At 33.9% G+C, this 116,033-nt stretch overlaps 6 protein-coding genes across 12 annotated transcripts; all 6 read left to right on the forward strand.

The window, feature by feature from the left end:
* Window positions 1-14,540: 14,540 nt before the first annotated feature.
* Window positions 14,541-17,286, forward strand: LOC141044991 (putative serine/threonine-protein kinase PBL22). 3 transcript variants are annotated; one of them, XM_073531662.2, is made up of 7 exons: window positions 14,541-14,759; window positions 15,009-15,206; window positions 15,364-15,475; window positions 15,703-15,774; window positions 15,968-16,136; window positions 16,332-16,482; window positions 16,665-17,286. In XM_073531662.2, exons 4-7 carry the CDS (start codon window positions 15,753-15,755, stop codon window positions 16,710-16,712), a joined length of 390 nt encoding a protein of 129 aa, XP_073387763.1. In that variant the 5' UTR covers window positions 14,541-14,759; window positions 15,009-15,206; window positions 15,364-15,475; window positions 15,703-15,752; the 3' UTR covers window positions 16,713-17,286. The 3 variants fall into 3 exon arrangements, with proteins under 3 accessions (XP_073387763.1, XP_073387764.1, XP_073387765.1); XM_073531663.2 differs by having other exon boundaries at window positions 15,391-15,475; XM_073531664.2 differs by having other exon boundaries at window positions 15,404-15,475.
* Window positions 17,287-19,246: 1,960 nt separating this feature from the next.
* LOC112278030 (uncharacterized) lies at window positions 19,247-25,146 on the forward strand. 2 transcript variants are annotated; one of them, XM_024511021.3, is made up of 16 exons: window positions 19,247-19,539; window positions 19,792-19,984; window positions 20,182-20,253; window positions 20,482-20,553; window positions 20,746-20,817; window positions 20,931-21,080; window positions 21,355-21,423; window positions 21,741-21,899; window positions 22,117-22,302; window positions 22,526-22,608; window positions 22,700-22,843; window positions 22,985-23,103; window positions 23,289-23,502; window positions 23,727-23,964; window positions 24,081-24,231; window positions 24,414-25,146. In XM_024511021.3, the coding sequence occupies exons 1-16, from the start codon at window positions 19,404-19,406 to the stop codon at window positions 24,705-24,707; spliced, it is 2,352 nt and encodes a 783-aa protein (XP_024366789.2). In that variant the 5' UTR covers window positions 19,247-19,403; the 3' UTR covers window positions 24,708-25,146. The 2 variants fall into 2 exon arrangements, with proteins under 2 accessions (XP_024366789.2, XP_090104285.1); XM_090248159.1 differs by having other exon boundaries at window positions 19,897-19,984.
* Window positions 25,147-42,630: 17,484 nt separating this feature from the next.
* Window positions 42,631-48,283, forward strand: LOC112278032 (cysteine-rich receptor-like protein kinase 44). Of its 4 annotated transcripts, none has more exons than XR_016501214.1 (15): window positions 42,631-42,849; window positions 43,099-43,303; window positions 43,501-43,572; window positions 43,725-43,872; window positions 44,066-44,137; window positions 44,251-44,399; window positions 44,674-44,742; window positions 45,060-45,218; window positions 45,436-45,621; window positions 46,021-46,067; window positions 46,306-46,424; window positions 46,610-46,823; window positions 47,048-47,278; window positions 47,402-47,552; window positions 47,735-48,283. XR_016501214.1 is itself a non-coding variant. In XM_090248077.1 (15 exons), the coding sequence occupies exons 6-15, from the start codon at window positions 44,305-44,307 to the stop codon at window positions 47,780-47,782; spliced, it is 1,326 nt and encodes a 441-aa protein (XP_090104203.1). In that variant the 5' UTR covers window positions 42,631-42,849; window positions 43,099-43,303; window positions 43,501-43,572; window positions 43,725-43,872; window positions 44,066-44,137; window positions 44,251-44,304; the 3' UTR covers window positions 47,783-48,283. The 4 variants fall into 4 exon arrangements, 2 of the variants coding, with proteins under 2 accessions (XP_090104203.1, XP_090104204.1); XR_016501215.1 differs by having other exon boundaries at window positions 47,048-47,229; XM_090248077.1 differs by having other exon boundaries at window positions 47,048-47,285.
* Window positions 48,284-66,225: 17,942 nt separating this feature from the next.
* Window positions 66,226-69,182, forward strand: LOC112278147 (eukaryotic peptide chain release factor subunit 1-3). Its single transcript, XM_024511286.3, has 6 exons — window positions 66,226-66,482; window positions 66,906-67,107; window positions 67,249-67,594; window positions 67,809-68,208; window positions 68,629-68,752; window positions 68,895-69,182. The coding sequence occupies exons 1-6, from the start codon at window positions 66,358-66,360 to the stop codon at window positions 69,015-69,017; spliced, it is 1,320 nt and encodes a 439-aa protein (XP_024367054.1). The 5' UTR covers window positions 66,226-66,357; the 3' UTR covers window positions 69,018-69,182.
* A 3,490-nt stretch (window positions 69,183-72,672) lies between these two features.
* LOC112278101 (uncharacterized) lies at window positions 72,673-75,766 on the forward strand. Its single transcript, XM_024511198.3, has 6 exons — window positions 72,673-73,180; window positions 73,314-73,400; window positions 73,529-73,841; window positions 74,001-74,068; window positions 74,534-74,723; window positions 74,884-75,766. Exons 1-6 carry the CDS (start codon window positions 72,863-72,865, stop codon window positions 75,351-75,353), a joined length of 1,446 nt encoding a protein of 481 aa, XP_024366966.1. The 5' UTR covers window positions 72,673-72,862; the 3' UTR covers window positions 75,354-75,766.
* Window positions 75,767-80,752: 4,986 nt separating this feature from the next.
* On the forward strand, window positions 80,753-84,549 carry LOC112277717 (gamma-glutamyl hydrolase 1). The gene is made up of 9 exons (XM_024510362.3): window positions 80,753-82,169; window positions 82,387-82,479; window positions 82,630-82,719; window positions 82,864-82,958; window positions 83,261-83,411; window positions 83,563-83,625; window positions 83,748-83,836; window positions 83,986-84,081; window positions 84,249-84,549. The coding sequence occupies exons 1-9, from the start codon at window positions 81,852-81,854 to the stop codon at window positions 84,283-84,285; spliced, it is 1,032 nt and encodes a 343-aa protein (XP_024366130.1). The 5' UTR covers window positions 80,753-81,851; the 3' UTR covers window positions 84,286-84,549.
* Window positions 84,550-116,033: the final 31,484 nt, after the last annotated feature.

The raw sequence follows: 116,033 nt of genomic DNA on the forward strand, positions 1-116,033 counted from the left end.
CACTATCATGATTTTCATCTTTTCTTGAATGACAAGATCCAATATTGGATAATCTAGAGGCTTTTTTGGCGGAATTTTGATCCATGTATAGAGAACATGATGCAATTCGTGTTGCAACCAATAAGATCCATATTTTATGACAAGACAATCGATCAATAACGTTATATGCTTCACAATTTTGACAACTTGCAATTGATATCAAGTAGGATGATGTTGCACTTATTAGTCAATTTCTCTGTCGATTACAATATGAGGTAAAAAAATTAATACTCAACTTACCTGATTCTCAAACATTGAGTCAAGTAATTGATTTTGCTATGAAGTGCGACAATCACCTTTTTAAATTTCAATTTGAGAATTTTACAAGTGCACCTCAACGTAACTATAATTTAATAGCAATACCAATATCTCTTCAACACATACATTCGGAAGTAGAGGATATGCAAATTGATGCAATACATTTCAAACTTCTTATTGAACAAGAAAAGACTCATTGTTGTCAAGAAGGATTATGTTTATATTGTGGAGAATCAAAACACACTATTCAACATTGTCCAAAGAAACGACGCAACCACAAAATGAGGAGTATGGTTGTGAAAGAAGACAATATGTCAGAAAACGAGTTTGTCTAGCTACAATAGAGACCGTGTGGCTGGAACTTGGCACAACATCTAGTAAAGGTTCTATTCTCTCCTCAGAATCCTCTCTTTCTTTTACATTAAATATCATTTTAGGACCTAAACATTATAAAGTCTGTGCCTTGTTAGATTCAGAAGCCTCAGTGTATTATTTAGATAAAGAATTTATTAAAAGACATAGCATATCTTTAGTAAAGAAAATTAAACCTGTTCATGTAGAAGTCATAGATGGTCGTCCATTGTCTTCTTGAGATATTACTCATGAAATCTTTCCTATAGAAATAATAATTAATGGTCATAATAGCTTTGTAGTATTTAATATCATTAGATCTCCCTCTAATCCAATCATTTTAGGTTTATCGTGGTTAAAAAAATACAACCTTTAAAAAGATTGGATTTCTCAAACTCTTACTTTCTCTAAAAGTATAACTACCAATGTAGTTAATCAAGTAGAGAGTCATAAGTCCAGTTCAATTAAATCTGTATATATAGGTACAAAAGCTTTCTTGCATGTTGCTATGAAAGAATCACCATATATTATTTATGCCACGCTCGTTTTTAATGATGCAAAAACTTCACGTGGCATTCCAAGTCAATATCAAGAATTTCAAGATGTATTTGAAAAAAAAAATGTGCATACACTCCCAAAACATCATTCCTATGATTGTTCAATTGACCTTCAAGAAGGAGCACAATTGCCATTTGGACCAATCTACAATTTATCACAAAATGAGTTGACTGAACTCAAGGAGTATATTGAAGAAAATCTAGCCAAGAATTTCATACGCCATTTTAAATCTTTGATAGGAGCTCCAATTCTTTTTATGAAGAAAAAAGATAGATCATTGTGGATGTGTGTTCATTATCAAGGACTCAACAAGATTACCATCAAGAACAGGTATTCAATTCTTTTAATATCTAGACGTCTTGATCAGTTGAATCAAGCTAAGATCTATACAAAAATAGATCTCTGAGGAACATACAATCTAATATGCATGAAAGAAGGAGATGAATAGAAGACTGTGTTTCAAACTAGGTATGGACATTTTGAATACAATGTCATGTCTTTTGGACTTACAAATGCAACAGTAGCTTTTCAACATCTAATGAATGATGTTTTTCAAGAGTTTTTGGACGATTTTGTGGTTTGTTATCTAGACGACATCTTGATCTATTCTAAGAATCCAGAGGAACATGAACTTCATATTCGTCATGTGTTACAAAAATTAAGAGATGTGAGACTCTATGCTAAGATAGAAAAGTGTGTATTCTACACTACTCAAGTCAATTTTTTAGGTTACATCATTTCAAATGATGGATTTATGATGGATCTTAAGAAAGTTCAAACTATTATAGATTTGAAGATCTCAGAAATAGTAAGAGATGTCCAATGCTTTTTGGGATTTTCCAACTACTATCAGATCTTCATCAAAGACTTTTCTCGAGTTGTAGCTCTACTTACACGTTTGACTTGTAAAGACAAACTTCAATGGAATCAAGAAGCAGAAGTTGCTTTTGAATCTTTGAAGATAGCATTTATTTCTACACCAATCTTGTATCGTGTTGATTTTTCCAAAGTGTTCTTTATAGAAACGGATGCATCAAACTTTGCTCTGGGTGCGATTTTGTCACAAATGGAAACACATGACAAACTTCATGCATTAGCCTTTCATTCATGAAAATTCTCAGTAGTAGAAATCAATTATGAGATCCATGACAAAGAACTTCTTGTAATTGTGGATTCTTTTCAAGAATGGCGTCATTATCTAGAAGGCGCTTCCAGTTTGGTCACCGTGTATACGGATCACAAGAACCTTGAGTATTTCATGTCAACATGCGTATTAAATCATCGTCAAGTCTAATGGAATATGTCTTTATCAAGATTCGATTTCATCATCACTTATCTACTACAAAAACAACAAGGTTTGTCCAATGCCTTGTCTAGATGTTCTTATCTTGTACCAAAAGAAAGAGATGCAGCTTTTGAGCAACAAAGAATGGTTTTCTTGAAGCCAGAGGAATTTCATCTTCGAGCAATAAAATCAACATTGATTGTTGATTTAACTTTTTTTAAGCAAGTCCAATTAAATATGTCTTTAGACCCTCTTATTCATGATATCAAGAATAATTCTTCTAAATCTCATGATCCCTCAAAATTCGAGTTCAAGAACAACCTACTCTAATTCGAATGACGCTTATATGTTCTAGTAGGAGAAGCTTGTTTACATGTTCTTCAAGCTTGTCACGACTTCCTAGTAGTAGGACTTTTTGGATACAATAAGACTTTGGAGCTAATATCTAGGAATTTTTGGTAGCTTCAAATGTGGAAGGCAGTCAAAGATTTTGTACAATCATGTGATGTTTGCTCAAGATCAAAAATTCTTCATCATCAACTTTTTGGACTTCTTCAGCCGTTATCCATTCCAAAACAACTATGTTCTTCTGTTTCTATGGACTTCATCACGGATCTTCCAATCTAAGGTTCTTATGACTCTATATTTATGATAGTAGATCATTTCACCAAGATGGCACATTTTGTACCATGTATAAAATCTATCACAGGTGAAGAAACAGCTAAGCTCTTTCTTGACAATATCTATCCCTATCATGGATTATCCAAGGATATTATATCAAATAAGGGAACTCAATTTGTATCAAGATTTTGGCGGACTCTTTTCAAGATTCTTAAAGTGGATATAAAACTATCTTTGATATTTCATCCTCAAAATGATAGACAAACAGAGCGTGTTAATCAAGTTTTGGAGCAATATTTAAGATGTATCATTAATTACCAACAAGATGATTGGACAACTCTTTTGCCATTGGTAGACTTTGCTTACAATAATACGATATATTCTTCTATAAAACAAACACCTTTCTTTGCTAATTATGGTTATCATCCACGACTTAATACTTTTAACTTTTTAAAAGTTGATAATCCTGTTGTGAAAGATTTGGCGATTCATTTGTCAAAGCTATATGCAATGATGAAGGCGCAGTTAAAAGAAGCTCAAGAACAACAAAAGATCAATGTGGATGTGTATCGTAAGGATCAACTACCATTCTACTTGGGTGATAAGGTATGGCTACTTCATCGCAATATCAAGACTACTCGTCCTTGTGACAAGTTGGACTATCAAAGGCTTGGACCATTTTCTATTTCTGCACAAATCAATCTAATTGCATATCGTTTACATCTACCGGAGTCAATAAAAATCCATCTAGTATTCCACGTATCTCTTCTTGAACCATATAAGACAGTGGACATACCAAGAAGACGACAAGCTCTACCTCCTCCTATAGAAGTGGACAATAATGAAAAGTTTGAAGTAGAAGAAGTCTTAGATTTAAAGCAGCGCCAAAATAAATTAAAATATCTTGTCCATTGGCACGGATGTAATATTAGTGAATGCATTTGGGAGCCAGTTAAGAATCTTGCAAATGGAACAAAGGTGATGGAGGCTTTTCATCGACGAAATCCATCAAAATCAAGATGAAAACCTTTTTTATAAAAGAAACAAAATCTGGGCAAGCAAACATTCTACTTTCAATCCTTGTTTGTAGCTTCTTTGTAGTTGTGACGCTCAGGTGATGGAGAACCAAGAACGAGTGGATTTGACTCAAGAGCCTTCATTTGCTGACCTATCAGAAAAGACATTATGATTGTTACAATCTTCAAGACGATGCAATCAAGATAAAGATCTTCAAGAAGGACATATTCTTCCTCGAATAGATGGCGAGATACAACGTGTTTGGTATCACGACTTGGGAAGGGACTCCCGATGTTTGGTGATTTTACTAGAAGTAGGAACAATTCCTAATGGTGTTCTAAATATTCTATTTGAAAGAAGTTATGAAGGCCTCAACAATGATCAAATTATTGGATGGTCTTCCTGCCTTGGTATGAGACACTACTAATGGTTGAGAGGCCCTATCAATCATCTTCAAAGAGAATAAAGATCAGAGTATGTTGCGAATATAATTCATCACATCATAGATTTTCTCAACATATGATGACTACTCCTCCTGGAACTTGTTCCTAGAAGGTAGGTTAATGTCACGGACATACTCAAGTAAGCCAATAACTACATATATAAATAAGTAGAAGTAAGTAAAAGTAGATAAAAGAAAGATAATTCTATAGTATTTGGTATGAAAGCTTCTTAGAAGCTTTATAGATGCTGCTTTGACTTTATAGGTGTCTTTAATTGATTTTTTGGATTAGAAACGTGGTCAACAAGTTGGCGATATGCCACACATGTTGTTAGCTTGAAGACTAAGCTAACAATGTGGCCCACACGTAGAAAAATTTGCCTTGTAAGTCAAGGCATGTGTCCTACAAAGTCAACACATATTGGAGGTCCTATAGAACGTCACCACGTAGCGCCTAGTTAGATAGTATATATAGAGACAAGAGTGAAGCCTTCTTCACTCTTGTCAACTTCTTTCTTGTTTCTAGTCTAAGTTGAAGAGTCTTCATATTTTTTAGTCTTTGGCAATAGCCATTCCAATTTTTCTTTCAATATACATACTTGTTTATTTATATTTTGTTATCTTTCTTTGAGTGAAGGCTCACTTGTCTGAATTATTTTTTTATCGAGTTCTTTTCTTTGATAGTTTGCTAACTATCATTTATAAATAAGTGGTCATATTTTGAGTACGGTATTGTAACATGGGCAGTATTTTAATGAGTCAAAAAAATACTGACAAGCCTAGTTTTCAATAGACTTGAGGAAGGTGGTGGTTTTAATACTCAAGTAATATAAAATTTTTGATAAACCTAAGAAAGGTGGTGGTTTTAATACTCAAGTAATATAAAATCAATAAAGACTTTCATTCTATAATTACAGTATTGACATTTATTTTTAAATACCTAATCATAGTTTTCTATTTTGCATGAGATTGACCGTAAATACTGATTGTTATCACTTTATGATCAACAGCCCTCCCATTAGTGTTCAATTTTTATAATCGCAAATCTTTGTCCTAATGTCCCAACATAATAACTTTTCAAGCATCCGAATTAATAGTGGCAAAACAACTATCTCTTCTAAAGATTAGGAAAACTATGACTATGATTGGAATTCATCCAAAACGAATAGGCATACAATGACACAAGGGACACAATCCAACCACAATATATGATGCAATAGTACGTCAAAAATATTGACACTATAAAAAAAAATATATATATATATATATATATATATATATATGAAAAACCAATTTTCAAATAAAGAGTATACCAAAACCTTGGTTTAAAGTCTAATGAATAAGTCCAAGAGGCCAAAACAAGCATTAAACTAGAAAATTTGCAAACTTACTCAACAACACCCAATTACTTCGGATAAGCTTCTCAGCTCCTCCAGCCAACTATGCAACTCAAAACGAAATTGCTTCGCCTTCACAAGCGGCACCCATCATGACTCGCACCGTTTTCAAAACCTCACAAGTCCGCCTAGTTCCTTCTCCCCTCCTTCAACCATCCAAATTTATAAACCTATCACTCATATGATCCAAATTTGTAATCCACTGGAACTGTAGATGTCCAATGACACTAGTCTAATCTCTTCTTGACTCCTCAAGGTCTGAAAATTGCTACACATCATGACAAACTCGAAATAGAAAGAGAAAAAAAATGAAAAGTAAGGCATTGCTGAGGTGGGTAGTACCAAAATGAGCATAGAATCCACACACACATATGGAGTGAAAGAGAGAGGGAGAGAGAGAGAGAGAGAAAGAAAGAGAGAGAGAGAGAGAGAGAGAGAGAGAGAGAGAGAGAGAGAGAGAGAGAGAGAGATGAGGGAATAGAGAGAAAGAAAGAGCCAGAGGGATCAAGTGAAGATAGAGAGATAAGGTAGGGAGGAAGAAAGGGATAAAAAATGAAGAAGTAGAAGAGAAAAAAAAACTCATGTGCGAGGTGGTATAAGGGTCTAAATGATCAGATGCTTGCACTTGTGAGTCAAAAGATTTGGAGCCCCAACAATCCCCAAGCCCAGCGGAAAGCCATGGCGAGGTAGTAAAGGAGCGGTTGGACGGGCCACCTCCCTCACACTAAGGGGCCATACGATGCAAGGACAATGTGCGGTGTGTGAGAAAGTCTTTGGAGTCCTTGTCAAGTCTCGGGTGATTTGGAGGAGTCACGAGAACTCTGACAGCCACCGGAGTTGAGTTTGTTAGCGTCTTAAGTCTGGAATTATAGGGACTGGACTATGGTGACAGTATCCGGAAATAGGGACCAGTTCACGGGGCTAGCACTAACGAGATTTTTTGTTGGCTGTGTCTCAAGGTGAAACCAAATGATAACTAGAAGAAATCCATTACATGTAGTATCAGAGCCTATTTTAGATCGGAATTGAAAAGTAGTTTGGAGGAAAATTTGTGGAACCAATTGTTGGACTAAAACAGAGGAGCATTAGTAAAAGATAGAGAAAAAAACTACCAAAACTGCCTTTCAACGATTAGATAAGGATGAGATCCTTGAGATTGAAGTATAAGTGGGTCAAGAAGTAACCAAACCAAAAAGGAGGTTGATGAAAAAGAAACCTTTGCTTGAAGAAGAACTTTCTCCTATCCAAGTGATGGAAAGTGAAGAGGAAGCTCAAGGAGAGCAAGAGAAGTTTCAACAAACCTTGCAAGAAATTCAGGAACCTCAAAGTGATGAAGAAGAAAGTGATAAAGAAGAAAGGAATCCTAGATCACAGAGGCCTACTTCTTCCAAAACCTCCAAAGATTCAATAGAAGAATCAAGAGTAGAGAGACAAAGTGTTGTCTGCCTTGATGAAGTTGAGAAAATAGTTGTGAGATTGATGGAAGTGAAGAACAAGGAGTTTGAAAAGAAGATGGAAATAAACCAACTTCTAATAGACTCTTTAATGAAAGAGAATGTGAGAAGGGAGGCCTTGCTTGAAGGTCAAAAGGGTAAGTTAAGTTCTCATAGAGCCAAAACAAATCAACCAAAAAAGTGTAAAGGCACAAAGTACAAAAGAACAATAAGAAGGTTTCTTAAGAAAATCAAACATTGGCACTTAGCCAATGATATTGAAAGTGATGTAGATAAGATAAGGACCTTATCTGCATTACTTGAAGGAAATGATTTGGATTGATTTGATGGGAAAATCAAAACAAATCCTAACTATGCCAAAGAAACGACTTGGATTGAGGTTTGTGAGGAACTGATAGGAAGGTTTGATAGTAAGTAGCAAAACTTCATTGAAGGATTGCAACTTCTCAAGCTAAGGCAAGAAGGAGGAAAGGCCTCACTTCTTAAATATGTTGGTGAGTTCCAAAACCAACTAACATATTCTCAAGTAGACTATCATAAGTGTTTATTGCTTTTCTTTTATAATGGATTGAATGTTGCAACAAGAAAGAAATATTGGGAAAGGAAAACCATACCTATCAATATTACTAATGCCTTTGTCCTAGCTTCTCAACTTGAATTGGAAGAACAAGATGCGGGTCATTATGAACAAAACACTATGTTCAAAACATAGGAATGAAAGGCTAATTTTTAAAGGGGAACTAGGCTCTTCTATGGAAGTAAGAAATCATCTTTTCTCAAGAAAAAATTTGAAGAAGGTCCTTCTTAAGTTGAGAAACTTAAGATCAAAGAGAGACAAGGAAGTGGCACTAAAAAGACAAAAGTAAGTTCGTCTAATGTAACTTATTTCTAGTATCAACAAAAAGTACATTATGCAAATGACTGTAAGAATGAAGAAGTGCCTAAAAAAGTAAGTGAACTTCCTAACACTTCTTTATCAAATAAGACTCTTGAAGTACATTGTCTTCAAGTTATGAGTCTTAGTAAAAAGATTTTGATTAAAAAAAGAGGTTTTCAAGGAAAACTCACTTCAATTACTTTACACAAGAAACTCATCTATCTCAATACTAAAGCTGGGAATTGTAAAACCTCCATGTTGATTGACATAGGAGCAATCAACTTGTTTATGAATCCAACTTATGTCCAAAGGCCCAAATTGATTCAAGAAGAAACCAAGAGGGTAAAAATTTCTTTTACAGAAGGCGAGGAAGTGACCAACTGAGTTGTAAAGGATGTGAAGTTTAATTGTCCAAACCATAGGTTTCAAGAAGACTTCTTAATCTGTGACTTTAGTGGAATAGATGTAGTTATAGGAAATACTTTGTTGAACTTCTATGGAATTAAACTTAGATGGAATTCCAAAATAAGAATAGTCATGGTTAGAGAAAATAAAAAAGTAGTAGACTTACCATTTACAAACTTTCTCATGTTCTATCAATCTAGGATTTCTATAGTATCTTAGAGAGAATTAGAAGGGGAACAGTTCTCTTCCACTTAAAAAGTTTTGATGTTGATTCAATTGATGATATAAAAAGTATTTCTTTTTTTAATAATAATGAGTTGATAGAAATAAATTCTCATTGTACAAACTTAGTTACTGATCTTATGTATGAATATAGAGATGTTTTGATAATGGAACTTCCAAAACAACTTCCACTAAGTAGGATGGTGGATCATAAGATAGATTTGGTACCACGGTCACAATCTCCAAGTAAAGCACCTTATCAGTTAAATCAAAGGGAGTTGAGTGAATTCAAAGCATAGCTTAATGAGATGCTTGAAAATGGATATATAAAACCAAGCAAATCTCCATTTGGAGCTCCAATCCTCTTTGTAAGTAAAAAAGATGGAAAAATGAGGATGTGCATTGATTATAGAGTCTTAAATAAGATGACTATAAAAAACAACTATCCACTTCTGAGAGTCGATGACTTATTGGATAGATTAAGTGATAGTAAACATTTTAGTAAGATTGATCGTAAAAGTGGGTATTATCAAATAAGGATCGCTCAAAAAGACATTGAAAAAACTACTTGTAGAACCAGATATGGTCCCTATGAGTTTGTAGTAATGCTTTTTGGGTTGTATAATGCACCTGCTACCTTTACTACTTTAATGAATTCAATATTTCATAAGAAAAGTGATGAGTTTGTAGTGGTGTACATTGATGATATTCTGGTTTTTTCTAAAAGTGAAGAAGACCATAGACTACACCTCAAGATAGTTTTGTAGAAACTAAGAGACAATCAATTGTATGCTAACTTAAAAAAAAAAACATGTTTTTTTTAGGAGAATTGGAGTTTCTTAGGTATATCATCAATGGAGAGGGAATAAAATCAGATCCAAAGAAGATTGAAGCAATAAGAAATTAGGAAGTACCAAAAACTTAAAAAGGAGTGAGGTCCTTTTTAGAACTAGCAAATTATTATAAGAAGTTTATAAGGAACTTCTCCAAAATTTCTAGCCCTCTTACTAGTCTCTTGAAAAAAGATAACAACATTATTCAATGGAATGATAATTGTAATGCATCTTTTCAAGAAATCAAAGATGCCTTAGTATCAAGTCATGTCTTGTTCTATCTTAAGTTTGATATGGAGTTTGAAATCCATACCAATGTAAGTGATTTTGCGATAGGAGGAGTCTTAATGCAAGAAAAGAGATTGGTGGCTTTTGAAAGTAAGAAGTTGAGTGGAAGCCAACTAAGATGGCCAACACATGAGAAAGAATTGTTTGTAGTGGTATATTGTTTGAAAGCTTGGAGACACTACTTGAAAAGTAGAAGAACCAAAGTATACACTGACAACATTTTTTTAAAGTATTTTACTTCCAAAGTCCAAGCCTCACCTAAAGAATTGTGGTGGTATGATGTGATAGTGTCAATGGATATTGAACTAATTCATAAACCGAACAAAGACAACTTAGTGTCTGATGTATTAAGTAGGAGAGAGGAATTTATGGGAAAAAAACTCCATGACTCAATGACATTAAAGACTATAGTGAATAATGATGATTCCGTCTTTATAAAGGATATTAAGAAAGATTATGAGCAAGTTAAGGATGCATTTGAAATTAAAAAAGCCTTTGCTCAAACTAAAACTACAAAGAAAAAAAAGAGACTTATGGGAGTCTTTTTTATAAGAAATGGATTAATTTGGTTTAAGCAAAGTAGACTCTATGTACTAGAAGATAAATGGAGAAGAAAACTAATGTATGAAATACATGATTCTTCATGTGGTAGACATAGAGGTAGGAAAGTCACATGTAAAGAAGTAACAAAATCCTACTATTGGCCCTCTGTAAAAGAAGTGGACCAATATGTGAAGAGCTGTTTAGTTTGTCAAAAGAATAAACACTCTATTCAAGCAAAGAATGGACTCTTAGAACCATTACCTATTCTATCTCTACTTTATAGAGATATTTCAATGGACTTCATAACTAGCTTACCAAAATGTGGTGAAGTTAACTCCATAATGGTAGTTATTGATAGATTCAGCAAAATTGCTAGGTTTGTATCAATGACTATGTTTTCGAAGGATTCAAAGGAGGCAATGGAAACTACCCCAGAATTAATAGCAAATATATTCTTTGATAATTGGATCTCTTTGTATAAAGTGCCAACCTCAATTGTGAGTGATAGAGATGTAAAATTCACATCTCAATTTTGATAGCATATTATAAAGAAGCTAGGTTCTAAGATAATATTAACTACTACTTAGCATCTACAAAGGGGTGGCCAAATTGAGAGACTCAATGGAATTCTCTCAATGTATCTAAGGCACTATGTGGCAAGTGATGATAAGAATTGGGTCAAATGGATGCCTACAGCTGAGTTTAGTTATAATACAACTCAGAATGTGTCGTTAGGAAATACACCATTCCAAGTAGCTCATGGTTTTAATACACTTCGACCTATAGATTTGGTAGGAGTGAGACAGAGTGATGAAATAGTTTCGGATTTTTATTCAATTAAAGGAGCTAAGTAGGTGGCAAAAAGAAAAGCCATATTACAAACCGCTAAAGCTAGACAGAAATTGGCCAAAAGAAGATATAAGAAACAAGCATATAGGTATAGAAGGGATGTGCAATTTGAAAAATTAAATAAAGTTTGGTTGAATACAAGCAACCTCACTTGCCTAACACACATTACTCCCAAATGGACCCAGAAATAGGCAGGTCCTTATGAGATTGAAAGAGTGCTATTCAAGAATGTCTATATATTAGACATACCTAAAAGATTGAAGTGGCATTCAGTTTTCCATGTAAGTGTTCTCAAAAAATTTGTGGAGGATGGAAAAGGCTTCCACAAAGAGAAGGCAAGAATTCCACTTGAAGAAGAAATATGGGATCAAACCATGGGACAAGTAGAAATGATACTTGATAAGAAATGGATGGATGTTAGAGGAGTTCAATACTTGTATACTTTCAAAGGATATCCTTGTATACTTGTATACTTTCAAAGATACTTGTATACTTTCAAAGGATATCCTTATATACTTGTATACTTTCAAAGATCCAAGACTACAAGGAAGCAGATCAAAAACCACTAAAGGATAGGTTGGTTAGTTGATTGATAATTTGAGAGAGATTAATAGAAAAGGTGATCAAGAAGATGAGGGCATCTTCACTCCAAAGTGGAGGAGGATCACAACTTATGTGACTTGTAAAAAAAAAAAAAAAAAAAAAAAAACTTGAAAAAGAAAATGGTAGAAGTTTTCAAGAAATAAAAGATTTTGAAAGGATTCCAACCCGAGGAGACTTCATAGAGGGAAATCTTAAGAAGCTTGTTTGAGGTGGATACAAGACTTTGAGCAACTAGGCCTAAACGGTTGGCCTTTTCTAAATGGGTTTCATATTGAGTGATAGCATGTCACTTCCATATGGTAGGGAAGGGTATTAGGGTGAGGCGGATCCTAATTAAGGGGTTCCACAGCCGCGGCTAAGTCTAAGTGGGGAATAACATCCCTATTATTCACATTGGGAGATGTGAACTTTCAAAATTCATAGAATTGAGAAAACTTACATCCGTTTTCTATTTTTTTATGACTTATGTGACTTCCAAAGTAGAGGAGGATCACAACTTATGTGACTTGTAAAAGAAAAAAAAAAAGAAAAAGAAAAAAAAAATCTTAGAAAAGAAGATGGTGGAAGTTTTCAAGAAATAAAAGATTTTGAAAGGATTCCTGCCCGAGGGGACTTTGTAGAGGGAAATCTTAAGAAGCTTGTTTGAAGCGGATACAAGACTTTGAGCAACTAGGCCTAAACGGTTGGCCTTTTCTAAATGGGTTTCACATTGAGTGATAGCAAATCACTTCCATATGATAGGGAAGAGTATTAGGATAAGGCGGATCCTAATTAAGGAGTTCCACGGCCGCGGCTAAGTCTAAGTGGGGAATAACATCCCTATTATTCACATTGAGAGATGTGAACTTTCAAAATTCATAGAATTGATAAAACTTAAGAAAGTTGAAGGCAAAAGGAAATTGCACAAGAAACGCGAGAAGAGGGTAGCGTCTCATCTCAATAAGGAATTAGTAAATCCTCATCTACCCCTACAACCTTCTGAATGACTAGAAGTGTAAATGGAGGCTAAGTAGTTAAGGAGCCATCAAGCTACTTAGGAAAAAAAAATAGAAAACGGATGTAAGTGCAAGACATCCATTATAAATATTCTTTAAGAATGGAAAAACAAAAAAAACAAATGTACCTCATATGTCAATGAGGACATTGACTGTCCAAAGTGGAGGAGGATGTAAGGATCTAAAGGATCAGACCCTTGCACTTGTGAGTCAAAAGGTTTGGAGCCTCGGCGATCCCCAAGTCCATGAGAAAGCCATGGCGAGGTAGCAAAGGAGCGGTTGGGTGGGCCACCTCCCTCACACCAAGGGACCACACGATGCAAGGGTAGCGTGCAGTGTGCGGGAAAGTCTTCGGAGTCTCTGTCGAGTCCCGGGTGATCCGGAGGAGTCATGAGAACTCCAATGGTCAATGGAGTTAAGTTTGTTAGTGTCGTAAGTCTGGAATTATATATGGACGAGACTGTGGTGACAATATCCGGAAACAGGGACCAGTTCATGGGGCTAGCACTAACGGGATTTTCTGTTGGCTGTGTTTCAGGGTGAAACCAAGTGACAACTAGAAGAGATCTGTTACAGGTGGTGGTGGAGGAAGATGAGCACAGTATGAGTTCATCTCTCTTACTCTCTCTCGCCAAGCAGGGCATGTGAGGCCACAACCGAACGAACGAACCTATAATCGAACCAATGAATAGACAAAAAAATTAACAAAATCTGTTGATCCTGAGACTCGCCCCCGCCACCACGCTCCCTGCCCAGTGCATCCTCGAGCGGGGCCAAAAAGAAAAATATTATTTATATAAAATACTTCTACATGCAGGAGAATTTGATTCAAAAAGCAACAATATTTGAACCAACTCAATGTATGATTAAGATTTACATTTATTGGTACTTTGACTTACATTTAAATATAAATTGATATTTAGAAATAATTATTATTATTACAAACTCTAAACTAAAATCACTTTGTACTATCCTGAACTACTATTTATTGTTTGGGAATTCTAAATATATGTTTCATACAAATTTTTCAAACAGGATTTGAAAATTTCATTTTGAATAGGCGTGTTTCTCATTCCTCATCTTAATAAATCGTTTCTATTTCCAATTTAAAGAAACTAAATTATGTGTTTTTATAGAAAATAAGATTAAGCCTAAACACCACTAAATAAGTTCATGATCCTACTGCGAGACAGGATGACCCCGCCGCAGCCGACACGAGGTTTTATCGGGGATCGGGCTGCCCAATTGCGGTCCAAGCAGGACCTTCCAGGTCCCATGGCGGAATGGTAAGCAGATGGATGAACGCCATCCACCGACAACTAACATCTGTAATAAAAAAAAAATTATGTCTCGTTTATCAAGCATTGACAATGTTGAAGAGCTGGTGGTCCTCACCGACAGTGTGAATGTGCGAGACCACATTCAGCTCACCTCAGAAATCGGTAGAGGCAATCGATATAAAGTGCGCAAAGCATTGGACAAGAGCTGTCTGTCTCGTTTCATCACGTTGTTGTGCTTTCTCTGTCGACACCGTAATCAGAGCAGATTCACACTGTGAGCAGAGTGCATCTAAGCGGGAGACACCATGGGTCTCAAACTGGGCGTCGGGAAGTATTCTCTTGTCCACCAATATTGCTTCGTTGCACCTCTCATCGTCTTGTTGGGCACATAGCCCATCTGCAACGGACAGAATAAAGAAATAATTTTTAAATCCGGAACAAGGTAAGCAGTACCACTCCATCATGTGAATGTGTGGTTACATAATTGGCCAGGCAAAAATTTAGGGACAATTGAGTACCGAGGCAGCACTTGATTGACTTGGCTGTACAGTTGGACGTCGGTTGCGAAAATGCTAGTACTTGTAAGAGTCTGACGAAACTCCATTTTTTCGAAGAGACCGGTGTGAATAAAGAGGACTCTGTTCCTACACGGACTAGTAACAAATGAACTATTGTCTGGGTTAACTTGCAGTGGACGCAATGTATGACCAACTCAAGGCATGAAATCAAACCCCCACCTTGAGACTACCTTGGCTGGGTGTGACAAGAAATCCCCGTATCCGTGCTTCGACCCAGACCATCGCAATTGTCGTGGGATGCAGTGTCTCAACTTCATCAACTGTACATCAAATGCCACGCATCAGGATTGCGATGCCCACATTATAGGCGTGTGAGTGTTAACTACTTTAATTTATTCTGTTTCCAAATTGTTGCTCATGCTGGAATCGAATTTTGCTCCTGGACAACTGGGGGGTGGACGTGCTGCCAGCCTTGTAGACCGCTTCATATGTACAACTGCTTCTGATTCATCGTGTCGCATCCATTAGTTTTCTGATTTTTCAAGGGTTTCATAGCCACAACAAACAGGACTCTCCAAAGTGCATCACTTGTAGGCTCTATACCACCAACAATTGGAAACATTTCCACGCTGTATACAATGTGAGTCTCCGAAATGTCCTTGATTTTTGCTATTACCTGCTGATAAGAATTCATGATTCAGTGTTAACTTGGTTTATGAAAATTGAAATTATCCGACAGATCAGCACTTAAAAGCAAGGTATCAATTGACATCGGACTGTGAAATGTTCAGTGTTGGTTCAGGAAATTCACATTTTCAGCATCCTCTTTACGGAAGACGACACTAATAGGTGGATCCTGTGATGCAGGGAGTTGACAGAAAATCCAAATCTCACTGGAACTCTTCCACGGACATTGAATGAAACTAGTCTTAGCATTTTGTAAGACTCGAATTCAGATGTGCAGTTCTCGTCACTCGCGACCAAATTATGCATCCAAAGTTTGCCACTGCATTTGAGTTAGATGCCATTATGCAATTTATATGTGAGATGTTGTTTTGATTCAGATATGATACAGTAATTGCATGTTGCTGATGCAAACACTGAAAGTTGTTTGACTGCTCTTAATTCCCAGGGATGTTCACGACAATGCGTTGGAGGGTGAATTCCCTGATTACGGGGTCCTTCCCGATTTCTCAAATTAGTCAGATGGAGTACCTCCAAACATTAAGACTCGGTAGAAATCGTTTTGAGGGGCCGGTCCCAGCACAAGCGTTTGAAAACATGACGGAGCTTTTCGAACTGTAAGAATCCGAATTTCTAACATCTGAAATTAGAGATTCGAGTTTTTTAGTCCAGTAATTCATGCAACTTAATCGACTAGTTGTGAAGTATTTTAGTTCAAGTTGTGAAGTTCCGGCTCAGTAGTTACTGGAAGTTGTGAAGATCCATGTTTGTGCCCTACTTCTGAAGTAGAAGTGGGTTGAATATGTCCACAGGGGATACTTGGCACCAGATTATGCGTCGTGTGGTCGATTGAGTTACAAGGTGGACGTTTACAGCTTTGGAGTGCTGTGTTTAGAGATCGTGAGTGGAAGAAGAAACATTGACGATTCTTATCCTCCTGGCGAATTGTATCTGTCCAAATGGGTGAGGATTTCGCTCTTTTTTTCACATGTTTGGTATCACTAGCGTCAATTGAGGGTGATCGCTTTGGTCCAAGATGGAGTTTATTTTCGTAGGTGAAATGAATCCTAGTCATTCACAGGATGTTTGAGCAGATTGGGCATGTAGGGATCAGCATATGGCTTATTGTCTCGGTGGGTTCGTAGGTATGGGATCTGCATCGGCAGGGTATGAGGCAGAGGTTGTGGCGCTGAAGCCAGGAAATGAGGAGAAACTCTTGGAGACCATCAGGTTGTTTGCCGGTCGCAGGAGTGACCTTAGGACTGTAAAGGAGGAAGGCGAGTCCTCTTTCATGGAATCGTCAAGTGGAGGTGGAAGTCGTTTTGAGAAAGAAAATTCCACTGATGCTGTGCTTGAGCTCAGTGAAATAAGAGTCAGATGATTCATTTTTTCTTCCAACCCTAGAAAAGTGGAATGCAGCTTGTTGACATCCTTGACAGACTGGGGTAGATAATAGATCAAAATAGTTTCGACAGTGAAGGGACAGATCTAGTACCTATAGATAGTGAGCCAACGTAGAAGAGGTTTAACTTCAGATCTTGTTTTCTTCTCTGGTGAGGTTTTCTGTGCAACTTTCGATCTTGTTGACTACTTAGCTTGGTCGTGTTCTCAGTGCAACTTACCAGAAGGAGGTCATCAATATAAAATGCGATAAGAATTAGTGTTCTCCCATCGGATAATCTTTTAAAAGGTTTGTTTCTTCATTTTGAGAAAATAAATTCAAGTTTTTCTAGAATAGTCATTAATAAAGAGAAGAAAGTATTTTGTCCATGATAAAGGTGCAATTGCTAGAGGACCACATAAGTTGGCATGTATTAACTCAAGTATTTTTTTGATCGAGTAGCTCCATCTTTGGATATTACATTTGTTGTTTGTTTTCCTTTAAAACAGTGTTAACAATATAATTTTTAGATTGCCAAGGCTGGTATATTTTTTGTATTCTACAACATCATATTTAGATCTACATGTCCTTGTTATAGATGATCATTTTCTTCTTTCATCTTATCAGACATCTTTAACTATAGAATAGTTTTTGGCTAGATTTTTCCTGCTTAGTTCACTGGTAAATCTTTCAAATTCTCTGACGTTGGCAACCTGTCAATTGTAAATAACTGGTCATATTCTGAGAAGGTATTGTTTTGTAAGCACTGTTTTGATGAATCGAAAAAATACTGTCGGGCTCAGTTCCCGATAAACCTGGGGAAGGGGGTGGTTTTAATGCTCAAGTATTATAAGATCCAATAATTCATGCAGCCACGGAAGTCAAAAAAGCCTTGGTTTTATAACTGCAGTATCGACGTTATTTTTGAAATACCTAATAATAGTTTCTTATTTTTTTATGAGATTGGTCGTGAATGATGGTTGTGACCTCTTTATGACCGACGGCCCTTCGATTCGTGTTTAATATTTAAAACCGCGAATCTTTATCCCAATGACCCAACATGAGAACTTTTGAAGGATCTGAATTAGTAATAATGAATCAACTATCTCTTCTAAAAATTAGGAAAACTATGACAATGATTGTAATCCATCCAAAAGCAATAGACATACAATGACGTATGACGCAATCTAACCATGACGTATGACGCAGCAGTACGTCAAAAATGTTGACACTACGAAAAGGAAATCACATGAAAAACCGATTGTCGAATGGAGAGTATACCAAACTTGAGAGACAGGGGAGGGATGAGGGTGGAATTGAAGATGAAGAAGCGGAAGGGGAAACGAATGGAAATGCGAGGCGGTGGTGGAGGAGCTCAGTGAGAGCCTCTCTCACTCCCTCCCTCTCGCCAAGCAGGACAGGCGAGGCCACCTCCGAGCGAACTAACACACCAACGAACGAACGAGCAGCCCAAGGAACGGTGGTGAGCCTGAGACTCGCCCCCGCCAACACGCTCCCTGCCCGGCGCTCTCAAGGGCAGGGCCAGGAAGAAGGGAGCCATGTGGACATGTGTCCGTGCGCGCGTGTGGGGACGTTGAGGTTGACTTTGACCCTACATCCCCACAATTTAGGACGTGTTTTATAGAATGCATTCACATATTATATATACAAATGAACTGAAAAAAATAGTTCTTTGAATCTTACCTCATAAGAATTTCAATCAGGTGAAGGTATTTAATAATTACATTATTTTTTATGTAAAAGAATATTATTTAGGAAAATTTGGTTCAAAGTATAACAATGTTTTGCAACAATTAAATGCAAGATCAAGATTTACATTTGTAAATACATATTTTTATTGCTAAATCTAAACTAAAATCACTTTGTATTATCCTAAACGAACTTTTACTCTTTCGGAATTCTAAATATGTGTTTGATACAAAGTTTTCATATTGGTTATCAAATTTTAATTTTGAAAATGTGTCTCTCTCATTTCTCATCTTAGTAACCCATTTCTATTCCCAATTTAAAGAAACTAAATTATGTATTTTTAAAGAAAATAAGATTAAGCCTAATCACTACCAAATAAATTCAAGATCCTTCTGCGAGACAAAAAGACCCCGGCGCCGCTGAATCGAGGAATTCTCAGGGGATCGGGCTGCCCAATTGCGGTCTGAGCAGGACCTTCTTGGTCGCATGGCGGACTGGTAGGCAGAAGGATGAATGCCATCCATCGACAATTCACATCCGTAACAATAAAAATTTGCCTCGTTTCTCCAGCATTGACGATGTTGAAGGGCTGGTGGTCCTCACCGACAGTGTGAATGTGCGAGACCGCATTCAGCTCACCTCAGAAATCGGTAGAGGCAATCGATATAAAGTGCGCAAAGCATTGGACAAGAGCTGTCTGTCTCGTTTCATCACGTTGTTGTGCTTTCTCTGTCGACACCGTAAGCAGAGCAGATTCACACTGTGAGCAGAGTGTATCTAAGCGGGAGACACCATGGGTCTCAAACTGGGCGTCGGGAAGTATTCTCTTGTCCACCAATCTTGCTTCGTCGCAGCTCTGATTGTCTTGTTGGGCACACTGCCCACCTGCGACGGACAGAATACCACTATAATTTTCGACAGTAACCAAGGTAAACCGTCCCACTCCCTCATGTGTATGCGTGGTTACATGATTGGCCAGGGCAAAGGATTTAAAAACAGCTGGGTACCGACGCAGCTCTTGATTGACTTGGCTGCACAATTGGATATCGGTTGGTAAAAAAGATAGTGCTTGTAAGTGTCTGACGAAACTCCATTCTTTCGAAGAGACCGGTGTGAATAAGGAGGACTCTGTTCCTACACGGACTAGTTAGAAATGAACTATTGTCTGGGTTAACTTGCAGTGGACGCACTGAAAGACCTTTTGCGAGCATGGAATCAAACCCCCAACCTTGAGACTAACTTGGCTGGGTGGGACATGAATTCAACATTTCCGTGCTTCGACAAAGGCGATTGGCGTGGGGTGCAGTGTCTCAACTTCGTCAACTGTACATCATATGGGGAGTATCAGACATGCTATAGCTACATTATAGGCGTGTGAGTGTCTACTACTTTGATTTATTCTGTTTCCGAATCGTTGCTCATGCTGGAATCGAATTTTGCTCCTGGACAACTGGGGGGTGGACGTGCTGCCAGCCTTGTTGACCGCTTCATATGTACAAGTGCTTCTGATTCATTGTGTCGTATCCATTAGTTTTCTGATTTTTCAAGGGTTTCATGGCCACAACAAACAGGACTCTCCAAAGTGCATCACTTGTAGGCTCTATACCACCAACCATTGGAAACATTACCTCGCTGTATAGACTGTGAGTCTCCGAAATGTCCGTGATTTTTGCTATGACCTGCTGATAAGAATTCATGATCCAGTGTGAACTTGGTTTATGAAAATTCGAATTAACCGATAGAACAGCCCTTAAAAAGCAAGGGATCAATTGACTTCGCACTGTGAAATGTTCAGTAGTGGTTCAGGAAATTCACTTTTTCAGCGTCCTCTTTACGGACGACGACACTAATAGGTGGGTCCTGTGATGCAGGGAGCTGACAGGAAATCCAAATCTCACTGGACCTCTTCCACGGACATTGAATGAAACTAGTCTTAGCATTTTGTAAGACTCGAATTCTGATGTGCAGTACTCGTCACTCGCGACCAAATTATGCATCTAAAGTTTGACATTGCATTTGAGTTAGCTACCATTATGCAATTTATATATGAGATGTGGTTTTGATTCAGATATGATCCAGTAATTACATATTGCTGATGCAAACCCTGAAAGTTGTTTACTGCTCTTAATTCCCAGGGATGTTCACGACAATGCGTTGGAGGGTGAATTCCCTCATTACGGGGTCCATTTGCTCTTCCTCGTGACATTGTAAGCTTTTTAATTGAGGAGTGTGCCAAACCATGGTTTGTTGTTTTAATTTCGCAAATGTTTCCAGCAGAAAGACTGTGGTCATCTCACAAATCGAATTGGCACTTCAACAGGGACTTAAGTGGCAACAAGTTTAATGGGTCCTTCCCGATTTCTCAAATTAGTCAGATGGAGTACCTCCAAACATTAAGACTCGGCAGAAATCGTTTCAAGGGGCCGGTCCCAGAACGAGCGTTTGAAAACATGACCAATCTTTTCGACCTGTGAGAATCCGAATTTCTAACATCTGAAATTAGAGATTCGAGTTTTTCAGTCCAGTAATTCATGCAACTTAATCTACTCGTCTCTTCAAGCAACCTAAACGTACTAGTCTCGAATGGTTTTAGAGTTTGGCATCGCACCATCCGAGTGCAGCAAAAGCTATATACTAGGGGTAGGTGATCGGTGAATGGTTTGTTGTGGTGGCTACTACTTCTCAAACTCGTTTGAATCCGAGTCGCTCTAATCTCACTATTCTTATGTCTCTGGGATTGACAGGGACTTGTCAAGCAACAAGTTTAACGGGACACTGCCAAACCTGACAATGATACATTCCTTACGCACTGTGTGAGTTTCGGATGCCCAGGATGTGTGTGCAGTACCTTACAAGCTTAAGCATAACTCTGCAATTATGTTGCCAGCTTGTCAATGTTGTGACGGGAAAGTTGTAACCACGCACGTCAGTTCCATAGTTGCATTCCTTACATTGGCTAACACTTGCAGCAGGGATTGCCATGGAACAAAAACACAGGATGTAGCACAGTGTATCTTGCGGGAGATTGATAATATCATCATCAATCAGGCCCAGGTGAAACCCGATGTATCTTATGTTTTCAGCAATAGAGGATGAAGTGCTCTGATTCCTGTATTTATGTCTTCCACAGGAATTTGAGCAGGAGTGGATTTACAGGATCGTTTCTGATTTCGTCGTACTTCAACAGAACTGAGAACAACAGCCTCTCAGTGTTGGATATATCTCACAATCCACTCACACTCGATCAAAATTTCTGGAGCTCCTACGAACTTGGCTCGCTCCAGGAGCTGTAAGCTCATTTTATCAAGTTTGAAATTACCAAAATCTGGAGTGTGGATGATTTAACCGGACGCCAAGTAATATACGTCCTTTATCATGCTTAAAATACATTTCATTATCGAGTATATTTTTATCAGGTCCTATTAAAGATTTAGAATTTCCGCAATGCAGTTATCAAAATGTTGCAATGCTACGGAAGTCGCCTCACAAGATACATTGCATTACAGGTATCTCGACAACATTCGCACCGATCAAACACTGAACATCAGTCGACTGTATGACCTGGGCTTGCTCATGTCTAAAAACTGGACAGCAAAATCAAGCATGCTGACAGTACTTTCATTGATGAACAACAGCATCAGCAATGTTGTCTTTGACACTAGGTCTATCGTTAATATCTCCACAGTTATCAGGTGAGCATGCCCAGGCGATTGATGGCAATCTCTTCTGATAAGGAAGAAATCGATCACTAATAGATCAGCATGTCGATCAATGGTAGCTGGAATGCAACGATGAACCGTTTGCTCTGAGTAGCTGTGTACTTATCATGATAACAAGTCTGTGGAGGGAATTGTATGACTGGAATTCAATTCACAGGTAGCATTGGTTACCAAATCGTCACATTGGGTTGTGCAGACTGCAAGGGAATCCATTCTGCAAGTGTCCACATTCTGATGACGGAAGGAAAATGTTCTGTGCACAAACTTGCATCAACTCAGGTATTGGTCCTCGTCCTTGAGGTCGAATGAACATGTCATTCTCATGTTTTTTTGTCAACCATGCTTATGAGAGTTCGTCATCTTGTTTCAGTTCCAATGCAAGAAAGCAAACGCAAGATTACGATAATCGCTGTGGTGGTCAGTGTAACCTCATCACTGATCCTAATGATCAGTCTGGCTATTCTATTTCATAGGCACAAAAAGCTCAAGCAATATCAGCTTCTGGTCCAACAAAGTAAGGACTTGATCTCAACTTCTGGGAGTTCACAATAACAAATTTGGCAGGATAGCTGTAGCTCATGCCTGATTCATTCTCAAAATCAACTGCAGCTGTAACAATTGTTTACAAAAGTACTGAGGTTTGTATTCGCTCCAGAGTTTGAAGAGTTTGAGGTGAAGCCAACTATATTCACCCACAGCCAGCTCCGAACTGCCACACGCGACTTCCATCCCGACTTGAAGTTGGGCGAGGGAGCCTTTGGGAGAGTGTACAAGGTAAAATGTGAACAACGTCGAAGAAATATTGCAGATCAAGACGTCTACTTTTCTGCCGAAAACCATGCAGATCTACTGTCTGTGTGCCACATGGATGGTAGTAAGCAGAAGATAGTGGGATTTGTTTCCAATTTATTACATCGGAGATTTCGACTAAATGACACCGTCTTTGTGACTTCTCGCAGGGAATTTTGCCGAATGGAAATGTCATGGCTGTGAAACTACTATTCCCCCAAAAGACTTCCAAGGGTTTAGACGAATTTCTGAATGAGGTAGTTTTGTTGACAGGAATGAAGCACAGGAACCTTGTGAATCTGAGAGGGTGTTGCATTCGTGAACAACAAAGATTGTTGGTGTACGAGTATGTTGACAACTATGACGTTGACCAGGTTCTTCTAGGTGAGATGAACCCTCAACGTGAGAACTCTAATCTTACACAGCGTCTGTGACAGTTTTGCAATTCTTCATTGAAAACACTCCAATCACTTATTCTTGATTCTTTTTGGATTACTCTCACACTTGCTCTTGTTTATGAACAACCTGAAACCAGTTGAAATTTGGTGGTATTTAAGCGATAATTAGCACCCTTTACACCTTGTGTTGCCACGATTTCGTTGGCGCAGGGGGTGCAAACAAGGCCGACTTGAGCTGGCCTGTGCGATGGAAGATCGTCTTGGGAGTGGCCCGCGGTCTACATTACCTCCATGCACTTGCACATCCGAGGATCATCCATCGAGACATCAAAGCCAGCAACATCTTACTAACCAAGAACTACGACACCAAGATAGCAGACTTCGGCTTGGCGTTGCTTTTTCCTGATGAACAGAGTTGTATAGTGACCAAGCATGTTGCTGGTACCAAGTAAGCTCAGTAGTTAGTTCAAGTTGTGAAGTTCCGGCTCAGTAGTTACTGGAAGATGTGAAGTTCCATGTTTGTGCCCTACTTCTGAAGTAGAAGTGGGTTGAATGTGTCCACAGGGGATACTTGGCACCAGAATATGCGTCGTGTGGTCGGTTGAGTGACAAGGTGGACGTTTACAGCTTTGGAGTGCTGTGTTTAGAGATCGTGAGTGGAAGAAGAAACATTGATGATTCTTATCCTCCTGGCGAAATGTATCTGTCCAAATGGGTGAGGATTTCGCTCTTTTTTTCACATGTTTGGTATCACTACCTTCAATTGAGGGTGATCGCTTTGGTCCAAGATGGACTTTATTTTCGTAGGTGAAATGAATCCTAGTCATTCACATGATGTTTGAGCAGATTGGGCATGTAGGGATCAGCATATGGCTTATTGTCTCGGTGGGTTCGTAGGTATGGGATCTGCATCGGCAGGGTAAGTTGGTGGACTCGGTGGATCGTACAATGAATCTGCGAGATGAAGAAAAGGTGGAGGTGCTTCGTGTGATCAACATCGGCCTACTTTGCATCCAAAACGAGGCAGAGGAGCGGCCAGGCATGGAGCGAGTGGTGGCGATGTTGCAAGGAGAGAGTGAGGCAGAGGTTGTGGCGCTGAAGCCAGGGAATGAAGGGAACCTCTTGGAGAGCACCAGGTTGTTTGCCGGTTGCAGTAGTGACCTTGGGACTGTAAAGGAGGAAGGCGAGTAGTCTTTCATGGGATCGTCAAGTGGAGGTGGAAGTCGTTTAGAGAAAGAAAATTCCACTGATGCTGTACTTGAGCTCAGTGAAATAAGAGTCAGATGATTCATTTATTTTTGCCACCCTAGAAAAGTGGAGTGCAGGTTGTTGACATCTTTGACAGAGTTGGGTAGATAATTGATGAAAATAGTTTCTTCAGTGAAGAGACAGATATAGTATTTGTAGATGGTGAGCCAACGTTGAAGAGGTTTAACTTCAGATCTTGTTGACTCCTTATTTTGCTTTTATGCCTGCACGACAATCGCTGTCAGTAATTCTACTAATCGACAGTGAAACTGTACCTGTGATAGACTTAGGAGATTGTGGAAGGGACACCACTACAGGTGTTAGCACAAAGTGTGTTTGTATTTGTAATTCGGGAGTAAAGTACAAGAGAAAATTCCGACGATCGATAGGTATCGGATCGGGGGCTTTGTTGTATCTTAAATGTTGATGTCTAGGTTCTTTAGTATCAACCGAGGTCTGTATTCAACACCCTCCCTCGCTCCCGTGGTTGAGATTCCCGGTTTTACTTCAGAGCTACTGCCTTCTCTATGCTCTGCGTGGATTTCCTTTTCTGAGATGCGAACTATTGGCGAAGAGTCCGTGGAGTGGTCCGATGGCTCGGAAAGTGGAGTGCCCTCGAGGTTCGCCGGTAAGTTTATTTGCATTCCTGAATTCAGTTTTCTTTGTCTCTATTCATTTTGTGTTCTACTGAAAATATGTTGTTCTGAGCTTGTAGATTCGAGCCTTCTAGGTTGTCATTGAAGTCATTACAAGTATATAATATTTTATGTTAAAAATAACTTATGTATTGTGTACAAAAGGCCTGTGCACATTTCGAAACAATCATGTAATTCTTTTTAAAATTTGGTCATGTTTTTTGTGCAACTATCAATCATAAGAAGGTCATCAATATATAATGAAATTAGAATTAGTTTATAATTAGATAATCTTAACTGTAAGTTATAATCACCTATTCCTTATTAAAAACCTGCTTTTTTAAAATAAGAGTGTATTTTTCATACCATGCTTGAGTCGCTTATTTTAGTTTCCAAACCATATTTTTTTTTCAAAGAATTTCAAACCCTTGTGGCTAACTAATATATACTTTTACTTTTAAATCTTCATAAAGAAATTCAATTTTAACATCCATATAGTATAGTGTCCAATAATTTTATACTGCAATTGAAATCATGGCTCTAATGGTGGACCATCTTATTATTAGTGCAAAAGTTTCTTCATAGTCAATGCCTTTTTTTTGTTCAAAGCTTCTTACAATCAATTGAGCTTTGTATTTTTGAAGTGAGCCATTAGTATTCAATTTCACCTTATATATCCATTTAGTTGATATAGTAGATTTATTTGAAGATAGATTTATAATGGTCTAAGTTTCATTTTTGTATATTCACTTCATTTCTTCTATCATGGCTTATTTCCATCCTTAGTAAATAATTGCTTCATGATAAGTGGTTGGTTCTAAGTTTGATATTGTCATCAATCTTGCAAAGTGGTCTTTCATCCAGCATGGCACTCTGATTTGTCTACCTCTTCTTATAATAGTTAATAATGGCTAAATAGAATTGATTTCTTGATTTAGAGAATGTACTTGTTTAATTGATGATATATCATTATGAGTTTTAATGATGGACTATTTATCAATTTTTATTCATAGAGTATAGCTAAAAATAGATATATTAATTTTATTATTCTTTTTGTAAAGAAGTCGGCGATTCTTTACATAGATGACTGTAAATTTCACCATTGGTTATTTCTTGATTAATGTCCTATGTGTACATGAGATGAGCATCCAAATATTTTCAAATGGCATAATTTTGGTTTATTGCCAAAAGAACATTTCTTCTATTGACATATTGAGATTGTTTGCCCTTGTTGGTAGCTTCTTTAATAGATATATTGTGGTTTTTGCTCCTTCTGGCTACAGATAAATGGATAGTCTCTTCAATAATAATATGTATCTTGCTTTGTCAAGTATTAATCTATTTCTTCTTTTCACTACTTCATTTTGTTGTGGTGTATAAGATAATATGAATTATCAAATGATGCTATTTCTCATACAATATTAGGAAAAGTCTTGTGATATAAATTCTCTTCTATTGTTGATTTTGAAACCTTTGATAAGTTTTCCGTTTGTCTTTTTATCATTGCATTGAATTCTATGATTTCTAAAGGTTTGTTTCTTCTCTTTGAAAAAATTAATTCAAGTTTTTCTAAAATAGTCATTAATGAAGAGGAGAAAGTACTTTGTACATAATAAGGATGCAATTGGTAGAAGATCACATAAGTTGGTATATATTAACTCAAGTATTTCTTTGATATAATAGCTCTATCTTTGGATATTGCATTTCTTGTTTGTTTTTCTTTCAAAAAGTATTTACAATATAATTTCTAGGTTGCGAAGGCTGGTATATTTTTTGTATTCAACATCATCGTCATATGTAGACCTATATGTCCTAGTTAGCAATGCCATATGTAGTCATTTTCTTCTTTCATCTTATAAGACATCTTTAACTGTAGTTTAGATTCTAACTAGATTTTACCTAGCTAGATTAAATCTTCCAAATTCTCTAAAGTTTGTATCACAGACATACTCATGTAAGCCAATAATTACATATATAAATAGGTAGAAGTAAGTAAAAGTAGATAAAAGAAAGATAATTCTATAGTATTTGGTATAGAAGCTTTCTAAAAGCTTCATAGACATTGCTTTGACTTTATAGGTGTCTTTAATTGACTTTTTGGATTAGAAACGTGGTCAACAAGTTGGCCATGTGCTGCACATATTGTTAGCTTGAAGACCAAGCTAACAATGTGGCCCACATGTAGAAAAATTTGCCTTATAAATCAAGGCATGTATCCTACAAAGTCAACACATATTGAAGGTCCTATAGAACGTTGCTACATAGCCCCTAGTTAGATAGTATATATAGAGACAAGAATGAAGCCTTCTTCACTCTTGTCAACTTCTTTCTTGTTTCTAGTCTAAGTTCAAGAGTCTTCATATTTTTTAGTCTTTGGCAATAGCCATTCCAGTTCCTCTTTCAATATATATACTTTTTTATTTAGATTTTGTTATTTTTCTTTTAAAAAGGCTCACTTATCTGAATTACTTTTTCATCGAATTCTTGTCCTTGACAGATTGACAAGAGTACACTTATAATATCAAAGCTTTGTCTTATCTTAATTAAGAATAGATTATCTCTTTTTTTTATAAGACACAAGCATATTAGAAGTTGCGGATTACCCTCTTCTAAACTGATATTGTCTTTAGTATTTTCTTTGTTTTCAAGTCCTCTCTTCTATTTGTCTTGAGTGATATTAGACATCTTCTCTTTTCTAAGTATTATCATGAGACATCTTCCTGAAATGAAGAGTACAATGGCACAAATGTAAGAACAATTGAGGGAGTTAATGCTTGCAATGCATCAACTCAATTTACCACCATAAGAAGTACTAAGATTGGTAGGAGATGAAGATATAGAAATGATTGGAGCTGCTTCAATATCTACACCAAATCATATCCTTTCTCCTATAGTGGAATGCCCTTCTAGTATTAGAGAGCCAAGAATTGCCCTATCCGAGAAGTTTGATGATACCAGATCTAAGTTTTGAAGATTTATCAATCAAGTGCAACTTGTAATTGAACTTCAATCCCAAAGCTATCCAGCTCTAGGATCGCAAGTTAGATTCATTGATATGCTTCTTTCAAATTCACCACTATCATGATTTTCATCTTTTCTTGAATGACAAGATCCAATATTGGATAATCTAGAGGCTTTTTTGGCAGAATTTTGATCCATGTATAGAAAATATGATGCAATTTGTGTTGCAACCAATAAGATCTATATTTTACGATAAGGCAATCGATCAATAATGTTATATGCTTCACAATTTTGACAACTTGCAATTGATATCAAGTGGGATGATGTTGCACTTATTAGCCAATTTCTCTACGGATTATAATATGAGGTAAAAAAATTAATACTCAACTTACCTGATCCTCAAACATTGAGTTAAGGAATTGACTTTGCTATGAAGTGCGACAATCACCTTTTTAAATTCCAATTTGAGAATTGTACAAGTGAACCTCAACGTAATTATAATTCAATAGCAACACCAACATCTCTTCAACACATACATTCGGAAGTAGAGGATATGCAAATTGATGCAATACATTTCAAACTTCTTATTGAACAAGAAAAGACTCGTTGTTGTCAAGAAGGATTATATTTATATTGTGGAGAATCAAAACACATTGTTCAACATTGTCCAAAGAAACGACGCAACCACAAAATGAGGAGTATGGTTGTGAAAGAAGACAATATGTCATAAAACGAATTTGTCCAATTACAATAGAGACCGTGTGGCTAGAACCTTGCACAACATCTAGTAAAGGTCCTATTCTCTCCTCAGAACCCTCTCCTTTTTTTACATTAAATATTATTTTAGGACCTAAACATTACAAAGTCTGTGCCTTGTTAGATTCAAGAGCCTCAGCATGTTTCTTAGATAAAGAATTTATTAAAAGATATAGCATATCTTTAGTAAAGAAAATTAAACCTGTTCATGTAGAAGTCATATATGGTCGTCGATTGTCTTCTTGAGATATTACTCACGAAATCCTTCCTATAGAAGTAATAATCAATGGTCATAATAGCTTTGTAGTATTTAATATCATTAGATCTCCCTCTAATCTAGTCATTTTAGATTTATCGTGGTTAGAAAAATACAACCTTCAAATAGATTGGATTTCTCAAATTCTTACTTTCTCTAAAAGTATAACTACCAATGTAGTTGATCAAGTAGAGAGTCATAAGTCCAGTTCAATTAAATCCATGTTTATAGGTGCAAAAGCTTTCTTGCATGTTGCTATGAAAGCATCACCATATATTATTTACGCCACACCCGTTTTTAATGATGCAAAGACTTCACGTGGTATTTCAAGTCAATATCAAGAATTTTAAGATATATTTGAAAAAAAAAATGTGGATACACTCCCGAAACATCATCCCTATGATTGTTCAATTGACCTTCAAGAAGGAGCACAATTGCCATTCGGACCAATCTACAATTTATCACAAAATGAGTTGACTGAACTCAAGGAGTATATTGAAGAAAATCTAGCCAAGAATTTCATACGCCATTTTAAATCTTTGATAGGAGCTCCAATTCTTTTTATGAAGAAAAAAGATAGATCATTGTGGATGTGTGTTCATTATTAAGGACTCAACAAGATTACCATCAAGAACAGGTATCCACTACCTTTAATATTTCGACTTCTTGATCAGTTGAATCAAGGTAAGATCTATACAAAAATAGATCTCCGAGGAGCATACAATCTAATATGCATGAAAGAAGGAGATGAATAGAAGACTGTGTTTCAAACTAGGTATGGACATTTTGAATACAATGTCACGTCTTTTGGACTTACAAATGCACCAGTAGCTTTTCAACATCTAATGAATGATGTTTTTCAAGAGTTTTTGGATGATTTTGTGGTTTGTTATCTAGACGACATCTTGTCTATTCTAAGAATGCAGAAGAATATAAACTTCATGTTTGTCATGCATTACAAAAATTAAGAGATGCGGGACTCTATACCAAGATAGAAAAGTGTGTATTCTACACTACTCAAGTCAATTTCTTAAGTTATATCATTTCAAATGATGGACTTATGATAGATTCTAAAAAAATTCAAACTATTATAGATTTGAAGATCTCAAAAATGGTAAGAGATGTCCAATGTTTTTTGGGATTTGCCAACTACTATCAGATCTTCATCAAAGACTTTTCTAGAGTTGCAGCTTCACTTACACGTTTGACTTGTAATGACAAACTTCAATAGAATCAAGAAGCGGAAGTTGCTTTTGAATCTTTGAAGATAGCATTTGTTTCTGCACCAATCTTGTATCGTGTTGATTTTTCCAAAGTGTTCTTTATAGAAATAGACGCATCAGACTTTGCTCTGGGTGTAATTTTATCACAAATGGAAACACATGACAAACTTCATCCAGTAGCCTTTCATTCATGAAAATTCTCAGTAGTAGAAATCAATTATGAGATCCATGACAAAGAACTTCTTGTAATTATAGATTCTTTTCAAGAATGGCATCATTATTTAGAAGGCACTTCAAGTCTGGTCACCGTGTATACGGATCACAAGAACCTTGAGTATTTCATCTCAACACATGTATTAAATCATCGTCAAGTCCAATGGAACATGTCTTTATCAAGATTCGATTTCATCATCACTTATCTGCTACGAAAATAACAAGGTTTGTCCGATGCCTTGTCTAGATGTTCTTATCTTGTACCAAAAGAAGGAGATGCAGCTTTTGAGCAACAAAGAATGGTTCTCTTGAAGCTAGAGGAATTTCATCTTCGAGCAATAAAATCAACAATGATTGTTGATTTAAATTTTTTCAAGCAAGTCCAATTAAGTATGTCTTCAGACCCTCTTGTTCATGATATCAAGAATAATTCTTCTAAATCCCATGATCCTTCAAAATTCGAGTTCAAGAACAATCTACTCTATTTCGAATGACGCTTATATGTTCTAGTAGGAGAAGTTTGTTTACATGTTCTTCAAGCTTGTCACGACTTCGTAACAGCAGGACTTTTTGGATACAATAAGACTTTGGAGCTAATATCTAGGGATTTTTGGTGGCTTCAAATGTGGAAAGCAGTCAAAGATTTTGTACAATCATGTGATGTTTGCTCAAGATCAAAAACTCCTCATCATCAACCTTTTGGACTTCTTCAGCCATTATCCATTCCAAAACAACTATGTTCTTCTGTTTTTATGGACTTCATCACGGATCTTCCAATCTAAGGTTCTTATGACTCTATATTCGTGATAGTAGATCATTTCACCAAGGTGGCATATTTTGTATCATGTACAAAATCTATCACAAGTGAAGAAATAGCTAAGCTCTTTCTTGACAAAATCTATCGCTATCATGGATTATCCAAGGATATTATATCAAATAGGGGAACTCAATTTGTATCAAGATTTTGGCAGACTCTTTTCAAGATTCTTAAAGTGGATACAAAACTGTCTTCGATATTTCATCCTCAAACTGATAGACAAACGGAGCATGTTGATCAAGTTTTGGAGCAATATTTAAGATGTATCATTAACTACTAACAAGATGATTGGACAACTCTTTTGTCATTGGTAGAGTTTGCTTACAATAATACGGTACATTCTTCTACAAAACAAACACCTTTCTTTGCTAATTATGGTAATCATCCATGACTTAATACTTTTGACTTTTCAAAAGTTGATAATCCTCTTGTGAAAGATTTAGTGATTCATTTGTCAAAGCTACATACAACGATGAAGGCGCAGTTAAAAGAAGCTCAAGAACAACAAAAGATCAATGTAGATGTCTATCATAAGGAACAACTACCATTCTACTTGGGTGATAAGGTATGGCTATTTCATCGCAATATGAAGACCACTCGTCCTTGTGACAAGTTGGACTATCGAATGCTTGGACCATTTTCTATTTCTGCACAAATCAATCCAATTGCATATCGTTTACATCTACCGGAGTCAATGAAAATCCATCTAGTATTCCATGTGTCTCTTCTTGAACCATACAAGACAGTGGACATACCAAGAAGACGACAAGCTCCACCTCCTCCTATAGAAGTGGACAATAATGAAGAGTTTGAAGTAGAAGAAGTCTTAGATTTAAGGCAGTGCCAAAATAAATTAAAATATCTTTTCCATTGGCGTGGATATGATATTAGTGAATGCACATGGGAGCCAATTAAGAATCTTGCAAATAGAGCAAAGGCGATGGAGGCTTTTCATCGATGAAATCCATCAAAATCAAGATGAAAACCTTCTTTATAAAAGAAACAACATCTAGGCAAGATAACATTCTACTTTCAATCTTTGTTTGTAGCTTCTTTATAGTTGTGACGCTCAAGTGATGGAGAACCAAGAACGAGTGGATTTGACTCAAGAGCCTTCATTTGCTGACTTGTCGGATAAGACATTACGATTGTTACAATCTTCAAGATGATACAATCAAGATGAAGATCTTCAAAAATGACATATTCTTCTTCAAATAGATGGCGAGATACAATGTGTTTGGTATCACGACTTGGGAAGGCACTCCCGATGTTTGATAATTTTACTAGAAGTAGGAACAACTCCTGATAGTGTTCCAAATATTCTATTCGAAGGAAGTTATGAAGGCCTCAACAATGATCAAATAATTGGGTGGTCTTCCTGCCCTGGTATGAGACACTACTGATGGTTGAGAGGCCCTATCAATCATCTTGAAAGAGAACAAAGATCAGAGTATGTCGCGAATATAATTCGTCACATCATAGATTTCTTCAACATATGATGACCGCTCCTCGTGGAACTTGTTCCTAGAAGGGGGGGTAATGTCACAGACATACTCATGTAAGCCAATAATTACATATATAAATAGGTATAAATAAGTAAAAATAGATAAAAGAAAGATAATTCTATAGTATTTGATATAAGAGCTTCTTAGAAGGTTCATAGACATTGCTTTGACTTTATAGGTGTCTTTAATTGACTTTTTGGATTAGAAACGTGGTCAACAAGTTGGCCATATGCCATACATGTTGTTAGCTTGAAGACTAACCTAACAATGTGGCTCACATGTAGAAAAATTTGTCTTGTAAGTCAAAGCATGTGTCCTACAAAGTCAACACATATTGGAGGTCCTATAAAATGTCACCACATAGTGCCTAGTTAGATAGTATATATAGAGACAAGAGTGAAGCCTTCTTCATTCTTGTCAACTCTTTTCTTGTTTCTAGTCTAGGTTCAAGAGTCTTCATGTTTTTTAGTCTTTAGCAATAGCCATTCCAGTTTCTCTTTCAATATACATATTTGTTTATTTATATTTTGTTATCTTTCTTTGAGTGAAGGCTTACTTGTCTAAATTATTTTTTTATCAAGTTCTTTTCCTTCATAGTTTGCTAACTGTCATTTATAAATAAGTGATCATATTTTGAATACGGTATTGTAATATGGACAATATTTTAATGAGTCAAAAAAATACTAACAGGCCTAGTTTTCGATAGACTTGAAGAAGGTGGTGGTTTTAATACTCAAGTAATATGAAATTTTTGATAGACCTAAGGAAGGTGGTGGTTTTAATACTCAAATAATATGAAATTTTTGATAGACCTAAGGAAGGTGGTGGTTTTAATACTCAAGTAATATAAAATCAGTAAAGGCTTTTGTTCTATAATTGCAGTATTGATATTTATTTTTAAATATCTAATCATAGTTTTCTATTTTTCATGAGATTGACCGTAAATACTGATTGTTATCACTTTATGACCAACAGCCCTTCCATTAGTGTTCAATTTTTATAATCACAAATCTTTGTCCCAATGTCCCAACATAATAACTTTTCAAGCATCCGAATTAATAGTGGCAAAACAACTATCTCTTCTAAAGATTAAGAAAACTATGACTATGACTGTAATTCATCCAAAAGGAATAAGCATACAATGACATAAGGGACACAATCCAACCACAACATATAATGCAACAGTACGTCAAAAATATTGATACTACAAAAGAAAAAAAAAATATGAAAAACCAATTTTTAAATAGAGAGTATACCAAAACCTAGCTTTAAAGTCTGGTGAACAAGTCCAACAGGCCAAAACGTGCATTAAACTAGAAAATTTGCAAACTCACTCAACAATATCCAATTACTTCGGATAAGCTTCTTAGCTCCTCCAGCCAACTATGCAACCCACAACGAAATTGCTTCGCCTTCACAAGCGACATCCATCATGACTCACACCTTTTTCAAAACCTCACAAGTCCGCCTAATTCCCTCTCCCCTTCTTCAACCATCCAAATTTATAAACCTACCACTCACACAATCCAAATTTATAATCCAGTGGAACTGTAGATATCCAATGACACTAGTCTAATCCCTTCTTGACTCCTCAAGGTCTGAAAATCGCTACACATCACGATAAACTCGAAATAGAGAGAAAAAAAAAATGAAAAGTAAGGCATTGCTGAGGTGGGTAGTGCCAAAATGAGCATAGAATCCACACACACATATGGAGCAAAAGAGAGAGAGAGAGAGAGAGAAAAAAAAAAAAAAAAGAGAAGGAGGGAGAGAGAGAGAAAGAGAGAGAGAGAGAGAGAGAGAGAGATGAGGGAATAGAGAGAAAGAAAGAGCTAGAGGGATCAAGTGAGGATAGAGAGATAAGGTAGGGAGGGAGAAAGGGATAAAAAATGAAGAAGTAGAAGAGAAAAAAAACTCATATGCGAGAAGGTATAAGGGTCTAAATGATCAGACGCTTGCACTTGTGAGTCAAAAGATTTGGAGCCTTGACAATCCCCAAGCCCATGGGAAAGCCATGGCGAGGTAGCAAAAGAGCAGTTGGGCGGGCCACCTCCCTCACACTAAGGGGCCATACGATGTAAGGACAGTTTGCGGTGTGCGAGAAAGTCTTTGGAGTCCCTATCGAGTCTCGGGTGATTTGGAGGAGTCATGAGAACTCTGATAGCCACTGGAGTTAAGTTTGTTAGCGTCATAAGTCTGAAATTATAGGGACTAGACTGTGGTGATAGTATCCGGAAATAGGGACTAGTTCACGGGGCTAGCAGTAACGGGATTTTCTGTTGGTTGTGTCTCAAGGTGAAACCAAATGACAACTAGAAGAGATCCATTACATGTAGTATCAGAGCCTATTTTAGATTGGAATTGAAAAGTAGTTTGGAGGAAAATTTGTGGAACCAATTGTTCGACTAAAACAGAGGAGCATTAGCAAAAGATAGGAAAGAAAACTACCAAAACTGCCTTTCAATGATTAGATAAGGATGAGATCCTTGAGACTGAAGTGTAAGTGGGTCAAGAAGTAACCAAACCAAAAAAGAGGTTGATGAAAAAGAAACCTTTGCTTGAAGAAGAACTTTCTCCTATCCAAGTGATGGAAAGTGAAGAGGAAGCTTATGGAGAGCAAGAGAAGTTTCAACAAACCTTGCAAGAAATTCAGGAACCTGAAAGTGATGAAGAAGAAAGTGATAAAGAATGAAGGAATCCTAGATCACAGAGGCCTACTTCTTCCAAAACCTCCAAAGATTCAATAGAAGAATCAAGAGTAGAGGGACAAAGTATTGTCTCCCTTGATGAAGTTGAGAAAATGGTTATAAGGTTGATGGAAGACAAGAACAAGGAGTTTGAGAAGAAGATGGAAGTAAACCAACTTCTAATAGACTCTTTAATGAAAGAGAATGTGAGAAGGGAGGCCTTGCTTGAAAGTCAAAAGGGTAAGTTAAGTTCTCATAGAGCCAAAACAAATCAACCAAAAAAGTGTAAAGGCATAGAGTACAAAAGAACAATAAGAAGGTTTCTTAAGAAAATCAAACATTGGCACTTGGCCAATGATATTGAAAGTGATGTAGATAAGATAAGGACCTTATCTGCATTACTTGAAGGAAGTGATTTGGATTGGTTTGATGGGAAAATCAAAACCAATCCTAACTATGCCAAAGAAACGACTTGAATTGAGGTTTGTGAGGAACTGATAGGAAGGTTTGATAGTAAGTGGCAAAACTTCATTGAAGGATTGCAACTTCTCAAGCTAAGGCAAGAAGGAGGAAAGGCCTCACTTCTTAAATATGTTGGTGAGTTCCAAAAACAACTAACATATACTCAATTAGACTATGATAAGTGTTTATTACTTTTCTTTTATAATGGATTGAATATTGCAACAAGAAAGAAATATTGGGAAAAAAAAACCATACCTATCAATATTACTAATGCTTTTGCCCTGGCTTCTCAACTTAAATTGGAAGAACAAGAGGTGGGACATTATGAACAAAGCACTATGACCAAAACATAGGAATGAAAGGCTAATTTTTAAAGGAAAACTAGGCCCTTCCATGGAAGTAAGAAATCACCTTTTTTTAAGAGAAAATTTGAAGAACGTCCTTCTCAAGTTGGGAAACTTAAGATCAAAGAGAGTCAAGGAAGTAGCACTAAAAAGGTAAAAGCAAGTTCGTCTAATGTAACTTATTTCTAGTGTCAACAAAAAGTATATTATGCAAATGACTGTAAGAATGAAGAAGTGCCTAAAAAAGTAAGTGAACTTTCTAACACTTCTTTATCAAATAAGACCCTTGAAGTAGATTGCCTTCAAGTTATGAGTCTTAGTAAAAAGATTCTGATTAAAAAAGGAGGTTTTCAAGAAAAACTCACTTCAATTAGTTTACACAAGAAACTCATCTATCTCAATATTAAAGTTGGGAATTGTAAAACCTCCATGTTGATTGATATAGGAGCAACCAACTCGTTTATGAATCCAACTTATGTCCAAAGGCTCAAATTGATTCAAGAAGAAACCAAGAGGGTGAAAATTTCTTTTGCACATGGCGAGGAAGTGACCAACTTAGTTGTAAAGGATGTGAAGTTTAAGTGTGGAAACCATAGGTTTCAAGAAGACTTCACAATCTGTAATTTTAGTGGAATAGATGTAGTTATGAGAAATACTTTTTTGAACTTCTATGGAATTGAACTTTGATGGAAGCCCAAAATAAAAATAGTCATGGTTGGAGAAAATGAAAAAGTAGTAGACTTACCGTTTACAAACCTCTCCATGTTATATCAATCTAGGATTTTCATAGTATCTTAGAGTGAATTAGAAGGGGAATAGTTTTCTTCCACTTAAGAAGTTTTGATGTTGATTCAATTGATGATGTAAAAAGTGTTTCTTTTTCTAATAATAATGAGTTGATCGAAACAACTTCTCATTGTACAAACTTAGTTACTGATCTTATGTGTGAATATAGAGATGTTTTGACAATGGAACTTCCAAAACAACTCCCACCAAGTAGGATGGTGGATCATAAGATAGATTTGGTACCACGGTCACAATCTCCAAGTAAAGCGCCTTATTGGTTAAATCAAAGGGAGTTGAGTGAATTCAAAGCATAGCTTAATGAGATGCTTGAAAATGGGTATATAAAACCAAGCAAATCTCCATTTGGAGCTCCAATCCTCTTTGTAAGTAAAAAAAAGATGGAAAAATGAGGATGTGCATTGATTATAGAGCCTTAAATAAGATCACTATAAAAAACAACTATCCACTTCTGAGAGTCGATGACTTATTGGATAGATTAAGTGATAGTAAATATTTTAGTAAGATTGATCATAAAAGTGGATATTATCAAATAAGGATCGCTCAAAAAGACATTGAAAAAACTACTTTTAGAACCAGATATGGTCCCTATGAGTTTGTAGTAATGCCTTTTGGGTTGTATAATGCACCTGCTACCTTTACTACTTTAATGAATTCAATCTTTCATAAGAAAAGTGATGAGTTTGTAGTGGTGTACATTGATGATATTCAGGTTTTCTCTAAAAGTGAAGAAGACCATAGATTGCACCTCAAGATAGTTTTACAGAAACTAAGAGACAATTAATTGTATGCTAACTTAAAAAAAACATGTTTTTTTTAGGAGAATTGGAGTTTCTTGGGCATATCATCAATGGAGATGGAATAAAATCAGATCCAAAGAAGATTGAAGCAATAAGAAATTAGGAAGTACCAAAAACTTAAAAGGGAGTGCGGTCCTTTTTAGGACTAGCAAATTATTATAAGAAGTTTATAAAGAACTTCTCTAAAATTTCTAGCCTTCTTAGTAGTCTCTTGAAAAAGGATAACAACATTATTCAATGGAATGATGATTGTAATGCATCTTTTCAAGAAATCAAGGATGCCTTAGTATCAAGTCATGTCTTGTTCTATCCTAAGTTTGATATGGAGTTTGAAATCTATACGGATGCAAGTGATTCTGCGATAGGAGGAGCCTTAATGGAAGAAAAGAGATTGGTGGCTTTTGAAAGTAAGAAGTTGAGTGGAAGCCAATTAAGATAGCCAATACATGAGAAAGAATTGTTTGTAGTAGTATATTGTTTGAAAGCTTGGAGACACTACTTGGGAAGTAGAAGAACCAAAGTATACACTGACAACATTTCTTTAAAGTATTTTACTTCCAAAGTCCAAGCCTCACCTAAAAAATTGAGGTGGTATGATATGATAGTGTCAATGGATATTGAACTAATTCATAAACCAAGCAAAGACAACTTAGTATCTGATGTACTAAGTCGGAGAGAGGAGTTCATGGGAAAAAAACTCCATGACTCAATGACATTAAAGACCATAGTGAATAATGATGACTCCTTCTTCATAAAGGGTATTAAGAAAGATTATAAATAAGATAAGGATTCACTTGAAATTAAAAAAGCCTTTGATCAAATCAGAACTACAAGGAAAAAAAAAAAGACTTATGGGAGTCTTTTCTATAAGAAATGGATTAATTTGGTTTAAGCAAAGTAGACTCTATGTACCAGAAGATAAATGGAGAAGGAAACTAATGTATGAAATACATGATTCTTCATGTGGTGGACATAGAGATAGGAAGGTCACATGTAAAGAAGTAACAAAATCCTACTATTGACCCTCTGTAAAAGAAGATGTGGACCAATATGTGAAGAGCTATTTAATCTGTCAAAAGAATAAACACTCTATTCAAGCAAAGAGTGGACTCTTAGAACCATTACCTATTCTATCTCTACTTTATAGAGATATTTCAATGGACTTCATAACTAGCTTACCAAAATGTGGTGAAGCTAACTCCATAATTGTAGTTGTTGATAGATTCAGCAAAATTGCTAGGTTTGTATCAATCACTATGTTTTCGAAGGATTCAAAAGAGGCAATAGAAACTGCCTCAGAATTAACAACAAATATATTCTTTGATAATTGGATCTCTTTGTATAAAGTGCCAACCTCAATTGTGAGTGATAGAGATGTAAAATTCACATCTTAGTTTTAATAGCATATTATGAAAAAGCTAGGTTCTAAGATAATATTAACTACTGCTTAATATCTTTAAGGGGGTGGCCAAATTGAGAGACTCAATGGAATTCTCTCAATGTATCTAAGGCACTATGTGACAAGTGATCATAAGGATTGGATCAATTGCATACCCATAGCTGAGTTTAGTTATAATACAACTCAGAATGTGTCCTTAGGAAATACACTATTTCAAGTAGCTCATGGTTTTAATGCACTTTGACCTATAGATTTGGTAGGAGTGAGACAGAGTGATGAAATAGTTTCGGATTTTTATTCAATTAAAGGAGCTAAGTGGGTGGCAAAAAGAGAAGCCATATTACAAACCGCTAAAGTTAGATAGAAATTGGCCAAAAGAAGATATAAGAAACAAGCACATAGGTATAAAAGGGATGTGCAATTTAAAAAAAGATATAAAGTTTGGTTGAATACAAGCAACCTCACTTGCCTAACACACATTACTCCCAAATGGATCCAGAAATGGACAGGTCTTTATGAGATTGAAAGAGTGTTGTATAAGCATGTCTATATATTAGACATACTTAAAAGATTGAAGTGACATCCAGTTTTCCATGTAAGTGTTTTCAAAAAATTTGTGGAGGATGGAAAAGGCTTCCACAAAGAAAAGGCAAGAATCCCACTTGAAGAAGAAATATGGGATCAAACCATGGGACAAGTAGAAATGATACTTGATAAGAAATGGATGGATGTTAGAGGAGTTCAATACTTGTGTACTTTCAAAGAATATCCTTTGCATGAATTCCAATAGATAAATGAAAGGAACTTGCGACATGTGCAGGGATTAGTCATAGCTTTCAATAAGAAAGTTGGTGATTATAAAAGATCTAAGACTACGAGGAAGCAGATCAAAAACCACTAAAGGATAGGTTGGTTAGTTGATTGATAATTTGAGAGAGATTAATAGAAAAGGTGATCAAGAAGATGAAGGCATCTTCACTCCAAAGTAGAGGAGGATCACAACTTATGTGACTTGTAAAAGAAAAAGAAAAAGAAAAAGAAAAAAAAAATCTTAGAAAAGAAGATGGTGGAAGTTTTCAAGAAATAAAAGATTTTGAAAGGATTCCTGCCCGAGGGGACTTTGTAGAGGGAAATCTTAAGAAGCTTGTTTGAAGCGGATACAAGACTTTGAGCAACTAGGCCTAAACGGTTGGCCTTTTCTAAATGGGTTTCACATTGAGTGATAGCAAATCACTTCCATATGATAGGGAAGAGTATTAGGATAAGGCGGATCCTAATTAAGGAGTTCCACGGCCGCGGCTAAGTCTAAGTGGGGAATAACATCCCTATTATTCACATTGAGAGATGTGAACTTTCAAAATTCATAGAATTGATAAAACTTAAGAAAGTTGAAGGCAAAAGGAAATTGCACAAGAAACGCGAGAAGAGGGTAGCGTCTCATCTCAATAAGGAATTAGTAAATCCTCATCTACCCCTACAACCTTCTGAATGACTAGAAGTGTAAATGGAGGCTAAGTAGTTAAGGAGCCATCAAGCTACTTAGGAAAAAAAAATAGAAAACGGATGTAAGTGCAAGACATCCATTATAAATATTCTTTAAGAATGGAAAAACAAAAAAAACAAATGTACCTCATATGTCAATGAGGACATTGACTGTCCAAAGTGGAGGAGGATGTAAGGATCTAAAGGATCAGACCCTTGCACTTGTGAGTCAAAAGGTTTGGAGCCTCGGCGATCCCCAAGTCCATGAGAAAGCCATGGCGAGGTAGCAAAGGAGCGGTTGGGTGGGCCACCTCCCTCACACCAAGGGACCACACGATGCAAGGGTAGCGTGCAGTGTGCGGGAAAGTCTTCGGAGTCTCTGTCGAGTCCCGGGTGATCCGGAGGAGTCATGAGAACTCCAATGGTCAATGGAGTTAAGTTTGTTAGTGTCGTAAGTCTGGAATTATATATGGACGAGACTGTGGTGACAATATCCGGAAACAGGGACCAGTTCATGGGGCTAGCACTAACGGGATTTTCTGTTGGCTGTGTTTCAGGGTGAAACCAAGTGACAACTAGAAGAGATCTGTTACAGGTGGTGGTGGAGGAAGATGAGCACAGTATGAGTTCATCTCTCTTACTCTCTCTCGCCAAGCAGGGCATGTGAGGCCACAACCGAACGAACGAACCTATAATCGAACCAATGAATAGACAAAAAAATTAACAAAATCTGTTGATCCTGAGACTCGCCCCCGCCACCACGCTCCCTGCCCAGTGCATCCTCGAGCGGGGCCAAAAAGAAAAATATTATTTATATAAAATACTTCTACATGCAGGAGAATTTGATTCAAAAAGCAACAATATTTGAACCAACTCAATGTATGATTAAGATTTACATTTATTGGTACTTTGACTTACATTTAAATATAAATTGATATTTAGAAATAATTATTATTATTACAAACTCTAAACTAAAATCACTTTGTACTATCCTGAACTACTATTTATTGTTTGGGAATTCTAAATATATGTTTCATACAAATTTTTCAAACAGGATTTGAAAATTTCATTTTGAATAGGCGTGTTTCTCATTCCTCATCTTAATAAATCGTTTCTATTTCCAATTTAAAGAAACTAAATTATGTGTTTTTATAGAAAATAAGATTAAGCCTAAACACCACTAAATAAGTTCATGATCCTACTGCGAGACAGGATGACCCCGCCGCAGCCGACACGAGGTTTTATCGGGGATCGGGCTGCCCAATTGCGGTCCAAGCAGGACCTTCCAGGTCCCATGGCGGAATGGTAAGCAGATGGATGAACGCCATCCACCGACAACTAACATCTGTAATAAAAAAAAAATTATGTCTCGTTTATCAAGCATTGACAATGTTGAAGAGCTGGTGGTCCTCACCGACAGTGTGAATGTGCGAGACCACATTCAGCTCACCTCAGAAATCGGTAGAGGCAATCGATATAAAGTGCGCAAAGCATTGGACAAGAGCTGTCTGTCTCGTTTCATCACGTTGTTGTGCTTTCTCTGTCGACACCGTAAGCAGAGCAGATTCACACTGTGAGCAGAGTGTATCTAAGCGGGAGACACCATGGGTCTCAAACTGGGCGTCGGGAAGTATTCTCTTGTCCACCAATCTTGCTTCGTTGCACCTCTCATCGTCTTGTTGGGCACATTGCCTATCTGCAACGGACAGAATAAAGAAATAATTTTTAAATCCGGAACAAGGTAAGCAGTACCACTCCATCATGTGAATGTGTGGTTTCAAAATTGGCCAGGCAAAAATTTAGGGACAATTGAGAACCGAGGCAGCTCTTGATTGACTTGGCTGTACAGTTGGACGTCGGTTGCGAAAATGCTAGTACTTGTAAGAGTCTGACGAAACTCCATTCTTTCGAGGAGACCGGTGTGAATAAAGAGGACTCTGTTCCTACACGGACTAGTAACAAATGAACTATTGTCTGGGTTAACTTGCAGTGGACGCACTAGAAGACCTTTTGCGAGCATGGAATCAAACCCCCCGCCTTGAGACTAACTTGGCTGGGTGGTACATAAATTCGACGTTTCCGTGCAACGTACAAGACAATCGCAATTGGCGTGGGGTGCAGTGTCTTGACTTCATCGACTGTTTTTCAAATGCCACGCATCAAAATTGCTATGTTTTTCGCTACTTTACAGGCGTGTGAGTGTTTACTACTTTGATTTATTCTGTTTCCAAATTGTTGCTCATGCTAGAATCGAATTTTGCTCCTGGACAACTGGGAGGTGGACGTGCTGCCAACCTTGTTGACCGCTTCATATATACAACTGCTTCTGATTCATCGTGTCGTATCCATTAGTTTTCTGATTTTTTAAGGGTTTCATGGCCACATCAAACAGGACTCTCCAAAGTGCATCAATTGTAGGCTCTATACCATCAACAATTGGAAACATTACCACGCTGTATACACTGTGAGTCTCTGAAATGTCCTTGATTTTTGCTATTACCTGCTGATAAGACTTCATGATCCAGTGTGAACTTGGTTTCTGAAAATTGGAAATAACCGAGAGAACAGTCCTTATGAAGCTAGGGCTCAATTGACATCGGACTGTGAAATGTTCAGTGTTGGTTCAGGAAGTTCACTTTTTCAGCATCCTCTTTACGGACGACGACACTAATAGGTGGGTCCTGAGCTGAAGGGAGCTGACAGGAAATCCAAATCTCACTGGACCTCTTCCAGACACATTCAATCAAACTAGTCTTAGTAATTTGTAAGACTCGATGTCTGTTGTGCAGTTCTCGTCACTTGCGACCAAATTATGCATCTAAAGTTTGCCATTGCATTTGAGTTAGATACCATTATGCAATTTATACATGAGATGTTCTTTTGATTCAGATATGATACTGTAATTACATGTTGCTGATGCAAACCCTAAAAGTTGTTTTACTGCTCTTAATTCCCAGGGATGTTCACGACAATGCGTTGGAGGGTGAATTCCCTCAATACGGGGTCCAATCGGATATGCTTTTGACACTGTAAGCTTTGTAATAGAATAGTGTGCCAAACCATGGTTTGTTGTTTTAATTTCGCAAATGTTTCCAGCAGAAAGACTGTGGTCATCTCACAAATCGAATTGGCACTTCAACAGGGACTTAAGTGGCAACAAGTTCAATGGGTCCTTCCCGTTTCATAAACTCGTCACATGGTGTACCTCGAAACTACAAGACTCGGCAGAAATCGTTTTGAGGGGCCGGTCCCAGAACGAGCGTTTGAAACCATGACCAATCTTTTCGACCTGTGAGAATCCGAATTTCTAACATCTGAAATTAGAGATTCGAGTTTTTCAGTCCAGTAATTCATGTAACTTAATCTACTAGTGACCTCCGGCAATCTAAAAGTACTAGTCTCGAATGATTTTAGAGTTTGGCATCGCACCATCCGAGTGCAGCAAAAGCTATATACTAGGGGTAGGTGATCGGTGAATGGTTTGTTGTGGTGGCTACTACTTCTCAAACTCGTTTGAGTCCGAGTCGCTCTAATCTCACTATTCTTATGTCTCTGGGATTGACAGGGACTTGTCAAGCAACAAGTTTAACGGGACACTGCCAAACCTGACAATGATACATTCCTTACGCACTGTGTGAGTTTCGGATGCCCAGGATGTGTGTGCAGTACCTTACAAGCTTAAGCATAACTCTGCAATTATGTTGCCAGCTTGTCAATGTTGTGACGGGAAAGTTGTAACCACGCACGTCAGTTCCATAGTTGCATTCCTTACATTGGCTAACACTTGCAGCAGGGATTGCCATGGAAATGAAACACACGATGTAGCACAATGTATCTTACAGGAGATTGATAATATCATCATCAATCAGGCTCAGGTGAAACCCGATGTATCTTATACTTTGAGCAACAGAGGACGAAGTGCTCTGATTCCTGTATTTATGTCTTCCACAGGAATTTGAGCAGGAGTGGATTTACAGGATCGTTTCTGATTTCGTCATACTTCAGCAGAACTAAGAACAACATCCTTTCAGTGTTGGATATATCGCACAATCCAGTGACAATCGATCAAAATTTCTGGAACTCCGACGAACTTGGCTCGCTCCAGGAGCTGTAAGCTCATTTTATCAAGTTTGAAATTACCAAAACTTGGAGTGTGAATGATTTAACCCGACGTCATGTAATATACCTCCTTCATCATGCTTAAAATACATTTCATTAACCAGTATATTATTATCAGGTTGAATGAATGATTTAGAATTTCCGCAATGCAGTTATCAAAATGTTGTAATTCAATGGAAGTCGCCTCACAAGATACATTGCATTACAGGTATCTCGACAACATTCGCACCGATCCAACACTGAACATCAGTCGACTGTATGACCTGGGCTTGCTCATGTCTAACAACTGGACAGCAAAATCAAGTACGCTGACAGTACTTTCATTGATGAACAACCGCATTAGCAATATTGTCTATGACGCCAAGTCTATCGTTGATATGGCCACAGTTATTAGGTGAGCCTGCCCTTACGATTGATGGCAATCTCTCCTGATAAGGAAGGAAACGGTCACTAATAGATCAGCATGTCGATCAATGGTAGCTGGAATGCAACGATGAACCGTTTGCTTTGAGTAGCTGTGTACTTATCATGATAACAAGTCTGTGGAGGGAATTGTATGACTGGAATTCAATTCATAGGTAGCATTGGTTTCCATATCGTCACATTGGGTTGTGCAGACTACAAGGGAATCCCTTCAGCAAGTCTCCACATTCTGATGACGGAAGGAAAATGTTCTGTGCACAAACTTGCATCAACTCAGGTATTGGTCCTCTTCGTTGAGGTCGAATGAACATGTCAATCTCGTGTTTTTTATAATCAACCGTGCTTATGAGAGTTCGTCATCTTGTTGCAGTTCCAAAGCAAGAAAGCAACCTCAAGGTTACGATAATCGCTGTGGTGGTAAGTGTAACCTCATCACTGATCCTAATGATCAGTCTGGCTATTCTATTTCATAGGCACAAAAAGCTCAAGCAGTATCAGGTTCTGGTCCAACAAAGTAAGAACTTGATCTGCACTTCTAGGAGTACACAATATCAAATTTGGCATGATATTTGTAGCTCATGCCTGATTCATTCTCAAAATCAACTGCAGCTGTAACCGTTGTTTACAAAAGTACTGAGGTTTGTATTCGCTCCAGAGTTTGAAGAGTTTGAGGTGAAGCCAACTATATTCACCCACAGCCAGCTCCGAACTGCCACACGCGACTTCCATCCCGACTTGAAGTTGGGCGAGGGAGCCTTTGGGAGAGTGTACAAGGTAAAATGTGAACAACGTCGAAGAAATATTGCAGATCAAGACGTCTACTTTTCTGCCGAAAACCATGCAGATCTACTGTCTGTGTGCCACATGGATGGTAGTAAGCAGAAGATAGTGGGATTTGTTTCCAATTTATTACATCGGAGATTTCGACTAAATGACACCGTCTTTGTGACTTCTCGCAGGGAATTTTGCCGAATGGAAATGTCATGGCTGTGAAACTACTATTCCCCCAAAAGACTTCCAAGGGTTTAGACGAATTTCTGAATGAGGTAGTTTTGTTGACAGGAATGAAGCACAGGAACCTTGTGAATCTGAGAGGGTGTTGCATTCGTGAACAACAAAGATTGTTGGTGTACGAGTATGTTGACAACTATGACGTTGACCAGGTTCTTCTAGGTGAGATGAACCCTCAACGTGAGAACTCTAATCTTACACAGCGTCTGTGACAGTTTTGCAATTCTTCATTGAAAACACTCCAATCACTTATTCTTGATTCTTTTTGGATTACTCTCACACTTGCTCTTGTTTATGAACAACCTGAAACCAGTTGAAATTTGGTGGTATTTAAGCGATAATTAGCACCCTTTACACCTTGTGTTGCCACGATTTCGTTGGCGCAGGGGGTGCAAACAAGGCCGACTTGAGCTGGCCTGTGCGATGGAAGATCGTCTTGGGAGTGGCCCGCGGTCTACATTACCTCCATGCACTTGCACATCCGAGGATCATCCATCGAGACATCAAAGCCAGCAACATCTTACTAACCAAGAACTACGACACCAAGATAGCAGACTTCGGCTTGGCGGTACTTTTTCCTGATGAACAGAGTTGTATAGTGACCAAGCATGTTGCTGGTACCAAGTAAGCTCAGTAGTTAGTTCAAGTTGTGAAGTTCCGGCTCAGTAGTTACTGGAAGTTGTGGAGATCCATGTTTGTGCCCTACTTCTGAAGTAGAAGTGGGTTGAATGTGTCCACAGGGGATACTTGGCACCAGAATATGCGTCGTGTGGTCGGTTGAGTGACAAGGTGGACGTTTACAGCTTTGGAGTGCTGTGTTTAGAGATCGTGAGTGGAAGAAGAAACATTGATGATTCTTATCCTCCTGGCGAAATGTATCTGTCCAAATGGGTGAGGATTTCGCTCTTTTTTTCACATGTTTGGTATCACTACCTTCAATTGAGGGTGATCGCTTTGGTCCAAGATGGACTTTATTTTCGTAGGTGAAATGAATCCTAGTTATTCACATGATGTTTGAGCAGATTGGGCATGTAGGGATCAGAATATGGCTTATTGTCTCGGTGGGTTCGTAGGTATGGGATCTGCATCGGCAGGGTATGAGGCAGAGGTTGTGGCGCTGAAGCCAGGGAATGAGGAGAAACTCTTGGAGACCATGAGGTTGTTTGCCGGTCGCAGGAGTGATCTTGGGACTGTAAAGGAGGAAGGCGAGTCGTCTTTCATGGAATCGTCAAGTGGAGGTGGAAGTCGTTTTGAGAAAGAAAATTCCACTGATGCTGTGCTTGAGCTCAGTGAAATAAGAGTCAGATGATTTATTTTTTCTTCCAACCCTAGAAAAGTGGAATGCAGCTTGTTGACATCCTTGACAGACTTGGGTAGATTATAGATCAAGATAGTTCGTCAGTGAAGGGACAGATATAGTATTTGTAGAAAGTGAGCCAACGTAGAAGAGGTTTAACTTTAGATCTTGTTTTGTTCTCTTGTGAGGTTTTCTGTGCAATTTTCGATCTTGTTTACTGCTTAGCTTGGTCGTTTTCTCTGTGCAACTACGAGAAGGAGGTTTTCAATATATAATGATCACCTATTCCTTGTTGAAATAAAGAAGAGTCTATTTTTTTATACTAGCTGGAGGGGCATGTTGTAGTCCATATATTGTTTTTTTCAGTTGGCAAATCATATTTTCTTTGGGAGGAATTTCAACGCCTTGTGGTTGAGTAACATAAACTTCTTCTTTCAAATCTTCATGACTAAATGCAATTGTAATGTATTTATATGATATAGTTTCCAATTGTTTTGTGTTGCATTTGAAATCATGGCTCTAATGGTAGCCTATTTTACTACTGGTTTAAAATTTTATGCATTGTCAATGCCTTCCTTTTTTTGAAGGCCTTTTGTAACCAATGTAACTTTGTGTTTTTGAAGTGAGCCATTAGTATTCAATTTTGCCTTATATATTGATTAAGTTGAGATAGCAGATTTACTTGGAAGTAGATTTATAATAGTCTAAGTTTCATTTTTGTATATTGAGTTTATTTCTTCTATCATGGCTTATTTCTATCCTTGATGCAGAGCTACTTTATGATAAGTGGTTGGTTCTAGATTTGATATTGTCATCAATCCTGCAAAGTGGTCTTTCATCCATCATGGTACTCTAGTTTGTCTGCCTACTCTTATAATAGTTGAGAATGGCCAAATAGGATTGATTTCTTGATTTGGAGAGTGTACTTGTTTAATTGAAGATATATCAGTGTGAGTTTTCCTAATACATAGCTAAAAATAGATATATCAATTTTATTATTATTTTTGTGAAAGAGTGAGCAATTCACTATATGGATGACTATAAATTTCATCCTTGGTTGTTTCTTGATTGATATCCTATATGCACGTAAGATGAGCATCCAAATGTTTTCAAATGGCATAATTTTGGTTTACTCCCAAAAAAACATTTCTTCTCATGACATATTGAGATTGTTTCCTCTTATTGATAGCTTGTTTAATAGATATATTGTGGTTTTTGCTGCTTTTGGCTATAGATAAATAGATAGTCTTCATGATAATAATATGTATCTTGTTTTGTCTAATATTGATCTATTTCTTCTTTTCACTACTTCATTTTGTTGGGATATACAAGGCAATATGAATTGTCAAATGATCCTATTTCTAGTACAATAATTTGAGAAGCCTTGTGATATAAATTCTCCTCTATTGTTGGTTTTCAAACCTTTGATAAGTTTTCCATTATTGCTTACAATTCTATGAATTTTTTAAAGGTTTGTTTCTTCTCTTTGAAAAAATAAATTCAAGTTTTTCCAAGAATAGTCATTAATGAAGAAAAGAAAGTATGTTGTTAATAATAAGGATGCAATTGGTAGAGGACCACATAAGTGGGCATGTACTAACTCAAGTATTTCCTTGATTTTGTAGCTCCATCTTTGGATATTGCATTTCTTGTTTGTTTTCCTGCCAAACAGTGTTAACAATGTAATTTCTTGGTTGTAAAGGCTGGTATATTTTCTGTATTCAATATCATCATCATAGGTATACCTACATGTCCTAGTCAGCAATGCCATTGGTAATCATTTTCTTCTTTCATCTTATCAGGCATCTTTAATTGTAGTTTAGATTCTGGCTAGATTTTACCTGCTGAGTTCACTGGTATATCTCCCAAATTCTCTGGCATTTGCTCTTTATCATTTCTAAATAACTGGTCATATTCTGAATATGGATTTGTCATGTGAGCAGTGTTTTGATGAATCGAAAGAATACTGTCTAGCTTAGTTTCCAATAAACCCGAGGAAGGCGGCGATTTTAGTGTTCCAGTATTATGAGATCCAAAAATTGATGCGATCGAGGGAATGAATAAGGGCTTTGGTTTTACAATTGCAGTGTCGGTGTTGTTTTCAGAACACCTAATAGTAGTTCTTTACTTTTGATGAGATTGGCCGTGAATGCTGTTGTTACCTCTTTATGTCCGATGGCCCTTCTATTAGTGTTTAGTTTATATAATCGCAAATCTTTGTCCCAATGATCCAACTTGATAACTTTTCAAGGATCCGAATTAGTAATGGCGTCACAACTTTTTCTTCCAAGAATTAGGATTTGATCATTGCTCCTCACATACTATCCAACTCAAATCAGATTTTGCTGTAGCCTGGGCACTTAAAGCACATTTTTTAAGTTTAATTCGTTGTTGAAATCCAGAAAATGTATATTGCCTCGTCCCTTTCACAGTGTGAATTTTGCCATCAGCAGTAACTACCTACTATTGCTGCGATGCTTTATTAAGATCTGAAAATAAATTCTGGTTGCCCAAGAAATGCCGCGATGCTCTACTATCAATAATCCACTCCCTCTCTTGCAATGATACAGCAGACAAGTCTTTCAGGGCGTTCTAAATCTCATCTCGGGTAGGATAAGTCTCGCTTAATTTTTCTTGCACATGATTCATCCTTTGCCGATATCGGTTTGCAGACTAGGGCTTGGCAGCTCGACAATGTCTGGCGATGTGTCCCGACTTGTCACACCAGAGATACACCACACCCCCGTGTCTCTCACTTGAATCTATGGACCGTTGTTGAGATACATTTCCCCGCTGATTGATGTTACTCATTGAGCTCAAGGCTCTATGGTCGTTAAAGGCCTCTGTTATTCTCACATCATGTTCTTGATTTTAAAAAACAATGCTTCTTTCATCGACCCCGTCGACCTCTCTCAGATCGTTCAATAGGTCGTAAACATGTTGCATAAAAGTGGACACCAACATGTCCTTTGACATTTTAATGTTCTCCCACCTGTCTAAAACTTTTAACACATCCGCAATAGTTTTCGTGGAATATATTTTGGCAAGAACTTTTCAAGCTACTGTTGGATCTATAACATGCAAGATGTAAGGTTTTACCATGTCCATTACCAAGCGGCGGAGAAGCCCCATTGCTTCGCCTGCGGAGAAGCTCCTGCTGATGGTGTTAGCGATATTGTTTTTGAACTTGGGTTCCTAGCTCCAACGGTCGCTCCTTCGCCCGTTTTGACATCCGATTCTGTCGCTGTCGTCACTGCTGTTGTTTTGCTACTAGCCGATGATCCTTGGTGAGTTCCTTGTTGGTGTGATCACATCCCACAAGTCCTTTTATTTTAGCACGCTCTGCATCGTGCTCCTTCAAGCCTGGTAATTCTCCAATCTGGCTAACATTTTGGACTGTGTGATGATGCCGTCCATCGTGCCCATTAGCTTTGCTTCTTCGCAATCTGATCTCTATTGTTCACGCAGTACTCGCTCTAACACCATGTTGACTCCTTATCTTGCTTCTATAACTGAACAACAATCAGTAAGAATAATCCTACTAATTGACAGTAACACAGTAACTGTAATAGATTTAGGAGATCACCGAAGGAAAACCATTATATGTGTTTCTATTAGTAATTCAAGAATTAAGTACAAGAAAAAATACCCATGATCATCCGATCGGGAGTTATGTTGATGTCTAGGTTCTATAGTATCAACCGAGGGGTGTATCCAATAGATTTTATTATGCCAAGGTTGATGTTATCGCCTTCATCTCATTCTCTTACTGTATCAACAAGTCTTTGTGTATCCATCGGAAGCTCCAGGGTAGCGGCTGTGGATTGTACTCTGATGCTCACAAGTAATAATGGTGGCAACTTCATTGTATATTATTGATATTAGTGGTCTCCTTCAAATTGGATGGGCTTCCCAATCTCTCCCTTTTGTATGGTGGGACTTGACCTTTCCCTTAAGACCAATCTTTCTTTTCTATCCTCTCTCCTTCCAAGGCAAATTGATATACTGGTTGGTTTGATGTCTGGGTTTGGAATGCAAGTATGGATTTGGTCAATGTTTCATCAAACCACCCTATTATTATTGTGTCACTTCATTGTGTCACTTTGCCTATTTTAGTTGAGTATTATGATATTCTATTTTAATATTTGGCTTCAACATATATATAGAGAGAAAGAGAGAAAAAAAAAAAAAGAAAAAAAAAAAGAGAGAACAAAAGAAAGAGAGTTATTAAAGCCACAGCTTCCTTGTCATCGCATGATTGATTTTGTCTATCTCCATCTTATTTCTTATTCATAATTATATATCTCCATTTTCCTCCTTTATTTTCTATTTCTCAATCTCTATTTTCCTCTCTTGTTCTCCATCTTCCATTCCAAATTAAACTTTGTGGAAGTTGAATTCAAAGTAGAGCAAACATAGCAACTTATGAGAGCAATTTAGTTACTATGTTTGCTCATAAGTTATAGTTTACTAAAAATCTAGATTCTTTTATAGAAGAATTGAATTGAAAGATATAGTTGCAAAATATGAATAAAAAATAAGGAGGTAGTAAAAACTTTTAGTATTAATGTTGTATTTTTATAAAAAAAATGCTTCTACTTACTTTATATGGCCATAAATAAGTAAAAAAAAAGTAGATTAAAAAAACAAATAATATGGAAATCTTTAAGATAAAATTAAAAATACTTTTTTATAAAAATTACCTTAAGAAACCAAGGATTGATGCCTAGAGAGGATTGGTTGTGAATTAGGGTCAAAATCAGACCTCAAGACACAAAACCATGCTTTAAAAAAAAACTCTAAGGTTTTTAGATTAATAGAATAGCAAGATTTGAGAACAAAACTTAGAAGGGTTATTTTAGCAATAATTTTAAGTGATTTGGATGCATATTGAGTTTTGAGGGATTTTTAAAGTAAGAGATGTATTTGAAGAACTTATGAATATTATAGCAAATTTACAAGTGAAATTTTTTGAATTTATTATTGTACCTTTTTTAATTGTTTTTTACAAATTTAAATTTGATGAGTTTTATTTTTTTCAAACTTTTTATATTTATTGTTCACTTAAAGATTAAAACATAAAAAGAATTATATTAAAATCAATTATTCAATTATTTTTTTGCTATTAGAGTTTTAAAACAACTATTAAAATTTGATTAAGATTTATTTAAAAAAATTTTAGAATTTCTTTAGGATTTCATTAATATTTGTTTAGGATTTCATTTTAATTTATCAGGATTTAGTTAGGATTTCATTAGGATTTTTTGGAAGTTTTATTAGGATTTTTTAAAGCTATATTATGATTTAATTATGATTTATTTAGGATTTATGTAGGATTTATATTTTTAATATTTTTTTAAATTTATTTTATTATTTATTTAGGATTTAATTAGGATTTATATTTTATATTTTTTTTAGTTATTTTTTATATTTTATATTTTTAATAATTAAAATATTTTTTGTTATTTATTTGAAATAATATATATATATACATATATACATATATATTTAAGATTAATTAATGATTTTTTATGTTTCTTTTATCATTTCTTTATGACTTTTGTTGGATTTGATTAAAGTTTGATTATGATTGTTAAGGTTTAATTAGAATTTATTTAAGATTCTATTAGAGTTGTTAAAACTTTCTTGTTGCTATTTCAAATTTACCTTCTAGAGCCAAGTACCTAATCCATTCTCAAGCAAGACTACATATAATATGACAGCAAAGTCGAATTTGTAAGCATTACGAAGTTGATGATTTCTCTTGCATACAAGGTGCAATGTAATGCTTACAAGAATCAAGATCTTTTAGCAAATACTAAAGCTATGTTAGACTAGTAGAGAAAGATGACCATCACCAAGAATAACATCATATGCAAATAGGAGAGCAATAAGTCAAAGAAGAAGTTTGTGATTAGCATGGAGCCATGAGACATATTATTTTTTAGTATATTTGCATTTAAAAAAGCCACACCTAAAACCATCAATTGTTGGGTGGCCATGTTGGGATTTATGTGGATAGTGGTAGTACAAAGATTGATAAGGCAAATAGTATTTGAGTAAGTCACAAATGCCGAGCAACTTTAGAATAAGGTCTCAAGTTGGGAATAAAAACTAAGAAGAGAAGAGTGGATGAAAGGCAGAAGGAGAAGGAGAGAAGGGAGGGATTAGAATATAGAACAAGGAATAGAAATAGAGACAAAATACAATAGATGGGAAGAAGGATAAAGAACAAGAGATGGAAGATATAGAACAATGGAAGAGAATAGGAATGGAGGACATAAAATGAGAGAAGATAATGGAGACAAGGGAGAGAAAGGTTTGAAACAAGAAACATAGAATGAGAGATAGAAACATAGATGTGAGATTAAAAATAAAGAATAGAGAGAAGAATAAACAAAATCAATCATAAAATGGCTAAAGAGGATGTGGCTTTCAAAATATTGAGATGTTGTTTTAACAACTCTTTATATATATAATTATTCTTGTCAAATGAAGTTATCTAAAATTACAATATAAAATAGAGATGTCTAAAATCACAATATAAAGCATGACAAAACCTACAATACAATATATTTACGTATTAATAAGAAAGAGACAAATAAGAAAAAAAGAATTAAATATAATATAGAAATAAATTAGAATAACTATTGGCAAATACAAAGATATTAAGAAGCCTTGAACTAAGATTAGAAGCACAAGATATATGTTAACAAGATTAGAGATAATAATTGTCTTATGTCTATATATTAATAATGAAGATAGTCTTATAAAAACTTCCTAGGATTTGCAAGGCTTATAATTCAAGCATCTAATTATATATTTTTTTAATACATCTTCCTAAAAATAAGAATTTTGTGAAAAACAATTCAATAACTACATAAAAAATCTATAAAAATCTAAATATCTAATTAACATCTAAGAACCTTCTTTGAAGCTTTTTAAAGAAGTTTTTATCTTTCCAACTTGTTTCTATTTATTTCTATTAATATTTTTTATTATTTATTATTTAATTAATATAAATGTTTGTTACATTGTACATCACTAATATAGTCAAATTCCTATTAGCTACTAATTATACTACTTTTTAGATAAATACAATTATTTTTTTAAATTTAATTTTAAAATAGTATTCAAAAATATCTAATTAGCCTAAGAATCTTTTAAAGCCTTCAAATCTTGCTTTAATTCTTCATTATCTCTTCTAAAACTTGATAAAATTATTTTAAAGAAAATCCTAAAGCATATTTTGAAAAAAAATTAAATAATTGTAATTAAATTATAAAAAAATATTATAATTGAATGACTTATATTATACATAAATTACTGTAAAATCATGATTATCTTCTTTTTGCTTCTTTTAGTAGCTACATATTATGTAGAATATTTAATATTATGCATAATTTATATATATATCAAATAAAAATATCATTTATGAAATTGGTCTTAAGAACTAAATAAGAATTATTGTGAAGAAGAAAAAAAATAAAAACATTGAAGCTACTATGATAATTGTCTCTAAAACTTATTAAGACTTTATTTTCACAAATTTTTGTCTTCAATGACTCTTGGTATCTAAAATAAAATTTGAACTATAATTAATACTTAGAAAATTATAAAAATATTTTAATTTAATATATTTTATTAATAAATATTAAAAAAAAATTATTGAATATAATAATTAAATTATATTCTTATAATCTATATTAGATTATATTTTTTTATAGTTTTAGTATTTTTTTCTTTTCTAACCTTATAAAAAAATTATTTTATAAATTATTTCTCTATAATTAGTCAAATAATAGTTTTATATTGATAAATTGGTATTAATATTTTTTAATAATTATTTAATAAGTTTATTATTAAAATTCTTAAATTTTACTTTTCATAGACTCTTATTATTATAAATTTAGAGCTAAATTTGTCTACATGAAAGCATCATAAATTTAATCTTTTAAAAAAATATAAAATATTACATTTAGAGTTGGAATAAAGTTATTTTAAATAATTATTGAATTAAATTATAATTTATTGCTATAAATTATATAAATTACCTAACTTAAGAAAATCAAATTTATTGCTAATGTCAAAGATATGAACTAAAAGATGATGCATAAACCAATGAAATCCATGTCAAAGAAAAAGTGACAAAAAAAAATAAGGAAGTATGTATATTAAAAAGGGACTAGAATGGCTTATTGCCAAAAGACAAGAAAACTTGAGACTCTTGAATCTAGACAAGAAGCAAGAAAAGAGTTGTCAAGAGTGAAGAAGGCTTCATTCTTACCTCTATATATATTATCTAAGTAGAAGCTATATAGCAATGTTCTATAGGATCTCTAATATGTGTTGACTTTGTAAGATATATGTCTTAGCTTGTAAAGCAAGTTTTTTATGTATGCACCACATAATTAGCTTGTTCTTTAAGCTATCAATATATGTGGCACATGACTAACTTGTTGACTAAGTTTTTTAACCTAAAAATCAACTATGGACACCTATGAAGTCAAAGTAGCCTTTGCAAAGCTTCTAAGAAGTTTTTTTAGAAGATATTATAGAATTAATCTCTTTTTATCTACTTTTATCTACTTCTAACTAATTATATAGGTAATTATTGATTTAAATGGATATGTCCATGATATTACCCCTCCATCTAGAGGCGAGTTCCACAAAGAGCTCTCATCACATATTGAGGAAGTCTAAGATGTGGCGAATTATATTTGCTACATACTCTGATAGTTGTTTTGTTTAAAGGTATTTAATAGGTCCTTTCAACCACCAATAATGTCCCATTCTAGGGCGGAAAGACCACCCTATTATTTGATCACTATTGAGGCCTTTGTAGCTTCTTTCAAACAAAAAATTTGTAATACCATCAAGACTCTTTCCTACCTCCAATAAAATCACCAAGCATTGAGAATTTCTTCTAAGATCGTGGTACCAAATACATTGAATATCTCCATCTATTCAAAGAAGAAGATGTCGTTCTTGAAGTTCTTCATTTCAATTAAGTTGCCTTGAAGATTATTATAGTTACAATGTCTTGTTTGATAAGTCAACAAATGATGGCTCCTAAGTTGAATCTATTGGCTGTTGATTCTTCATTTCTTTAGTATCACAAATACATAAGAAGTACAAACAAGTGTAGAAAGTAGAATTTTATCTTATCTAGATCTTATTTTTTTTATAGGAAAGGTTTTCATCTTAGTTTTGATGGATGTTGTCAATGAAAAGTTTTTATCTTCCTTGCTGCATTTGCAAGATTTTTTATTGGCTCTTACGTACATTTGCTAATATTATATCTACACCAATGAATAAGATATTCTAATTCTAAAGCCTAAAGCCTAAATCCTAAAATACGATTGCATTGATCTTTTGTTGTTCTTGAGCTTCTTTTAATTGTGCATTTATTGTTGCATGTAGCCCTGACAAACAATTTGTCAAATCTCTCATGGCATGATTATCAACTTTTAAAAAGTCAAAAGTATCAAGTCATAGATGATAACTATAATTGGTAAAAAAAGGTATTTATTTTATAAAAGAATATATTATATTATTATAAGCAAATTCTATCAATGATAAAAGAATTGTTCAATCATTTTATTGGTAGTTGATGATACATCTTAAATATTGCTTCAAAACTTGATTAACATACTTTGTTTATCCATCAATTTGAGGATGGAATGCCTAAGATAGTTTTATATCTACTTTTAGAATTTAGAAAAGAATCCGTCAGAATTTTGATACAAACTAAGTTCCCCTATTTGATATAATATCTTTGGATAATCCATGATAATAATAGATATTATCAAGAAAGAGTTTAGTTGTTTCTTCACTTGTGATAGATTTTATATATGGTACAAAATGTGCCATCTTGGTAAAATAATCTACTATCACGAATATAGAGTCATAAGCATTTGAGATTGAAAGATCCATGATAAAATATGTAGAAACAAAAGACCATGGTTGTTCTGGAATGGATAATGGTTGAAGAAGTGCATAAAATGGATGATGGGAAGTTTTTGATCTTGAAAAAATGTTGCATGATTCAACAAAGTCTTTCACATCCTTTGACATGTGTAGCCAACAAAAATCTCTAGATATAAGCTCTAAAGACTTGTTGTATCCAAAATGTCTTGTTGCTGAAAAGTTATGACGTACTTGAAGAATACATAATCATACTTTTCTTTTTGGAACATATAATCGACCTTTGAAATAGAGTAGGTTGTTTTTGAACTCATACTTAGAAGTATCTTGTAACTTAGAAGAAAGATTCTTGATATTGTGAACAAGAGAATTAAAAGATATACTTGATTGGATTTATTTCATAAGGGTTGAATCAATAGTCAATGTTGATTTCATTACTTGAAGATGAAAATGCTCTAGCTTCAAGAAAATCATTCTTTATTGATCAAAAGATGCATTTTTTTTCTTTTGGTGTAAGATACAAATGTCTAGAAAAGGTGTCTAATAAACCTTACTGTTTTTTGGGTCGATATGTGATCTTGAAATCAAATCTTGATAAAAACATACTCCAATGGGCTTGGCGATGATTCAAAACATGAATTGATATGAAATACTCGAGGTTCTTCTAATCCGTATCTATAATGACTAGATTAAAAATGTCTTCTAAGTAATGATGTCATTTTTGAAAAGAATCTATGATTGCAAGGAGTTCTTTGTCATGGGTCTTATAGTTAATCTTACTTGCTAAAAATTTCTTAGATTGAAAAGCTACTAGATGAAGTTTATCATTTGTTCCCATTTATGATAACACAACATCCAATGCATAGTCTGATGTATCTATTTCTATAAAAAATGGCTTAGAGATGTCAACATGATACAAGATTGGTGTAAAAACAAAGGCTATCTTTAAAGCTTCAAATATTGCTTTTGCTTCTTGATTTCATTGAAGTTTGTCTTTACAAGACAAAGATGTAAGTAGAGCTGCAACTTGAAAGAAATCCTTGATAAAGATCTAATAGTAGTTGACAAATCCCAAAAAATATTACACATCTTGTACCATTTTTGAGATCTTCCAATCCATAAAAGTTTGAACTTTCTTAAGATCCATCATAAGTCCATCATTTGAAATGATATAACCTAACAAGTCGACTTGAGTAGTATGGAATATACACTTTTTTATCTTAACATATAGTCCTACATCTCTTAATTTTTGTAACACATGACGAACATGAAGTTCATGTTCTTTTGTATTCTTAGAATAGATCAAGATTTCATCTAAATAATAGACAACAATTTTTTTAAAAAACTCTTAGAAAACATCATTCATAAGATGTTGAAAAGCTACCAGTGCATTTGTGAGTCTAAAAGGCATGACATTATATTCAAAATGTCTATACCTGCTTCAAAATGCAGTCTTTTATTCATTTCTTTTTTTGATGCGTACCAAATTATATGATCCTTATAGATCCATTTTTGTATTGATTTTAGCTTGATTCAACTAATCAAGAAGTCCAAATATTAAAGGTAGTGGGTATCTATTCTTGATGGTGATCTTGTTGAGTCCTCAATAATGAACACATATCTGCAATGATCTATCTTTCTTCTTTACAAATAAGATTAGAGCTCATACTGGCAATTTAGAATGGCATATGAAATTCTTGGCCAAATTTTCTTCAATATATTCCTTGAGTTTAGCCAATTCATTTTGTGATAAACTATAGATTGGTCCAAATGACGGTTGTTATCTTTCTTGAATGTTAATTGAACAATCATATGGATGATGTTTTGGAAGAGTATCCACATTCTTCTTCTCAAATATATCTTAAAATTCTTGATATTGGCTATAAATACTACTTGAAGTCTTTGCATCATTAGAAATAGGTGTGGCATAAATAACATAAAGTGATCCTTCTTTTGCAACAAGTGAAAAAGTTCTTGTATCTATAAACACAAGTTTAATTATACTAGATTTATAACTTTTTATTGCATTAATTTCATTCTTAATTATACTTTTAGAAAAATCAAGAGTATGAAAAATCCAATCTATGCAAGGATTATATTTTTTTTAACTAGAATAAACCTAAAATAATTCAATTAAAAAGAAATCTAATTATATTAAAGATTAGACAATTACTATGACCATTTATTGCTACATATATAGGAAGTGTTTCATAAGTAACATCTCCAAAAGACAATAGATGACTATCTATGACTTCTACATAAACAAATTTAGTTTTTTGTATTAAGGATATTTTATGACTTTTAACGAATTCTTTATCTCAGAAACAAGCTGAGGAACTTGAATCTATCAAGATGGAGACTTTATAATTATTAGGTCCTAAATGCACATCTATTATAAAATAAAGAGAGGATTTCTAACGAGAAGATAAGACCTTCATTAAAAATTATATAAGATTTTAGCCACACGATCCTTAATATAGCTGGACAAATTCGTTTTCTGACGCATTATCTTTTTTGATAGTTTTGCTCTTCGTTTTATGATTTTGTTACTTCTTTCGATAACGTTGAGTAGTATGTTTAGCTTCTCCACAATATAAATACAATCCTTCTTGATGGCAATGAGTCTTTTCTTGCTCAATAAGAAGTTTAAAACGTACTACATTAATTTGCATATCCTCTACTTTTGAATATATGTATTGATGAAATGTTGGTATGGCTATCAAATTGTAGTAATGTTGAGGCCCACTTGTGCGACTCTCGAATCAAAATTCAAAAAATCGATTGTTGTACTTCATAACAAAGTCAATTGATTGACTTAATGTTTGAGGATCAAATAAGTTGAACATCAATTTCTTTACTTCATATTATAATCCATAGAAAAATTGACTAATAAGTGCAATATCATCTCATTTGATATCAGTTGCAAGTTGTGGAAACTGTTAAGCATATAATGTTATAAATCAATTGCCTTGTTGCAAAATACGGATCTTGTTGGTTGCAATATAAGTTGCATCATGTTCTCCATACATGAATCAAAATTATATCAAAAATGCCTCCAGATTATCTAATATTGGATCTCGTTGTTCAAAAAAAGATAAAAACCATGATAGTGCTAAACTTGAAAGAAGTATACTAATGAATCTAACTTGTGATCTTAGAGTTGGATAGCTTTGAGGTTGCAATTCAATCACAAGTTTTACTTGATTGATAAATCATCAAAATTTAAATCTTGTACTATTAAACTTCTCGGACAAAATATTTACTTGGTTCTGTAATACTTGAAGGATGTTCCACTGTGGATAGAAGGATATGATTTAGTACAGATGTTGAAGCAATTCTAATCATTTCTATATTGTCACTTCCTGCCATTTTTATTGATTCCTATGGTGGTAAGCTAAATTGATGCATTGTAAGTATTAACTCCTTCAATTGCTCTTGCATTTATTCCATTGCACTCTTCATTTCAACAAGTTTTTCTATAATAACACTCAAAAAAAAAAATCTAATACCACTCAAGACAAGAAAAAGAAAGGACTTGAAGACAAAAAAAAATATTAAAAATAATATTAGTTTAGAACAAGGTAATCCACAACTTCTAATATGCTTATGTCTTATCATGAAAAAAGGATAATCTACTCTTAATCAAAACAAGACAAAGCTCTCATATTGTAAGTATATTCTTGTCAATTTATTAAGAACATGAACTAAAAGATGATGCATAAACCAATGAAATCCATGTCAAAGAAAAAGTGAAAATATATATATATATATATATATATATATATATATATATATATATATATATATATATATATATATATATTAAAAAGAGACTAGAATGGCTTATTGCCAAAAGACAAGAAAACTTGAGACTCTTGAATCTAAACAAGAAGCAAGAAAAGAATTGTCAAGAGTGAAGAAGGCTTCGCTCTTACCTCTATATATATTATCTAAGTAGAAGCTATATGAAAATGTTCTATAAGACTTCTAATATGTGTTGACTTTGTAAGATACATGTCTTAGCTTGTAAGGCAAGTTTTTTATGTATGCACCACATAATTAGCTTGTTCTTTAAGCTATCAATATATGTGGCACATGGCTAACTCGTTGACTAAGTATTTTAACCTAAAAATCAACTATGGATACCTATGAAGTCAAAGCAGTGTCTATAAAGCTTCTAGGAACTTTTTTTAGAAGATATTATGGAATTAACTTCCTTTTACTTACTTTTATTTATTTCTATCTAATTATATAGGTAATTATTGATTTATATGGATATGTCCATGAAAACTAAAATATTTAATTAATACAAATGTTAATATTGCTAAAATTTCTTAAAATTAATTTTTTTAATAGCTAAGAATTATTTTATTTGAAATTAAAATAAAGTTTTTAAAATAATTTAAGTATGGTTTATTGGCTTTATAATCTAAATCATGCAACTTGCTACAAAATTTGGTAGCCTTTAAGTTCTATATATATATATATATATATATATATATATACACTAGCACAAACCTATGCCATTGAATATTACAACTTGTGGTACTACCATCTATTAATTTTTTCAATTATTTACATTTGCTTGTTTTCATGTTTTCATTTAATGGTAAGATTGTCAAAAGAACACTTTAATTTAATTTCTTGCATAATATTTTAAATTTTTCTATTTACACTAAATAATCTGATTTAAGTTGTTTTTATAAAAACCTTTAGTCTTACTTCTATATATACTAGCTACAAAAAAGGACTTATAGAAGTTAATAGCATCAATCATTATATTAATTAAAATTATAGAAATTAATAGTAAAGAAAAAATTATAATTTTTCAAATAATTATATTAAAAAATAAATTTAATATTTAATTTAGAATATGATTTATTGAAAATTTTAATCAAAATACTTAATGGAACTTAGGAATTGCATGCATTAAGATGTAGATTCCTTCTTATACAACTTTATAAAAATAAAAACCTTTTGGACAAATTTCAATAACTACTTGGTATATCTATAAAAGTCTAAACATCAAATTTGTAACTAAAAACAATTTTTAAAGTTTCTTATAGAAGACATTATCTCTCCACATGTTTCTCCAGAATTTTATTTATTTATATTTAATTCTATATATTTAAGTAATTTAAACATCTATTATAATATAATATAATATAATTAATTAATTAATTAATTAAAAAATATATATCAAATGGCTTCTATGTAATGTTCACTTATTTGAGGATTTTTATTTAATACTTCCAAATTTTCCAAATATCTACTTAAAGACTAAGACTTATTTAACATTAAATTAATAATAATATGCATTAAAAAAGATTTCAAATTCATTAGATATTTTGGTTTAATTCCATATACCAAAAATAAATATAGGTATTATTGATATCTTATATATTATTTTGAAAATCCATAATTCTATATTTAAAATTTTAATTTTAATTTTTTAAATTTTAACACTATTTTGGAAGATATTGATAAATACGTAATTTACTTATTTGGTATATTAAAAAATTAAAATAAATAATAGATAATATTTATTATTTAATAGTTTTATTTTTTTAACTTCTTTTTAGATTTCGTTTTCTTTTTCATCTATTATTATTTATTTGTTTATATCTATTGATTAACCAACTAATATGGATGATGATTGTGACAATACTTTGGATGGATTTGGTTAGATTTTTGTATATTTCTAACATCTTTCAAAGCTTTTTGTTAGTGCCATAATCTTTATATTGAATTCCAAAGTTATATTATATTCTTCTTCATGTAGATATAAAAGTTAAAAAGTTTAGCATAAAAATTGTACAAATAAGATCATTTATGCATCGAAAGAAACTTAGTCATGTGTTTGGGTGATTTTTTAAATTTTTATAAGAAACAAATAATTATTTTTAATATTTTCTAATAATATTTTAGATGTTACTTTAGAGAGAGTCTAACTGATTAGAATCTAGAAAGTAAATAATTATGATGTTAGTGAAATATAAATAAAATTCATCCATCAATCCAAATTATAATATGATATTAATTAATAATTTTTCTTATTTATTTTTAAGACTTTTTATAAATAGTTAAAGAAGATGAAAAAATAAAATAAATTAAAAAATTAAAAATTAAAAAGATATACAATTTTTATATAAGATTTTTATTTAATAAATAATAAGATTCATAAAATTAATTATTATTTTATTCTTATAAAAATTCTAAAATAATATAAATTAAATTCACTATAAATAATTTATAATAAATGGTTTTTAAAAATTAATAAGTTATTTTATATAATTTATTCTATAGATAATTTATTTATTTAGTTAAGAATTTTAGCTCTAGAAAGGATCATAAATAATATAAAAGATGCCATAGAAGAGCCTTAAAGCTTACATCTTAGATTTCTATTTACTTCTAAATTACTACAACCTATATAGGACTAATGCATCAAAACTTCTACTACATACTAGTCACATTTGTTTCTTATTTTATTTTATTTTATTTTATTTGATAAATTTTACTTTATCATAGTATTAAATACATATATAGCCTTTGATTTTATAAGAGCTTTAAATCTTTATCTAATTTTTCATTAAAATTTTCTAATTTACTAGATAATAGTAATTTTTTATAAACACAAATTTATTTCTAATAAACTAAGGATCTGATTAAAATCACAAATTACTAAAATAAAATCTCATACTTGTCTTACCTACTAAGTACTATTATATAATTTTCGAATATAAAAAATAAAAATGAATTAGATAATTTTATAAATTGACTTAAAAAAAACTAAGCAATAATAAAGAAAAAATAATGCAAAAAATTAAAACATCTGAAATATTAGACTCATTAAGATAATTATATTGAAAATTTTATAAAATTCTATTTCATTATTTTTTATCTATAATTTTTTTTGGAATATAAAAAATATGTTTATTTTTATAAATATTTTAAAAAATAAATTAAAATATATTAAATTTTATCTTTACATCTACAAAACACTTTAACAACATTTTAATAAATATACCAACTAACACACATTTATTGTGTTTACTTTTCCTTTATTCTAGATATTGTAGCCTTCAACTTAATGCAATCTTCCAATTGGTTTATTGCACAACCTTGCGTTTATTCCTATAGGCAGAGAAATTAATCTCTGACATCCTTATAGATGCTTAAGCTCAAGCCTTTACTAGGTTAGAAATTTTACTTGTGACACAATACTGCTAGAAATTATTTCTATAGTTTACTATGTCAACCAAATATCTATTTTTTGGCATCTTTCAATGTGCCAATCATATAGTAGATTTGGGAGTTATTCATTTTAATTTTCTGTTCATAATTTAAACCTTAAACCTTGTATACATAATATATATTTTAAATATGAAATAAAATATTGTAAAGAATTTTTATGTAAAAAAACCCTTAAGACTTTATAATAAATTATTAATAATATTAAGTTTTATTTTTATGTTTATTTAATATTAAAATTCATAACTCTTGTTATTGTTCACATTTCTCTACTTTCTATTTTATTTTTAAAATATGTATATAAATATACATTTGATGTTTTTTTTCAATTTTTTAATATTTAATATTTAATATTTGTATTTTTTATTATTTTTAATTTTATTTTCAGTTTCTTATACTTAAATTAAATTTAGAAAATTTGGTTCAAAGTAATACAGTAATTATAAGTATAGCCAAGATTGATAATTTTATCTATTTTATCGACATATAAATTATTCTAAATAATTATATATTTAAAATAAAAATCCTCATTTATAAAAATTTAAGTGTATTTTTATTTTTTTATAATCATGTCCGTAGAAAACTTATACTTAACAATATAGTAGAAATATTATGAAAAATGTATTCTGTATTTCACTTTGAAACTTAATCATACTCATGAAAAGAAATACCTTTATTACCAAATGGGAAAACACCAAAAAAAAAATTACTTTAATCTTGCAAAATAATGAGGAATAAATAAATAGATTACAATGATAAAAAATTGATCATGAATCAATTCCTTGTTCGTTAATCAGTAATCGAGAATTTTTTAAAAAAAATATTACAATAGATTTACAAAATAAAATGTATTATAGCTTTGGAAAAATTCCAGTTCGATCTTCTGAAATAAAATCTTCAATTCAGAAGCTCACTGCAGTCGATCCGTTAAAGACCTTCATTCATCCTCATAGAAAATGTATCATACATCCAACTACCGACCAAGTGGTAAAGAGAACCTACCAGGCAAGAGAACCGACCAGCCGCCTTCGTCCTGCTCCATCGACAAGGCCTTCCATCGCCTGTCATCGAACTACAGAGATCTCTGCTTTAGAAACCATTCTCGTGGCTGCGTGAATCGAGAAGCAGCGCTGATTGTTTGCTCCTCCTCATCCTGCTGCGTCGCGTCCTTCCCTCTCGAATTCGACAGTGCTCGCCTGGTGACGAGCGGCAGTTGAAATGTCGGAAAGCGGCGTAGAAACTGACAAGAACATCGAGATATGGAAAATTAAGAAGCTCATCAAGGCGTTGGAGTCCGCCCGCGGCAACGGCACGTCCATGATCTCACTCATCATGCCGCCCAGGTTTTTTTTTTCCTTATCCCTTTTTTCGCTTTTGTTTTTTTATCATTAGAAGCGAAATTTCGAAGGGAAGGAATTGTTTCCGGAGTTTTGTGATTATAGTGGTAGTGAATGGTGATTTTTGAATTGCCATGGTGAAATTAGGGTTTCTGAATTGGCTTTGTTAGTGGTTCTGAGATTGAGTGGTTTACGCCGGGGTTGTGCGACGGTGCGTCATTTTTTTTTTATTTTATTATCTCTAATTAAAGTTCTGTTGTTGGTTTAGAATGCTGTGTTGGTGAAAGATCTGTGGTCACGTGTGCTGTGTGGGGTAGGGTAGAGTTTTTGGTGATGATAATAAAAGAGTGGAAAACATGTGGGATCTGTTTCTGGTTATGGGTGGCTTCTCGGAATTCTGTGCACTGATGAGAGATGCGGCGGTTTCAGGGATCAGGTGTCTCGAGTGACGAAGATGCTTGGAGACGAGTTTGGAACAGCGTCCAACATTAAGAATAGGGTGAACAGGCAGTCCGTGTTGGGAGCCATCACTTCTGCGCAGCAGAGGTTGAAGCTTTACAACAAAGTCCCGCCCAACGGGCTTGTGTTGTACACGGGAACAATTGTCACGGATGATGGCAAGGAGAAGAAAGTACTGTCTCTTGCTCTGTATTTTTCCTTATTTTTTATGATGGAGCCATGTGTATGTCGGCTATGTACTATTTTCGCGTAGGTCTGTTGTGATAATTGTTGGAATTGCAAAAGATGTCTGACTTTGCAATGTTTTATGTAGGTAACGATCGATTTCGAGCCCTTCAAGCCTATCAATGCTTCTCTTTATCTTTGTGATAATAAGTTTCACACAGAAGCCTTGAACGAGCTGTTGGAATCAGATGACAAGTTTGGGTTTATTGTGATGGATGGTAATGGTACCTTGTTTGGAACTCTGAGCGGGAACACGCGAGAGGTGCTGCATAAGTTCACGGTGGATTTGCCAAAGAAACACGGTCGTGGAGGGCAATCTGCCCTTCGTTTTGCCAGGCTGCGAATGGAGAAGCGTCACAACTATGTCAGAAAAACGGCCGAGCTGGCGACTCAGTTTTACATCAATCCAGCGACGAGTCAGCCTAATGTATCAGGTTTGACGATTTGGAAGTCTTATTGTTTTTGGAAGTTCTTAAAGCGCTGGATTGCTCCCCTTTTTTTCGTGAAATCGTAACAAATGATACTGCTGTGAAGTAGTGATTCGAATGAGTTCGACAGATTCTTGTCGGAAGATGGTGGAGCTAACACTTGCTCTACAAGTAAATAGTTAATGAAGCATCTCGACTTGGTTGGCTGTGGTCTATGCAGGTTTGATCCTTGCAGGTTCAGCGGATTTCAAGACGGAATTGAGTCAGTCCGACATGTTCGATCCTAGGTTGCAAGCGAAGGTGCTGAATGTGGTGGATGTTTCCTACGGAGGAGACAACGGTTTCAACCAGGCAATCGAGCTTTCAGCTGAGATTCTTGCGAACGTCAAGTTTATCCAGGAAAAGAGGTTGATAGGGAAGTACTTCGATGAGATCAGCCAAGACACAGGGAAATACGTGTTTGGAATCGACGACACGTTGAAGGCTTTGGAGATGGGTGCCGTGGAGACTTTGATCGTGTGGGAGAATTTGGAAACGAATCGATACTCTCTAAAGAATGCAGTGACAGGAGAGGTGGTGATCAAGCATCTGAACAAAGAACAAGAAGCGGATCAATCGAAGTAAGATCTAGTTCTCGGGTTTCTTTCGTTCTGTACTTTCGATCAAGAATTTGTGAAGAGGGTGCTGCTTATTGAAAAGCCACATCTAGTTCGCATCACAGAGGATTCCGAAATTTGGGTTCATATGGAACGCGAGAATCTGTGTTCCACTGGACGCTACTTACTAGCAAGTGTTGAATGTAATTACCCACTGTTGTACTTGGGCGAGGGTTTGCAGAGTAAGCAGGTTGCTGAGGATCCGATCGTCGTTGTACTTTTATTCTCACGGTGGTTGTGTGATACAGAGATTAAAATGTGAATGATTCATTGGAGTGTTGGAGAGATTCTCATTCTTGGGTCACGATGCAATTAGTTTCTTAGTAATAAGAAAAACGAATTCTAGGAAACAGCAATTTGACTATTTACTGCGGATCTTTGCAGCTTCAGGGACGCTGAAACGCAGGCAGAATTGGAGGTTCAGGAAAAGCTGTCGCTTTTGGAGTGGTTTGCAAACGAGTATAGGCGGTTCGGCTGCACGTTAGAATTCGTGACGAACAAGTCGCAGGTGCGTTAAATGCGAGTTATCACCTAGAGTGCTGAAATGCTTTAGTTGTAGAGCTTCTTCTTACTTTCGTTTTTTTATCATCGTAATGAATCTTCGAGGCGAATCATGAACCTTTGGAATCATTTTTGTGTGTCGTCCACAGGAAGGGTCACAGTTCTGTCGAGGTTTCGGTGGTATTGGAGGCATTTTGCGCTATCAGCTGGATATGCGGACGTTTGACGAACTGTCTGATGGAGATTACGGCGGCAGTGACGAGGATTATTAGATGAAGACTCTGTTTTATTTATGTATCGATTATGTTTGTTCCGAAGAGGGCATCCTTAGTTTAGATATACTGGTCAGTCTATCACCAATTGTTGTATGAGATCATTTGGATCAACTGAACGCGTTGTAGGGTAAGAAGCCTCGTAAGCGTGATTATTTTGGAGCAGATTGTGCATGGGTTTTTGTATTGACGCTCAATTCTGAGGGAAGTGTTCGAGAGAAAACTTTACAAATGTTTTCTGGTTATTTGCTCTGAGATATCATAGGCGAGTTTGTAGAAACTAACAGTTGGCCAGGCTGGCAGCACACCCAACTCCCATATTGTAGTTTTGCTTCGCCTCTAAGAACTGGCAAGTGAAAGTCGAGCATTCTGTGTAGTGTTTTGTGAAGGTGAAGTTATCTTTTAGAACAGAAGTTATTGAGACCTACCTCAAAAATTTCTTGATGACTAGGGCTCTTATGCTTTGTTCGAGAATGTCTGAAAAATAGTTCTTAAAGTTAAACAATTTCATGTTAAAGTTGATATGTGGGGTTTGGTTGTAATTGCCGCAATTAATTTTATTAGGGTTTACCTGGTCGTCAATATCATATTATTATAAAACTTCTACTCGGCTACGAATCCTTCGCTCAATACGCAATGTTCATCAGAAAAGACCCTATTAGTCCCAGCAGCCCATTCGAGCCCAGGTCTCCACGGCCACAACGTGAAATTCTCACCACTAAACTACAGCCACAGATTGGATAAGGACGTCGGTGACGGTTAGGTACATAAAGTTTAAATATAATTCCCCGATTTAATCAGTTGCTCTTTGGGTAACAAAGCCACGTCCATAGTAAACCCACCAAATTTCTTGTCCGTTTTGAGCCAAAAATGGATGAGACCATCTTGCCAAGTTTTTAATGGTTCTTAATTAGCTTTTCCTCCTTTCAAATGCTGAGGCTCTGGTTTTTAAAATAATCAGAATTTGGTATTTTAATAATTTTTGAGTAAATTTTAAGGAATCACTTTTGAAATTGCGAATTTTTCGTTTTGAAGTCAGTTACATATCGCCGATATTTAGGTTTAAAAAAAATTGTGTTTTATTTTCCAGTTATTGTTATATTACTCCAGATATTATTAATATCGATTATGTTCAATTATAATTTCATAATGAGAGATTGATCGTTTCTACTTAACACGTCAAATTTAAGTTGCAAACGAAGTTTGTAAATGATGAAAATAAATCAAGATCTTTTAGTTCATGCATTATTATTGTTGTTATTTTTATGTGGCAAAAAATCACAGTAATGCACTTGTTGCAACGAGTTTAAAAAATAAAAAACACTTAATAGCGCTATGTTCAAAAATCTAATTTTTAAAGTCTAAAAGTCATTATTTTATAGTTTAAAAATTGACAATGAGTATTTTAATAATCTTGTTTCTTCGTTTATTCTATTTTCTTCCCTAATTTTCTAAAGTATGTATATATATATATATATATATATATATATCAATCTTTTTTCCTTGCTTTATACTTTTTTTAGTTTATAAAACATTATTCCAATGCAGTGATAATTTAATGCAATTTTTTTTTGGCAATTTATTTTTTGATAGGTAAAATAATAGTCAAATATTTGTGTCTGATGTATGTTTTAGGAGAATAGCAATCAAAATGAAATTCAATAATGACTTACTGAGTATCTAAATTTTTATTAAAATATTTAGCAATTGAATGTAAATACTAAAATCTTTATAAAAACAATTCAGTAGTTATTGAAAATATACTATTTATTACATAAAAGATGGAAAATTGATGTTTTTTTTATTTTTTTATTTTTTTTTCTTTTTTCAACACACACACATATATTAGTATTTTCATCTTATTTTTGTAAAGTATTTAAACATAACAGAAACAAGTAGTATTTATCACAACAATTTGTAGATCAATTAAAGATTGAAATTTTTTACAAGTTGTATTCCAACATATAGAATAGTAATGCATCAACTTTAAATATGCTAATGAATTCTTGAATCAAAATCCACTGAATTATATACAATATATAAACCTATATGTGTGTATATATATGTATAAATATATAAATATAAAATAAGTGTATATAGTGTGGTACAATTGCCTTAATAAAATAATCCATGAATACTTCTAGAAAAGAAAATGGTCGACTCGATGCGAATGGAATCACGTGGAGATCTCAACAATACCAGCATCGTAACTCCAATGGCATTTGCGTGCATGATGGGCTCGGTTCACAGGCGTCAGACCTGGTCCGTCAATAGACGGTCGTCGGGGACCCATGCAATTAGTGAAAGAAAGACGACAAGGAAGCCTGTCTTTTGGTATCAAAGACCTACCACAAGTCGTGAATATTGGGCTGCATGCCATGACAAAGTGCCGTGGCGCGTAGGTGCAGAGAGGAAGCTGTGGATTCATTTCATGTTCGGAACGAGGATTGCCAGATCTTGTAAACATTGTCATTCTCGTCGACATCCTCATCGTCGTTATCTCAGCAACGCCTCGTGACATGCTTGTTTGGATCAGTTCCAAGTTGGGCATGTTATATCTTGTCTTGCTTGTTAGCAAGTATGACATTACTAGTGTTCGGGAGTTATAAAAGCAGTTGATATGAGCTTAGCAATCTCTTTCCCATGTAGGCATATGAAAGTTTCTGTAATTCTCATGTTTTGTGTTCATTCTTTACATGTTATTATTATTTCTAGTATTATTTTTATTATTTTTGTTATGGTATTGGAACCTTTGTCATTTCTTCAAAATAGTAGTACATGTAGAAAATTCCACCTATTATGATTTTTTCACAATTTTTTTTAATTATTATAATGTTTGTATTTTTGTCAGAGAGACTTATAGTCTTATTGTTATTTATTTTAAAAAATAATAATTACGATAATTTGGTTATGATTTCTAAAAAAAATGTTCTAGATTTGCATTTAGTTTGCAAGCAATTGTATAATAACTACTAGAGTGAAATACTTATATTTGAAATAATAGTGACAGCAACCTTATTGGTGTTTCTCCCAAATAAAAAAAACTCTTATGATTCTTATGTGTTATGCTTTTTATTTTTTATATAATATATTTGGTAATCTATGATTATGGTTTTTAATGATACTTTTTTGAATAGACCAATATTGATCACTAAAGAAATATTTTAATTTTTTTCATATAATTTATTGGTATCAAATTAGTAACATAAAAATTTAAAAGTTAAATTAATTACTATAACTTTAAAATGAAAAATTAAAAGCTGAAAAACCCATCAACATTTTCCACATTTGATAGTCTATTATGTCCTATCACTTACAACAACACTTGAAATATTAACTTCATATTTTAGATATGTATGTATGTGTATATATATAAATAATACACCATACAAAGCAGCATTAAATCAAAGCTACCGTCGTCCTGGTCCCCCAAAAAAGCAATGCAAGATTAACTCGGGTTAAACCCTTTTAGAAAGGGTTGACCGTATGGACAATGTTGATTGGAAGGTGAGTTCAACCAAAACTTACGTCAAGAGAGGGACGACTGTCTGGTGTTGAAGGGTTCGTGGGTCAAAGGCCGAAGTGCAAGGGACCGCGTCATCAACGTCCCCTCTATAAAAGAATCGACCAGAGATTGAATTCTATCTCCAGTTGCAGAGCTCCAGCCGCAAGCTTAAGCGTGGTCATCTCACCAGCCAGGAGACACCATCGTTTCATCAAGATCTCTTTCGATTGATCCTGACGTAGTTTGGGAAGTTAACCACACTGTAGCGGCCGATTCAGTTCATTTACGCGTGGGTCTGACGATATTTCGATTGCAGTAGGAGGGTAGTAGAACTCTCAATATGATTAGGATGCTGCTGCCCCTGGCCTTTCTCCTGGTCCTGACGCATCAGGCAGGAGTGCTCGTAGGGGCTCAGCTGGCCATCAGCGTCACAACTTTCGGTCCGCCCCATGCCGATGGGACTCCCAACACCTTCATCGGCACCGGCAGCCAAATTGCCAGCTCTTTGCTGGGTTCTACGACGAAGGCATTAATGTGGGGCGTGGTCTCATCCAGTGACGTCAATGCCGTCTGCGATCAAATCGTAAGCACGGGCGCTCTGACCTTCAGCGCGACACTGACTGCTACCACCGGCGAAACCGAAACTCTTCAGCAAACGGTAAGATGGGTGGAATCACACGCCCTGGGCTCATGACCATGAATTCCTTAATTGCGGCCTGGAGGGTTATGAATCTGGCACGGTCGGACTCGAAACTCTCGAGACTGATCTTCACTCTCGCGGTTTGCTGCAGATCACGCACGTCGGCGGGTGTCGAGCGGCGGCTGACGGGTCAGGAACCCAAGCGGTCATGGTTGACAACAATGGCCGCCAGAGCGCAGTAAGCACCCGCCCTTCTACTGACTCCTTAAAACCCAGAAAACTCCAATCTCAACTGAAGCTCCTTCGTACGGTGACCCCAAAATATGTGTCCTATGATTTTTTAATAAGTTGAAATTCCTGCGCAAGGTGGTGTGCCCCAACAACGCAGGGTCAACGGGCTGCGGGATATACCTTACAGGCCCAGATGTGACAGCATTGTATAACCAAGGAGCTCGGCGTCGGCTGCTGGCGCGGAATCTCCTAGCCCGGAAACTTCTGCAAGGAGACAACTGCCAAACGGGCGCCGCCAAGGGGGCATTGACAGGAGCGATAACGTCGATGGAAGCCTGCATTCCGTTCCTCGGCCCATTGTATCCCTTCTGTATGGCGGGGGTCATTGGCGTCGCCACCGCCGGTGGAGCTGCAGTAGGTTGCGCAGAAGCCAACGGCTGCTTCCCAGGTACAGAGCTTCACCCCTCCATTGCGCAGCTTTTGGCACGGTGGACCTTTTCAACGGGCGTGATGGACCCAGATGCGCGGCTCGATCAACCAGCACTTACGGCTTATGTAGGAATTCGGGCATTTCGGACTCCATCGCTAACTTTACGTGCTTTGGCAGGTGATGCTACGGTGCTCTTAGCGGGCGGCGAGGTCAAGCCCATGACTAGTCTGGCTTTGGGCGACAAGGTATTTTCAATACTGTGCTCGAGAGTGATTTATGTGAAACGTGATATGTCATGGCCTGCAGAAGCCCACCAGCTGGTGGGCTTCGGATGTGATCCTTGTGGTCTGGTGTCTGGACGGTTTCCAGTCGGTTCTCATGCACATGAACGTTCTCGCTACACTTGGAATTGTTATTATCTGCAGCCAACAGCTTCAGATATTACGAGATCTATCATGTTCGAGCTAGGTATCTCATAAATGTGGTGTCTGGATCTATTCATTACAGCGCGAGTTTTCAAACAGTATCCTGACGTCTCTGATCGATTCTAGATCGAGAGAGCTTTCTTTCAATAGCTACCATCTGTAGGGCTCCCAAGTGATCACTTGAATGAGAGGGCTGAGTAACTATTCAATTAAGTAAGCGTGAGCCAGAGCCAAGATCAATAGTGTCTAATCATCTGTACAACGCCCAAAAATCTGAGCATGCAGGTGGCGGTGAGAAGGCACGATGGTGGTCTGGATTACGAGGATATCTACGCTTTCGGGCACAAGGATGCTTTAGCAGCTGCAAACTACGTCCAGCTGAGCTTGAAACCCGTGGGTGCCAACATGTCCGACCCTGCGCTTGAAAGCACCAAACTGGAGCTCACCCCTCTGCATTTCACTGTAATCTTATCTGGTACTTCATGGTCACCGCTCGTTCGCTCTTCCACTCTAGCCAATCTCCCTTGGATTGCCATTATCATGAAATTTTTCATCCCATGTCTGGCGATAGCATCAGAGAAGCCTTGTAAGTCATGGTGTTGAATACCATATTCCGGTGGCTGTATAACACGCAGGGTCTGAGATCACTTACAAGCGCGCCCAGGACGTGAGAGTGGGGGACATGATGTGGGCTCAAGCTTCAACTCATGCTGCGGAATTAAGCCCGTACCTCGTGACCGACATATCCACCGTAGAGAAGCAGGGGCTGTACAATCCGTTTACTCTCGGGGGCACCATAATCGTGAACGGCGTCGCAGCATCTGCGCACAGTGAGTGGTTTCTGGATGGTGCTTTCGACGCGTTGGGACTGACTCACTGGATACCGAGCGCCTACCAAATGGTTCTGGCCCCGATGAGACTGGCGTACTACGGGCTGGGTAAGCAGGCGTACCTCGACCTCTACCTTCGACTGGACGCTCTGGTAGATGTGGCCCAATTCGGCACCAAGTTTGGAGGTCCTGTGGTGACCGCGGCCGCCGGCCTTGGCTCCAGCATCATCGCCGCTCTGTTGATTTTCAAGTCCTCCCGCCCAAAGACCGCCTAGGCTGCAGGAATACGCAATCCTGGCTGCGATGTGCGAGGGAGGGGCGATCGTTCTGGTGGAGCGGGCCTGAGCTGAAGTTGTGAGATTTGTTTACAGTGCCTTTGTTTTTTTATTTTATTTATTTTTTCTCAAGTAGAATGGCATCTTCGGCACCCAGAAACCATTAAAGTCACCTCATGATCACTGATCTGCAGCTCCACCCACCTCTATGCTCCCTCAAGCGTCTCCCAATGTAGGACCTTGGCCAGGATCATGACTAGCGTGATTGTAGTATCAATGTTTTAGCGAATTTAGTTCGTCCGGTTCCTTGATATTTTATTGTTAGTTGTGGGTCTTGATTCTTTGTTAGATTGGTCAAATCCCAAAAATAAAATACATTGACTTCATGGCAGGTAGCTGAAATTTTCTAAGGAAACCTTCAGGCCTCCAAAGTTGATTTTTCACTTCAACAGATAAACAAGTGCTCACTCCAGATACACATCCAAGTAACTTTGCGAGACTCAGCTCATTTCTTGGAAGATGAAAAGTACATAATAGCATGTAAATGATAGCACATAACGCTATTTTTGTAATTCTTACCACTCCCTGATTGAATACTTTCAAAAACTGGTAGCCTCATCGAACGGTCAGATTTCCACACATTGCGAAGCATTTGGGAGTAACATGTGAAGATGAATTTACCGTCTGCCAGAACATCATCAATCTCAATGTAAATTCTTGTGAGTGGCTAATTTTATGCCAATCGGGGTGGGGCTAGACGTGAAAGTAGACAACGAGCTACTGCAATCTACACATAGATCATGACCGACAGATTTTCTCAAAGTTTTCTGTGGATTTTCAAAACCGCAAGATTCAGATATTTTTTTAGTCCCTGCAAAGCTAGTGTACAAGGTCTTCCTTGCATCTATCCTTCATCAGGAAAGATTGATTGAGCACTTCCTCATTATTAATGACTTGGAATGTAACAACATACAAAAAACTATAAAAGCAAATCATTCTTGCATCTATCCTTCATCAGGAAAGATTGAGCACTCCTTCATTATTAATGATTTGGAACATAACAACATACAAAAAAATTATGAAAGCAAATCATTCTATGATCATAGAAAAAAAAAACCTTCAGAATTTAATTTTGGCAACAGTACTTTACTCTAAAGCCTTGCTTTTCTGTTTCTTTTGTTTGTTTGTTTGTTTGTCTGTTTAATAAATTTGACCAAATTATTACCAAGTGTAAATGAAACCATGATCTATATGAAAAAGATGTCATTGTAATATTCAATCATAAAGCATTGGTTATACCAGTCACTACACAATTGAATAAAGTTAATTTATGGTATTTATGACTAAGCCATATAAAATAGCACAAATTGATAAAACTTCAATTAATATCTAGCAGCATAGATACTTTTGATTCATAAGACTTTAATTTTTTTCATCCACATGTCAAAAAATTCAAATGTCAAAAAATTATATTTTTAGGTTATTTATAAAAATTCTTATAAAAATTCTTAATACATTTATACATCAAGAATATATGTATTATGAGTTTGTAAAATCTTTTTTCATTTTTTAAGTGTACATATTCATCTATATAACTATGTATCTAGATATTGTGACATTTGTATAATTAAATATTACTTTTTGAAATCTTTTAACAAAAAAATTATATTTATTTTTTTATATGTTGTTTTTTGAAAGACACAAATCTAAATAAAGTTTTAAAAATATAACAAAGATATTTTATAACTAAGAAGATTATTACTTTGAAGATAATATTTTATATTATATAAAAACATAAAGAGACTTGAATTAAGACTTTAACACAAGATAGTAATTGACAAGATAAAAAATAATCTAAGTCTTTTCTTTGAACACACTAAATAACACAAAGTTTATGTAGAGTCATTTACTAGAACTACAAGGCTTAAGTATTAGCATCCAAATATCTAAGTATCTAAGTTTCTTCTTGCTATTCCTTTTCCACAATATATATATATATATATATATATATATATATTATTTTACATAATACAACCAATAGTTACACATTCCTATCTTAAATTAAAGATTATTTTCACATGTTTGTATATTATTATTTATTAAAACAAAAACTACCTATTTTATACATGTTTATTCAATAATCATGTCCTATTTACATATATCTTGTCAAAAATAATTTATTTTGTTACTATTTTGAAATAAGATATAAATAATCTATAAGTTTAAATTTAACCATTCTATGATATTCAGGACTTTAATTAAATCCATAGAACTAAACTTTAACAATTAATATCTAATAAATAAAACAATATCTAAATAGAATAAAAGTGTGATCCATTCAAAAAGTAGATAAAAAGTTTTTAGAAAAATTGGAGCCAAATGTCAAAAAATTGTCAAAATAACATCCATTACATGATAAGACTTCTTTACTCTGAAAACAAAAAAATAAAATAAAGCCATACACTGTAGAATGTCTTTTAATTCTTCATATGGAATGAAATCTTTCTTCAATAAAAGCATAACATACTCATTCAACCAATGAATTAATATTAGTTCTCTTCCCTCCTCTCTCCCTAATTTCTCAAAGACATCCTTTGCATTCAACCATCACAAATGTATTCTCTAAGAAAATTCTCTTTTCTATTTTATTTCATTTATGAATTTACAGAGCAACATTTGCTCACAAACAAACTGAGCTTTACACGAGGTAGGTTAAGATTGTAGATACAACATGTGGACATTAATGAAGTGGGTATTTTTTGATGAAACATCTATTTACATTCTAAATCCATCAAATCTGGGATTCTTTGACTACCTCATTACTTATTGAAATTTATTGCATTGTTGTAAGTAATTTATAGAAGAAATAATTAAAAAGTGTCTGTATGAAAGAGAGAGGAGATTCTACTATTTGGCTTCAAAGTTATAAAATAATTTGTTTGAATTGGTATATTTTGAGTATAAACAAATAAAGACATGATTACTACATTACTATATGTATGTACAAGAATGTAGAAAATATTCTTAAGGTTATGGACTCTTTCCAATAAGTACATTGTAATATATTTTACAATTCTTTCTTTCATTGAATTCTTATTTTGTGACAAAATTCTGTTTGCAAAACTCTCTATTTTATGGAAGGTTTTCATATTTCTCTACTTTATTCATTATTCTTTCAAAACAAGAAACAAGAGCCTTACTCTTTTGAATCAAGAACATCTTACAAGAATTTTTTCTTTTTGTAATTCATTCTATAGTTTACATTATATATTCTTTCTCATTCTTACAATTCTTTTTAGCATTGATAAACATGATAATATTCTCATCAAAATGTTTGACAATACTCAATTCTAAGTCTAGAAGTATCACATAGAAATCATTTTTGAATCAAAGAAAGTTTCAAAATATTGTTTAAGGTCTTTAGAAGCAACATGTTATTAAACCAACATTTTTCACTCTTAATGATGAAGTGGCAATTGATGCTTGGGATGAAAAAAAAAATCCCAACCCAAGAATGTCTATTAGTAAATCCATTACTCAAAAAATACTTAGAAAATAGAATAGTTGTTCTACAATTATTGCAATGTGATAGAAATTATATTCTCTTCACTTGAAAAAAAACACCTGAAAATATTTTCACTCTCCAAAGAAAGTTTTTTGACTACAAGATACAAATTATATAAGATAATTCATTCCACATTTAAAGCATTATTGATATGACAATGATACTTGCAGATCTTAGACATACCATATTTAAGAAGATGATTATTTCAAAAATAACTTACAATCTTCCACCGAGCTACAACAATATTATAGCTGCTTGATCAAACGTCTCAAAAAATAATCAAACAATGGATAGTCTCAAAGAGCGCCTCCTTTAGCATGAAAGGCTTCTATAGTGCCAAGGAGGAAGAAACATCAAAGTTGATCATGCTTTCTTTACTCGCTCAAATATTTTACCACATGGTAATATTATTTTTATTGTAACAATTATTATGTTGCAGAATCTTTTGTTGATACATGGCTTTTTGGATAGAAATGCAAGTAAGCTCATGACTAATTGATACAATCGGTTTTCAAAACTTAAATACATTCCTAAAGGCATTCATACTATTTAAATTGCCGACAACACCAAACTACGGATTCATGGACGCAACAATATTCACATAAAATGCTTGCTTAATAGCTAGTATCAGAATGCGATTATCCATGATGTTTTATATATCTTATGTTTCATAACATATCCTGGCTGATGTGAATTTCAAACACAAAGTGGCAAGAATGTGTTGGAAGCTACTCAATTATGCAAGTTATATCAATTATCCATTCAATTGATACAACTTCTTTCAATTATTTCCCAAACTACAATTTTGTTTTGACCTTTATTATGTAAAACCAGTTTATGTTCCTTCATTGCACACAAATAATATTGCCTTGTCTACTTGCAGTTCTTTTTTTATTCATAAAATCTGATTATGGCATAAATGCATGGGTCACGTCAATGTACCTACTATTCATTGCATAATCACTTGTATTAATTTACTGGATTTTAAACTAGACAACAAAATAATTTCTTTTTTGCATTTGTGAAGACTATACAAAAGGCAAGCAATGCAAATCAATATACAAGCATAACCCCACCAAACAATGTTGTACAATTTTAGGTCAATTAATCCATGGCAATGATTTAGGAAAGAAAACACAAACCCCCTCCCTTAATGGTTCTTTATATTATATATTGTATAAAGATGATGCAACCAAATATTATTTTGTTCATTTTGCAAAACACAAATTAAAAGCCTTCTCTTTCTTCTAATAAGTGGTTAATCTTGTGAAAGGAGACATTGGATAAAACATACTTGCCTTACAGATGGATTAGAGACAAGAATTCTATTATAATATTTTTGACAACTTCCTTAATAAAAATCAAATTGAACAAAAAAAAAACCAACATAATTTACACACTACAACAAAACGGCTATATTGAACAAGATAATTGCTTAGTTTTTAAAATGGCCTAATGTTTGTTCCATGCAAAAGACTTTCTTCTAAAACTTTGGATTAAAATTGTCAATATAATAGTATACTTACTCAACATAACTATTGATTGCCAACTTGGTGATTTCACACCTTACAAAGTATGATTCAAAAGAAAATTGTTAGTAGAATATTATTGTGTATTCAAATCACTCTCTTGGGTGTTTACTAACAACAAATTTTAGGCTTCCAATTATTCTACAAGAATGAGTGGGAGTAGAGGACTTAGCATTCTTTGCAGACCGTTTTTGGATGAGTGGGAGTGTTGGATGAAACATCCATTCACATTCTACATCCACATAACCTAGGATTCTTCTACTATCTTACTACTTGTTGAGATTCATTGTGTTGTTGTGAGTAGTTAGTAAAGGAAGCAATTTAGAAAGTGTCTGTATGTAAGAGGAGATTCCAGTATTAGGCTCTGAATTCACTAGAGAATTTGTTTGCACTGTTACACTTTGAGTTGAGTGTAAACGAATAAAGACATAATTACTGCATTACAGTGTGTGTGTGAGAATATAGAAAATTTACTTTAGGCACCGATCGTCGGCGACGGCGCTGCCGAGCTTCGATCGATGCGAGCCACCACCCCCGTCATCGCAATTCGCGACGACGACGCTCCACGCAATTCAGCAAAAGTCACCGACGCAAAAATCTGCACTCTCTCTCTCTCTCATTCATGCATGCAAGCAAGCAGGCATCTTCCATTGCCGATGCCTGGACGTCTGCACTGTTGGTCGGAGGCTCAGCTCCCAATGCGACTATCCGCATCGGTACCTGATTCCGTCGTAGACAAGTCAAGATTTGGCGTCACTATTGGTATCTAGCAAGTGGGTCCCCACTCGATCGTCCCTTTTTTGAGGAATCCGGTTCCCTCACGTTAACATTAACACACACGACACGGTGTGTGCAAGGAAGGAATCAATGGGTTGCTTCGGTGGTGTTGAATCGAATGGAATCGAACGCTCCTCATCGTCATGGGTCTCGCAGGAATCATCATCCGAGAGACCGACTGGTGCTGCCACAAGGACGTGTTTTGTTTTGATACGCCTCCTTCTTCATCCCTGGAAGCTGGCCCTTGAATATGGGAGTCGGCATCGGGTCCGAATCCCGATTGGATGGTTGAAACGGTTGCCTCGTTCCTTGGAGACTGTCTTTGAACGGCTGGCCGTGAGGTGCTCTCGCGGTGGACATTATTCACATGAAATTATACGACAACGGATTATGCCTCGTACCTTTGACATGGACTTCACAAGCCGGCGACGCTCGTGATTGAAAGGCGATGAGATTTTGGAGCACCGGGTTGAAGCAAGCCCACTTTGGTTGTGTGGGTGACGTTGTGAGGAGGAGTGTAGAACACTTCCCATGTCGACTGCTTCCTTCTTTTGTTAGCTGACCCCGAAGTGTTGCCCAGGATTTTGAATTTGCGGGTCATATTTTTGGTATTGAGGAGGCGCTAAAATGATGGCCATGCGCGCGTCGGCTCTGTTGTACCTGGTGCTTCTACAATGCGGTGCTATCGTTGGGGCACGCATCCCTGGCATCAAGTTACCGTCTCAACGCCAAGAAATCCTCCCGGAGGCGCTTCTCAACAGCAGACCTCTGATTGGGGTTCTCTCGCAGCCTGGAGATGGAGAAGAGTACCAGCTCACAAGCAGACCACTGCCTCCTGATTACAATACGTCCTACATCGCTGCCTCATATGTAAAGTTCGTGGAGATGGGGGGCGCTCGGGCTGTTCCGCTGATCTGGAACGAGCCCGAGGAGACTCTCAGAAAGGTCTCACCCTCCACCTGTCTTAGAACTAGGATCTTGCGTACAGAGATTCTTGCATGGTGCGTTTATGAGAGAAAGACTCAACCATTTTGTGGAAAAGTGGTTGGATGTTGTAACTGGTTTTCTTCCAAGCATCATGCGTGTTGTTCCCATTCTCTGTGATAGTATCATACGAGGTATTTTTCAGGGAATCATTGTGAGCTTTTCTTCGATTTTTCAGAAATTTGCCTCAATAAATGGAGTTTTGTTTCCTGGAGGTGGAGCCAGCTTGAAGGACACCCCCTTCTATCGTGTTGCTGAGAAGCTTTTCAACGTAATCCTCCGCCTTGCTCCAATTGTTAATTTACTGGCCACTTGGGAATTGCTGAAGTTTTATGTCTTTTTGTTGATATTGTTGGACAGAGTTGGTATCTTTGGGAATTGAGGGCATTAAATTTCGTTTTGTCGTGTAATTTTGGTGCAGTGGGCCATTGAAGCAAATGACCGCGGAGATCACTTCCCCGTCTACGGCGTCTGTCTTGGCTTTGAGCTTTTGAGTATAATTGTGAGCAAGGTGGGTATCCTTTCTCCGGCTTGTTCTTGTTGATCTTAAACAAGATCAACCAGCTCTAGTTGGAAACCCTCAAGTATATGCACGGTTCCATTCATTTGCCCCCTACATTCAGATTTCCAAGGCTTACTCGTGACTAATTTGCAGAATCATTATATCCTGGAGCGGTTCGAGGCTGAAAACAATCCTGGTCCTCTACTCTTCGTAGGCGACTCCGCGAAGCATCAAAGTATGTTTCAGTGGTAAGACTAAAGCCCAACTTGTGTTACTCTACCAGGTTTCAGGAAATTTGGCAGAAATTCGGGCATAAACGCCTACCCAAGCATCTACGCTTGCCTTACTACAGAGAAATTTTTAGCAGCTATCTTAAGTTGTGAACCCAACGACTAACCATTTAGGAAGTTCGAAATCCGCCAACGTCACGAATATGACGCTCTGGTTCTCATCCCTCCTTCCTGAAGCTACTGTAGTTTGAGAAGGTCTGCTCATTGCACAAATAGTGTGGTTACTTTTCCTCTTTGGTTACATTGCTGTTGATGGGCAGGATCCCACTTCGTATCATTGACGAGCTCAACGATCAAAAACTTGCAATGCAAAATCACAAGTGGGGGCTGTCACCAGAAAAGTGGATTTCTACGCCAGAACTCAACAATTTCTTCCAAATTCTTACAGTGACCCCCGACCTAAACGAAAAGGTACAATCATTTTCCGTTTTGTTAGCTCCTTTGCATGCATCTCTCACAGTTCACTGCACGAAGTTCCCATCAATTCGTTACAAGCCGAATCAATCTACTCAACAGGACAATCATCTGACATAGCTCTGTCCTTCTGTTTATGCTGCTGTAGCTGTACGTATCCACCGTAGAGGCTCGGAAGTATCCCATTCTGGGTGTGCAGTGGCATCCCGAGGTAAAATCTCCAGAAACCCTATCCTCGTATGAACTTTCAGAGTTCTGTTCAGCAGATAAGCTCAATCGCTTCTTTGCTTTCACTGCATAAGTGGTTTCACGAAATGACATCGTGTCCTGCAGAAAAATGCTTACGAGTGGGGCGTAGACAACATTCCTCACAGTGCAGACGCCATCGGGGTCACTCAAAGCGTGGCTAACTACCTAATTGCGTATGGATCTCCACCCCCAAGCTCACTTCTGCACAAGATTTCATTGTGTCTATGTGTATGTGTGTGAATCTGCATGTCTTCACGCCGTCACTTGTGTGCTGTAGGGTCCTTCAACACTAATGTAACTGAATGGAATTGTGTGGTTGCAGTGAAGCAAGGAAATCATCTCACAAGCCTGCCTCTTATGAGGAAGAGCAGGCATTTTTGATCTACAACTACGATCCCGTGTACACCAGCAAAGACGGGTGCGAGCTCTGCAACTGATCTGTCACCCACCATGACGGACTCAACCTCATTTTTTAAGTCTGTTTTTTATCAATAAATAATTACATATATACAATTATACACACACACACGCATGTAATTCTTCCCTTCCATAGCCAGGTAACTTGTGTTGTGCATGAGAATGCAGGAAGGGCGTCTTCGATCAGGCTTACGTCTTCAACTGAATCAGGTCTCATTGTAAAGCCACCTCCTTGTACATTACTATTTGTTGTCGGTTTTTATGGAATGGTGGGAAGTGTTGCCATTCAGTATATATAAATGGTTGTAGACATTCTGGTGAATCCCAGTTATTCTTTTTCTTAGAAATGTTCTGACTTTTAGAGACATTTTTTTGTACCTTATTTTAAATGTTAATTTTATTGTAAAGATGCCTTTACTGTGTTTTAGTTAGTATTCTAGTGAAAATAAATATTTGGTCCATAAGAGCACATGTTTTTTTTCCTCTCTTGCTTATCTTTTCAATGTTTATAAATTTTGTAGATACTGTAAAAGATTACAAAACTGCAATATTTTTTAGGTTCTATTTTTTTATTTTTTTTATTTTGCTATATACATCATAGAACTTAACCTACATAATATGTAACTATAGTTGAAATTATAAAATTATAGAATTCTAAAATGTAAATAAAAAATAATTTTAAACATTTGAAATTATGTATTAAACAATGAATATATATATATATATATATATATATATATATAGTAAATTAATCAATATATTATGATGTATATATTACCATAATATGGATAAATATGTTATATTGGATAAGATCACACACAAACATATATATATATATATATATATATATGGTATTATTAATGCCACTGTGATTTTTGCTATTGTTGCAACAAATTTCTATCTATTGCATGTCACCTTTGTTTAATATCTTTTAAATCATTTGATTGAACATAATTTTTGATTGAAATAAAAAAGACTAAAGAAACATGTTACATAAGTGGAGGGTTGCAATGAAAATAGCAATATCCTACATATATAAACATATTTTTTTAGTTAAAGTTTATCCTATTTTATAACTTAAAATTTTAATATTTTCAAAAATAAGAATAGAGCGTTTACTAAATTAATAAAAACATGCTTAAATTATCACCTTTAATTTTTTTTAAATTTATAAATTTAAAATTAATTTTTTTATAAATATATTATTATTTTAAAAATTAGATCTCAAAAAAATCAAGTTTTACTTTGTATTTTATATATATATATATATATATATATATATATATATATATATATGATTTTAATGTATTTAAATTATTTTCAAATAATCTTATGACCTTTAGTTCCATTTTTCCAATGTGTTAAAAATTAAAGGATATAATATGAAAAAAAAATTAAAGAAGTTTTTTACAATAAAAATAATGAAAATAATTTGATGTTTAAGATATAATTTATTTCTCTTTCTATATGTTTTGTATTATACAAAGTTTTTGGTGTTTTAATTTTCACTATAATTTTTGAAGAAATTTAATTGATATTAAAAATACACAAAAATTATAGTGAAAATTTTAATTATATTAAAAACACAAAATTTATTTGAAGAAATTTAATTTATATTAAAAATACTAATTTATTTTAGACATAAATACTCAATACTAAATAATATTATATGAATACAAATATAGATACGTGCTTACAAAAATAGAATGCATACTGTACTTGGGTCTATAATTTAGGCAAAGTAAGAATAAAATTCAGTGTTTCTAAGAGTATACATAAAATAAAATAAAAATTAATTTGTCAAAATCTTTAGAAGTATAATCTCAATATATATATATATATATATATATATATATATTAAAATGATTCAAAAATTAAATAATTAATAGCTATGTTAATTTTTAAAAATAATTATTCATATATCATTAATTAAAATCTATTTAAGAAACTACATTTCTTTAAAGATAGCATTCTAAAAACCATTTTAATATGGATCTTAGCTTATCAACCATTTAACAACAACTTGAAAATGATTGGAAGCTATACGCACTAAGTACTACAGTAATCTTTCACAGATAACAACATGCATTACACCAAAAAGAATATATAACATACTTTAAAAATATGGTTTATACTTTTAAAAACAAATCAAGAAAGAAAGAATGTAAGTTATAATTTCTTATACAATATAATGTTTTTTTTAATGTAATATAATATTTTAACAATTCACTTAATTTTATATCTTTAATAAAATCTTAAAAAATTAGTATTAAAGTTGAAATAAAGAAGTAAATAAAGAAATAATCTTAAATATTAATAAAAAAGATTTTATATAAATTATATTTTTAAAGTAATAAATTCAGTAATGTGAAAAAAATAAAAAATAATTGATAGCATTATGTATCAGTTTATTTAATATTATTTTTATGATGATTTTTATTTTTAAAAATTAAAACAGATTAAATGCTTTATCTTACTTAAAAGATTAAAAAAAAAAGAAAAAAAACATCTTAGAGTCTTATTCACTTGAAAATAAATAAATAAATAAAATCAAACATACTTCGCCTATTTTACAAAACCAACATGAGATTTTTACATGTTCTACTTGCTATTAATTTGCAACTACATGTAATATACAACTTCATTGTATAACTTTAGTATTCCATCAAATTTTGATACCAATTTGTTCTTCTATCATAAATTTGACTATTCTCAATTTATCCTATTTTTCCAAAATATACTATACTGATGTTTGATTGTTTTTCTATGATATTGCAGGTGATTTTTAATAGAATTCTATCATTTTTTATTAGATTTTTTTATATTAATTTCTTTACAAAAACATTGTTCTATTTTTTACATTTTAAAATATGATTTTTTTTATTAAGTCCACATAGTCCATGTAAAATATCAGTCAAAAAGATATCACATTAAATTAAAACAATTAAATTGAAGAAGAATTTTATTAACATGTATTCTTTGCATCTTTGATAATATATATATATATATATATATATATATATTTATTTATTTGTTTATTTAAACATCTTAGACTAGACATAAGTTTGTACAATAAAGATCTTGCCTAGTTCCAAATTCCACAATCATAAAATGATTTGCAAAAAAAAAATTAAGTTTTTTAACTTTAAGAGATCTACAAACAAAACAATTCTAAAAAATATGTCAACCTTAGCTTTTGCTCACTAATTATTTATAGCCACCTTTCTATACCAAGTTAGTCACATAAAATTGTTATGTTTTTTAATAATCTTAATCTAAATTAAAAATATTTTTAATTAAAATTTAGGTCATTAGACAAAATTAATATCTAATAATTAATCTTAGATAAAAATATCATTTATCTATTGCTACTTCTAATAATTTAACCAGGACTATTTTTTATATGATTTTTTAGATATAAGGACTATTCCAATTATCTTAATCAAATCTCCAATAAAGATACTACCATCTAGTTTATTGTATAATAAATCCCTTTCTAATTTTTGATCACACAATGTCATAATAAAATATTATATATATATATATATATATATATTAATTGAGATATAACAAACTACTAGTTTTTTGCTACATTTTGGTTAAATAATTATATTTAATCATAATAGTTCTATTTAACCAAAATATAGCAAGTTTATTATTCCATCATTTTGTGTCTTATTATTATATAATTCTAATTAACTAAGGGCATTTTAAAAAAAAAAACCCAAAAAGAGGATCTTAGCTAATAGAATTTATATAATAGAAGGTAGATTAAAGATGCCCAATTCACATAAGAACAAAACCAATAGGGTTTAAATAATAGAAAGGAGATTAAATATACTTGATCCATCTGAGAACCAAACATCCTAAAGTTTAGGTTAAAACAAACTAGGTTAAAAGAATTGAGGCCATTGATAAAATAGGATGGCTAAATACTTGCAATTAATCAAAGTATTATAACTCATAACAAAGACTAATTTTTATTAGAGCATAGCAAGAGAGAGAAAGAGAGAGTGGAAATAAATAGTACAAATATGAAGTACAATACCAAAACATTATTGCAGTTATTGTTAATATACAAATTGTCTTTAACTTGATTATAAATATAAACTATATTCCAACTTACTACTTTTTTTTTCTTCCATTTTTTATCTAAGTTTATATTTTTTTAGCCACTACTAAAGTTGAGTTATATATTTTTATATTCAAACTGGAAGTTTGTGTAAAATTATTTTTAATATGAATTTATTTATGATTTTTTAATTTTTACATAATAAAGTCTATTTTCAGTTTTATGCTAGAAAAAATAAATCTAATAATAGAAATTATTATCAAATTTTGATTTAAGATGACCAAAAAGTCTTTTCTAAATTTTAAACTAAGTTAGAAGGAAATCATTTGATATGTTGCATTATAGACCTACTTATTTCTAAAGTATCCCGATTTGAACTATAGATCTAAAGAGTAAGTTTTACTCTTTTTAGTGACATATAACATCAATTTGGATAGATTTACTTATCAAATTTTTATTTGGTCCATCTAAAATTTAAAATATATATATATTTATCATTATTTTACTTTATTTATTTCTTTATTTATTTTTGTCTAAATAAAAATTTCTTTCGTTATCTTGATAAATAACCTAGTTATTTTAAAAGATGTTTATTGATTTAAAAAAAAATCATTTTTTCTCCTATACCTGGTTCCAAAGTTTTTTTTAATAAAAATTTACTGTTTTTACAAATTTAATTGATTTAATAATTGTAATAACTTTAGTGGTGTTTGAAATTTGTTTTACAACTTCTTCAAATAAAATGTACTTGTTTGTAATTGTAAAAAATCATAATATAATATACTTCTTTTTTACTTAATTTCTATTAGCATCACATTTAGCTTTTATATATGGTTTTTCTAATCTATTCAAAAATTAAATTACTATCTTAATAAATAAAATTTTCTTACAATAGAAAAAATCAACTTATATTTTATTAAATTACATTACACTCTTTGCTTTTTATGTTCTAATTTTTTAGCTCCTTATATGATAGAAGATTAATGAAAGAGTCTATAAGAAATGATATTGGTTATTTATTATTATATACTAATTAATTTTTTTTTATAATAAATCAAGCATGATCATTAAATATTTTGAATTTGATGTTATATTATCCTTATATAATCTTTTACTTATATATTCTCAAAATTCTTATTTGACTTATTTTTTATATTTAAAGACGATTTTGTCTTCTTCTATTAAGTCGCTGATATAGTTAGATGTTGTAATTCCAATGTAATTTAGCTTGTGGATTTTATATTGGTTCCCTCTACTTTTTAGGATTGTTAAAGTCTTAAAATATATTCTATTATTAATACTTATGGAAAAAAATCATATATAAATATTTATTACAATCAATAAAAATAAATATAAATCTTTGAAAAATTAAATCAATAATTAATACTTCTAATTTCCTAATCAATAATTTCCTTAGATGAAATGGTATAAAAAATATAGATAATATGTTTTATTATTTTTAAAAAAATATTTCTAAAAATTCTTATAAATATATTGATGCTTGTTAGACAAGCTTCTATAATTTATTAGAAAGTCCAATTAATGTGATTTTAATTTCAAAAAATAATTGCTTCTATTTTGTATAAAATATCTCAATTTATAATATTTTAAAGTCAAATTTAGGATCCTTCAATTAAAATGTGTAGATGCTAAAAATAAAGTCACATATAAAGATTGTAAAAAGATATGTTGAATAATCACATTTAATTTATTGATTTCTTGAAATAAATTATATTTTTGACAAAGTTCTTTCTTGAAGTAGTTAATCTTCTATTATTTCTTCTAATTGAGCTGTGTAAGAAGAACATTCGTCTATAGAAGATTTTTTTCTAATAAAGCGTACTAATACAATGTATTTAAAAAAATGATTTATATATTTGAAATCTTATTTTTAATTTTTTCCAACCTCAAAACTATTTTTATAAAAAAACTAATATAATTGACAAAAAACCAAAAAAAATAAAAATTCTTATTTATAATTTATTTAATTAGATGAAAATGATCCAATAGATATTGCATGATTAAATTCTTATTTCTTGATTTTTCTCTCAAGTTTATCAAAAACTTGAAACTATATCAACTAAGCTATAATCTCTCTTTTGAAGATTATCAATATTTCCTTCTTTACCTATTTGCAATCACAAGGCATAACTATCTATTTAATAATGCCAAATATATCTTAGTTATATATATATATATATATATATAAATCACTATAAGATTAAGTTTCAAAAGCTATCAACAAGTCTTTTAATAAGATAATTTATTTTAAGTATAGATTTTATAAGATTGAATAGATTTAATCAAGAGAAGAATAAAGAATTTATACATACACATTATGTATGTATTAAATCAACAAAGAAAGAAAGAATTAATGTATGCAATAATAAAAGGTTTAGGTTTGTGCATATAAAAAAATCATTAAGATATAAGTTTAATATGGATTTAATAAATACCTATATTATACAAGTAAATAGGTATAAATAGAAGTATATAGAGACATATTATGTAAACAATACCTTGCTTAAGAAGCTTTATAGAAGTCTCTAAGATTCAAATTATATTTTTAGTCTTTCATACATTTGCTATATTGATATTGAAACTTGTTTTAAAAGTTTTTTTTCACTTTTAAGAAGTTGTAATAGAAGTAACTTAAAACTTTATAGTTAGGCCACAAGCCATGTAGTTGCTAAAATATTCTATAAGATCTTCTTAATAGCTAGTATATATGGAGGCGAGACTAAAACCATCTTTAATTTTATTAACATATCTCTTATATTCTAGTTTTTATTCAAAACTCTCTAAATTCTTTGTAATTGATACTAGTCAATTTAATTTCTTTCTATCTTATTTTTATCTTTTATTTCTTTATTATTTTCTTTCAATAACATAAAAGTATATTGTCTTTTCAAAGTTTTTTTTTGTGATTCAAGTTCTTATAAATTTAAAAAGAGTATGAACTTATTATATTTGTTTTTTTAAGAAATGAATAAATCATCTCTCTTCTTAAGAAATCTTTTCATTTTTGTTTTAAATATTGTTAACCATTCACTTTTGAACTCATATTTTTATTTTTAATATTTATTTTTTTATATAAAATAGTCTAATTATTTTTTTTAAAAATATATTTAGTATCAAAGATTGTAAATTATCTTACTCTAATTTGACTTATGTGGTTGTTAGCATTATATATTCTAAATCTAAATCAAAATAAACTTAGTTGAAAAGAAAAGAAAAAAAAATTATATATGCTACACGTGGAAGAAATAACAATACTTTCAAAACTATTAGGTATCTTTATAAGAATTTTAATAATCTTTCAGCAAAAATGAGGCTAATTCTTTAGAAGAAATTAAATATTGATATTAATTTTTACTTTAAAAAGTTGTATAACTTTAAAAAAGAAGTAAAAGTAAATCAATTTAATAAGTATATTCTAAAAATCTTGCCATCATAAGTACGAAAAAACTTAAGATTAATATATCAATGAAGTTTAAAGAATTCAGATAAAAATTTAGAAATTTGTACAATAGATCAAATTCTTCTCAAAATTATATCCTTCTTTATATTTTGGCGAAATTACTCAAGTATGATTTATGAACACCCTTCTATCTAAAATTATTCATTCTTAATTTATATTTTTATTAAGAAATAATTTAAAATTATTACTTAACTAAAATTTATTTTTAAATGTATTTAAAATTAAAATAAAAAAATAAATTAAGAAAAACTATCAAGAAGTAAAATTTAGTCTCTTCTATAAGAATTATGTTTATTTATTATTAATTTTGAAATATTTGAATAAACTTGAAATGCTGATTGAAATGAGAAGGTTTTTATTAATTAGTTTTGATATGATTTAAAAAATAACATAAAAAATCTATCGAAAATAATTTCAAAAGTATAAACATAAAAATTTTGCATGTTGTTACTTAAGTGGTAAATTAAGTTAACCACATGCAAAAATTGACTCTTTGAAAAGAGCCAACTATAAAGATTTAGTTCCGGAGGGACAAATCAAATAATGGCAATAATTTTTTTATCCTTTAAAATTTATTCATTAAGATTAGAACCTATATAAATAGATAAAATATAACTAAAATATTATATAAACTTATATTTATATTATAAAAATACAAATCATGATATAAGATTTTTGCATTAAGTCAAATGATGCAAGGCACAAAGTATAAGCTCAAATCTAATTGCAATAAAAACCTTGCAATTAAGCGTTTTTAGATTACAACCATTAAACATAAGTCTTATTCTACTATCAAATTCTATACCTTGTTTTAAACTTCTTATAATTATTAAAACTTTAAATTTTAAACTCTTTATAGTTGTTAAAAATTTAAGTTTTAAAATTCAGCTCAAGCTCTTTTAAAGACCAAAGTTCTATTGTGTTTTATACATAAAGACTTTCTATTTCTATAAAAATTAATATTTTTAAAGAAGATTTGATAAATTCTAATAAAGGCTATTGTTAAGGAAAAGAATGATAAGAATATAAATTAATAATTGAGATATGTTTTAAAGGAAGATAAAATAATAATAATAATAATAATAATAATAATAATAATTATTATTATTATTATTATTATTATTATTATTATTATTATTATGTATACTCAAGAAAAAATTGGAATAGCTATTACCAAAGGTTAAGAAACTAAAAACTCTTGAAACTAAATTAGAAGCAAGAAAAGAAATGATAAGAATAAATAAAGCTTTATGTCTATATATAAGAAAAGAAATGATAAGAATAAATAAAGCTTTTATGTCTATATATACTATCTAACTAGAAGCTATATAGTAATGTTCTAAAAGTTCTCTAACTTATGTCTAACTCATGAGACATACATCTAACTTGCACAATAAGTTTCCTATATATGTACCACACCGCCAACTTGTCTTACAAATAATCAACTTGTACAACACATGTTCAATTTATTGGCTAAAATTTTAACCTATTAATCAATTACAAATGTAAATAAAGTCAAATTTGTATCTATAAAGCTTTTAAGAAGCTTTTTTATAAATTAAAATATTAATTTTATCTACTTTGACTTACTTCTATCTATTTATATTATCTAAGTAAATATTAGAATAAATATATATCTAACAAGGACATAAAACTCAAAGATATTAAAAATAAATATTCTCTTGTGTTACTTAAAAAGACTAAAAAATCACCTAAGATAGTAATAATATTAAATAGAATAGCTTTTTCTAAAGACAAGATGATTAAAAAGTCTTGAAACAAGACTACAAACTAAAAAGGTGTTATTAAGAGTAAAAAAGGCTTCACTCTTGACTCTATAGATACTATTTAGATATGAGCTATGTGGCAATCTTCTATAGAACCTTTGATAAGTGCTCAATTTAATAAACATATGTCTTAACTTATAAGATAAGTTTTTTATTTGTGTGCCATATAATTAGCTTGTACCATAACCTATTAATATGAGCAATATGTAGCTAACTTGTTAACCAAGTTTCTAACTTATCAATCAATTACAAATACATGTAAAGTCAAAGCAACATCTAAGAAGCTTCTTAAAAGCTTTTCTATAAGAAATTATCTATTTTATCTATTTTTATCTACTTCCATCTATTCATATAGGTAATTATATATACATATGATATTACCTTCTTTTTGGATATAAATTTCATAATGAGTAGTAATCATATGTTAATGAAGTTCAAGATGTGATAAATTGTATTTGCCACATATTCTAACTTTTGTTTCTTTTGAAGGTAGTTAAAAAGTCTTATTAGTAATTAATAATATTCTATTCTAAGGCAAGAAGATCACTTCATTATTTAATTATTGTAGAAGCCTTTGTAACTTCCTTCAAACAAAACATTTATAAGACCATCAAGGGTTGTTTCTAATTTCAATAAAATTATCAAATATCTAAATTTTTTTCTAAGAACATAATATCAAACATATTGTATCTTACCATCTATTCAAGAAATAGCTTTAAAGAATCTTCATCTTGATTATGTCATCTTGAAATTTATGCCAATTATAATATAACATTTAATGAATCAGCAAACAATAGTTCTTGAATTGAATATGTTGATTGTTGATTTTCCATCTCTTGAGTACCATAAACACACAAAAAGTATAAATAAGAAGTAGAATGTAACCTTTCTTGAATCACATTTTTTTAATAGTAAAGATTTTTTATTCTTCATCTTAATTTTGATAGGTGTTATCATTAAAAAGCATCAACTTTCTTTGTTGTATTTTCAACATATTTAGTTGGATTTTATGTGTATTTAATAATATCATATCTACACCAATGAACAAGATATTTCAACCTATTTTGGTGCCACCTTCAATCCAGACTTCTTCTACCTTAAACTCTTCATTATTATCTACTTCTATAAAAAAAGATGGCATTTGTTTTTTTTCAAGATATTCATTGTCTTATATGGCTTGATAAAAGACATGTGAAATATGAGATGAAACTTTATAGACTCTAATAGATATAATAGTTAAGCAATTAGATTGATTTTTTTTACAAATAAAAAATAGTTTAAGCCTATAATAATTCAACTTCTCACAAAAGTAACTAGTCTTAATATTGTGACAAAGTAATTATATATTATCACCAATGTAGAATTGAAGTTACTTCTTGTAATAGGCATCCTTATTGGTATTTTTTCATTCTTAAGCTTTGTTTAAATGTGCCTTCATTGTTATATGCGGCTTAGATAAACAATTCACTAAATCTTTTGCTATTCAATTATTAACTTTTGAAAAGTCAACAATATTAAATTATGGATAATAAACATAATTAACAAAAAAAGATATTTTTTATATAGAATAATATATCATATTATTATAAGCAAATTCTATCAATAATAAAAGAGTTATCCAATCATCTTCTTAATTAATCATATATCTCAAGTACTCCTTAAAAAATTTATTTACGTACTCTATTTATTTATTAGTTTTAAAATAAAAAGTCAAAGATAGCTTTATATTTTCTTTTAAAAACTTAAAAATAATTTTCTAATATGTTTATATAAATTAGGCTTCTCTATTCGATATAATATCTTTCAACAATCTATAATAGCAATAGATATTATCAAAGAAAAATTTATCTATTTTTTTTACTTATAATAGATTTTATATATGATATAAAATAGAATATTTTTATAAAATAATCTAATATCACAAATATAAAATTATAAGAACGTAAGACTAAAAGAGCTTTAATAAAATCCATAGAAACAAAAGACTATGATTGTTTTGGAATAGTTAATAGCTAAGAAGTCTATAAGACTAATGATAAGGAATTTTTTAACTTAAACAAATATCACTAGATTATACAATGTCTTTAGTTATCCTCGATATTTGATGCCACCAAATGTTTTTAGATATTAGCTTTAAAGTCTTGTTGTATTCAAAATATCTGACTATTGGAAAGTTGTGACAAGCTTAAAAATTACGTAATCATACTTTGTCTTCTAAAATATATATAATTATCTCTCAAAATAGAATAGATTATTTTTAAACTCATACTTGAAAGTATCATAGAACTTGAAAGAATTATTTTTAATATAATAAATAAGAAGTTAAAAGGACATACTCAATAAAACTTATTTAAAAAAAATTGAATTAAAAATCAATGTTGATTTTATTGCTCAATAATGAAAATGCTTACGCTTCAAGAAAATTATTTTTTGTTAATCAAAAATTACATCTCTTTTTTTAAAATAAAAAAAAGAACATTTAATAAATCGTATTGTTTTTTGGATCAAAAAGTGATCTTAAAATGAAACCTTGAAAAAAACATGATTTAACTAAATTAGTAATGATTCAAAACATGTGCCAATGTGAAGTACTTAAAATTCTTGTAATTTGTATATACAATGAATAGACTAGAAGTACCTTTTAAATAATGATGCTATTCTTAAAATGAATTGACAATTACAAAAAGCTCTTTGTTGTAGATCTTATAGTTGATCTTGGCTACTAAAATGTTTTGGAATGAATATCTATAAGGTAGAGCTTATCATCTGCTTCTATTTGTAATAACACCATATCTATAGCAAAATTTAATGTATCTATTTTTATAAAAAAATATCTTATAAAAGTCATTAAAATTGGTGCAAAAATAAATATTATCTTCAAGGCTTCAGAAGATGCTTCATCTTCTTTGATCTATTCAAGTTTGTCTTTACATGTCAAATATATAAGATAAAATTCATCCCTCGATTCAAATTACAAGATGGCCTCAATGAAAGGTTTCTTATAATTAGTAATATAAAGTGAGATAAGCAATTAGTAAAAAATAAGAAAAAATAAAAAATAAGTAAAAAAAAAATACATATTCGAAAACTTAGTTATAAAATATTTACTAGATTTTTATCTAATAAAAAATAAAATTAATAATAAAATTTATATTTTTAAATATTTTATTTTTTATCTTTTTAATGATATAATATAAATATATTTAAATATATATATATATATATATATGTATAATTTAGTATGAATAAGTTATGAAAGTTTAAATATATTAATTAAATAATTTAAAAATTTGAATAAAAATATTTTATATCAAAGATAATTTGCTTATAGATCAAGGATTTAAGCATCACCAAGGCTCACATGTAGTATATAAAGATTAATAAAGAGAGGTCACAAGGCATTAGTCTTATCTTTTTAACTTTATTCAAGGTGCTACAATCTATATGGAACTTATGCACCTCTCTTCCTACAAGAACGACACTAGCTACTAGTCCTCCTATTTTGTATTAATAAAAATAATAATTTTTTATTTTTAACTATACTATGGTATTTAAAAATATCCAATTAACCTTGGGACTTTGTATAGCTTATAAAATTTGCTTCATTTCTTCATAATAGCTCCCAAGGTGGTAAAAATTTAATTTTATCAAAGTCTTGATATTTTCTCTAAAACTTCCTAAATAATTCTAAATAAATTCTAAAAGTTCTTATAATATTTTTATAATATTAAAATCAAATCAAAACCAAATTTTTCTACCTTGGTAATTTTTTATAGCAATAAAATAAATTTAAATCTACTAAAAATCTTATTTCTAATATAAATATAAAGACATGAGGTTCTTTCTCATACTCCTTTTAACTTTTGATTGATATTTATTATTTTTTAATTATATATACATATAAGTTAAATATAGACATTGGTCTTAATACCAATCCTTAATACTCAAAAATAAGTAAACATATTGAATTAACTAAGATAATTACATCTAAGAGTTACTAAGACTTCATTTTTATAATTTTTTTTCTAATAAGATTCTTGTATCTTATAAACATTGCTAAATTCTAATAAATAATTAAATCATCAAAAATAACCTTAAATTTTAATATTTTATATTTAAATAATTAAAAATCTATATTTTTAATAATTTTATTAATTAAGATCTATTGATGGAATTCACATATAGTGACCATCTAGGACTATTTGTAAAAATAGAGAAAATCCAATTCTTATCTTTGACATAGTTAATAAAAAATAAAAAATAAAAGTATAAAAGTATAAAAGTATAAAAAATAAAATTATCAAAATAGATATTACTATCAATTAGAAAATATGAAATATAAAAAGAAAAATAATTAGACTTTGACTTAAAAAAAAAATAATGAAAAATTATAAGTATTAGATTCAACATATCTATATATATCAACTTTTTATTTTTTCACTAATTCAATATAGATAGCACTTATAATTCTATCAAGATTTAAATTAGAGACTATATGATTTGAAATCCATAGCAACTTAATCTAGTTCTATCAGTGACATTGAAGACAACCATGACTTCTTAAGAAAAAATACTTAATCATGCTTGCGACTTTTTCTATAAATGTAATATTATAATATAATAAAGATATAATTAAGCTATAGATTTAACCTAGAACTATTAAAAAACATGAAAATTTATATTGGTATTAGAATCAATTTTTATATCCTATATTTTTTATAATGACTTCCATTAGTTTATGTAAAAAATTCTTTTTTATCTAATATTTTGAATTGAATTGAATTAAATTATTATCAAAAACTTCTTTGAAAATATAAGATTTGATCTAGAGTGCATCAAACTTGGTTAGAAATTTGATCTAATCTTGTTCTAGCATATGTATAGAATCAATAGGTTTGTGGTTCCAATTTTTAGATACTAGTAGATAAATTAGTATATCATGTCCAACCTCAATGCTTTAGAGAATACAAGATGTTGAAAAGTAATTGATGCATCTATAAATCCAAAAGACATGACATTATATTCAAAATGCTCATACCTAATTCAAAAGGCACTCTTTCATTCATCTTTTATTTTTATATGTATTAAGTTGCATATTCTTTATATATCTATTTTTTTTTAGATCTTGACTTGATTTAATTGATTAAGAAGTTAAAATATCAAAAATAGATGATAGTCATTTTTAATGGCAATCTTATTGATTTCTAAATAATCTACAGATATTTATAGTGATCTATTTTTTTCTTCACAAACAAAGTAGAAGCTCATGTTAGAAATTTTGAATCGCTTATGAAATTCTTGGCTATGTTTTCATCAATGTATTCATTGAATGTAGCCAATCTGTTTTGAAAAAAGCTATAGAATAGTCTAAATAGTAGTTGAAATCTCTTATAAAGGTAAATTAGTAATTGTAGAGATAATGATCTAAAAGATTTTTAATATTTTTTTAAAAAAAATTTCTTCATGATCTTAATATTGATTATAAATATTACTTGAAATCTTTCTTCTATTAAAAATAGATGTAGCATATATAAAAAAAAAAAAAAAAAAAAAAAAAAAAAAGTGAGCCTTCTTTTGTAACATACATAAAAGTTCTTATATATACAAATAAAGATTTGATTACAGTAGACTTATGACTATTTATTTACCTATTTAACAATATTCTTAATTATTTTTTACAAAAAAATAAGATTATAAGAATTCCAATTTATTATAGGATTATATTTTTTTACTTGCAATAAATCCAAAATAATTGAATTAGCTAAAGATTTAATTATTTTAAATTCTACAAATTTATTACAATCATTTGTTACTACTTTTATAAAAACATATTCATAGATAATATCTTTTGAAGACAAGAGACAACTATCTATGACTTTTATAAATATATAGATATAATTTTTGTTATAGATACACTATACAAAAGATCAAATATGAAGTTGAACAAATGAGTTCCAACAAAAAAGCTAGTATGAATTTGATTAGACCAAATGAATATAAAACTAATACTAAGAGAGATGAATTACAGCTTCAAAAGACATATTGTTAAGACTAAGGAACTCTTCAATCTTAACTCTAGTATATACTAGGTATTAAAAAGCTTCTTGAAAAATTTTCATGTTGCTTAAAGATGAAATAATCCTAAGATCCTTCTTGAACAACTTCTTTAATCCTCCTGAAACTTTTTAAAATCTACTAAAGTATTCTAAGAACTTTTTAAAATCTTTTTAAAATCTTCTATTGAAATATTTTGAAAACCTTTTAAAATATTTTATTAAAATATTTTGGAATCTAATAAAATATTTTAAGAATATTTCAAAAATCTTCTTGTTGGATGTCTATAATATCACTTCTTCTTTTGAATTTGATTTCTACAAGGAGCATCAATTTTACATTTACAAAAATTCAAGGATTTATTAAATAGTAGTTGAAACATATGTTTTTTATTGATCTCTAGTCCAAGAATAGATTGATCTATTCAAATAGTAATAATGGCTATCTTTATCTACTTTTTAAAGACCTATTCTTTGGACCTAATTAACATTTAGGCCTTCAAAATATCTATAAAAAATAACTTTAATTCCATTAGGCTCTATTGTATCAACTTACAATAGAATGACCAAAGTTTGAACATCATCTTGGAAGTTTTTCTATTTGAAATGACTATAGCATGGATGTTTCTTTTCTTAAGAAGGTCTAGTTTCATTTTAAGGATAATCTTACAAAGGTTATAAGAGCTAATATCATTAATTTAATAAATGTAATAAAAAAAGCTCCAAATCTAGTTCTACTTGAAATTCATGATCTAAAGATTCTTTAAATACTCTCCAATTTGACATATTGGATCATAAACTATATACACTAAAATATAAAGTTGTTATAAAAAATACCTATTTTCTTCTTTATAATAAAACATCTTAGCAGAAACTTTATAGAGAAGTCATTATAAAATAGGTTTAGATTTTTGAAGATAGTATCTATAAAACTCTTATACTTTTTGCAGTATATTACTTAGATTTTATTATTGGTTTCTATATGCACTCATTGATATTGTAGCTATGTCAATAAAAAAAAGTATTCTAACTTGCTTCTTCTTTATCGAGAATTAAGGACTTTTTCTACTTTGTATTCTACATGATTATTTATTTCAATGTAAAGCAATGATAGTTGTATTTTTTTTAAAATAATTAATTATATACAAGCTTCTAAGAAAGAAATATAAAAAATTAGATATACCTTCATGGATGTGAATAGTTCCAACCAATAAGCTATTAGATTAATTTACTTTTGAATATAAAATGGCACCAATCTTTAATAGTCTAACTTATTGATATTTTTTAGAAGAAGCCATACTTTATCTCTAATTTGAAAAGTGGAGGACTTTTTTCTAAACTCGTCTAAAAATGCTTTGTAAGAATCTTGAGGTGCTGATAAATGGAGATTCAAAGTTGTCTAAAGTCATAACATTTATTTTGCAAGATCTTTAGCTCCTAGATTTTTATCCTTTGATGTATCTAATAAAGGAAGCTTTGAATAGTAACCATAATTAGCATAAAATAGTATTTATTGAATAGAAACATAAAAAATATTATTATGAATAAACTCTACTAAAGATAAATATGACATCTAATCATCTTATTGATAGTTGATAATATATTTCAAAGACTGCTCCAAAACTTAATTGATTCATTTTGTTTGACTATCGATTTGATGATGGAAGACAAAAAAAAGTTGGATATCCACCTTTAATATTTCAAAAAAGAATTTTAAAAATTTTGATATAAATTAAAATCCTTAGTAAGAAATGATATTATCAAAGAGGTCATGATATTGATATATTGTCACGGCCATAATCATGTAAGCTAATAATTACATATAGAAATAGGTAGAAGTAAGTAAAAGTAGATAAAAGTAAGTTAATTCTATAATATTTAATATAGAAGCTTCCTAGAAACTTCCTAGATGCTGCTTTGACTTCATAGGTGTCTTTAATTGACTTTTTGGATTAGAAACGTGGTCAACAAGTTGGCCATGTGCCACACATGTTGTTAGCTTGAAGATCAAGCTAACTATGTGGCCCACACGTAGAAAAACTTGCCTTGTAAGTCAAGGCATGTGTCCTACAAAGTCAACACATATTGGAGGTCCTATAGAACGTCGCCACGTAGCCCCTAGTTAGATAGTATATATAGAGACAAGAGTGAAGGCTTCTTCACTCTTGTCAACTCCTTTCTTGCTTCTAGTCCAGGTTCAAGAGTCTTTAGTTTCTTGTCTTGTGGCAATAGCCATTCCAATTTCCTTTTAATATACCTACTTGTTTATATTTTGACTTATTATATCGAAATAGCCTTTTTGTATATTTTCCCTCATCGAGTCTTTGTGTCATGGACATACATTGGAAGATTCTTCGAATATTCTTTTAGAATATTCTCTAAAGATTCTCTAAAGATTCCTTTAGAAGGTTCTAGAAGATTCTTAGAATATTCCTTAAAGATTCTTTTAGAAGGTTCTAGAATATTCTTAGAAGGTTCTAAAATATTCTGATAGATTCTAGGAAGTTGCTCGAGAAGTTTCCTAATTAGTAGAAGTTGTTGGAAAAGCGTCCTAGTTAGCGGAAGTAGCTCGAGAAGCTTCCTATTCAGTAGTATATATAGGAGTCGAGGCTGAAGGGTTCTTCAGTCTCGACAACACATCTCTTGGAGTTCTAGCTCACCTTTCTGGTGTTGTTCTTGTACTCATCTGTTTAATCTAGTTCTGCCACTTCTTTTTGAACTTCTTGTTAGATTTCAAGTCTGTATTTTGTGTCCGTGACAGTTTGTCGAGACTGCATTTTCACTGGTATCAGAGCTAGTTCCTTCTTGTTAGAGAGTGGATTACCCCTCTTCTTGAAGGTGTGCTAGTGTTTTAGAGGTTGCGGATTACCCTCCTCTAAACTGATATCTCTTCTTTCTCAATATTGGAGCCTTATTCTTCTTGGAGAGAGTGGATTACCCCTCATCTTGGACTCTTAAGGCATTTTAGAGGTTGCGGAGTACTCTCCTCTGAACCAATATTGTCCTCTTGTCAAAACTCTTTTTTCTTCTTTCTGAAGGTTAGCCGAAGGTTAAGACGTTAAAATGGCTGAAAGTTTGGAATCCAAACTAGACGCCATCATAAATGCTCTTGCCTCGTTGTCACATAGGACAACAGAGATCGAAGGAGTCATGGTAGGACTCCATAACAATGGAGCATCTGGGATAGCGCCATCTAAAGCATATCAGCCTCAAACTTCTGCGCCAGAAGAAGCAGTTCTACCTCCATTTCAACAAGATCGAGTAGTCCTACAACGAAAGGAGTCTCGAGTTAGTCTTCCGGATAAGTTTGATGGAACTCGTTCCAAGTTTCGAGGTTTTGTCAACCAAATCAGGTTGATAACAATTTTACAGCCTGAACGTTATCCGATGGAGGAAGCGCGTGTTGGGCTTGTTGGAACCTTGCTTACAGCACAAGCTCTGTCTTGGTTTACTCCCTTGTTCGAGAAGCGATCGCCAATCCTGAGCAACTTTGAAACGTTCTTGGAGGCGTTTGCAGAAGCATTTGGCGAGCATGATAAAGTTCGATGGGCTACAACAAAGATCCGATCGCTACGACAAGGAACACGCTCTGCATCAGTCTATGCCTCAGATTTCAGACAATTGGCAAGTGACATTAATTGGGGTGAAGAGGCGTTGGTGAGTCAGTTTTATTGGGGCTTGAAGGATGATGTGAAGGACTTGCTGTTATCTCTTCCTGATCCTCAAACGCTCAACGAAGCTATTAGCCAAGCTGTAAAGTGTGACAACCGCCTATTCCAGCGTTGCCAAGACTAACGTCCAAGACACCAAATGACTCGTTACGACGTGACTATGTCTGCAAATAGCTTAAACTCACATTTGGAGGCAACAGACATGTAAATCGACACGGCGCGTGTCCGATCTCTTACTCCAACAGAGAAGAAACGGCGTATGGAGGAAGGGTTATGTTTGTACTGTGGAGAAGAAGGTCACAAGGTTGGAAATTGCCCAAAGAAGTAAAATTGGCACCCTGTCAAGACTAGAAGTGCGATGATTCCGGAAAACGACGACGCCCAGCCACAGTAGGAACCGTGTGGCTGGACAATCTAATATCACGACAACAATCAGGTTCCTCCTTCTCTGTCCAACTTGCCCGTTGTTTTACAATTCCTTTGTTTTTAGGCCCTCAAAAACAAAAAAACTTTAGCTTTATTGGATTCGGGGGCATCTATTTGTTTTTTAGATGAAGAGTTTGCTAAACGCCACAAGATCAGTTTAGTACAGAAGTCCAAACCTGTTCACGTAGAGGTGATAGATGGACGACCCTTATTGTCAAGCAACGTTACCCACGAATCAGAACCTATAGAAGTGGTGTTTAAGGACCATAGTAGTCACGTTATTTTTAATATTATTAGAACCCCATCAAGCCCTGTTATCCTTGGTCTTTCTTGGTTAGAAGATCATAATCCGTCCATTGATTGGAGGCTACGAAGGATAACATTTCCTGAAAAAAATAATAATAAACCTGTTGGTAGAACCTACATGAAGAAATCCATGTTTATTGGAGTGAGAGCGTTCCTAAGATCGTCCAAGGAAGGCGCACCATTTGTCATTTATGCAGCTCCAACTAGCGGCGAGAATATCTCAACATCGAATATACCAGAGCAATATAGGGATTTTGAAGACGTGTTTCAGAAAAAGAACGCCGATATACTGCCGGAACATCGACCATATGATTGCGCCATAGACTTAGAGGAAGGAGCGCAACCACCTTTTGGTCCAATATACAACCTATCGCAGACGGAGTTGGCAGAATTGCGGAAGTACATCGATGAGAATCTAGCCAAGAATTTTATTCGACATTCAAAGTCGCCAGTTGGAGCACCAATCCTATTCGTGAAGAAAAAGGATGGCTCACTGCGGATGTGCGTGGACTATCGAGGACTCAACAAGGTGACCAAGAAAAATCGCTATCCCTTACCTTTGATCTCCAACCTCTTAGATCAACTTGGACGTGCAAGGATTTTTACAAAGATTGATTTAAGAGGAGCCTACAACCTTGTGCGAATCAAAGAAGGAGATGAATGGAAGACAGCCTTTCGTACAAGGTATGGCCATTTTGTGTACAATGTCATGCCTTTTGGTCTTACCAATGCTCCAGCGGTCTTTCAGCATATGATGAACGACATCTTTCGGGAGTACCTCGATGACTTTGTTATCATCCATCTGGATGATATTTTGATATTTTCCAAGAATGAAGAAGAACATGAAAAGCACGTTTGTTTGGTTCTTGAAAAACTACGCGAACGAGGACTCTACGTGAAGTTGGAGAAGTGTCAATTTCACCAGAATGAGATGGAATTTTTGGGCTTCATTGCGACTACAGAGGGCTTGAAGATGGATCCAAAAAAGGTAGAAGCAATTATATCTTGGGAAGTTCCGAAGACGGTTAGAGATGTTCAGTGTTTTCTTGGATTTGCTAACTTCTATCGGATCTTCATCAAGAATTATTCTCAAGTTGCTGCACCACTCACGCGTCTAACAAGCAAAGACAAGCTCGAATGGGGATCACAAGCAGCAAAAGCATTTCAAGATCTCAAGACGGCATTCACTACGGCTCCAATCTTGGTACACCCTGACTTTGCAAAGGCTTTCTATTTAGAGACCGATGCTTCAGATTTTGCTTTGGGAGCTGTGCTTTCACAGATGGGCATAGACGAGAAGCTTCACCCAGTTGCGTTCTATTCACGGAAGTTCTCTGCTGCTGAGATCAACTACGAGATCCATGACAAAGAGCTGCTTGCTATAGTGGATGCCTTCCAAGAGTGGCGTCACTTCCTCGAAGGAGTTGCACATCCAGTGACTGTTTATACGGACCACAAGAATTTGGAGTACTTCATGACAGCTCGAATTTTGAATCGTCGTCAAGCTCGATGGAATATGTCTCTATCACGATTTGACTTTATTATCACCTACCGCCCTGGAAAACAGCAAGGATTATCTGACGCATTATCGAGGAGATCGTATCTTGCGCCAAAGGCTGGAGAAGCAGCGTTTGATCAACAATGTACAACATTGTTGAAACCAGAAAAATTCAGGATTTTTGCTACTGTTGCAACTATCGATGACGGCTTCCTCAGTGAGGTACGTACTGCGACCATTGAGGATTCTATAGCTCTTGACATCAAACAACGTGTCGATAATGACAAGTTTAAGGTGGAGGGAGATCTTCTGTATTTTGAGGAGCGGTTGTATATCCCGAAAGGACCAACTCGACTCCGAGTACTTCAATCTCGCCACGACTTTCCAGCTGCGAGACATTTTGGATTCAACAAGACTTTGGAGCTCATTTCACGAGATTTTTGGTGGCCCCAAATGTGGAAGGATGTGAAGGAATTTGTCCTTTCTTGTGATGTTTGTTCAAGATCCAAGATCCCTCGACATCGTCCGTATGGACTTCTCCAGCCATTGCCTATTCCGCACCGACCATGGTCTTCAGTTTCTATGGACTTCATTACGGACCTACCGCCATCGAATTCATTTGACAGCATCTTTGTTGTGGTGGATCGATTTACAAAGATGGCGCATTTCGTGCCTTGCAAGAAAACATCGTCAAGTGAAGACACCGCAAGACTCTTTCTTGATAACATATATCGTTATCATGGTCTACCAGATGATATCGTGTCGGATCGAGGTACTCAGTTTGTATCCAAGTTTTGGAGGTCTCTCTTTGAGATATTGAAGGTGGATATTAAGCTCTCTTCGGCTTTTCATCCTCAAACTGACGGTCAAACGGAGCGGGTGAATCAAGTTTTGGAGCAATATTTACGATGCAGCATCAACTATCAACAAGATGATTGGACTACATATCTACCGCTTGCTGAATTCGCATACAACAACACTCTTCATGCGTCAACTCAACAAACACCATTCTTCTCCAACTACGGATACCACCCCAAGCTCGATTTATTGAGTTCTTCAGCAAATAACAACCCCGCAGCTGAAGGATTTGTGAAGCAACTATCGGAGCTTCAAGCGACGTTGAAGCTTCAATTGCAATCTGCCCAAGAGAGTTACAAGGCATCTGCAGATAAATATCGAAATGAGGCGCCTACTTTTAAAGTTGGAACTAAAGTATGGCTTCTTCGACGGAATATCAAGACCAAGCGGCCATGTGACAAATTGGACTATCGGAGATTAGGGCCATTTGTTATCGGGAAGCAGATCAATCCGGTGGCATATCGTCTGGAGTTACCAGCTACTATGAAGGTACATCCAGTCTTTCACGTGTCTTTGTTGGAACCTTATCGAGAGTCAGCTTTTTCCCAAAGAGTACAAAGTCCGCCACCAAGTATCAAAATTGAAAACCATGAGGAATACGAGGTGGAAAAGGTACTAGATTCACGGCGTAATAGGAGAAAATTGGAGTATTTAGTGCATTGGAGTGGATACGACATCAATGAACGAACGTGGGAGCGTGCCGAAAATCTTGCCAATGCACAAAAAAAGGTACAAGAATTTCATCAATGATATCCTCATAAACCTAAGCTGATTCAACGATAGCTTCTTGCTGAAGCTTGCTCATCAAGTAGCATAAAAAGAGGGGAGGGCACCTCCAAAACCCATAGTTCGATAGTGTAGAACTTTGTTAGCAACTATAGTTTGCTCTCATCATTTTAGCCTTTGGACATGGATAGTCAAGATACTACACTTGTTATGTCATCTCAAGCGACTAGCTCACGAAGACGACCGCGAGATGAAGAACCGCCTGCACCACGACGACGTCGGAGGATACCGAGCAACAGATCGCTAGTAATTGTATTTGAGGTCAAGCCTGCCTACGACGGTCAGCCAGAAGGTGTGTTTGGAGGACAGTTTCACAATGAAGACACAGAAGTCCACGCTTGGTCAGAGGTTGAAGGTGTTGGTCACTACCGTTGGCTCCAAGGGCCGATGAATCATTTGCCTCGCGAACAACAATTGGAATTCATAGCGGATGTGATGCGACAGATTTTCATTTTCTTGCGTTGGTATTGACTGATAACAACATTGCTTCTCGGAGACCTCGAAGTTAGAAGAGGAGGTGATGTCATGGACATACATTGGAAGATTCTTCGAATATTCTTTTAGAATATTCTCTAAAGATTCTCTAAAGATTCCTTTAGAAGGTTCTAGAAGATTCTTAGAATATTCCTTAAAGATTCTTTTAGAAGGTTCTAGAATATTCTTAGAAGGTTCTAAAATATTCTGATAGATTCTAGGAAGTTGCTCGAGAAGTTTCCTAATTAGTAGAAGTTGTTGGAGAAGCGTCCTAGTTAGCGGAAGTAGCTCGAGAAGCTTCCTATTCAGTAGTATATATAGGAGTCGAGGCTGAAGGGTTCTTCAGTCTCGATAACACATCTCTTGGAGTTCTAGCTCACCTTTCTGGTGTTGTTCTTGTACTCATCTGTTTAATCTAGTTCTGCCACTTCTTTTTGAACTTCTTGTTAGATTTCAAGTCTGTATTTTGTGTCCGTGACACTTTGTCCTTGACAGATTGATAAGAGTACACTTACAATATCAGAGCTTTGTTTTTCTTGAGTGAGAGTGGATTACTCCTTTCTCTTGACAAGACATAAGCGTATTAGAAGTTTGCAGATTACCCACTTCTAAACTGATATTGTTCTTAGTATCTTCTTTGTTATCAAGTCTTTCTTTTCTTTTGTCTTGAGCACTATCAAACAAATTTTTCTTAGTGTCATTATGGCAGAGCTTGTTGAAATGAAGAGTGCAATGGCACAAATGCAAGAGCAAATGAGGGAGTTAATGCTTGCGATGCATCAACTCAATTCACCAACACATGAAAGAACAAGAATAGCAGAAAGTGGGGATATAGAGATGATCGGAGCTGCTTCAACATCTACAACAAATCACGTTCCTTCTCCAATTATACAACACCCTATAAGCACTAGAGAACCAAGAATTACCTTACCCGAGAAATTTGATGGTACGAGATCAAAGTTTCGAGGATTCATCAATCAAGTACAATTGGCAATTGAACTTCAACCGCAAAGCTATCCAACTCCAGGATCACAAGTCAGGTTTATTGGCACTCTACTTTCTGGTTCTGCATTATCGTGGTTTTCGTCTATTCTTGAACAATGAAATCCAATATTGGACAATTTGGAAGCTTTTTTGGCGGAGATTCGATCTATGTATGGTGAATACGATGCAACTCGTGTTGCAACAAATAAGATCAAAATTCTGCGACAAGAAAATCGCTCAGTAACAATATATGCTTCACAATTTCGACAACTTGCAATTGACATCAAGAGGGATGATGCTGCACTCATCAATCAATTTCTTTATGGATTGCAATACGAAGTAAAGAAATTGATGCTCAACTTACCTGATCCTCAAACTTTGAGTCAAGCAATCGATTTTGCGATAAAATGTGATAATCGACTTTTCAAATTTCGATCCGAGAATCATTCACGGGAACTTCAACGTTATTACTCAATGACAACATCAACATCTTTGCCAAATGTACATTCGGAAGTAGAAGACATGCAAATTGACGCGGTACGTTTTAAACTCCTAACTGAGCAAGAAAAGATTCGTCGTCGTCAAGAAGGATTATGTTTATATTGTGGAGAACCTAAGCACACTGCTCAACATTGTCCAAAAAAACGACGCAACTATAAAATGAGGGGTACGACGGTCAAAGAAGACAACATGTCGGAAAACGGATTTGTCCAGCTACAATAGGGACCGTGCAGCTGGAACCTTGTACAATTCCTAATGAAGGTCCTATCCTCTCCTCAGAACCCTCTCCTTGTTTTATAATAGACTTATATTTAGGACCTAAGAATTACAAAGCCTCTGCTTTATTAGATTTGGGAGCCTCAGCATGTTTTTTAGATGAATAATTTGTTAAAAGTCGTAAAATACCCTTTGTACAGAAACCTAAACCAGTACATGTAGAAGTCATAGATGGTCGTCCCTTGTCTTCTGGAGATGTCACTCATGAAACTCATCCTATAAAAGTAACAATAGACGGTCATGATAGCTACATAGCTTTCAACATAATTAAATCCCCGTCCAATCCAGTTATTTTAGGTTTATCCTGGCTAGAAAAATATAACCCTCGAATAGATTAGAATTCGCGTAAACTTGACTTTTCTTAGAGCATTATTAATAGTTCTACCAACCAAGTAAAAAATTATAAGTCTAGTATAGTAAAACTCGTACTGATAGGTGCAAAAGCATTTATACACGCAGCAAAAGAAGGATCAACTTTTGCTATTCATGCTGCACCTATTTCTGAAAACGTAAAGACTTCAAGTGGCATTCCAAGTCAATATCAGGAGTATGAAGATGTTTTTGAGAAAAAGAATGCAGATATTCTTCCTAAACATCGCCCATATGATTGTTCAATCGACCTCAAGGAAGGAACTCAGCCACCATTTGGACCAATTTACAGTTTATCGCAAGATGAGATGGCTGAACTCAAGACATATATTGACGAGAATTTAGCGAAGAATTTCATACGTCATTCAAAATCTCCAGCAGGAGCTCCAATTCTATTCGTAAAGAAAAAAGATGGATCTTTACGAATGTGTGTTGATTATCGAGGACTCAACAAGATCACAATCAAGAACAGGTATCCATTACCTTTGATATCAGGACTCCTTGACCAGTTGAATCAAGCTAAGATCTATACAAAAATAGATCTAAGAGGAGCATATAATCTAGTACGGATCAAAGAAGGAGATGAATGGAAGACTGCATTTCGAACCAGGTATGGACATTTCGAATATAATGTCATGCCCTTTGGACTCACGAATGCACCAACTGCTTTTCAACATCTCATGAATGATGTATTTCGTGAATTCTTAGACAATTTTGTCGTCTGCTATCTAGACGATATCTTGATCTATTCTAAGAACGTCGAAGAACATGAAATACATGTTCGTCAAGTATTACAAAAACTTAGAGATACAGGATTATTACCAAGATGGAAAAGTGTGTATTTCACACTACTCAAGTTGACTTTTTAGGATACATCATTTCAAATGATGGTCTCATGATGGATTCTAAGAAAGTCCAAACAATCATGGATTGGAAGATTCCAAGGACGGTAAGAGATGTCCAATGTTTCTTGGGATTTGCCAATTACTATCGGATCTTCATCAAAGATTTCTCACGAGTTGCAGCTCCACTTACACGCTTGACTAGTAAAGATAAATTTCAATGGAATCAAGAAGCGGAAGCAGCATTTGAAGCCTTGAAGACATCGTTTGTTTCTGCACCAGTCTTATATCGTGTTGACTTTTTTAAGGCATTTTTTATGGAAACAGATGCATCAGATTTTGCCTTGGGTGCAGTTTTATCACAAATGGGAACAGATGACAAACTTCATCCGATAGCTTTTCATTCAAGAAAATTCTCAGCAGCCGAGATCAATTATGAGATCCACAATAAAGAACTTCTTGTGATCGTGGATTCCTTTCAAGAATGGCATCATTATCTAGAAGGCTCTTCTAGTCCAGTCACTGTGTATACAGATCACAAGAACCTCGAGTATTTCATGTCAGCACGCGTGTTGAATCGTCGTCAAGCTTGTTGGAGTATGTCTTTGTCAAGATTCGAGTTCATTATCACTTATCGGCCAGGAAAACAACAAGGTTTATCCGATGCCCTATCTAGACGTTCTTATTTTGCACCAAAAGAAGGAGATGCAGCTTTTGAGCAACAAAGAACGGTCCTCTTGAAACCGGAGCAATTTCATCTCCGAGTAATGAAATCAACATTGACTGTTAATTCAACTTTTCTCAAGCAAATCCAGTCCAGTATGTCCTCAGACCCTCTTGTTTATGATATCGAGAATAATTCTTCCAAGTCTCATGATCCTTCTAAGTTCGAGTTCAAGAATAATCTATTATATTTTGAGGGACGCCTATATGTTCCAGAAGGAGAAGCACGTTTACGTATTCTTCAAGCACGTCATGAGTTTCCAGCAGCAGGGCACTTTGGATATAATAAGACTTTGGAACTCATATCAAGAGATTTTTGGTGGCCACAAATGTGGAAGTCAGTCAAAGACTTTGTACAATCATGTGATATTTGTTCAAAATCAAAAATTCCTCGTCATCGACCTTACGGACTGCTTCAGCCATTACTTATACCAGAACAACCATGGTCTTCTATTTCTATGGATTTCATCACAAATCTTCCAAGCTCAAGATCTTATGATTCTATATTTGTGATAGTAGATCGTTTCACCAAGATGGCACATTTTGTGCCATGTACAAAATCTATCACAGGTGAAGAAACAGCTAAGCTTTTCATTGATAATATCTATCGCTATCATAGATTACCTAAAGATATCATATCGGATAGGGGAACTCAATTTGTGTCAAGATTTTGGAGGACCCTTTTCAAGATTTTAAAAGTGGACATAAAACTATCTTCGGCTTTCCATCCTCAAACTGATGGACAAACAGAGCGCGTAAACCAAGTCTTGGAGCAATATTTAAGGTGTACTATCAACTACCAACAAGATGATTGGACAACCCTTCTGCCATTGGCAGAATTTGCTTATAATAATACGGTACATTCTTCCACGTAACAAACACCTTTCTTTGCCAAATATGGCTATCATCCACGACTTGATACTTTTGATTTTTCAAAAGTTGATAATCCTACAGCAGAAGATATGGCAAATCGGTTGTCAGAGTTACATGCAATAATGAAGACGCAATTGAAGGAAGCTCAAGAACAACAAAAGATAAACGCAAATCTATATCGAACTAGATCATGCTCGTCAAACCTTAAACCCTAAACCTCCTACAGGGTAATATAAGGTTGTCCTAAAATCAACGGATAAGACGTTGTATCTTGAACAAAGAAATGTTGCTCCGTCGCAACATCCCCAATCCGAATTTTGACATCTAGACAAGCTCCATATAATTCGCCCCGTGTGTTATTAGCTGGTCGTATTGCCCATCCATGTTCCATATCAATTGGCCATTTTTGCTTCTTATAAAGATCTTTAGACATGAGATTTATTTCAGAACCATGGTCGACTAAAGCAACTATTGGTTCTTCTATATCTCCTACTTTCACCAATACCTCAATAGTTGCCCTTGCCCAATGCTTTCGAGTATAATGGCTCAAAGTTTCCATTTCCTTATCACTATAATCTTCGAAACGTACTTGTTGATTATACCCATTCTTTTTATTTGTTGGTTGCCTATAACCAATATCAACCTCTTCTTCATCTCTATATATTCTTGCATCAATAGCATGACTCATTCCAGTTTCGCCCATTAATTGCCTCTTTCGCTTAATGCTGTTAATGATAACATCATGAAACTCCTTCTTTGCAATTTCCAAGACTTCTTTCAATGTGAATTCCACCTTAGCGTTTAATATACGTTCTTCTAACAACCCTTTCAAATTTGTTGCCGCTTCAATGTCAGAAAGTAGCTTATAAGCAATTGATTTGCCCTTATCTTTTGTCTCCTTTGTTTTTTCTTCCAGTGATGCTGAGGTATCCTTTACAGGCAATTCTTGTGAAGCTGCCTCCTGAGCCTTGTCTCCTCGAGTTTGCCTCTTAAAAGAATTTCCTTCTCTCGTATCATCAAAATTTTCTCGTCTCTTTTCTTCCATCAAAGCTTCATGTTGGCTCTTAGCAATATATGCATGAACTGAAAGAGACTCAACAGGATCCCCCCAACCTGTTCTACCTCGTATTGTAGCTGCAGTCCTCAATAACGCTTCTCGAGGTAATTTCCCTTCTTGCATTATAGAAACGGCAGAACCCCAAAATTCACTAGTTTCCGTTCTTCTACCGAGGTCATCATCGACTCTAGCACCATAACTTGCACTTTCTCCTGCTGCTGTTTCATACTCTTTTAGGTAATCTTGAACCAATGCTCTCATTCCTCCCTTGCCAAAATTGGTTTGAAGAAGATCCTCCCTATCTTTTAATGCTAACTTTCCATCTTTTCAGCAAATAATTCCCTGTCGTATCATATTATTAAATTTATTGCAATCTTTTCTAGTGTGTGAAGTGTCATCACACCAAATGCATCTTTGTACATATCTTTATTTTGAAACATTCTTCAAATTGTTTGTAGAAGTATTCTCTTCAAGTCTTGCCAATTTGATTTGAAGATCTCGCATTCCTCGTATAATTTCTTCTATTCCCATATCTGCTTTCTTTGATAAGGATGTCAAAGGTTGAACTATAGGCATTGTTGGTGGTGTTGTACGTACTGGAGCTTTGGGTGCTTGTACTGTTTTCAGAATATTGCTCCTATCCTTCCTCCTTTCTCTTTTTGCAAGCAACCCCACTGCATCTTCAACGTTCTTCCACTTTGTTGTCAATCCTTCATCTTCTTCTTTGTCTTCAAGAAGGAGTTCCAATTTCCCTTGCAATTTTCCATCAGTAGCTTGAAGAAATAGATCAACTTTGTTCAGCTCCAATGTCAATTTTTCTACCTTCGATAATTGAGAGTACTGCCTTTCAAATTTTCTTAGTAGCTCTGTTGCTTGCAAATTCTTGTTAGGCCGTTCAATCCATTCCAAAAACAACTTCTTAGTAATGCAATCAGCATCTTCTAAGAAATATTCGTCTTTCAATGCATGTGAAAAAACCTCCCATGAATTCCCATAACGATCCGTAATCGATGTAATGTGGTCTCTTATCTCCGGTATCGTGGCAAGTCCAAATAATTCAACCATTTTCTTCTCAGAAACCCGATTTAATTCCATTTCACGAACATAACATCTTAAATATCTTGAAATATTCCTTCCATCAAATTGATCAATTTTATTGACCACTACTTGCAATACTTTGGTTACCAAAGCTTCCTTTCGATCATTGCTTTGCTGTTGCTGCATTGATAATGAGAAGGCTTGAAACATACTAGCAATAGACAGATCCATGTGCATACCTTGTCCTTTAGAAGAACCCCCACCAGAAATTCCTCCCAAAGATCCTTCAAAAATTTTATTTTTGTTCTCCATAAAAATAAAAATAAAATCAAACGAAATCCAATACCTTCCACCTCAAGTTTCACGTCGGGTTCACCACTTTTGTCATATTATGTGCTTTCCTGCTCGAGAACGCACCGGACGTCTGGCTATAGAAGGTAGTATAGAGATTCGCTAATATTCAAACAGTCTATCGGTTTTTGACTGTTGGAATATAAATAACTTCAAGAATATATCGTAAATCTATACATATGTCCTTCAACTGCTCGTCGAAGTCCTTTTTGCCCCAGCCGGTAGGTCTCTAGTTATTACAGAGAATACCAAACAACTCAAATTTCTAATCTTTGATACCGCTTTATACTCACGATCTTGTATCCATTGACTGTCTCGTTAGATTAATCCAATAAATTTCATTCACTCCGCATACTCAATCCTATAGATACGCTTTCAATTCTCCATCACAGACATAACTCGATTTCACAAAACAGTCAAGAGTAATTAAACCACTTCATTAAAAATCCCAATTCACCATTACAACACTGACTTCAGCAACAATTGCCTCAGTCTTCCCAAAATCCTATGAAGAAAAAAAAAATCCCAATCTTTGTCTTGTTTTTCCGCCCCAAAGCATGAAGCTAGCTCTCTCGATCCTTCAAAAAACCCCTCCAAAAAAACTTATTCTTCCCCCCCCCCCCCCCTCTCATTTTTTAACCTTAATTCTGAATTTCTTCAATCTTCCATCTTGGATCCGGAATTGGCTCCCACCGTCAGAGCTTGGATCCAAAATTGGCTCTCGCCATCAGAGCTTTCTCCTCCATTTTTATTTTTAAGAGATCCTTTTACCGAAAACAACGTTCCCTGAAACGGCAGAGAGAACATGACAACCTGAAATAGAATCGAAACCCCGCAATCGGGACCACATTGAGTCGCCCGACCAATTCAGGTCTCATATTGGCTAAGAGTCCAATAGTAAGACTCGGATGTTCCCGTAATTGGATCAAATTGGTCCTTTGCGTCAGATTGGCTGAGGCCCATAGTAAGACCTGGATTTTCTCGTAATTAGACTGCATTGGGTTGCCCAACCAATTCAGGTCTCATATTAGGTAAGAGGACCCGGATTGGATTCTTGAAATTGGATCCAATTGGCTCTTCGAACTAGGCTCACCCGTCGTGTGAATTGATCCTTTTCCTTCCTGCTGACTCCCGTTATTGGAATCGAATGGAGCATTTCAGTATGCACCGGCTGACTGTAACGGGGTGACTGAACCTGGCCACTTAGTATTTGTACTAGAGTTGGTCGTTGCTCCCAATATTCGAGATAACTGAATATTAATAAAGGTCCCCTTTCTTTATATTTTCATGATATACTCGTGTTACAACACGATACCAGCGTCATCGAATTAAGTACCATCCGTACAAATAGAACAACCAGGATAATTTTCTAATTCTACATGGAACAAGTCTAATAGGTATATATCAGTGGAGACATCCAATATGCCAGATGGAGGTACAAGAAGACCACTTCATTGTTTTTGTTGCAGACAAATTGGTCATTATGCTAGTGAGTGTCCCAATCCCAAAGCCAGTGACGATTATGTG

This window comes from Physcomitrium patens, chromosome 26 (genome assembly GCF_059467195.1).
Source record: "Physcomitrium patens ecotype Gransden chromosome 26, ASM5946719v1, whole genome shotgun sequence".
Classification (NCBI taxonomy): Eukaryota; Viridiplantae; Streptophyta; class Bryopsida; order Funariales; family Funariaceae; genus Physcomitrium; species Physcomitrium patens.

What these genes read in the sequence shown, in the direction of transcription:
- LOC141044991 (XM_073531662.2), top strand. Translation starts at nt 15,753, where the DNA reads ATGAAACTAGTCTTAGCATTTT. An exon ending in GAAACTAGTCTTAGCATTTT is followed by an intron (nt 15,775 to 15,967) that starts GTAAGACTCGAA and finishes CTTAATTCCCAG; the next exon opens with GGATGTTCACGACAATGCGT. An exon ending in ATGACGGAGCTTTTCGAACT is followed by an intron (nt 16,137 to 16,331) that starts GTAAGAATCCGA and finishes ATATGTCCACAG; the next exon opens with GGGATACTTGGCACCAGATT.
- LOC112278030 (XM_024511021.3), top strand. Translation starts at nt 19,404, where the DNA reads ATGGGTCTCAAACTGGGCGTCGGGAAGTATTCTCTTGTCCACCAATCT. An exon ending in CTTGGCTCGCTCCAGGAGCT is followed by an intron (nt 21,900 to 22,116) that starts GTAAGCTCATTT and finishes ATTGCATTACAG; the next exon opens with GTATCTCGACAACATTCGCA. An exon ending in AAGCATGTTGCTGGTACCAA is followed by an intron (nt 23,965 to 24,080) that starts GTAAGCTCAGTA and finishes ATGTGTCCACAG; the next exon opens with GGGATACTTGGCACCAGAAT.
- LOC112278032 (XM_090248077.1), top strand. Translation starts at nt 44,305, where the DNA reads ATGGTGTACCTCGAAACTACAAGACTCGGCAGAAATCGTTTTGAGGGG. An exon ending in CTTGGCTCGCTCCAGGAGCT is followed by an intron (nt 45,219 to 45,435) that starts GTAAGCTCATTT and finishes ATTGCATTACAG; the next exon opens with GTATCTCGACAACATTCGCA. An exon ending in AAGCATGTTGCTGGTACCAA is followed by an intron (nt 47,286 to 47,401) that starts GTAAGCTCAGTA and finishes ATGTGTCCACAG; the next exon opens with GGGATACTTGGCACCAGAAT.
- LOC112278147 (XM_024511286.3), top strand. Translation starts at nt 66,358, where the DNA reads ATGTCGGAAAGCGGCGTAGAAACTGACAAGAACATCGAGATATGGAAA. An exon ending in TCACTCATCATGCCGCCCAG is followed by an intron (nt 66,483 to 66,905) that starts GTTTTTTTTTTC and finishes CGGCGGTTTCAG; the next exon opens with GGATCAGGTGTCTCGAGTGA. An exon ending in ATGATGGCAAGGAGAAGAAA is followed by an intron (nt 67,108 to 67,248) that starts GTACTGTCTCTT and finishes TGTTTTATGTAG; the next exon opens with GTAACGATCGATTTCGAGCC.
- LOC112278101 (XM_024511198.3), top strand. Translation starts at nt 72,863, where the DNA reads ATGATTAGGATGCTGCTGCCCCTGGCCTTTCTCCTGGTCCTGACGCAT. An exon ending in ACAATGGCCGCCAGAGCGCA is followed by an intron (nt 73,401 to 73,528) that starts GTAAGCACCCGC and finishes TTCCTGCGCAAG; the next exon opens with GTGGTGTGCCCCAACAACGC. An exon ending in GTCTGGCTTTGGGCGACAAG is followed by an intron (nt 74,069 to 74,533) that starts GTATTTTCAATA and finishes CTGAGCATGCAG; the next exon opens with GTGGCGGTGAGAAGGCACGA.
- LOC112277717 (XM_024510362.3), top strand. Translation starts at nt 81,852, where the DNA reads ATGATGGCCATGCGCGCGTCGGCTCTGTTGTACCTGGTGCTTCTACAA. An exon ending in GTGTGCAGTGGCATCCCGAG is followed by an intron (nt 83,626 to 83,747) that starts GTAAAATCTCCA and finishes CGTGTCCTGCAG; the next exon opens with AAAAATGCTTACGAGTGGGG. An exon ending in GTGGCTAACTACCTAATTGC is followed by an intron (nt 83,837 to 83,985) that starts GTATGGATCTCC and finishes GTGTGGTTGCAG; the next exon opens with TGAAGCAAGGAAATCATCTC.